General features: G+C 39.2%; 4 protein-coding genes, 1 long non-coding RNA gene and 1 pseudogene across 6 annotated transcripts; 4 read left to right on the forward strand and 2 right to left on the reverse strand.

Moving 5' to 3' along the window:
- Positions 1-15,692: 15,692 nt before the first annotated feature.
- LOC126591545 (uncharacterized) lies at positions 15,693-18,264 on the reverse strand. Its single transcript, XM_050257261.1, has 3 exons — positions 18,099-18,264; positions 16,099-16,199; positions 15,693-16,017 (listed from the first exon to the last, which is right to left on the reverse strand). Exons 2-3 carry the CDS (start codon positions 16,190-16,192, stop codon positions 15,872-15,874), a joined length of 240 nt encoding a protein of 79 aa, XP_050113218.1. The 5' UTR covers positions 16,193-16,199; positions 18,099-18,264; the 3' UTR covers positions 15,693-15,871.
- A 16,818-nt stretch (positions 18,265-35,082) lies between these two features.
- LOC126588603 (uncharacterized) lies at positions 35,083-38,042 on the reverse strand. The gene is made up of 5 exons (XM_050253707.1): positions 37,329-38,042; positions 36,749-37,048; positions 36,300-36,479; positions 35,991-36,209; positions 35,083-35,655 (listed from the first exon to the last, which is right to left on the reverse strand). Exons 1-5 carry the CDS (start codon positions 37,803-37,805, stop codon positions 35,251-35,253), a joined length of 1,581 nt encoding a protein of 526 aa, XP_050109664.1. The 5' UTR covers positions 37,806-38,042; the 3' UTR covers positions 35,083-35,250.
- A 12,960-nt stretch (positions 38,043-51,002) lies between these two features.
- Positions 51,003-89,563, forward strand: LOC126588309 (uncharacterized). 2 transcript variants are annotated; one of them, XM_050253382.1, is made up of 7 exons: positions 51,003-52,907; positions 54,759-54,802; positions 55,090-55,337; positions 88,191-88,408; positions 88,623-88,721; positions 88,816-88,896; positions 88,979-89,563. In XM_050253382.1, exons 4-7 carry the CDS (start codon positions 88,388-88,390, stop codon positions 89,174-89,176), a joined length of 399 nt encoding a protein of 132 aa, XP_050109339.1. In that variant the 5' UTR covers positions 51,003-52,907; positions 54,759-54,802; positions 55,090-55,337; positions 88,191-88,387; the 3' UTR covers positions 89,177-89,563. The 2 variants fall into 2 exon arrangements, 1 of the variants encoding a protein (XP_050109339.1); XR_007611409.1 differs by lacking the exons at positions 54,759-54,802; positions 55,090-55,337; positions 88,191-88,408; ... (1 more) ...; positions 88,816-88,896; positions 88,979-89,563 and adding an exon at positions 53,401-53,771.
- A 2,073-nt stretch (positions 89,564-91,636) lies between these two features.
- Positions 91,637-98,284, forward strand: LOC126588310 (uncharacterized). The gene is made up of 2 exons (XR_007611410.1): positions 91,637-91,892; positions 98,055-98,284. It is a non-coding gene; the product is annotated as an uncharacterized LOC126588310 (long non-coding RNA).
- On the forward strand, positions 94,186-94,910 carry LOC126588308 (uncharacterized; annotated as a pseudogene).
- A 19,656-nt stretch (positions 98,285-117,940) lies between the features above and the next one.
- Positions 117,941-118,546, forward strand: LOC126590329 (receptor-like serine/threonine-protein kinase SD1-8). Its single transcript, XM_050255811.1, has 2 exons — positions 117,941-118,084; positions 118,358-118,546. Exons 1-2 carry the CDS (start codon positions 117,941-117,943, stop codon positions 118,544-118,546), a joined length of 333 nt encoding a protein of 110 aa, XP_050111768.1.
- The last annotated feature ends 24,608 nt before the right edge of the window (positions 118,547-143,154 follow it).

Genomic DNA, 143,154 nt, shown 5'->3' on the forward strand with positions numbered 1-143,154 from the left:
GTAAACTTATTAAGGACCCTTTATTAACGGGTTCCTATTGTGTGACCCGATAATGACCCGATTAGTTATCATGTTGACCCAAAACCCGTTATTTTCATGCACTACTAAATTAAACAGTTTGCGCGACGAGGGAGACTTTGTTGAGCAAAGCATTTTTGGGTCGCACAAAAACTATGGCGACATAGAAATCGTCGCGCATAATTTGTTGTACAAAGGTCGTGAAAAAAAAACCTTGTACAACGAATAAGTGCAAATTCCTTGCGCACCTAAACAATTGCGCGACACTTTAGTACTCGTTGCAGGAAAGTTATACGGACAAAGGCTTTCGTCGTATGATATAAAAGGGTACAAGTGTTCTTTGAGATGAGAAACTTCTGGGGACGTCAACAATTTGTCTCGAAAAAATTTGCATGACAACCCGTCGACATCGCGCAAGTGTAATTTTTAATAAAAAAATAATAAATAGAATAAAAGGAAAATTATAAAAAAAAAAAAAAGGGTAAATTACATAGTAACCCCTCAGGTTTGAGGTCTATTACAACCCCATACAACATCTTTAAAACATTTCACTTTCATACCTCATGTACTATTTTATTTCAAAATAATACGTCCGTTAGATTTTCCATCCATTGGTCTATTAAATGCTGATGTGACTGCCACATTTGTGCTGATGTGGCTGCCATGTGGCGAAAAAATAATTTTTTATATATTAAAAATATTATCATATTAACCCTCTTAAAAAAATACAGAAAAACCCGAACCTATATCCCCTTCATTCCCCCAAACCTCTCTGCAACTCCCATTTACACAATCCACCGGCCCGCGGTTCGTCCCCATTGAAGCACTTCCATACCTAATCCTACCCACCAACCAACCCATTTACAAAATCCCCAGTCTGAAACCCTATTAACCTAACCCATAAACCCGTAGAGAGTCATGCCCAAGCTGTCGAAAAAGTCAGATTCAACGGAGAGGCTCTGGAGGTGGGTAGTGGTGGTGGTGAAGCCGGAAGAAGCGATGGGCTTAGGAGTGGAGGAGAAGAGGTTGGGTTGTTGGCCCCCCGAGGATTCGTCGGATAGTACACCCCCTGCCTGTTCTTCTGCCGCCATCCCTAACCATTGATGCCCTAATTGGAGCTAGCCATCCTCTCTGTCGTTGATGGTTGGCAAAGGCATAGGATTTTTCAAGTTGTTAGCCATGATTTTCTGGAACATCAATCCCTCCCTCCTTCATCTGATTTGACAACAATGTCGCCGTCATCGCAACCTCTTCTCTTTCTTTCTCTTTTGTTATGCCTCCATCTCAGCCTCCCCAAGCAACTCGGTCGCGGTGTTGCTGCAGGCCATGACAAACCGTTCGACTAAAAAATCCATCCAGTTCGAGCGAGAATCGAAGAACTCGGACTTCGTAGTTTTGGATGTGCCTTGCTGGATTAGTCATGGTTTCCAGCGAAAACGAGCACCAAAAATCTTCTAAATTAAAGCAACCCATCGCCTCGCTGCCACCGCATTTGGTATCAGATCTTTGACTTGGTTCCCCATTGACAAAATTGAACAACACAGATCGACGATAGTGTTTATTTGTGTCGAAGGGTTTAAAATTGGGGGAAGGGCGGTTGAGCCATGTGAAATTCGGTGAGATGAGACAGAGTGGGGAGAGATGATGGATTTTAGGTTGCTTTTGGGTGGAGTCGGCGCCAGAGAGGTTTGGATTGGATTTAGATTTGGCGGCAGAGGGTGATGGGTTTGGGTTTTTCTTGTTTTTTCCCTTTTTTTAATAAGGTTAATATTATAATATTTTTAATGTATAAAAATTATTTTTTTCTCCATGTGGTAGCAACATCAACACAAATATGGTAGCCACGTCAGCATTTAACAGACCAATGGATGGAAAATCTAATGGATGTATTATTTTGAAATAAAATAGTACGTGAGGTATGAAAGTGAAATGTTTTAAAGATGTTGTATGGGGTTGTAATAGACCTAAAACCTGAGGGATTACTATGTAATTTACCCAGAAAAATATTTGATACAAATGACAAAATAAAAAAAAAAGCAAATTAATGAATAAAAAAATAATTTTAATTTATAATATAAATAAAAATGTACGTACAAATACAAAGTTTTAAAAGAAAGCGGGAACAAAACTATGAAAAAAAAAGCAGAATAATCTATAGGAAAGTCATTTTGAGGTACTTGGTCTTGGGGACAAGGTCGGAGGTCGACTGGCCTAATTGTTGAGCATGCTCGGTGTGGAAGGGCTCTGAGGGCGATGGTGTAGAAAAATCGAGGAGACGTATTCCAAAGGAACTGAGGGCTTGTACAAGCATTAACATTTGAGACTTGTACGATGCTAGCTTACTTCTCAGGCCAGCGACTTCCTGCATCATAGCCGTAACCTGGCCCTTTGACTATGAGGATGACGAGGCTGCACTCTCTCACCACCTGGCATTTCCCATCCCCGACAATATGTCCTTGGCCTCCGACCGAAAATCTGGTCCAATGTCTTTGTTAGGATGTGAAACCCTGAATAATTAAGGGGATCCACATACTCAATCGACTTGTCCGAGGGAAGCTAGGAGGCGAATTCCCAAAGATGACTGCAAAGCCAAACCCAACTATCTTGTCAGTCCTCGAACTCTTTCAGGCAACCCTCATTTAGAGTGACCTGCGGATCATCATACTGCTCGAAATATTGGTCCAGGTCACTCTTCCACTACTTGTACCGTTTAGAGAAGAGCAAATTGAGGTACACCTACATGTCCTTGTTCATGTCCTCCAAATTGTAGTTTGTTTACAATGTAACAAATATTATGAAAATATTAGTAATAAAAGACAGTAATAAATATAAATATATAAATTTTACATGAAAAGCATTAAAAAGGCGACGCTATTTTCCGACAAATGATTGCGCACCATGTTCTTTATCTCCTCTGGCATTGATGTCCAAGACTCCCACTACATAGGGCAAAAGGTTAGCAAGGCATGCCCGATGTCGTGGGCCAATGCACTATGCTTCTCTGCCATTGGTGTTGCCCGATGTCGCTCCTTGTATCTGATTGTGATACGACCGTTGGTCACTCGGGTGACCTTTGTCGTCTTCAATTGTCGACAAGGTCCCCGGGTGTTTTTCTTCGCTGCAAACAAATGGAAATATCAAATATTAACCCAAAACTAATAACAAATCCTACTAAAATTTCAACATAACCTCCCCTATAATTAAAACATTTACCAAAACCCTGATAATAGCATAAACAATATACGTATCCAACACAATGATCACAACAATTTAATAAAAGGTTCGGAACAATGACAACTTTTTAATCCTTACATGACATAACTTAACAAATTGAACCTAAAATAACAAAACTCAGTTAACATGGGAATGAGGGAGTAAATTAGGATTGTATACTTGGCCGTGTACCCCAGGCATCAGTTTTAGATCCCAATGGCGACATCTGGTATGGAGTGCGGGGGCGTCGGTGAGCACGTTGGGCGCTAACAAGTAGCGCCACCAAAGAAATCAACGATGTCGGCATCTATGGGACTGGATAACCAACTGGGTCTACCGAATTCACCAGCCTGTGGTTCATCTCTGCCGAAGCAGTGGTGGTAGTAGTAGGTATAGTCGTTAGACTAGGTGTAGAAGTCATCGCCCTCCGGGTTCTAATGAGCTAAGACATGTACAAAATTAGAAATAAATTTGTTTCATACACAAAGATTTAACTTACCATACTCATGCATAATAATTTCAACTTAAATTTAAAACGAAATTTAAAAACCCTAATTCTAAACCCAATTCAAGTTTGGCAGAAACAAAACTTAAAACTGATCTACTATACACAAACTAATCAATTCAAATAGGATATAGACCCAACAATTATAACTTATAAGAAAAAACTAGCATAAAGGAGTAGTTGGAGGCAAAATCATAGTCTATGAGTGTATGCGTCTGTATGTATGTATATGCTCTGTGTGTGTGGGTGTGTGGGGTGTGTATGTACTCTATCTATGTGTGTGTGTGTGTGTGTGTGTGTTGATGTGTGCTAATTTTCCATGTACTCTGTGTGTGTGTGTGCACGCGCGCACGCATGTTGATGTATGCAAGTTATGTGTGTGTGTGTGTGTGTTGATGTGTGCTAATTTTCCATGTACTCTGTGTGTGTGTGTGCACGCGCGCACGCGTGTTGATGTATGCAAGTTGTGTGTGTGTGCTACGTGTGTATGTACTAAGCAACATCAATACAAACAGTTTCCACCATAATTACTTAATAGTTTCATAGGTAGTAGTAATTTCACAGGTAGTAATAAGAAAAGGGACCATATAAAGTGATTCTCAGTCTCTTTAAACATCCACATTACATATAGAAATCGTATGACTATTGGATATAAATAGAGCTTGCTAACTGGAATAATTAACAATGCAATATATTTAGAAAAGAGTGAGTAGCAGCAAATAACACTTTCTATCAATTTAGGAATCAAGACTTTCGAGAGAGAAGCATTAGTATCTTTGTTCGATTGTATGACTAACTAATTAAAAAACATTACCAATACAGATTTTTTACTGCCAGAATAATCAGTAAAAACAAATTACCCTATTTTTTATTTACATTCAATCAAGAGCGAGACAAGGCCCTAAATCTAAACCCCACGGCCTTAATTCGAACCCTTTACTTGAAATTAAAAAACCCCTAATTTTAGAACCCTAATCTAACCCCCAGTGAAGCACCCTAAGTCTAACCCTCAATTTAAGAAAACCTAATCTAACCTCATTGCCCAAAATCGTTCCCCAAATTTAAGACCTAAATCTAACCCTAATTAAGAACCCTAAAAACTCTAATTAGGGGTGGGCATAAAAATCATCAAACCGCAAAACCGTATCGAACTGTATAAAGAAAAACCGAAAAGAACCGTGTTGACCTCAAAACCGCCTCATTTACCTTACCCTCACCTCACTCACACTGCCTCACCCCTCACAACCCCATTCCCCCTCCCCCCCCCCCCATTTCGCACATCTGAGTATCCAACCTTCACCATGGCGGCACGGCCTCTCATCCAAAAATATCAGTGATTCCTCAAGCAGCCCACAACCTCAGCTCTTTGCAACGACCCTCATCATCCTTCCTCTACAACAGCTCACGACTCTTCGTCCTCTGTCCTCCCTTTTTGGTATTTTCGCTATCCCCTTCATTTAGGGCCATTTGTTGAGCTTGAGTACTGCAAAAATGATTTTCTTTGCTTGGTTTTTGGTGTGGGGTAGACTATAGAGCCTTCACCTTTGAAATTTCAGGAATTAGAGGTCTTCTTAGGTAAAGATTTTGTATTTGAAAAAAAAAATTGCTAGGAATCAGTTGTGTATATGAAGAGAAAGAAACAGTAGACATTTTTAGAATATGATCCCAATTGGGGTCCTTTGAGCACTCCAACCTACACAGAACAATTGTTAAAGTCTCCATTGAAGTAAAATTCTGTTTGTGATTTTTTATTTTTTTTGGGAAAAAAAACAGTTGTCTTGGTTATCAAAAAGGGGAGAGAAAGAAAAAGTTGAAACTGGGATTTGTTATTTTAGCTGTTAAATGAGTTTAAATGCTTTATGGCCTAGAACTTAGTTAAAGAGAAAAAATCTTCAACCGTACACCCCTTTGCTGGGGAAAAATAAAGTGTTAAACTATGTTGAAATTAGTACGTTCATAGCATGTTTACCCCTTCTAACACGATTTGAAGGTTAATTAACATTTTGTTTTTTGTTTTGTGGTTGCTCTGCAGTGGCACAACTGACGACAAAAATCAAGAGTCTCTAATTTAAGAACCTAAATGTAACCCCCAATTTACGAACCCTAAATCTAACCCCACCGCCCCCAATTTGATAGAAGAAAAAAACCCTAATTCTAACCCCCATTCAATAAACAAAATTGAAAAATAAAAATTGAAGAGGAAATTACCTCTCGGAGACAAAGAGGCGACAACCAAAGAGAGGGACGAAGAGATGAGGTAAGTGAAGGAGAGACGGACGGAGATACAGAGGAAGGAAAGAGAGGGTATCACATGGGGGGAAAAGGAAGAAAAGGGAAGTGAGGGATGAACGACACACATGGGGTCAAAAATAGAGAATCTTGCGGACGGAGGCTTTGCCAGAATTTACAAACACTTGCGCGATGAATACATATGTTTCATCGCGCAAATATGCTTTGCGCGATGAAATATATGTATTCATCGTGCATGTGTCTGAAAATTTGATCTGCCCGTGTAAAATTAAAACGCTTGTGTGACCAAAAGTTGTTGTGCGTCGCGCAATTATGTTTTAAAATGTTTTTTTTTACTTTTTTTTTATTTTGATTACAATTTATTATAAAATAAAATAAAACAAATTTATTTACAAAGTAATTCACATATAAAATGGGAATCATTCATACCATTTTTTACATCACTCTATATAATGCATTAACCATTTGATGTGTTTTACAAAGAAAGTTACAAATAAATTGCCTTAATCTTCATCCGAACTATAATAGCTTTCACTTTCGTCGCTATCATCATTTTCAGTGTCCCATTCCTCACCATCGATAGGTACGTCACCATCGTCATTTGTGCGCATTGGACCATCGTATCATGGAAGATTACCGAGGTCAATTGTGATTGACTGAATTAGTATTTCGAATGAAGACACTTCTTATATTTGAAATGGTTCTTAGATAAGATTAGTATCTCGAAGCCTTTCCACACCATTTTCCATCGAAGATTTTAGACATTAGTTAGCAACATTATTGATATCGTCATCAGTAGGGTCTTGTTCTGGTATAGCATACACGTTCTTATGATCCATCTTCTGAATAACTTTCCAACCCCTCCCGGCTTTAGGGTCATTTAGATACCCAATTTGTTTTTCCATGGTTGCTAAGACGTAAAGGTCGTCATCGTACCAAGTTTTGGTAGTGTTCACTAATAGTAATCTATGATCTCTTTTCTCACACTTCTCTACCTATTTGGGTTTGTATCAAACCATCGACACTTAAATAGGATCACAGCAATTGCATGACACTTGTTAGTTTGCATAGAATTCAATGTCTGTACTTTCGCCTCCCCCTAGGACATGAACATCACTATTTTGCGTACACAACTTGTCATCTCGTGCACCCACTAAGAACTTAATGTCATTGACATGGCAATCCGAGTAGAATTCAACGCAAATCGGTCTGAACGCCAAGTTATAGAACTCTTCATTGTGTACTAGGGAATTCGATGCTTTCAATTGATTCACCTAATATTAGACAAACATTTAAATTTGTTAGTTCGAGCAAATTAATTGGTACAATATATATGTCCAATACAAAACACTTCAAACTTACATATTCGAGAAACCACTGCAGAAACAATTCACGGTGTTTCTTGGCATACAAATGTGAAGAATGTGCCTACTTCATCATATTTTCATGCTCATCTAGGTATGACAGTGTCTCATCACAATTGTTGAGTATGAACCAATGTGCTACCTCCATGTCCTTCTTGGAAAACGACTCACCTCGTATCGGATCTCCAAATGGTTGAGCGATTTGGGAAAAAACTGAAAGTTTCTCCTTTCTTACACCCTCGTCATTATTGCGAGGAGGATGATTGAAAGTTGTCTCCACATCTTTTAAATACATACCACAAAATATAAGTGCCTTATATGCCACCCAAGCTTGTATAATTGATCTTTCTCTCGCCACTTGTGGTCCTATAGCAACCATCTCCGATGGCCAAGGTAACAAACTTTTCCGGTGTGCCAACTAGATGTTACGTCTTCCTTGCATACAGGGCATGCCATATAACCCCTAGTGCTCTACCTGGAAATCATTGCATATGCAGGGAAATCATTCACAGTCCACATCACTGCAGCCCGCAAAGTGAACATCTTGCCAGTACACTTATCGTATGTGCGCACACCGTGTGTCCATAAATCTTTTAGCTCATCCACCAACTGTCGTAAGTATACATCGATTGCCCCACCAGGATCGTAGTTATCAATAGAGTCATCATCATGTATTCTTTTTTCATACATTTCTATGGCAGCAAATTATATGAAAATACAAAAATCGGCCAAGTATTGTGGTGTTGGTTTAAAACCCTAAACGGATTAAATCTGTCAGTGGCAAGTCTCAATGTAACGTTCCGAGAATCAATAGCAAAATCAGGGAACGTTCGATCAAACTCTTTCCATGCCTCTCCATCTGCACGATGCCTCAGGACATCGTCATCAACCCACTTTTCCTTATATCATCTTATGTCCGTGGCAATATGCGTTGACATATACAATCGTTGTAACCTAGGCTTCAAAGGCAAATAACGCATGACTTTTCATGGGATCTTCGTCGATCTATTCTAAGATGTCATTTTGAACCTTGACTCATTGCATACATGACATTTATCCAACGCTTCATTCTCCTTATAGAGCAATACACAATTGTTTTTGCAAGCGTGAATTTTTTTCATAACCCAATCTGAGACCATTCAACACCTTTTAAGCGTTTCTATGGTCTTTCAACAAACAATTGTCCTTTGGTAGCATTCTCTTGCAAACCCCCAAAAAATAATCAAAACATTGGTTCGACATACGTTACTTTATTTTCCCGTGCATCAGTTCCACAATAGTAAGAATGGAAAATCCCTCACACCCCAAGTATAACTCTTGGTCGGCACGTCATACGATACTTTTTTAATAATTTTTCATATTTTTTGAATTCTCCTTATCCTTTGGTGTTGGCACGTCATCTTCCACTTCTTGATTGGTATTTGTTAATGCAAATGGAAAACATCATTTAAGATTTCCATGACTTGTTCATTAGGATCCATATTTGGTTCAACATTGCCCACTGTTGTCACGTTTGAAGACCAAGCATTGTCTAATTGTTCCCCGTTATGATTCCAAATATTATAGGTCTCTACCATTCCATTCCTTACTAAATGAAATCAAACCTTTCAAAAATTTCCTTAACGTGTTATTACACCTCCTACAAGGACATCGGATTCTAGTTGCACCCTAGTTGTGTGTACGTGCAAAGTCAATAAAATCCTCGATTTCGTTCAAGTATTCGTTGGCGCATCTATTCGGGTTATGCATCCACGTTCTGTCCATCATTCTTACAACCACAATAACAGTACAATAATCACAACAACTTCTACATGATTTTCTCACCTTATGCCTCCGGTAAGGGCCCTATCCCATTCGAGAATCCAAAATTACGTCACGTAATTTACGGCTACTTCGGATTAGATTTTGATGTGGAGAAATTTCGGCAGCATCTCTGTACAGTTCTTCAAGTGCATAACATGGATATGAAATACATGCGTGCCACCCGAAGAACGTACGATGACGACACCGAAATTCCCACGACCGAAACCTAATCCTTTAATCGTAAACTACGCGGCATAACTTTGCATTCCCAAACTATCCAAATAATGGGACAATTCAAGAATCAATTGGAACGCAGTCATGCTTTCACATCCATGCGTGACATCCAATTAATCCTCAAACAGGAAACTAAATTTTACTAAAAAAAACCAAGTACGAAGTTAATTTCAATTAACTCCATACATCACGACACATATTTGTACATCACGTACAAATTTGTACATATACAATTCAACATTATCCATAATTATAACATAAAAATTAAAATCATTTAACAACTTAAAATAAACAAATTTAACAACATAATTTCAATATACTTTAACTAATTCATATTTTTTTTAAATAAAACAAAAAAATACCTTCCAAATCGTTATCCACCAAGCGCTAGTCACACACAATATACCTATACACAACAAATTTTACGGTGTTAGTATGAATTGATATTGATAATTTTAAATGAAAATAACAAAAACCCTTACCAAACACAACGAAATACCTCGATCAACCTAGAGATTTAGATGAATGAAGTTTTAAAGGAAGAAATTGAGAGAAAATTGGACCGACGGATCCCGAATTGAAAAAAAACAGATGGAAAACTTTGCTCCCTCTACAACTTATAACGTCAGGTTATAAAGATCACTTTTGGGACAACCACTTTGCGCGACGGACATATAATTTGTCCTGCAGTTCCCGTAGCGCGATGAAAATTTTATGTTTGCTGCGCAAGTATCTTTTTTTTCATTATTTTATTTTTTTTTTATTTATACTTTAATAATGTAATTCATTTGCACGACGAATACTAGGTTCATCGTCCAAGTTGCATTATTTATTTATTTTTCATTTTTTCCGTTTTATTTCTTATTAATGTAAATTTTTTTATATCCAATTCAAATTATCAAACCAACTTATATATTACCAAATTATTTATTAGAACTAATTTATTAACTAAAATATGTTGTAGCCTATTTTATCTGACAAAGGTGAAAGGACCCGCGGTAAGGAAAAGAGAGAGTGAGAGATGTGTTTGTAGAATTGTAGGGGAATGTGTGTGTTATCCCTCCTACATAGTGCCTTTATTTATAGTAGTAAAAGAAGAGAAGAAATTCCTTCATCCCCAAGGAATACAATATGTAATAGGAAAGGATAACTAGAATCCAATCTAATCTAGGATTTACACAATCACACTTAAATTAGGAAAGTTTACAACACTTCCCCTTGAGTGTGTAAATACTCAAGGTAGATTTAGCATCATGCAGAAGTTGAGGAAGTCAACTTGTTGGCATTGATTCTAAGGAACAACGCTTATTCTCAATAAGGTAAGAACTTGTACAATTAAATGAGTCTCACTAAAAAACCCTAAGGCTATGGCAAAAACCTGAGTTGGGACAAAATCCGTAGTCTAAGGAAAAATGCGTGAGAACTGCGAAGTCAAAAGAAACGTCTACGGGACGTCATCAGGGATATGACCAGCCCAAGGTGGGTGCCTCGTAAAACCTAGTTAGGTAGCAAAAACCCAGTGGGAAAAATGCTCCCAATCGTAGGGAAAAAAAGTACATTAAGATCAAGCAAGTATCTTCAGAATACTCCCTATGAGTTTGACACAATTCCAAAAAGAAATAGCAATGTTACAACTCAGAAAGTTTAAGTATACCAATTCCATGAACAAGCTTCTAAAACGTCATCTTCGGCAGTGATTTGGTGAAAAGGTCGGCCAGATTGTCTTGTGAACGAATTTGTGTGACTTCAATCTTCTGATGCTCTTATTGTTAATGTGTAAAGAAAAACTTCGGCGCAATGTGTTTAGTGTTGTCTCCTTTGATGTAACCCTTCTTGAGCTATTCGATGCATGATGTGTTGTCTTCAAAGATCATCGTCGAGACATCAACGGCGGGATAAATATCGCAGGAGCATCGAATATAGCCCACTACTGCTCTCAACCAAAAGCATTCCCGAGTTGCTTCATGTAAGGCGAGAATTTCAGCTTGCATCTAGTGATCGAACGACCATAAGAGTACTCGAAGGCTTTGTTTTATCCTCATTAAAGCGGTGCAACACCTTTTGGGTGTAGTTTGATTGATGTACTAGAATTCCATCTGAATAATACTCTATCTCGAGACTGAGACAGTATCGAATCTTACCTACATCTTTTCATCTCAAATTCCAGCTTTAGGTGTGCGGCAGTTCTTGCGAGCTCTTCAAAAGTTCCGATAAGGTTCATGCCATCGACATATACTGCAACAATCGTAAATCCGGAATGTGACTTCTTAATGAACACACAAGGGTATAGTTCATTGTTCACATATCCCTGACTAGTCAAATACTCACTCAGACGGTTATACCACATTCTTCCAGATTGTTTTAAACCGTAGAGTGAACGCCTCAGCCGAATTGAAAGTGTGTTCCAGGGTTTTGAAATATTTGAACCAGTCAATGTAAGTCCTTCAGGAACTTTCATATAAATTTTCGTATCAAGATCCCCATAGAGATACATAGTTACTACGTCTATCAACTGCATTCTCAGTTTTTCTGAAACTACCAAACTGATAAGGTAGCGAAAAATAATCACTTCCATAATGGGTGAATAAGTTTCAGCATAGTCAATCCTAGGGCATTGTGAGAAGCCTTGTGCAACAAGATAAGCTTTGTAATTCACAATTTCGTTCTTCTAATTACGCTTCCGAGCAAAAACCCACTTGTAGCCAACGAGCTTCACATGTAGAGGAGTAAGAGCTACAGGTCCAAACATCTTACGTTTCACAAGCAAATCGAGTTCGACTTAGATTGCTTATTTCCAGTTTGACCAATCAGTTCTACGTCGACATTCATCAACGGAACGCGATTCAATGTCATCGTTCAACATTATCTCAATAGCTACTGCATATGCTAATGCATCATCGACGATCATCTCATTTCTACGCCACACATCATCTAACCTAGCATAATAGACCGAAATCTCACGATTCTCGACGGAGGATTCGTCTCTTCAAGGACGTTTCCATAACCTAAAATTTTCTCATGAATTGGATAGAATGAGTAAGCGATAGTCGGATTCACGATAGGCTCTTCGGGACCTTGTGTCGTGGATTTCCTCTTCCAGGGTGTGAATCCTTTGAACCAAAAGGTTTGCCACACTTTTGTATAGAGGTAGATGATTTGCTAGACGTAAAGGTACGTGGATCACGAAGATTGGTGTCCTGGGCTTCTAGGAGGGAAGTCTGTCATACATTTGGTACATCCATCTTTGTAGGCATATTCGCAGCTGGAATATGTGATCTTGTCACGCATGCTAGATCAGTGAAAGCATCTGGTAAGCTATGCTCTAGAGATCTAATATGCGTTGCACTTCAGATTCAGACTGAACGGTGTAGAGATCTAAATGAGACAAAGTAGGGGTCGTCCACGATAATTCGTATCGTTCTTCAGGAACGTTGACATTCTTATCTCCCCCTAACGACGGGAAGATTGTCTCGTAGAAGTGACAATCTGCAAAACGAGCGGTAAACAGATCGCCTATCAAAGGTTCTAAGTAACGAATAATCGAAGGAGAATCATATTCGACATAGATTCTCATCCTTCACTGAGGCCCCATTTTTGTACGTAAGGGCAGCGAGATCGGCACATATACCGCACAACCAAAAACGCGTAGGTGTAGTTCTAAAAAAGAATGGTGTAAACCATCCTTGACGAATAGTCTATGGCGGGGCGTTAAGAAGATGAGTTCTCCATGAATGTGTTTACGTGTAGACGGCGGCATACGAGCCTCTATTAGGCTAGAGAGAATACGTGGAATATAGCTTCGACTATCTTCGTCATAAAAATAAATAGTTGGCTTTGTAGAAAATTTTGAAACTTTGATACAGCAATCTTGGGCACTTACCAAACATCAAATAACTAATAATTAATTTTAGTTTGTGCATAAATTGATGGGAGACAATGTTGGTCCAAATATATATGGGTAAACGCCTAATTTTTCAAAAGAGTCTAGGTTACCGGTTAGGCAGTTGCACCACAAACCTAATGTACCAAGGAAGACGAGAAAGATGCAAGAACTTGCTACATGAACACTTCGAATTTGACAATATCTAGAAATTATAAGTAATTGACAATTAATGAGAAATCTCCGTTCATTAATTCGTCATTACCGTGGATTAGTAAAAAAGAAATTTTATTTGAACCCATTTAACATTTCTCTACACCCAACTTAAACTTTAAATATGAAATGTCTTTATTATCCTATTGCATCCTATTGCATAATTATCATCATGTACACGATGAAATTAATTATAAAAGTAAAATTTATCAATATACCCCCTGCCACCCCAAAAATAATCAAACACTAACCATCACTAATCTTTCTTCGACGTTCTATTGTGACAAAAATCCTAAGACGCATTCATAGAAATAAAAACCGATTTTTTTTTACGTATGAACGGTGATTTTGAAGTTTTGGATCCTCCAACTTTTTTATCGTCATCATGACTACCAACACCACCACCATATCTCCAACACTAACCTACTTCTATTTCTACTTCTACTGCTGCCAAAACAATAAGCAACAGCTTATCAAGGTCAACGACAAGAAAAGGTGGAGGAGGAGGATAAGAGAGTTGGCATATGCTTTCACTAGTACTGCTACCTCTTATATATGAGATCAAAACCCTACTTGTTGTAAGAGTAGGGTTTCTTTGACAAAAGGTTGGCTCAAGGGGAATCAAGTGAGTCGATCTGATAATTCGGTATTATTCCCAATACTACAATCCAGCCTACAAAATCTGCATGCATTTGTTAAACTAGTTAGGGTTTAGTTAATTTAGTTTGACTCTCATAGGCTCATGGCACTGTGTTTAATTAGATTAATAGATTTAATTAACATGGATATTCATGAGACTGATCTGGGTAGCTTCTAATGTAAAAATAATGAGTGTAAAGATAAATTTGCATATTGAATTGGGTTTGCGAGGGTAGTTTAGGTAATAAATTTGGGTTTAAAGAGATATTGATAGTTTACTTAAAAATGATATGGGTGTAGAGAGTAAGTTGGATGTAGAGATAGGTTGTAAGGGTTCAAATAAAATTTCCCTTAGCACAATGAGCTAGACCACGTTAAATGTTTCTATAACCAACTTTTCATCCAATTTTCCGTCATTTGAGAGGTATGTAACTCACTTTTGAGGACATACGGTCTTCACTAAAATTATGCTCCTTGTAGTTTGCCTCTTTTAACTCTTCACAATAGTCTCAAAAAATACACATACTGCTCTTCAATGTTTCATTATTTAGATATGGAAAAACGGTTTAGCCCTCAAACGCGAGTCACGACTCACAATACACCCATTGATTAAAAAGTAAATGAGATTAGTTCAAATATAACGTTAGGGGCTTAAATTGGATATTTCCTGCTCGTTTACGGGATAAATTAGAAAGAAAATTCGTCTAAAGGTTACATTGACACTAGAGGATGGGAGAATAAATTCAATTCCAACCTTTCATCCACAATATTTGAATCTAAAATCTCTCGGTTACTAGTATAAATGAATAATATTAGACCGTTATACTATACTAAGTGGCATAAATGAGAATTCAAGATTTGTATTGATATTCAAATTCATCGAAGCCTACCGAATGAGTTCAACACAACCTTTTGAGGCGGAAGATCCAAAAGGAAGAGTAGCAGCCCAATTTAAAAAGAGGCGTTAGGTTTTTTTTATTTTTTATTTTTTTTGTCAAACAATAGATTTTGTTAGATTAATCATCGATGGAATTTGAACCCATAACGTCATGCAAAAGCTCAACTTTTTTCCACCACTATGATAAAAGGTCACTTGTAAATAAAATAAAATTAAAAATTTAAAAAAAAAAAAAAAAAAAAAAGGAAGGGAGGGTTGATATGTGGCGTTAGGTCGATGAAATGAAACCAAACTAGTGGGATACGGATCCAGTCATAAGCAATGACCACATGTTTGATATGGGGCTATGTTACTATAACTTGGTATCAAATTTGTTTCTCCGTCTCGTCTTTTAAAGATAACATAAACCAACCATAATAACTTGATATCGAAATTGTTACCCTTAAGTCAAACCCAAGATTGTCCAATCCCAAGTGACAAGGAATGCCACTAGCTCAAATCCGTAACGCCTATTTGTTTATATGTGGAAGAAATATTGAGTACCTAAAGAGGACTATCCTCCCAGATAACTCATCCCTACTGGAATAAACAGATGTAACTATGGCCTGAAATTCCAAATCAGCAATAACTTCAATTCACGCAATCTGTACATAAAAACTGCCCCAAAGAGCAAGATCTCGCAATCGGTATATATATTTCATTTCGAATAAGTGCGCAATTCTTATTTCAAATGCAAAAGAACCAGTACCTGAAAGGAATTCCGTGAATAAAAACGCCTGCAGAAGTTTAATTCATCTTCCACCAAACCAGAAACAATAACAGCTCAAGTTCTGAGTCAAAGACAAAACATTTCACTACCCTGAGGCTGATTTGACAATGAAATTCTGGCGACTAATGGGGTTCATCACAACCGGAGGTCCTGCGGTACGTGGCCAAGCCTGGAACTTCTTGTCAGTTTCTTCCCACCATTTTTTGTTTGAAACGGTACCGGGAGTACTACCTGGTTATAATTTAATTGTTAAATTGCACAGAAGTTTATTACAGTAAATGATTTCATCAAGCAGTTTTGTATCAGAAGTACCTCCAAATATCTTTTTGTCAGATATAGTAGTGTCGAAAACATAAGCAAGCCCAAAGGTTCCCACAATAGATCCTACAATGAACTTTGCTGCCATTTTTCAACTGCAATGGTAAAGAACATAACAATAAGGAAAATGGAGAAATGCCGAACGAGAAGTGCCAGTTATCTGATTAGGATCAGTTTCAGAATGAGTAAACTCAATAAAACAGATGTGTACAAGAAAAAAGGAAGCGATTAGAGGTTCTACACTTCACTTGTCGCCTATAGCCTTTAACATACAAGCACAACATCAGGAGTAGCATCACTTACAATTTTACAATTTTTAAGAAGTTATGAATCTGCGATCATCATTCAAACCAAGCTTCTTAGAATATTACCATGTTGTACCCAGTGCACAAGGCTCCCGCTTTACGCAGGGTCTGGGAGAGGTGAATGTCGGCTAGCCTTACCCCCATTTATGGAGAGGCTGCTCCCAAGTCTCGAACCCGAGACCTACCGCTCATGGGCGAAGACACTTGCCATCACACCAAGTGCGACCTCTTCTTAGAATATTACCATAAATAAGAAAAATACTGATGACTAAAAGATTACAATTTTGAGTTAAGATAACAGTTTTGAGAAGTCCTAATTTGAAATTACGCACATGAACTTCAATGGGTTCAAATCAGCTAAAGCACTCTTCATAAATAAACCTATAGTTCAAATTTTCAAGAGACGAAGAAATGTGTGAATCTCATTCAAGACACCCTAGAACCTAGTTTGAACATGTCTCCATAAGATAAGGGTGATTTACAAGAAAATAATCCAAGAGATCATTAGTCCTACAAACATGCCTTCTGCTTGGGGGAGAGGGAGAGAGTCGTGGTGGCTAGGGTGGGTGTGGTTATGGCAGCGGAGGGCAGGGAGGAAACCACAAACTCACAGCCAAGAGATTCACACATTCATGGCCAAGACCCATGCAGATCCAAGTTGTTCAACCCCAAATTCGAAACTGACCCCAAAAGTAATCCAAATACGAGACCTGTTTTTTTGAAAAGATATTTACATTTAATCATTGAATTTATTATTTTATTGCACACATGGCACCCACATGGCATATATTTCAGAAAAACAGTGGTTCGTTCATGCCACATCACCAGCTTTGACAGATCAGTTGACATGAAAGAAGGGGAAAATATGGGTCAATGTGACTTCCGCGGGGGAGGGAGTGGGACTTGACCCTAGTTTCAGAGGGGCACTAGAGTAATTAATCCTAAAACCTATAAGTTATAACTCTAGAGTCCCCATCATCCTCACCACAACATGAAGATCGACACGGAACAGAGCAAATTGACAACCAAATAGAAATTACAGTTGAAAAATATTGATACGGAAAAACAGGGGCATGTTTGTACAGTGCACATAGACCACCTAAATAAAAGATTATTCAAAAATTTTGAACCAAATATATAGCAACTCAGTGTTCGTGATTAGTATCGATCAACATAAACATGAGAGCATTGTTCAAAGTCAAACCTAATACGCAAACTCGGCGAGGCTACAAAGAACCTAGACCAAGTCACGATGAGACGAAAAATAGCCAGTGATTGAACAAAAGCGCGACCATATGAAAGAGCGAAAAAAGTGGCGGATACTCGCATAACCAATTCTTTAAACAGTTAGACAGGGTTGTTTGTAATCATCCTATGCAAAACCTAACATCTTTCAATGTATAAAGTTTCTAATTTACTCAATCAATATATGAAAATCTGCTAAAACTAAATACAGCAACATCAAACTAGCATCCAATATTTCAGTCTATGATCCCATGTTTTTCTCAGAATTCGAACATAATAGAAACATAAAATAATTAAAATTTATTCAGCTGGAAAACTATAAATTTACGAATCTGAGAAAATCCAAAGGAAAATAAAGGAAACCCTAGATCTATCAGCAGATATATAATTAAGAGCTAGACGTTGATCTATTCGGAATCGAAAGTGATGAAACGGAGAACTCACGGATGAACTGGAACGTGATCGAGGTTAGACGACGACGAGGAGGAGCTTCAGCGTTGACGGCGATGCAAATGGGGGGCGGATCGGTAATGGAGGCACAAATTCTGCCGCACAATTAATGGTCTGCTGATATTACGAAATGGACTAGACGGGTCGTGCTCTGGACTGACCCATGGCTAACGGGCCGGCCTGATGTAAACCCATATCTCTTCTCACCCATTTTATTTGGAAAGTGTTTTTATAACTTTATCAAATGTTTTATATTACATGATTTAGTTGCATTTCTCTTCACGTGAAAAGTTTTATTTTCAAAATTCTAAAATGACCTTCTATATTGGTTTATTGGTTTAGTGGTGTTTTTCCGTTCCCCTATTAATTGTTTGAGAGTTTTTATGTCTCAAATGATCTTTTATGATTTTTTTTTCAAATATAAAAGAAGTCAATTCATATTCTTCCTTTAATTGTAATCTTACGCCCTTTTTATAGATGAAACTAGCTACGTGCTCACGCTCGTGAAGAAAGTATTTTATGAATCATGGCGTGATACGTGCGATTTACAAGTTTAAAATGTATTTATATACGTAAATTGACAAAAAGAAAGTCCAATATTTGAAGTTAAAGCAACTGAATTCACATAATAAAGTCAGTCTCTATAGAATTTACATTAAGAATAGAGAAAATAATATTTAATAAATAACTTATTGAATCACATTATTGCTAGCCCATTATGAGGCTAAGCTCACCTCCTCCTCCTTAGTGTAGATAATATCGTTTGTTAAAAAAACAATCATTTGAGAACTAATTTAATCATATTATTATCCGCGTGTGAAAAATCTTTTTTTATAACCGGTATTACGTGCCTCTTAAGATGTTTTGAACGTGTTTAAAAATGGAGAAAATAATATTTAATGAACAACTAATTGAATCACATTATTGCTAGCATATTGTAACGTACTAATTAAAAAACAACTATATAAAAAAATTAATTATTAAAAAACACCATTAAAGTGACAAAAATACCCCTGCATTATTTGATGTATTATATTAGGCTGCTTTTTAAGTTTTTTTGTTAAGGGGCATTTTTGTCCAAATATTTTTGTTGAAACTTGTGACACCAAAACACTATTCATTTAGTGTTGGCTTTATATATAGATGTGTTCCTTTATCTTTATAGAGAGGCACAAGATTAATTCAAATATATATATGGGTTAGGATCTGGGGACATAGGTTTTTTACTTACTTTTTTGTGATGCACACTCTATAAAGTATTTCACAGATCAAACTGTTTATTTTTTATGTCTTACCTCAAGGATATGCCTACAATTACCAAAGATTACCAAAATCAGAAAATTATGACTGCTGGATTAAATTTATTGTTTCTTTGTAGAACCATATTCGTCCACTTCGCTACAAATGAAAGTCTTAATGGTTTTGGATTTGTCTAATTTTTTGCGAGGATGATAAATGAATGATGTACAAAAATATAAACAATTGGATCATTGAAATACAGAGTGGATCCACAAAAATGTGTGTCAAATTGTGTGTCAAAATCATGTGTCACCGGATCCTAACGATCTTCATTCTTCTGGAATTTCATTTTCTTCTCGTTTTTGTAATTTTTCATAGTACTCAGCTTTACGACTACCACAACACTTAACTATGGCTTGTTTGGAAGCACTTTTAAAATGATTGAAAACGATTTTAGAGAAAATATTTTGGGTTCTAAAAGCACTTCAAGTGCTTTTTCAGAATTCACTTGCATATTTACTTAAGAATTTGTTCCAAAAACAGCTTCACTGGAAAGTATTTTCAACAATTTTACAAACACTTCCAAACAAACCATTATTTTTCATGAAAATGAGATTCCTATAAAAGGAATCTAGATTCTCTCTGGATCCTCTTTGTGAGGATCTCGAGAATATGTGAATTATGTCCGTTCATCGTACATCATGCAATTAGAAATTATTTTAAATTAAACATAAACAGTACTTGACAAAAACTGACCATACGATATTCACGGATCCTTGAAATTGCCACAAAGAGAATCCAACTCACAAAGAGAATCCGGAGAATCTTGTTGGGTATAAAAGCACCTACCAAGGGACAATGTGACTTGAAATTTGTTTGGGGGAGCATTTTCTAGAGGCTTTTGCCCCCGTTTCTCAAAGCTCATAAATTTTGACCCTTTAAAATGTGAAAATATTTAAATGATCTTTTTTTTTTTTAACAAACTGTACTACTACACTAAGATAGAAAATATACTTTTGTTCCGTACTTTTTTTTATTCTAATTAATTGAATTTGTTGAATTGTTGTTCAGTTCATATTATAATGAATTGAAATTGATAAGGAGATGGTCAATGATGCTTGATAGGGATTTTACCACCTGCAAAAGTAGGGATAAAAACACTTAAAAATACTTGCAAGAGTACAAAGTTATCGTAGTATAGCAGGTTAAGCAAGGTCGTTATCCACAGGGATTGAATGAATAATTCATGTAAATACCAAATCTTAATTAATTATTTGAAAACACACTTTGGAAAAAGTTGATTTTATGACCTGAAATATTAAAAACGAATTTTAAATTCAAACAATTAAAGAAACCAATTTAAAAGGAAACAGTCTTAGAATATAATGATAAATGGACACTAGGGTTCCGCCATCCCCTTAACAATCCTACGTAGTTCTTCCAATTACTTATGAATTACCCATACATATTTTGAAGGTTAGGTTTTCCTAAAGTATGCCCTACTTGGAACCTTCAACATAGAACATATATCTAATATGCAACCTGTTTATGGCGTCCAGATTGAATGTGAACATGCGAGACTCATTAAGTTTTGTGAAAAACTTTTGAAAAACCATATAACCCTTAAAACATGTCGTCCATCCTAAGAAATTACATATATTAACCACAAGAAGTCAGCGCCAATTTCAGGGACAACCCTTTGCCAAAATTACATTAAATTATTTTTCTAAATATCCTAATGGTGGCCAATTATCAAGACAATTAGATAGTTTAAACCAATGATTCATAATTCGAACCCCGCATGCATAATATTATAAGTAAATTGAAAAGAAACTTCATATTCTTGCTAAGGCTCGTGGCCTCATCCTAGCAAACGAAAATAGTTACGAACAATCATAAAACAAAATATCATTAAAATCATGGATAGAAAACACCTTGGAAATAAACTAGAATCCAAAAGCTGTGTGTTCTTCTCTTTTCTCTCCTCATGTCCTAATGGCTAAATATCTTTATTTATACTACTACAAAATAAAACCCTAAAAGGTCTTAGAATAAAACTAGGAAACATAATAAAATAATAAAACAGAAAATAAAAGGTTTCCTATTTAAATTAAAATTCAGACTTATCAGAAAATCAGACTTTTGACTGACCAAATCAACTCTGATTTGGTCCCAAAATATCTCTTTTTAAATTTTGAGACATCCTTAACAAATCTGCAGAAGGAATCTTCCTCAAAATATGTCACAGCCCGTCCCGAGATTTTATTTATCGAGGTTGTGAAATGACGAAATTATCCTTGACAGGTGCTAAGGTATGTGTGTGACATATTATTGAATAATGCATATTTCCCTAAGTTTTGGAAAATTTGAATTAGATTAAAGGATATATGTATTTTTGTGTGGTTAGGGACTTAAAGGACTTTGAATTTTGGTTTGATTTGTTGGACCACACATGGGATACACGTACACACAACTACCTGTGCACTCTCTCTCTCTCCTCTTCTCGGTTCTCTCTTTCTCTCCCTTCGAATTGTACGGACAAAGAAAAAAACCCTCGAATCATCACGGATCGACGCCAATAAGGTGAGGTTCTTCATCCTTTCAACCTCCTGATTCGAATGGTGCAATTTTTAGAACTTAGAACCCTATCACGTTGAAAACTTGAGGTCCGATTTGAGTACTGTTCATGCACACGTAAAATATTATGTTTCAGGGAATTTCAAGCTCACAGTGAGCTTAAGGAAGTCCTCACGAGCTTCGAGGTACGTCGTTGGTAGGATTTGGACGTCGAAGGATTGAGAACGGAACTTTTCAATTTTGGCCGGAACTTTCGAAGCTTTTTCCGGTGAATTCCCGGCAAGTTAAGGGTCGAGGCAGGTATGGATGTGTTCATCTTGTCAAGTTCTTCATTTTGATATAAAGAGCGTTGAAAATAGTGAAGAAATGAGAAAGTTATGGTGATTTAAAAATTCCCCTGAAACCGACGACTTTTCCGTCGTTGGCGAAACCAGTCCAACGACTGGAGGAAGAAGGTGACGCGCGTGGGGGTGCATGGGTCCGTGCCCCTCCCAGTGCGTGGGGGCGCGTGCAGCCTCAAATTTTTTTTCTAAAAATACCTCGACGTCCGTGACGTCAAGTAGGTCACTGTGGTATATTCATATACCCAAATTGAGCATCGTATGAGAAGTTATTTTGAATTGTCGGTTATGTGCCTTAATTAACGTTTTTATAGTTGTTTCACATATAGGTGATACCTATCCCGAGGACGAGCGCATCGAGGGACGTCACAGGGGTTACGACCCTTCGACTTATCAGTGAGTGGGCAGTTATTTTCTGGTATTACCTATATACTACTGAATTTCCCAAAAATTGAATTTAAATAAAAGTATGTTTTTAAAATGCCATGCATGCATATTATGAATTATATGAATTAGTAATTGATGCATATATATGTGAAATGGTGCTGTGGACGCACAGGTGAGTATCAGGTGAGTTTAGATTGTTCATATGATTTATTGTAATGTGAATTGTGTTGAGAGCTCATAACTTGCACCCCTGGTGTTAGTGCTTATAATATTCACCGCACCGCACGCTCACCTTGGATCTAAGTAGGTGCATATCGTACAGACCATGAAAGGGTTCCGACATGCTAGTCGTACAAATAACTAGAGGTGGTTTTGACTAGTAGGTGACCTTAGATTATGTGCACAGATGATTGATGAGTGAAGCACTAGAGCGTATTGTTACACCATTCTTGTCGTACAGACTACTTCAGGTAGTTCCGACTTATGTGCAGAGTAGTGCCGTACAGGTCACCGTGGTGACTCCGGTTGGTTTGGATATTGAGCTATGGAATTAATCGTACAGGACCAACTGCAGGGTCACCGGTTGATTCATTATGTCACATGTTATATTGATGCATTCTTAATCTGTTATTGACATTTATGACATGACATATTTTCTGGGTTTTGATAAAGATTGGTGATTTGAAATATTTGAAGAAGTATATGCATATTATGTTATTTTCTGGGAAAGTATACAGGTTTTATAGTGAGGGGTTAGAAATGTTTTAAATGAAATGTTTTTGAAAAACTTTGGTTTTACTGACCCACTCAATTTTGTTTTGCCCCCCTCCAGGTTCTAGTTAGCAGTGTTGGTGGCTCACGAGGATTCCCACGGCATTCTGACAGACTACTCATGTAGGACTCACCTTTGGGTGTTGTAATTCAGTAATGTACCTACTTGACTGCACCTTGTACTTAGGCTCTAAATATGTGTGTTTCACACTTTAACTTACTCTAGCACGTTACTTGGTTATTATTGCTAGTATTTGGTTTTTCTTTATTCGTGTTTCTCTTATCTATTGCTTTCGCGTCATACTTTTGGTTACGTCACGCCCACGTGACGGTCAACACGCCTTGATTCTAGGATCGGGGTGTGTCAAAATATGTCATCTTGACCTTCAAAATACCCAAAATGTTCAGAAACGTCAATATGAGAAAGGGGCGCACTGGGTCTTTCTTTCATTACCACGGTCAAATGGCTTGGTAGGAAAATTTGAAACTTTGATACAATTATCTTGAAAGACTCACGAACATCCTCCAATTGGAATTTGATCACCTTTTGCTCCAGATGAATTCGCATGTCCTACATTGGAAATATATAACAAAGTATCAACATTCTACCAAAATAACCAATAAATTAATACTAAGAATAGGGTAAAATATATAGTGTAATATCGTCTCATCAAATACCCCCAAACTTAGCTTTATGCTTGTCCTCAAGCAAAACAAAACTCAAAAACAAATTAAAAACTAACAAACTTAAAATCTTTATTAAAACTCAACTAAGACAAAATTTTCACATTCAAATTGCAATCCATAGAAAACATTAAAAATCATAACATCTTTTCAAAAGTTCCAACTAATCCCACCACAGACTCTAAGCCATTTAGAATCAATTAGAAAATAATTCATGAACTTCCATTGGTGTAAAGTGAACCAACATAGTTAAAGAGACTTAATTAAAACTCTTACCACTCGTCCTCTTTATTTAACATTTCACACATAATAGCTTTATATATATATTTTCGCTCTTTTTTTTCTCTTTTTTTTTCTAGTAATAGTAGCGGTCGTGCAATGCCACTTCCCTTAAGCTTTCAATCTAACCCATGTAATGAGCTTTAGGTCGTTGACTCCCAAACCACTAAGGCTTTAGGGCATTAGGTGTAGAACACCCCTAAGGACTTATTAACTTGAGCTGAAAAAGGCTATGAAACCAACTAACCACCTTGCCCCATATCAAGACTCTACTGTTTGAAGTGAGAATCATTGTTGATCAGGTAGGACTGGCCTGATTACTAAGCAAAGCCTCCAGTGGAACAATTATTACTTTATAAACTAAAAGTAAGTGTTTTAATCTCACTCCCCACAAACCATGTTGATGTGAATGTGCAAATTTTCAAAGTATAACTCATGAATTAGTGTCTAAGCAACGATAAATAGAAAAGACTTCAATGTGGGATTAACCTTCACCATGTCCATTTGTTCTAACGTTTTAAATAATCTATGGATATTAACTTAAAAATAATGAAAATTTTTAACCGACACAAAAATTAAAAAATCTAAAATTTCTTATTTCTCACCCCCCCCCCCCCACTTAAATCATACATTGTCCTCAAGGTGTGAAAAATAGAAGGCAAAAGCAAAAATAAACTTAAAACAACAAAAGGAAAAATAAACAATGACCCTATTTTACGAAAAAGAAAAGAAAAAGAAAAATGAAAACTAGAAAATAAAGGAAAAAATAAAATAAAGGAGAGGGAATTGGACAAACCTGGGGTTCGAAGACAGGGCCTGGAGCTAGGGGAAAAAGGGCTGGAAACAAAATAGAAAAATATGGCACAAATTTGCCAGGCGCTGGGATCGAACTCATGACCTGGGAGCATGAACCAGAGGCATTGGGCTTTGCACGTGCAGGAGCACTTGTGTGAAAACCCTTGGACTTTCATCTAGATAACAGGACTTAAGAGCAACTCCACGAGAGGCTATAGCTTTATGGACAGGCAACCCAAAAAACCCAATAGCCTCCCTCCTTCGCTCCAACCCATGTGGGTCATTAGGCTTGGGGGAGGCCCAGTGGACAAGCCAGGCGAGAATCCACAGTCCGAGAGTCTGAGGGCCAGCTAATGCAAGGCTGACGTCATGGTGACGGCAACCATGTTATAAAATTAATAAAAAATAAAAAATGTAAAAAATTAATAAAAAATTCGAAAAAATATTAAAAATTAAAAAAAAATGATTTATTTTTTCTATAAATATGTTATCATTATCTTCCAACTTACACCACAATTTTATATTTTCTCAAATACTTTGGGTTGTAATTTCTTATTTAATGACACGTGGTACAATCATACCGATTAAAAATCCTATCCGAAATTAAAAATAAAATTATTTTTTATTATTTTATAAAATAAAAAATAATAATATTTTATTATCGATTGCCATGACTATTCAGTTTATGGATAAAGATGTAAAAGGCAATTACTATTCATTAAAGATAGATAATGTTCACTGGGGGGGATTCAATAGTAAGTTGACCTAGAGGGCCTTTGATATGCTGGAGTTGCTCAAACAACTTCATATCTAACCCAACCCTTAGCTGTTAAGAGCTCATGACCTCGAGCCCAACGTCCCTCCACTCATTTCTCATTTTCTCGAACACTCACCTTGCATTTATCTCAATTCTCTCATCCACAACACAAACAAACACCCTCGAGCTCATCTAGGAGTCCCATCTTCTTTATCTGTTCATTGCTCTCAAGGCAAAGGTGGAGATCCACCCCCAAACTTCCAATCTTAGTGTCGACACACTCAGACGTAAAAATTCTCATTCTCTAAATTCAATTTCAAGTCCAAAGCTTAGATTAAGGAAAATTAGAGGACGAGTGTCTGATGTATGTGTGCTCCAGTTTAGGAGCTGCAGAATGCCGATCCATCATAGCAAACAACGGTAAATGTTTGGAGCCTTTCTCATCTAGAACGGAAAGGTATACATATGTATCCCTTCCTCTTATTTGTGCGTCATGTATGAATATGATTTTTGCTTCCTCGCAATTGTCCTCTGTGTTTGGGCGTGTCTCTGTTGATGTATGTTGTGCAAAAATATATGCATATGGATGGTCCTGATGACTCTTCTTCTTTGTGCTGCTTGGATCCCCACCCCCAAACTTCAATGTAATTATATTTTGAATCATGTGTGAGAGAGTGAAAGGGGTCCATTAGCATAGAGGTCTTCTCCGCATCCCCACTGTGAGTATCCCTGGACCTCATCCTATGCTCCTTCTGTATCCTGTCCTTGCATTTAAGTTGAATTTGACTCCCATGAATATTCTTATGAATGTGATGATGAATTTTGTTGTGATGAATGGATGGATGCATGAATCCACGAGTAGTTAAGATTAGACCGAATCAGTTTTAAATGCAGCCTGCAATCACAAATCAAAAATCTAATTAGATAAGTAAAGAAAAATAACAAGAATTAAAAATTGCAATTTTTTTCTTTCAATTTTCTGATTTTTTATTTTTCTGTGATTTTTGTAATTAGGAATAAAAACAGGAAAATAAAATAAACGAAATAAAAAGAAAAGAGTTAAAAAAAATTAGGTTGCCTCCCAATTAGTGCTTTAGTTAATGTCTATAGCTAGACAGATTTGAAAGAAACTGGTGATCACGTCACTTGTTCTTGTAGAGTCAACCAATCTTTAACAACATCATCGAGCAATATTAGGTAATGAGTGACTTGATGTTTATTGACCGAGTATTTTAATGTTATGGTTGAGTCCTTAATGTTTACTCTTCTATGTGAATGAATTCTTGAAATCAAAGAGAGTCCCTTCAAGCGAGGCTTGCGTCTGTATTGAACTGACTTAAACCTTATATTTAACACCCATCATTTTTACGCTGGACAAATTTCTTGATGAAGAATAGGGCTGCCATTAAACTTTTTCTTCATTCCCATGTAGAAGTTATCCTATTGGTAGGACTCATCTTGAATTTCTTTGAATTTGATTGGTTGTGCAGGTGCAATGTCTGTTACAGCAGCAAAAATTATTTTATCTTTAGTTATTTGCCCTGTATCAAAATCTGGTAGATTTGTCGAGTGATGGTCATGTGTTGGATTAGATTTTGAATTTGTATGAATAACCTCTTCAAACATGTCAGCTTCAATGCCTTAATGCAACTTTGTTGGTTGCTTTGCAGCCTCGGAATATTGTATGTGTGGCGTATTGACTTGGGTAGGATTAAGTTCAGTGTAAATTTCTGGATCAACATGTGCTATTTCTTTTTTTGGGTGAGAGTTATTGAATTGGGGTTCTTCCATCCTAGTATCGTAAGTTTTTCCCCATTTCAATGCTTGATCTGCACAGCACTCTTCTGAACCTTGTTGGTTGGCAATTGGTTGAGTAGGAAAATTTGAATTGGAATCATTGTCTTGTTCTGCCAATTGATATGCAAGCTGCCCAATTTGCCGCTCCATATTTTTTAGTGTTTCCTAAATATTTTGAATTCCTTGACTGATTTGATCAAACCTTGTTTGGAAACTATCTTTTAAATTTTCAAGGGAAATTTCCAGAGAGGACTTTGCTGGTGCAGCAGGTTGCTCAAAATGATGCAATAATTTGTCAACTGCAATCTCCCAATCCGCTTTTGCCGATGCATGAGGCTGTTCAAAAGGCTGATGGCTACCCACCCACATATGATTTTGATGCTCTTGCCATGATGTATTGTAAATATTTGAGTAGGAATCGTACCTAGGTCTCTGAAAATTGTTCCTCATATTAATATGGTGTTGCACAAACTCTGGAAAATACTACCTCTGAAGACAATACATAATATCATGGGTTTTTAAATTGCAAAGAGCACAAATTGTTGGTGCAAATCCAAAGTATCCCATTGCTGCTAATGAAATTGTTGCACTGCTTTCAAAATCAACAAATTGTAACCCAAAACAAAAAATAAATAAAATCAAGTAAATAAAGAGACATTTACAAAAATAATTAACTAAGAGTTGATAAACACAAGTTATTTAAAACAATCCCCGGGAACGGCGTCAATTTCTTGATAAGGATTTTACCACCTAAAAAGTAGGGATAAAAACACTTGCAAGAGTACAAGGTTATCGTAGTATAGCAGATCAAGCAAGGTCGTTCTTCATATGGATTGAATGAATAATTTATGTAAATACTAAATCTTAATTAATTATTTGAAAATAAAGTTTGGAAAAAGTTGATTTTATGACCTAGAATATTAAAAACGAATTTTAAATTAAAACAATTAAAGAAACCAATTTGAAAGGAAACAATCTTAGAAAATAATGATAAATGGACACTAGGGTTCCGCCGTCCCCTTAACAATCCTATGTAGATCTTCCAATTACTTATGAATTACCCATGCATATTTTGAAGGTTAGGTTTTCCTAAAGTATGCCCTACTTGGAACCTCCAACATTGAACGTATATCTAACATCCAACCCGTCCGTGATGTTCAGATCGAATGTGAACATACAAGACTCATTAAGTTTTGTGAAAACCTTTTGAAAAATCATATAACCTTTAAGACGTGTCGTCCATCCTAAGAAGTTACACATATTAACCGTAAGAAGCCAGCGCCAATTTCAGGGACAACCCTCCACCAAAATTGCATCAAATTACTTTTCTAAATATCCTAATGGTGGCCAATCATCAAGACAATTATATAGTTTAAACCGGTGATTAATAATTCAAAACCCACATGCATAATATCATAAGCAAATTGAAAAGAAACTACATATTCTTGCTACCCTAGCAAATGAAACTAGTTACGAACAATCATAAAACAAAATATCATTAAAATCATGGATAGAAAACACCTTGAAAATAAACTTAAATCCAAAAGCTGTGCCTTCTTCTCTTTTCTCTCCTCATGTCCTAATGGGTAAATATCTTTATTTATACTACTAAAAAATAAAACCCTAAAAGGTCTTAGAATAAAACTAGAAAACATAATAAAATAATAAAATACAAAATAAAAGGTTTCCTATTTAAACTAAAATTCAGACTTATCAGAAAATCAGACTTTTGACCGACCAAATCAACTCTGATTTGATCCTAAAAGGTCTCTTTTTAAAGCTTGAGATGTCCTTAACAAATCTACAGAATAAATCTTGCTCAAAATATGCCATCTTGACTTTTAAAATACCCAAAATGTCCAAAAGCGTCAATTTGGGAAAGCTGCGCGCCGGGTCTTTATTTCATTGCCACAGTCAAACGGCTTGGTAGAAAAATATGAAACTTTGATACAATCATCTTGAAAGATGTTGATATGTGGCTCAATATAAATCTTGGTCAATTACTTTGTATTGGTTATCCTTGTTTTTCTCTCCATCACAAACTTGTTTATGACTTTACGTATTAGAAGGCAAACCATTTGTTTTGTAATAAAAGGAGCTCACATAGAAATAATTTGTGTGAGCCAATTTGTGAGATTCTTCTTTGTACATTTGTTATCTCATTTAGTTAATAAATTGAGAGTTATTTCTTTCATTTTATTTGTTCCATTTGGTGCTTAAGCACAACAATTGGTATCAAAGCCATTAGGCTCATCCGTATCAAAGTTTGTATTTGAAACCTGCTTGACGAAGATGGGTGATCAATCAGAATTGGGAGGTGCGCATCCTTTGCTGAAATCACACGCTTCGCATTTGGCAAAAACGATAGCTCAAAATGCAAAGTTTGAAGTTGAAAAGTTCGATGGAGCAAATAACTTTGGTATGTGGCAATGTGAGGTTAAAGATGTGTTGGCTCAACAAGATTTGGATTTGACATTAGAAGACAAGCTGGAGGATATGGAAGAAGTTGAGTGGAACAAGTTAAATCGAATGACTTGCTCAACAATTTGCTTATGTCTTGCAAAACCTCAAAAGTATTTTGTCATGCGAGAAACGTCAGCTAAGTCACTATGGCAAAAATTGGAGGACAAGTACATGACAAAGAGCATCGAAAATCGCCTCCATTTGAAAAAAGCAGTTATACCGATTCCAATACAAAGAAGGTACAAAAATGATTACACACCTTGATTTAATTAACAAATTAATCGCTGATTTGTTAAATTTAGATGAAGATGTCAAGGACGAAGATAAAGCCTTGATTTTGTTAAATTTATTACCTGAGGCGTATGATCATTTAGCTATTACTTTAATTTATGGTAAAGACACCATAAATTTTAAAGATGTGTCTAATGCATTGATGAACCATGAAGTTGGATATAATGATAAGTAAGTCCAGAATACAGCATCAGATGCTTTGTTTGTTAGAGGCAAAATGAATGAAAGACGAAGATTCGATAACAGAAGAAAATCTTAGTCTCGACCACGAGGTAATTCACAAAATAGAAAAAATATTAGACAAAGATGAATGTGCATTTTGTCATACAAAGGGACATTGGATAAAAGATTGCCCTAAGTTGCAGAAGAATAACAGAAACATCAATGCTAATGTTGCACTAAGTGATGAGGAATCTGATTATGCTTTGGTTGTTACTTCTGCTTGTGATTATGAGGTATGGGTTTTGGATTTTGGTTGTTCTCATCATATGTGTCCAAATCGAGATTGGTTTACTAATCTAGAAGTTGTAAAGGTGGGAACTGTTTTATTGGGTAATGATTATGCATGTGATAAAAAAGGAGTAGGAACAATTAAGTTGAAACACCATGATGGCATCGTTAGAAAGTTGTCTAATGTGTGGTATGTTCCTGCTTTGAAGAAAAATTTAATTTCTTTAGGTGCCTGGGAAAGCAATGGGTTTAATGTAAATATGTCAGATGGTGTTCTGAAAGTTATTAAAGGTGCTTTGGGTACGATGAAGGGAATCCGAAAGCAGAATATATATTTCCTGCAGGGGAAAACAATTTTAGGTGGTGCAACCACAATTTCTGAAAAACCAAATACTGACAGCACCAAGTTATGGCATATGAGACTTAGACATGCTGGTGAAAAAACTCTTCAAGCTCTTGTGAAACAGAGACTGCTGAAAGGAGCCAATACTTGCAAGCTCGACTTTTGCGAGCATTGTTTCTTGGGTAAGCAAACCAGAGTTAAATTTGGTACTGTTGTGCATCAAACTAAAGAAATCCTAGATTATGTGCATTCAGATGTTTGGAGTCCTACCAAGACTACATCATTGAGTGGTAAGTACTGGTTTGTAACTTTTGTTGATGACTACTCTAGAAGAACTTGGGTTTATACAATGAAACACAAAGATGAGGTGTTAAATATTTTCTTAAACTGGAAGAAAATGGTTGAAAATAAACTGGTAAGAAAATTAAAGTTTTGAGGTCAGATAATGGTGGTGAATACACCTCTGATCCATCTTTTAAAGTTTGTAGAGAAGAAGGTATAATAAGGCATTTCACTGTTTGTGGTACTTCCCAACAAAATGGAGTTGCTGAAAGGTTGAACATAACGTTACTCGAAAAGGTTAGATGTATGTTGGCTTAATTTGGTTTAAGGCATTTTAGGTAGAGGCAATTACATATGCTTGTCACATTATCAATTGTTTACCTTCATTTGCAATTGAAGGTAAAACACCTATTGAGAAGTGGATTGGAAAACGAGCTTTTGATTATGATTTTCTTTATATATTTGGTTGTCCTGTTTATTTCCATGTGACTCAAAGTAACCTTGATTCAAGAGCCAAGAAGGCTATTTTTGTGGGCTTTAACAAAGATGTCAAAGGTTACCATTTGTAGTGTCCAGATTTAAAGAAACTTGTAATCAGCAAAGATGTGACTTTTGACGAAACTTCTATATTACAAAGCAACTCAAAGACAAGTGTTAATACAACTCAAGTTCCTAAGAGAAGTTTTTAGGAGGTGGAGTTTGAAAAGATTGCTACCACTACTCCACTGCCTGTTTTGATTGAACAAGAAGTAAATGAAGGTCAAGAAGATGAAGGTGTCTCTTCCCAGGATAAAGAAGAGGCTCATACCCATCAGCCTCCAGTTATAGAGTGCATTACTACAAGCAAATGTAAGAGAAACACAAACAGACCAGCAAGATATAGTGATTATGTTGCTTATGCTTTTCATATTATTAATGCAGAAATCCCAGAAAGTTATAAGGAAGCTATGAACAGCTCTGCAAATACAGAGTGGGGTAAGGCTATGGATGAAGAAATGAATTCTCTTGTGAAGAACAACACTTGGGAGTTAGTTCAAAGGCCTCCCAGCAAGAGAGTTATTGGCTGCAAGTAGGTGTATACTGAAAAAGAAGGTCGTCCAAGAGAAGACAATGTAAGATTCAAAGCATGAGTGGTAGCAAAAGGATATGCACATAAGGAAGGTATTGATTATAATGAAGTATTTTCTCCTGTTGTGAAGTATTCATCTATTCGTATTATGTTAGCCTTTGTTGCACAATTTGATCTTGAACTAGTGAAACTTGATATTAAGACGGCTTTCTTACATGGAGATCTTGATGAAGAAATTTACATGTCTCAGCCTGATGGGTATCATGTAACTGGAAAAGAGAAATGGGTTTGTAATTTGAATAAGTCTTTGTAAGGATTGAAGCAATTTCCAAGACAGTGGTGTTTGAAGTTTGACGAATTCATGAGAGGTCAATACTATTTAAAAAGTCAATATGATCATTGCGTTTATTTCAAAAAGTTGTAAATGGGTATTTCATTTATTTATTATTGTGTGCTGATGATATGTTAATTGCATCGAAGAATGTTTAGGAGATTGAAAAGTTGAAAGCACAGATGAACAAGTTTGAGATGAAAGATCTTGATGAAGCGAAAAAGGTATTCGATATGGAAATTACTCGTAACTGGGAAAAAGGCTTGGTGTATCTTACACAAAAGCAATATTTGTGTAAATTGCTTCAATGTTTTGGTATTAATTAATGATGCCACCAAACCTGTAACTACTCCAATGGCTCTTCACTTTAAGTTGAGTGCTTTGTTATCTCCAAAAAGCAATGAAGAGAAGCTGCAGATGAAGAATATTCCATATTCTAGTTTGGTTGGTGGCTTGATGTATATTATGGTATGTTCTCGACCAGATATTGCTCATGCCGTTGGTTTGGTTAGTCGCTATATACACAATCCAGGAAAAGAACATTGGCAAGCAGCTGAGTGGATTCTAAGATACTTACATAGGACTAGAGATGTTGGCTTATGTTTTCAGCAAAGTGATAGTAGTTTTGAGAATTTTGTGGTTGGATATGTTGATTCTAACTATGCTAGAGATTTGGATAAAAGAAGATCGACTACTGGCTACTTATTTACCATGGCTAAAGGGTCATTTAGTTGAAGGTCCACACTACAATCCACAGTCACTTTGTCAACAACGGAGGTCGAATATATGGCTATTGCAGAAGCTGTAAAAGAGGCCATTTGGATACATGGATTGATAAAGAATCTAGGAATTTATCAAAAGCAGGTGAATCTACATTGTGATAGTCAAAGTGCTATTCACTTGTCAAAATACCAAGTTTGTCATTCGAGGACAAAGCATATCGATGTTCGGTTTCATTTTATTTGTGAGATTTTGTCCAAAAGAAAGATTATTCTTCAAAAAGTTCCAATTGCGGACAACCCAGTTGATATGTTAACTAAAGCGCTCGGACATGCCAAGTTTGAGCATTGTTTGAAAATAGCTCATATACTATGTGCCTAAATATGTTTGTGATTATGAATCTTGCCAAGATGGAGATTGTTGACATGTGGCTCGATATAAATCTTGGTCAATTACTTTGTATTGGTTATCCTTGTTTTTCTCTCCATCACAAACTTGTTTATGGCATTACGTATTAGAAGGCAAACCATTTATTTTGTAATAAAAGGAGCTCACATAGAAATAATTTGTGTGAGCCAATTTGTGAGTTTCTTCTTTGTATACATTTGTTATCTCATTCAGTTAATAAATTGAGAGTTATTTCTTTCATTTTATTTGTTCCATTTGGTGCTCAAGCACAACAAAAGACTCACGAACATCCTCCAATTGGAATCACTCCAAAATTCATTCGGTTTGATCACTTTTTGCTTCAGATGAAGTTGCATGTCCTACATTGGAAATATATAACAAAGTATCAACATTCTACCAAAATCACTAATAGATTAATACTAAAAATAGGGTAAAAGATATAGTGTAATATCGCCTCATCAAATACCCCCATACTTAGCTTTATGCTTGTCCTCAAGCAAAACAAAACTCAGAAACAAATTAAAAACTAACAAACTTAAAAACTTTATTAAAACTCAACTAAGACAAAATTTTCACCTTCAAGTTGCAATCCATAGAAAACATAAAAAATCAGAACATCTTTTCAAAAGTTTCAACTAATCCCAGCACAGAGTCTAATCCATTTAGAATCAATTAGAAAAGAATTCATGAACTTTCTTTGGTGTAAAGTGAACCAACATGGTTAAAGAGACTCGATTAAAACTCTTACCACTCGTCCTCTTTATTTAACATTTCACACATAATAACTTGATATATTTTTGGAAGGTGGGGCAGCTAAGCCTTTCAATGGGTTAATAAAAATGTGATTTAAACTCGTCTTTCGCGAGAATTGAACCTAATGACCTTATATTTTTAATTTCATTAAAACTCTTTGTTTATCTAGTCTCATTGCCCGAGACTCTCGAGAAAACAACTCGAGCCCATCTCGACATCCTTCAAGTAATATGAGAGCAAGTAATACAAATGACCATATTTGTTGGCATGTAATTGATGCAATAAGTCAAAATCCACGACAAAGACCTTCCAATGTGCCGTACAGTTAACATGGTTAGAAAAGAGGAAGATTTTCCTACAGAAGATGAAGATTCCCAAGCTGATCCATGTACTGAATCTCAAAACTTTTCTATGTTTTGGAAGGTGGATGACAATGCAGAGGGAAGACTGCTTTGGGGTTCTGCCTGGCAGCAAATGAGGTGTTTCCCATGTCTCGAAACGGTGATCTCTTCGGCACAATAGTTGTTCTGTTTGTGCGTGTGTCTGGTTTATTTCTTCCATCTGTTAAACCCACCATTTGCTTGCGGCTGTCTTCTTTGGCAAGCTGATTTTCCTTCAAATGACATATCAGTACCCGCTTTTCCATTACATTCTGTGGATTTCGGGGAATAAGTGGCGAGCTGTTGGCCCTCATTACTCTTGTGCTTTCTTCATTCCTCAACCTGTCAAGCTCTCCGTGGAGCGTTGACACTTGTGCTTGTAACTCCCTTGTTTTGCTCACAGCTGAAACAGCTTTCTGTCTCCATTCTTGCACCTGCAGAAGAAATACGACTTTTTTAGAGTGCATTCAAGAAGATATTCAAAAGGAATTATTTAAACTAAGTTCCAGGCCTTCTAACTTCGAAGCATCATAAGAATCCTGTCAATCCCTTTTCAAAATAATGCAGAAATGAAGGCTATTCCAAATATATTGCTTTTCGATCGATAACAGATTCCACCAAAACATTGAAGAGAGCAATGTGGCTATTCATATAGCGCCAGCCAAAAAGAGCTAAAATGAATGCTTCTTCCAGTGGCAGGTTGATCTAGATACATGTACAGTTGCGAACTAAAACTAAACATATAACAATCTAGTATGGAATATCTTACAGCGGAGCATAAGGATTGGATCTGATAATCAGAATCTAGAGCCCTATCTTCCCAAAAGTCCCGAGAAGTCTTCAATTCTTCCATCTCCTCCCTCACCTGCCCCAGTATCTCCTGCATCTGAGACCATTGCTCTGTCTCTACTCGTACTTGCTCTACAATTCTTCGAACTATTGCCTTGCAACGTCCTGAGCACACATCCTCTTCACGAGACTCTTTCTCCTGCAGAGCAAATTGTCCAAACTTTAAATTCCATCTACTAACAATGTTTTCTTTATTCAATAAATAAGTCAATCTCTTGCAAGGATTTACCCTATGAAATTGCTGTACCAAGGGAGAGGACAAATTTTCGGATTCAATTCTCTGGGAAGAAGAGGCAGAACTGGCAACTGAACTATTGGCTGTAGACAGCATTGAACCATACTCTTCCTCCATCTTCTCTAATAACATCCCTTTCGACAATCCCTCCATTTTCCTTCTCAGAATCTCCACCTGCGTTGTATTTTTTATGGAACTGATTAGGCACATAAAACTATGCAAATCATGAAGCAAAACAATGCATGCCCGGCTATCGAGAATCTCCTCGCTCTATCAATTTTAAAGTAAAAACTAACTTGATCCAGTTGAGAATTGACACACATTATAACAATATAAATCTTAAGATTCAAAGTCATGCCGTGTCTTTAATTCTCTCCTACAAAATATGGAGATGAGAAATTGAAGTATCAAAGCAAGATCAATGAAAGACAGACAATGCTCACATTGCATTTGCCACTTGAAACCGAGTTCTCATATACTCGAGAGCTTGTTTTGATCGACAGGCTTGCTTCTGCCATCTCTTGGATCTCCTTCACACATATCTCATCTGATGTCCTCCTAAACTTCTGAAGCTGTCTTTGGAGAAGATAGGCTTGTTTATCAAAATTACTAGAGTTCTTCCGAACCTCCGAATCCTTAACACCTAAATTTCTTTGCAACTTCTCTAGTTTCTCTGCCAAGTGTTGAATCTCTTCCTCCAATACCATACTAATATTCTTTCCGTCACAAATCTTCTTTCGCCCCTGAAAACCCGTCTCAACATCAAAATTTGTCACTCATTCTTAGAGAAAAAACTTGCAGGAATATAATAAGAATACAACAAAGAATGCAGAAGAAGCACGGCTTAAGATTTGAATTTTTTCCTTGCTTTTAATTCCGTATAATTTCTGAGCAACCAAACAGAAAAACCCTGTTGGGTTTTCCTTCTCTTTCTAGCATTTTCTCATCAGCCAAACAGACAATTCAAAACCAACGTAAATAAAAACAAAACAAGACAAAACGAGAGAGATAGAGGGGACTTACAGAAACAAGAGTGTGCACAGCAGATTTAAGAGTCCTCTCCATCTTAACCTTGGTCCTCTCCATTTTCTTAACAGCAATCTCCTTCTCCATCCTCAACAAATTACACTCCGCCCTCAACATCTCAGCCTGAAACCTCCACCTCTCCTCCTCCACCACGCCAACACCACCATCATCATCCTCCCCCTCTCTAACCCTCTCTCTCCTCCTCTCTCTCTCCTCCCCATCCCCACACTCAAGAAGCACAACCGGCAAATGGGTTCTCGAAAACGCTCTCTCTTGATCGAACAGAGCCTCCAGCTTTCCCTTGTGGTCCTTCTTGGCCTCCCCTGAATTGGGTTTTCCACCACGGACGCTCTTGGGAGCTCTCCGGCGTGGCCTCCGCGGGAGGTGGAGGATTCTTGGGGTTGGTTGGGGTGGTGGATACTGCCATTTTAGCCTTCTTGTTGCTGTTAATGCAGTTGCAGAGGAGGATGACATTGCAGTCGATTAGAAAAGACAGAAACTTTGTGTTCCTTCTGGGTTTGAAAATGAAAGGAACGAAGAAAACTAGACGTTAGGGTTCATTTTGTTTGTTGGTATACTGTAGGCTGTAGCTTAACATCTGGGGGTTAGAGAGAGAGAGAGAGAGAGAGAGGGAGAGGAGAGGTGTGAGAGAGAGCGTGCAACCTCGTTCAGTGCAAGAAACAGGGATTTCAAATGAAAGCTGCTGTTGATTTTGTTTGGGCAAATTTATTGGTATCGTCCATGGTCCCTTTGTCTTTTATTTTATGGTTTTATTGGAATTTGAATACGGTTTCATGGTCCTTATTTTAATGATATTTTTGTGTGTTAGATCATATATTAACGTTTGCTCCTTATATTTTGACATTTTAGTCTTCTAGTATCTGTCTAGAATTTACAGAAATGATCAAAAGAAAATCACTTTCGACACAAAAAACTTACAATTCTTTCATTTTTTTTTTGTACAAACGATATTATCTATACTAAGAGGGTGGGAGAGTGGCTAAGCCTCACAATAGACTAACAATAACGTGGTTTAAATTCACCTTCGGGAAGAATTAAACATAAGACATCTCACTTACAAGTGAAGAGAAATATCATTAGACCGTAGTACTGAGTGGCAATACTTCATTTTTTTAGCTTAGTTTTTTTTTTTTTTTTCATACAATAATAATTGAACTTCATCAATCTTCCACTTTATATCCTACCCTCACCCATTTGAGCTTTAAGTTTAGTTGGAAACAAGAAAAGATAATTTTATTAGTAAATTTGAAAGAAAAAAAAGCACCCTTATAACAAAACACTTAGGCCCCTAGAAAATGGAAATTAGATTGAATTTGATAATACACTATTTTTTTAACTATGTTGAAGGAATGAATGAAAAAATTGTGACCAATTTGGTAGGAGATGAGTTACTCACGAAGAAAATTTATCATTACAAACCTTCACAAAATGATTGGATTACAAAAGAGAAGTTCCCTTCATTCATGTATAATCCTCATCTAATCCTTCTACTTTTAATATGCATGAAATTAGAGAGTTATGCATTTCAATCTAATCCTCTCTACTAAATGAGGCCTTAAAAAAGTACAGCTGGATGAGAAAATCCATCAACTAGCCACTCATCACTTTCTAATTTAATTTATTTATTCAACAAGATTTTGCTCTAAAATATTAATCTTGAAAGGCTTGTTTAATGACATATATATATTTGGTTTATATGTTTATTGACATCACAATTTCATTGACCATTGAAAGATCAATTTGAATAACTAATTAGTACTAAGTTTTAGTAGTATTTCTCTTCATTTTGTAAATAAAAATGTTTCAGGTTCGACTCATATAAATGACAAAAACGTATTATATTTGTGTATAGTTCAATACCTATTTATTTTATGGTTCAGCTCAATCCCCTCGTTCCTTTAGAGTAGAATATTATCTCCCCATCAAGTAGAAGATTATTGTATAAAATAAAATCAATTTGAATAGTATAACGGCCTAATAGAGAGAGAGAGAGAGAGAGAGAGAGAGAGAGAGAGAGGTGTCGAAGGTTTGAGTGAGGTGTGGATGAAGTTGTAGTTGGTAACTTGGTTACTTGGTATAGGCTTATGGTAGGTGTGTAGACGTCCAAATCATGCTTAAATCTTGAAAATGTCCAACCCACTGTTGTAGTTTATTTTATATTAAAGGAAATTGTAGGTGTTGCGAGTCTGGCCCCATCCTCCTCCTTATAAATGAGTTTAACCAAAATTTGGAATGATTAATTGAGAAGTAGATTAGGAACCAAGGTAAAGTATATGAATAAATTTTTTATATTTTATATGTCTAGATTCCAATCGAGATTTTTTTTAGAGAAACAAGTTGCATTAAAAATAATAAAAAAGCATACATACGACAGACATATTAATATGTTTCTTAGAACAATTTAAGAGACTACACATGTCAAAATAACACTAAACCCTACAATTATGAAAACAAAAAAATTTCAATCATGAAAGACCCTTAGTTCTAAACTCTAAAACCCTAATCACGAGGACTAAATATTGCAAGCCTGATAACTATCATAGAGGCTTCACGAGGTAAGGACTGCACCAATTTTTTTGCAATCATTGGCAAAGAAGCTCTGCTATGAGTCATCTCCAACAAACGTCCAGTTTCCTTCTCATAGTCCTTTGTTGTGCGTACAAACCACAAACACCACCACCTCAGATTTGAACAACAATTATGACTCTAGAATATGAGATTAAACACAGCACGACCATTACCACAACCACGAAAGTTCTCTTTCACAAGGCAAGAGAGCGACTACAACTTCAAATTGAAGCCTCTCCTCAACATAATGAGAGAGACTACAACCAGAAACAAAAGGGGGAAAAGGAATAGATCAAGAAAGTTTGTCGCGGATCCCAACAAATACTACTCAGCTTACTCTCCTAGTAAGGTGTCAAAACTACGTAACAAATACTACTTAGCTCACTCTACTAGTAAAGTTTTTAATCAAACTTCTATAGTAGAAAACTTTGATTTTAATGTTTCTCATTTGAATCAATCTGCGACTGTCGCTCACAAAACTTTTAACTTACTTTTGATGAATATATAAAGACTAAATGTCATTTGATGAAATGATGATGTACCTAATTTGATGTCATTAATTAAATCATGTTGCTCATAGTTTAACTCCATGCTGCGATGCTAATTCAAATTATAAGTAGACGTTGGATTGGAGTCGCACGTACCAAGGTAGGTTGTCACACATACACACAATATCTCTATCAGTGTCTGAAAAATAAATGATTAGTAAATGAAGTGGTCAGTGGTCCGTGCCGTTGAAGTTGTTATATATGGGTTTAACAAATGTTGTAATAAATCACCAAAGTTAATGGAAAATGGCTACTTTTGTCCTCTGGGTATTTTTCAACGCTGCTGCTGAGACACACTGACAACCTCATTCCTAAGCCTTCTTTCTCTGCAGTGAAGACTCTGTACACTCAACAGTCAGAAACTGTATTGATTCTCTCGGTCTTAACGTACCCTTTTCCGGCACTACATTTAATTAATTCAATTAGATAATTAGATTTCGAACGAAAATCCAGAACACACCGACAGAAGCTTTGTTGGAACTCTTTTATTAATGCATTGGCCACCGGAGAGAAACATGCACCGCGTTCAAATCAAACAATGCCGTTGCCAGCTCCACTTGCCTAAATTGGAAGTTGTTATTGTTTGTTTGTTTGTTTTGGTTTTGAATTCCACCTACTACAATATATTTTGGAAACCGATCTAGTACATCAAAACAGTCCAACAGTACTCATCTCAAACGAATAGTAACAATATCTGATTATCGTTAATTTAGATGAAATATTATGAGTTGCAATAATTCGACACAAGGATATTGATGAAGAAAGAACTTTTCTGTTTCTTGGTAGCTTGGATTCCCTAGTAAAAAAAAAAAAGCTTGCGCAACGAACAAGATTTCGTCACATAAGTGTAACTTGTGCGACGGAAACACATTTAGGTCGCGCAAACATCGGAAGAATTCAGAAGAAAAAAAACTTTGCACGACGAACGTTTTCGTCTTGTAAGAAAAGGCGGGTAAATAAAATTTGGCGCCAAAAGTTTGCGCAACGAATTTTTCTACATATTCGTCGCGCAAAGTGTTGATGAAAACGGTCAGTCATGCATTAAACACAGTTTTAGAACCCTATTTTACAAAAGTTTTGTTTCAAACGATGGCCAATTTGGTTTCAGATTCAACGAAAAGTTGCGAGGGAGAAGGCTCTCGTGAAGGGAACGGTAAAAAAAAATTATTGTTGAATTAGTTGTTTTACATTTGATCTGGTTGAAATTATTGTTTTAATAGGCTATTACGTTTTAAATTCTTGTGGTAGGAAAAAAATGAGGAAAGTTGTGTTGATAATAGAGAGGTACCGACATAATCGATTGCCCTCGTTTGATAACAAAAGTTCGGCTAAAGAGTCCCCCGAACTTAGGTTCGATATATGGGGATTGGTGCGGAAGTAGTGTTCTACCGAGTTTAAGTCTTGGAAAATGGTGCCTGTGGACTTGAAGAACTCCATGGTGCATGAGTTATCGGTAAGTTTGTATTAAAGAATGTGTAATTGTTTTTGTTTAAAAATAATATTTTTGTGATAACTAGTTTATTTTTATTGCCATTACAAGTTGTTTGGGATGTTGATGAAACAGATGAGAACCAGCGGAATTATGTGGACGACCTTTTCAAGATGCAGTTCCGGCAGTGGAAATCGATGTACAGCGGGCTGCAGAGCACGCATGAATCAACGATGCCGTTGCCAATGCCCCTGCTGATGACCCAGAGGAAGAGTGAACTTAATTTGGTTTTTTGTTTTTTTTGTTTGTTTATGAAATAGGATTTATTTGAACATTATGTTGGACTTTATTTTTAAAATTTATGTTACATGGACGGCTTAAAGTTTACATTAGTTATAATATATATATATATATATTTGTTAACAAATTAGTTTTAATAAATATTTTGATAATATATAATTTGGTTTGATAATTTTAATTGGATAAATTTTTTTTTACATTAGTTAGAAAGAAAACGGAAAAAAAGAAAAGAAAAAAATAATGCAACTTGCGCAACGAATATAATGTTCGTCGTGCAAATAGTTTACATTATTAAATTATAAAGAAAATGAAAAAGAGAATTTTACAAAAAAAAAAAAAATATATTGACACTTGCGCGATGAAGTTAGTTTTCGTCGCGAATTGTCGCGCAAAAATAACTTGCACAACGAATTCTATATTCATCCTACAAAGTGATTCTTCCAAAAGTTATCTTTATAACATGATTTTAGCTGCAGAGGCAGAAAACTGTAGAAAAACTGCAGATTTCCCATCTGCACCTCCTTTCTCTTTGTTTTTCTTCAATTTGGGATCTGTCGTTCCCATTCTCTTTCAATTTCTTCCTCTAATGCTTCATCCATCTAAATCTCTATCTTCTCTAGGTTGATCAAGCTATTTTGGTGTGTTTGGTAAGGGTTTTTGCTATTTTCATTTAAAAGTATCAATGTCAATTCATATTAACACCGTAAAATTCGTTGTGTATAGGATATTGTGTGTGACTAGTGCTTGGTGGATAACGATTTGGACGGTATTTTCTTCGTTTTATTTTTTAACAATATAAATTAGTTGGATGTCAAACATGTATGCAAAAGCATGACTGCGGTCCAATTGATTCTTGAATTGTCTCATTATTTGGACAGTTTGGGAATGCAAAGTTATGAAACATAGTTTACGGTTAAAGGATTAGGTTTCGATCGTGGGTATTTCGGTGTCATCTATGTACGTTCTTTGGGTAGCATGTAGGTATTTCATATCTATGTCATGCATTTGAAGAACTGTACAGAGATGCTGTCAAAATCTAATTTGAAGTAACGTAAATGACGTGACATAATTTTGCATTCCCGAATGGGATAGGGCCCTTACCAAAGGCATAAGGTGACAAGATCATGTTGAAGTTGTTGTGATTGTTGTACTGTTATTGTGGTTGCATGAATGATGGATAGAACATGGATGCAGAACCCGAACAGATGCGCCAACAAATACTTGAACAGAATTGAGGATTTTACCAACTTTGCACGTACACACAACCCGGGTGCAACTAGAATCTGGTGTCCTTGTAGGAGGTGTAATAACACGTTAAGGGAAACTATTGAAAATGTTCAATTTCATTTTGTAAGGAATGGAATGGTAAAAACCTATAATATTTGGAACCATCACGGGGAACAATTAGACAATGCTTCGTCTTCAAACGTGACAAGAATGGGCAATGTTAGACCTAATATGGATCCTAATGAACAAGTCATGGAAATCTTAAATGATGTTTTTCCATTTGTGTCAACAAATACCTATCAGGAAGTGGAAGATGACATGCCTACACCAATGGATAGTGGAGAATTCGAACAATATGAAAAACTATTAAAAAATGCCAACCAAGAGTTATACCCGGGGTGTGAGGACTTTTCGGTTCTCACAGCTATTGTGGAACTAATGCACAGCAAAATAAAGTATCGTATGTCGAACCAGTATTTTGATTACTTTTTGGGGGTTTTCAAGAGAATGCTATCAAAGGACAATTGTTTGCTGAAAGACCATAGAAACGCTCAAAAGCTGTTGAATGGTCTTGGATTGGGTTTTGAAAAATTCACGCTTGCAAAAACAATTGTATATTGTTATATAAGAAGAATAAAGTGTTGGATAAATTCCCTGTATGCATTGAGTCGAGGTTCAAAATGATATCTCTGAATAGATCGACGAAGATCCCACAAAAAGTCATGCATTATTTGCCTTTGAAGCCTAGGTTGTAGTAATTGTATATGTCAACGCATACTGCCACTGGCATGAGATGGCATAAGGAAAAACAAGTAGATGACGATGTGATGAGGCATCCTGCAGATGGGGAGGCATGGAAATAGTTCAATCGAACGTTCCCTGATTTTGTTGATGATCCTCGAAACGTTAGATTGGGATTTGCCATTAACGGATTCAATCCATTCAGGGTTCTAAACCAACACCACAGCACTTGGTCGATTTTCGTATTTTTGTATAATTTGCCGCCATGGAAATGTATGAAAAAAAATACATGATGATGATTCTATTAATAACTGAGGATCTTGGTAGGTCAATCGATGTATACTTATGACTGTTGGTGGATAAGCTAAAGGATTTATGGACACACGGTGTGCTCACATACAATAAGTGTACTAGCAAGATGTTCACTTTGCGGGCAGTAGTGATGTGGACTATGAACGATTTCCCTGCATATGCAATGATTTTTAGGTGGAGCACTAAGGGTGGCATGCCATGTATGCAAGGAAGATGTAACATCTAGTTGGCACGCAAAAAAAGTTTGTTACCTTGGTCATTAGAGATGAATGGTTCGGTGATCGGATTTTTGAACAGCTTAACCGTTGGATTTTGCTCCGTTTAGGAAAATTGTAAGTAGGACCAGACCTTCTACACATATGAACTGGACGCACAAGTCTATGTTTTTTGAGCTCCCATATTGGTCGAAACTAAAATTGAGACACAACCTCGATATTATGCATGTTGAGAAAAATGCATTTGACACATTGGTCGGAACAATTACAGATATCAAGGGCAAGACAAAGGACACGATCAAAGCTCGTATTGATTTGGAACGAATGGGAATAGGATGGGGTTTATGGATGAATAAGGATAGTGATAAAGCCATAAGAGATCTTGCATTTTTTTTCCATGAAACTGAATGACAAAAAATAATTTTTAAAGTTTTTATCGTCTATAAAGTATCCTGATGGGTACGCTTCAAATATCACGCGTTGCGTGAATGTTGACTAGTGTAAATTAGTTGGACTAAAAAGTCATGACTACTATGTGGTTTTGCAATGCCTACTTCATGTTGGTATTTGACATCTCTTGCCAGTCGATGTAGTGAAATCAATCATGTTGTTGTCCTGTTTTTTTTTGCAATTAACGTCAATATTGTTGCGAAACACGAACATTAATCAGTTACGCCATGACCTTGTGCAAGTTCTATTCAAGTTTGAGATGATATTTCCTCTAGCTTTCTTCACAAGTATGATCCACGTGATGGTTCACTTACCGGAAGAGGCATTGCTTGCTGGACCAGTCAACTTTCAATGGATGTATCCAATAGAAAGGTATATAATCCTCGTCATTTTTATTCATCGATATCTTACGAATAGTAAAATTTGTATCGTATCATTTTATTTTGGTAGACTTCTCAGAGAATTGAAGAAAAGTGTACGAAACAAAGCTAAGCTCGAATGATCAATTATACAAGCTTGGGTGGCATATAAGGCACTTACATTTTGTGGTATGTATTTAAAGGATGTGGAGACAACTTTTGATAGGAGCATATTTATGCGACTTAGTTAGCTTGTTTCTTGTCATTTATGTTGTTAGTTTGTAGTTATTTTAGTATTTTAAGCTATTTTCGTGTGTTTGTAGGTCCAAAGGGTTAATGTGGCAAAAAAGTGCATTTTGGAGCATTTTGGAGCATTTTTGGGCATGTAATGGATAACATATGCTTGGAGCAAAAGGAATGGACGAAATTTGAAGTTTGTGCATCATCCTCTCCCTATAAAAAACCATTTTAGCACACTCATTTCACCCAACACATCCACTCATTACAACCACCCAACACATTCACCTACCACTACATCCACTCATTTCACCCAACACATCCACTCATTTCAACCACCCAACACATTCACCTACCACTACATCTACTCATTACCACCACCCACTACATCCTCTCCCTAGCCTATAAATATATCCATCCAAAGACACATTTAGGGGGACAGTTTAGGGAGAAGGGAGGAAGACACATTTTGCCGCAAGGCAGAGTCTTTTCTTCTTAACCATTCTACACATTCCCACAACAAAAACACAATTCCATGCACCTTCATTTCCCTTTCCTTGCCGTGACCTCCATCCAACCTAAACACATTCAGCCATTCCTCCATACAAACAAACCTTCAAACACTCACCAACACCTTGTGCCGTAGCAAAGGAAGGGAAGTAAAGTGCTTGGACGTGCTTGCTATCGAACTTGGATCGTTGGAGCGTTTAGGTGTTTTCTTTCTTTTGTTTCCAATGGTTAAATTCATTTCCTTTCGTTTTGTTGTAAATATGAGTGGCTAAACCCCTCTTGGCTAGGGGTGATTTCAAAGCCATGATTATGTGTGCAATATAATTTGATAAATTCCAGTTATGAACTCTTGAATCGTGAATGCAATTGGCTTAACTATTTGATTGATAACTTATTTGTATTTGTTAATTAAGGGTCGACACTTAATTGGCATGCATAAATCCGTTGCTAGAATATAAGGAAGTTTCACATAATCGTTACAAACTTATATTCACATGTAGTGAAGGTCGCTTATAAACGATCGCGTTAAGTTCAATTCCTAGCATGAGTGACATAATGTCATAGTTGCAAGTGCTTTGTCAATGCTTATGATTTTCATTAAACGTAATGATCTTTGATTGTATCTCTATGATGATGTCATGTAGGGAACTTTAGAAGAATGTTTTGGGTTGTCGAATGATGTCATCCAATCCAATAAACCAAGGAAAATCTGAGAGTTGTCGTTCATAATTCAATGAAGTAGTAACTGGAAATCGAGTTGTTTGCATACATGTCATGTGTGGAGAAAAAGCCTCTAGCTATCCCATCCATCATCTTATTTCTCAAATTTGTTTTACAATATGTCTAGTTTTTCATACTTGTTTGTGTGTTTCAACTTTGTCCAAAACTCAATCCCCCTTTACTTTAGTGTGTCTAATTAGTTAGAATCTGTTTTAATTTGTGTTTTTAAATGTTTTGATTCAAGTAAAAGTCAATTTTCATCCAAAGTCATTCCTAGTGTCTAGTTTAAGTTTATTTAGTTGTTTTAAATTGTTTTGAATATTTTAAGTTTGCTTTGAGTCTTGTGAGTCTTGTTAAGTCTTTTTAAGTTTAGTTTTATGTTTTTGAGTCAGTTTAGAGGTTATTAGCAAGCCCTCCTAATCCCCGGTCCAGAACGATCTTTACTTATACTTATACTACATTTGTCAAAAGAGGGTTAAATTTGTGTTAAGTTAATTTTCGCATCAACTTTCAATCATCCTCCTCGCAATAATGACGAGGGTGTGAGAAAGGAGAAACTTTCAGTTTTTGCCCAAATCGCTCGACCCTTCAGAGATCCGATACGAGGCGAGTCATTTTAAAAAAGGACATAGTATTGTGACGACACAATGTCATACCTAGACGAGAATGAAGATATGATGAAGCAGGCACATCTTTCACATTTGTATGCCAAGAAACACCATGAATTGTTTCCGCGGTGGTTTCTTGAATATGTAAGTTTGAAGTGTTTTGTATTGGACATATATATTGTACCAATTATTTTACTCGAACTAACAAATTTAAGTGTTTATGTAATATTAGGTCAATCAATTGAAAGCATCAAATTCCCCAGCGTACAGTGAAGAGTTATAAAACTTGGTGTTCGAACCGATTCACATTGAATTGTTCTCGGGTTGCCATGTTAACGGTGTCAAATTCTTAGGGGATGCACGAGATGACAAGTTATGTATGCAAAACAGCGGTGTTCATATCCCAGGTGGAGGCAAAAGTTCAAACATTGAATTATATGGCAAACTAACAAGTGTCGTGCAATTGATTTACAAAGACCGATGCCAAGTGATCTTATTTAAGTGCCGATGGTTTGATACAAACCCAAATAGGTAGGGAAGTGTTAAAAGAGATCATGGATTATTATCATTGCACACTACCAAAACTTGGTACGATGACGACCCTTACATCTTAGCAAACATGGCAAAACAAATTTTGTATCTAGAAGACCCTAAAGCTAGGAGGGGTTGGAAAGTTGTTCAGAAGATGGATCATAGGAACATGTATACTATACCTAAACAAGATCCAATTGACGACAACATCGACAATGCCGCTGATCAATGGCTAGAATCTTCGATGGAAATTGGTGCAGACTAATCTTATAAGAACCATTTCAGATAGAAGGAGTATCTTCAATTGAAATACCTATTCAATCAATCACAACTGACCTCGGTAATCTTCCGCGCTACGATGGTCCAGTAAGCACAAACGATGATGGTGATGTACCTAGCGATGATGATGAGGTATGAGACATTGAAAATGATGATAACGACAAGGGGTGTGCTATCCATACACCCCAAATTACTTCTCACACACCCCTTGTTAATTTATGTCCGTTGGTCTTCTTCAATTCATCTGATCCAACGGCCAAAAGTTAGAAGGGTGTGTGAGAAGTAAAATGGGCTGTGTGGATATTACATCCCTAGCGACAAAAGTGAAAGTTATTATAGTTTGGATGAAGATTAATGCAATTTATTTGTAATTTTTGTTGTAAAATACATTAAATGGTTAATGCATTTTATATGTGAATTACGTTGTAAATACATTTGTTTTATTAGTATTTTATAATAAATTGTAATCAAAATTCTACAAAAAAAAAAAAAAATTCCATTTATAAACATAATTGCGCGACGCACAACACTTTTACGTCGCCCAAGCATTATAATTTTACAAGGGGATTTAATTTTTAGACACTTGCTATGGATGTAAATATTTGGATTAGATTATAAATAAAGTCTATCTCGTCGCGCAAATGTATGAAAATAAAGATGCCTGTTTTTTGTGGAAATTTTTAAAAAATCCCGACGAAGCATAGAAGTTTGTGCGACAAAGCCTCAGTTGGGCTAAGAACACAATTGATATGTGCCCTTTGCATTTTCATTGAGCACACATATATATTGGTGCTCTTAGATGTCAATGGACACAAAACTATCACAAATGTGCTTTCTGAACAAAAAGGCACATTAGTTAGTGTCTAAACAAAAATGTATCTGTGCCTATTAAAATTTGAACACAAAAGTTTGTGTCACTATTTATGGATATCCGTAATACTAATTTTTTATTAATTTACAAAAACACAAAAAACATTTTTGTGCCCTCTAATTTAATATATTTAAATCATTTGATTTTATAGGCACAATGTTCGTGTCTTCCTCCATCAGTCTAGACACCAATCATATTTTAGTATTAGTTTTTATTGATCAAGGTGCCGCACACACACACGTTTCATCACCATCACCTAGTAGATCCACTGTTTGGATCAAGTGGATGTTTTCTAAATTTATTTTTCTATTCGATACTTCTGCTGTCAAATTACAAGGCTTTACCAATTGGATCAGTTCTTGAAAAAATTTCGGAGTCTAAATTTATTTGAATAAGAGTCAACAAACCAATAAAAATTTGTTTGTCAGCTTTTTTTGTCTTTACATTTAGCACACACAAAAAATTAGATTATAAAATAAATTATAAAATTGTGGTAAATAATGATATGGAGCTATTTAATGTTGTGCAGTGTTCTAGTCTCAAAATAGACTAGCAATAATGTAGTTCAAATTCGTATTTGGCAAAAATCAAACCTAAAACCCCTTACTTACAAGTGAAGAGGAATACCATTAGATCGTAGTACTAAGTGACATGTTTTAGATTTACGTTGAATCTACAATGAATGCTTGTTAGATTCTTATCTTTTTCAGTTGCTTTTTACATTCTAATCTTCCTGCAGGTTGGTTTTTGATACTTGATGATATGATTTTTGTCTTTATCGTAAGTGTTTATATTTTTTAATTGTATTAGAAGTCTTTCATGCAGTGACACATAACAAAAAATTATGTCTATAAGGTCATCTGTCTAATTAACCGTACAAAGGTGTAGTGGGTCTTCATATAGACAAATGACACAATTTGAAAATAAATGCCCATTGAATATTAATAATTATAAATTTCCTTTTTGTGACACAAATTTTAAAAATTGTGTCCAGAAAATAGTTGTTTATACCATACTTAGGGCCTCCATATTTAGACCTCGTATAAATACTCGGGGGACTCAAATGTTATTATGTAATAAATAGAGGGGCAAATATGTAATAAGAGAGGAGCCCTTATTCTATAAAAGGGACTCCTCACCCTCACAATGAGGGGAGGCCATTTCTTAGGTTCACCCTCATCCTCTCAAGGTCTCTCATATTCAGAGAAGATCTTCACACTCTCTCCCTTACAATCCTCTCAGAAATACAATATCAGTGTGGACGTAGCCCAAACCTTGGGGTGAACCATGATACATCTTATGTTATTTACATTTCTTGCATGATTTACGGTCGGATTTACGTTGTTCCAAGACCTCGGATTTTGTGCATCAACAATAGTAATAAATTATAAATCATTCCACTTCTCATACTGCAAAAGAATATGTTGGCACAATTATGGATTTGTGAATTTGAATTATTTTAATATTGTTTATGTTTGAGTGGTGTGCCGTGGGAACCAGCCACGTGTGAGTCCATCTTCCTCGTGCAAACCCCCTCATTTTCCCCTCACTCTCTTTCTACCATCCCCATTCCCCGTACTCAAACTCTGCATCTCTTACGTTGGCACAATTATGGATTTGTGCATTTGAATTATTTTAATATTGTTTATGTTTGAGTAGTGTGCCGTGGGACCTACCCATGTGTGAGTCTCTCTTCTTCGTGCAAAACCCCTCATTTTCCCCTCACTTCTTTTTGCCATCCCCACTCCTGTCTCTCTTCTCCCTCGGCTCCTCTTCTTTCTTCTCCCTCTGTCCCTCATCCTTCTATTCTCTCTCTTGGCTCACTTCTCCCCGAGCAACACAGCCACCATGTTCTCCGACGACTTCAAACACCAAATCACCACCATCCTCGTCCCAACCTCACACCAAACATGGAACTAGAACCCAAAGTCCCAGAACTTAGACTCGAACCTCAAATCGGAGAACCATAGCTCCGTCTCGAATCCGAGAGAGTTCCAGCGAGTTCATTGCTTTCTCTACCGAGGTAAGGTCCAGAGTCGCTCTTCAGTTATTTCTCTCATATTTAAGGCCCTTCCCTCATTTCTTCCAAGAAAATCCCAGCCCTGCCATTAGAATTAGTAGAACCATAACCCAAAATCACTTTCATCGTTGCAGATCCGCTTCATCCTCCTACAATTTTTTTTTTTGTAACGCTGCAACCCAAAACTCATAAATTGTAAATCTGACGCAACCATGGAGTCTTAGAAATTCCTTGAGCTTAGTACCACCTCAATACTGCAATCGACACCCAAAAGGTAAGCCCTATAAATCTCCTTGTACATTTCTTGTCCTTTAACCTTCCTTGTTCAGTCTGATCCGTGAAATCCTCATGCATGTGGTTGCTTCTCTGTGTATGACTTTCTCTCCTTCATCTTCACTACAAATCCTAACGCAAATCCGTCTATACAAGAAGTGTCTCATAGATCCTCACGCCCTCAAAGGTAAAATTCTTCCTTGCAATTATTTGAGCTTGAACTTGGCTGATCTGTAAATGTGCTGCTTGTGCATGCCTAAAATATGAATTAGGTTCTGTCTCGCATAAATTTGTGAAAGCAGTCCTTTCTGATTTTAGCGCGTTTAGGCATCAGTGGTTTTAGTCTACTGTCTGCAAGCTCATGAATGTGTTATGTAAATAGCATGTCTCCATTGATGAACGCATGAGGTCAATTTGTGTGTAATTTGAGATGGAATGTGGAAGTGGTTTGAATTTATGGTGTATTTATTCTGGTGTCTGACGACTATACTTAAATCACATGACTGTAGATTTAACATTCTACCTACTGATATCATGAATACAATTGTTAAGAATGAGTTTTCAAAATTGCAGGTGATATTGTGAACTTATTCAAATCATTTTAGAGAAAATACATCTACTTTGATATTCATGTATTTTCCTTTCATTTTCGTTGTTCTTGTAAGTTGTGTGGTTTCTTTATCTTGGAGGTTTTTATTCATAACCTTAGGCAGGAAGAGGCCCAAATTCTATATAGACCGGCTGATTAATTTATTTGTGGAACAAGATGGGATGAAGTAAAAGCTTTCTGGGAAAGATTCAAGTGTTCAGAAATGCTTGTTTTCATTATTCGTATGAATTGATTGTTTGTAGAACTAAATTGTAAAAGCATTTTTGTAATATTTGAATTTTGTTTTTAATATTTTACCTATTGGGCACAAAAACAAAATTGTGCTAACATGGCTTGGAAAAAGTTAGTGTTGTCAGAACTGTCAGAACTGAGACACAAAAGAACCCCTATTTGTGCTGAGCTTTTTGGGCATCAAAGACTGTATTGTGCCCAATGGTCAAAGTTGACGTCCATAGAGCGCACATACACAAAGATAGTAACTGCACTGTTGCTATTGGTCTATGGGCACATGTGTTGGTGCTCTTTGGCCTCAAAAGGCACATATAATTTATTGTGTGCAGTGGCCATTTTTGTTGTAGTGTATATACTTATATCGATCTTCTTCCTCCCCTCACTTCTCTCTTCTTCCTCTGATACCCTTTCTCTCCTTTCTCTTTCTCTTCCAACGCCATTGCACCCCTTCTCTCCGTCACTCACCTCGCCTCGCCTACAATTGCTCTCCGGTCGTCGTGTCTTCATCACCAAGAGGTAATTTCGTCTTAATTTGCATTCCCTTTTCTTTGAATTTTAGGTTTGGCTTGCTTCCAATTTTAAATTAGGGTTAGATTAGGGTTCTTGATTTTAAATTAGGGGTTAGAATTAGTGCAGTGGTTTGCAATTAGGGTTCTTAAATTAGGGTTCTTGATTTTAAATTAGGGGTTAGAATTACGGCAGTGGGTTGCAATTAGGGTCCTTAAATTAGGGGTTCAAATTAGGGTTCTTAAATTTGGGGGTTTTTTAATTTTAAGTTAGGGGTTAGAATTAGGGTAGTGGGGGTTAGATTTAGGGTGCTTATGGAACTTTGGATTGAGTGAAATCAAGGGAAAAGACAAATAGATGCTGCAACTTCAAAATTTTCATGGACATATTTATACTGTTTTCTTTAATAATATTAATCCCACATATTATGACAATATTGCTATTATTACATGCTTCCATAATTCACTATGATAATGTTGTGTGCCATGATTTGTGTTTTCAGTTGGCCGGACGCAGTTATTTCGTTAGTAATTCAACATTGAACTGCTTGTTTGTGCTGGACTATGGATCTTTTATTTATTCACTTTAGATGTAAATCTTTCTAGCAGTATATTTTTATACTAATTACCTTAATTTTGAATATAAGTGGTATTTTGTATTACCCTGTTAAAAGACAATGATAAAGACTGATTAAACAGATCCTACATCCTAGTGAACAAAAAGGCCAAAATACAATGAAAATTATCGCATTGATCTCACGTATGGTAATATTTTAAATGGTGCAAAATAAAGAAAACTAAATTCTACTAATGGATGTGGTTATATCATATATTAGCAAATATGTCAAGTTTTTTGCATATCTCACACTCAACACTCTCGGATAAGAATAAGATTAGCGAATTTAACATTGATTTAAACATCTGCCTATATGGATTATTAATATCTTTGGAATTGGATTAACCTTTTTACCTAATAAAGTAAATTCTTTATCAATTGAAAAATGATGTAAAGACAAAATTTTGGATGTCTCACAAATTTTAAAACAACTTCTTGTCGTAACCGACCCAAATCCTACCCATCGCATTTCCAGTACTTGTGGGACAAATAAACCAGCAAACAAGCACCGTATTTTTCTGCTATGTAGTAATTATTGGATTTCTCTCTTACAAGTAACGCACTTATTAAATCACATGAGAAAAATATAAGAGAATGAGAAGAAGTAAAAGTGTACATGATATGTAAGTTTCTCTTCAAAACACATTGCATTATATTTTTCCTTTCGCGTTTCATCATTCTTGCATCATGAAAATTTAAAAACTAAAGATACAAAAGCAAGAAAGGTACTTATCGTCTTCTTCTCTTTCTCTTCAATCTCGCGGATACGTAATAGGAATACATGAAGCATTTGGTTTACATAAAACATTTAGATTTCATTGTTTGTCGAAGGGGGCACACACAGTGCCGCATATTTTGTACATAATGTTAGACTGAGTATAAGTGTAGGTGTATTTTGGTCGGATGTTTGAGTTCAAATTAGACCCAGCAAAACTCACCATCACGGAAGTTACAGGATCATTTGTGTTAAGAACAAGTGCTGAATCAAGATTTCCGTCCCGCTCTTGGTACCCCAGATCCATATATTATAAAAAATTCGAAGTTAATATTATAATTTAGGATTAAAATTTGTCCAAATTATAAATATTATAATACATTAGCCATAACAGTATAGTTCATATTAACTATATTATAAATTAATTTATGTTTTCATAAACCTGAGCAAACAGTAAGTCATGGCTTAAAAAAAAAAAAAAAAAGATTGGGCAATTATTTTCTCTGTATATTGATGTGAGTATAGTACAGGGGCTTATATTTACAACGAAGAGCAAAAACAACTCCTATAATAGGTAAGTCAATTTCTTCCTTGATTTTTGGATATCTAATAACCCCACTTTGATAGTAAATCGTTGACTATCGTAACATTCCCTCTTAAATTTGGGGGTTTATTAATTTTAAGTAAAGGGTTAGAATTAGGGCAGTGGGGTTAGATTTAGGGTGCTTAATTTACAGGGTGAGATTTAGGGTTCTTAAGTTAGGGGTTACTTGATTTTGAATTAGGGTTCTTAAATTTGGGTTTTGAATTTGGACAGTGAGTTAGATTTCGGATTGTAATGGTTTATTTCCAATTTTGTAGATGTCATAGCTCATTAGAAGCCGGAAGGCGATGACAACTACACCTCCTACTACTGTTGCCACTGCTCTGGCAGAGATGGATCATAGGCCAGTGAATCCGGTTGACCCAGTTGGTCCTCCAATCCCACAGGCGCAGGCATCTTCGACTTCTTCGGTGGTGCTACCTGTTAGCACCTGACGTGCTCACCGGCACTGCGGAGCAAATGTCACCATCGGGATCCACAACCGATGCCTCGGGTCCACAACCAGGTATACTATCCTAATTAACTCCCTCATTCCCATGTTAACTTGGTTTTGTTATTTTAGGTTCAATTTGTTAAGTTATGTCATTTAAGGATTAAAAAGTTATATATATATATATATATATATATATATATATATATATTGTTTGTACCATACTTGACCAATCCCGAAACTACTGAGCATCGGTCAACGTTATACCGTCAAGGACCCAGAAGAGTTTCCCTCCAACCAGGAGGCCAATCACAGCGCGACACGTGTCGACATCAGAAGCCAATCATAGCGCGACATGTGTCAACATCAGAAGCCAATCACAACACGACACGTGTCAATGTCAGAATGAAACTAGAAACTCTCTTCTATAAATAGAGATCATTCTCTCACAATATTTCCTAATATCATTTGTACTAAATTATTCACTAGTATTCATAAAAGGAGAGCTTGAACCTATGTACTTGTGTAAACCCTTCACAATTAATAAGAACTCCTCTACTCCGTGGACGTAGCCAATTTGGGTGAACCACGTACATCTTGTGTTTGCTTCCTTGTCTCTATCCATTTACATACTTATCCACACTAGTGACTGGAGCAATCTAGCGAAGGTCACAAACTTAACACTTTCTGTTGTATCAAAGTCCTTACTAATTTTGCGCATCAACATTTGGCGCCGTCTGTGGGAACGACACTTATTCCTACTTTCTTCAGCTTTGTTAAGCTGGTTTCCACCATTCGTACACTCTCTTTTGACCAGGCATTCCTCTCCAACATGGGGAGCGAAGGAAGCCACATTACGCAGAATTACACCCCTCTTGCACTTGGTGTGAGGCAACGAAAGAAGGAAGGGAAAAAGGTTGCTCTTCAAGCTAAAGTCGATGAACTAGAAGCTCAGAACAACAAAATAGCAATGAAGAATAAGGTCCTTCAGGAGAAGTATGAGAAGCTCTTTGAGACGCTCCACGAAACTAGGCGTACTCAAACATGTGAGCTCGTTACCCCTGTGGACATCAACCATCATTTGGGTGCCCCCCAACACGGAGGGTTACCTTCATTCGACATGGGTATCTTTGATGAGGAGCGAGTTAATCATCAAAACATTGATCAACATGAGATTTCTCTCAACCTAGATGCTTCGACCCGAAGTAAGAGAAGTGGAGGAAGACACCTCCTTACAGAAGGAGTGGAAGGATCGAAAGTCATCTTTCACGACTGTCGAGATTTCCTAAAGCAACGCTAAGACAATCCCATCCATGTAAGCTCGAAGATCAATGACCCAATGGTCTCTGAAAGACTCGGTTCCCTCCCATGTCCCAGGCCGACTACCAATTTAGGGAAGGGGCAACAAGTCCTAGAGAAACATGAAGGTATAGGGGACTCAGAAATGGTTCAACAAACATACCTTGGAAGTCAGTACGGCGAGTCTAGGGAAAAATCACATGCTTTTGATCAAACCTTCATACTTCCAAGAGGATATGGAGATTTACGAAAGAAAGCTCCAGTGGTACATGACTTCACTCAGGACCCTCTTGTCCTACAGTTTCTTAAGGAAGTAAACAAGTTGAAGGCTGAACGACAAGCTGAGATACATGATTGGAACTAACCTAGGCCTGACCCTCTTACAAGGAGGATCCTCGACACCCCCCTTTAAGCAAAGACAAAACAAAAGCTTGGTTTACAACTCTATACTGGAAGGGAGGACCCAATTGAACACCTTAACCTCTTTGAGTCCACCATGGCATATCAGATGCACACCGACGAAGAGCAATGTCTTCTCTTCCCCTTCACCTTCTCTGGTGGAGCTCAAAACTGGTATTGCTGTCTTTCACCTGAGACAGTAAACTGATTTGAGGAACTGAGGAAACTATTTGTCTCTCAACACATCTTCCAGACCGATCGCTTGCATTCTGCATATGACTTGTACACTATTCGCCCGAAGTCGGACGAATCACTACGAGAGTATGCCAGTCGTTTCAGCCATGAGTATTTTCACTACGCTGAGGCATATGACAAGACCGCCCTCAAGGCTTTCACGGCAGGCCTACGTGATTGTTTCTTCAAGTACATGATCAATGCCAACACTTGGAAGACTTACGCTGAGGTGATGGCACAGACTTACAACCATGCCCCCGCCGAGGCAAGGACATATCAAAGGAAACCCCCCTACAACCACCCCTTATCAGCAAGTATGGAGTGGAAGCCAGATCCAACCAAATGAGAAAACCTCGACCTTCAAAACGGCAGCGGTGCCTCCCCCTACCTTACTTAATACTTTGCCAAGTCAACAGACATATCAATCTCAGGGTAAAAAGAAAGATTTCCATCCTCAACAGTCTCATTTTAGTCAAATGAGTAAGGGACACTACTGCGATAACCAAAGGTATCGCCATGATAATCCCCGACCCCAGACAGTCAACACAGTGGGTCAAACACGTGTCAGGACAACCCTTACCCCGAGGTATGAGACATACACACCTTTGAACGCCATATGCGTGGCCATTTACCCCAGCATAACACACCTGATACTAAAGCCAAAGCCGAGGCACCCGGATTACAAGCCCACGAAGAACATGGGCATGTTTTGCTGCTACCACGAGCATAACAGCCATGACAGCGAGAAGTGTATCACCTTTCGTGATCATATTGAAGCTTTGGCACGTGAAGGAAAAATTGATTAATTCCTCCTTCACCTTCTAAGGGGTAACTGTAACCAACGCCAGATGAATATGATATATTCCATAAGTGGTGGCACACCCATATCTAAATCTTCTAACAGGGCTATGAAAAATAGTGAACGAGCTTTAAGGTTTGACCACCAAGTGTTTCACGTGGAAGACGTCAGGGGAGGTAAGTATCAAAAGCTTAACTGGGATCCAATATGTTTCTACCCTAAGGAAGAAAGAGGTATCATCTACCCTCACAACGACCCACTGATTGTGGAAGCTCACATAGCCAACTTTGAAGTACGACGAATCCTAGTAGACACGAGGGCTTCTGTCAATATCATGTTTGCTGAAGCTTTCAGGGCACTTAATGTAGCTGAACACTTTCTCGATCGCTCGATTTCCGCTCTGATAAGCTTTTCTGGTGATATCATGCAACCTTGGGGGAGCATACACTTACCTTTCACCATTGGTACAAGCCCTTACAGAGCTACCATTACCACTAACTTCTTGGTGGTTAATTGCCCAACGGCATACAATGTCATCTTTGGACGCACAACACCTGCCTGTGCCCAAGGAAACCCTTTCTATACATGACCAAGTCATAAAGACCAGCCCAGACGAAGCCAACTTGGATCTTCACGGTGGCAACAGTCAACCCGACAATCCTCGAGATGACTCTTTCACCCAGCAAGCACAACACGCTCAAGAGTTGGAGAAGGTCTCTATCTCAAAAGATTATTCGGATCGCATGGTGAAGATTGGCACCACCTTGTCACCACCCATTCAGTTGGCATTGATCTCTTTTTTTGCAAGAGAACACTGAGGTATTCGCTTGGTCATACGAGGACATGCCAAACATCTCTCCTGATATCATCTGTCATCGCTTAAGTATTGACCCCAAGACCAAGCCAATGAAACAGAAGCGAAGATCTTATGACGTTGAATGGTACGAGGCAATGAAGGTAAAAGTTGAAAAACTCAAAGGCATAGGCTTCGTCCGCGAAGTCAACTATCCAACGTGGATAGCAAATGTTGTCCTTGTTAAGAAGAATCCAACCAAGGAAAGTTTCCTACTCCAAAAGGTCTTGTGGAGAATGCGTGTCGATTATACCGACCTAAACAAAGGATAGCTTTCCTCTTCCTCTCATAGACAGACTTATAGACTCTACGGTAGGGTGTGAACTTTTCAGCTTCATGGATAATTACTCAGGATACAACTAAATCCTCATGAACCCTCCAGACCAAGAACACACAGCTTTCACTACTGACAGGGACTATATTGCTATAAAGTCATGCCATTCGACCTAAAGAATGCAGGAGCAACTTATCAGAGACTTGTCAATTCAATGTTCGCCGAACAGATAGGGAAGAGCATAGAGTTCACGTTGATGATATGCTAGTTAAGAGCAAACATGCTGACCAACACATCACCAACCTATTTGAAACTTTCACCATTCTGAAGAGGTATCGAATGAGGTTGAACCCCAACAAATGTGCTTTCGGCGTACGCTCTGGCAAATTCTTAGGCTTCATGATAAGCCAACAAGGCATTGAGTCTAATCCCAAGAAGATCAAAGCAATCCTCAACATGAAGGAACCAGTAACTTCAAAAGACATCCAAAGCCTTACTGGCAAAGTGGTAGCCTTAACTAGGTTCATCTCTAAGGCCACAAACAGATGTGCTCCTTTCTTCAAAGCACTTAAGGGAAGTAAGAAGTACATTACATGGACTGATGAATGTGCTGAGGCATTCAAGAACCTTAAAGACTACATGAGTAAAGCCTCTCTGCTCTCTAAACCTGAGGTTGGTGACACTATCATTATCTATCTGTCGGTATCAGTTTCAGCAGTAAGTTCCGTTCTCATTCGAAATGATGGTAATGTCGAACGACCTGTCTACTATGCTAGTAAGGCCTTACAAGATGTAGAGACACGATACTCCAACATTGAGAAATTGGCTCTAGCATTGGTCATCTCTGCTCGAAAACTTCGCCCTTACTTCCAAGCACACTCCATCATCGTGCTTACCAATCATCTTATTCGACAGATACTCTAAAGTCCTGACACTTCAGGGCAAATGATCAAATTGGCGATAGCATTGGGTGAGTTTGACATCTCTTACCAACCAAAGCCAGCTGAAAAGGGCCAAGTAGTGGCAGACTTCATCGCCGACTTCACATACCCTGTTGACATTGTTTCTATACCTAAAAAAGTGGTTTCATGTCCCTTGGAAGCTCAGAAAATAGAACCAACAACCCCAGTATGGAGTCTATATGTTGATGGCTCGTCCAACCAACAGGGTTGTGGAGTAGGACTAGTCTTTACGACCCTTGACAAAGTGGCGATGGAGTATGTTCTTCGTTTTAAATTCAAGGCGTCGAACAATGAGGCCGAATATGAAGCCCTTTTAGCAGGCTTACGTTTGGCCAAACACCTTGGGGTTAAACGAATTGATATCTTTAGTGACTCCCAATTGGTGGTTAACCAGGTCACTAACAACTTTGACGCTAAAGATAGCTCTATGACATCATATCTGGCACAAACACAATTGTTGCTTAAGCATTTCCACTACCAGTTCACCTAAATTCATCGAGCGGCAAACAGTCATGCAGATGCTTTGGCTCGCCTCGCCTCAGCAGTGAAAGACAAGATTGGGAGAAAAATTTAGGTCAAATTATTGGCAGCACCAAGCACCAAGGCTGCGGAAGTGTGCAACTTACAACAGGGGGATTATTAGATTACGCCGATTTATAAATTCCTTGCTCATGGCACCCTTCCAAATGACAAAGTCCAAGCTAAGCAGATTATCTACAAGGCTACCCGTTACTTGATCATTAATAACCAACTCTACAAGCGGGGTTTTAACCTACCATATCTAAGATGCCTTACGCCCGTAGAGGCGGAAATTGTCCTTCGATAAATACATGAAGGAGTTTGCGGAGATCATGTTGGATCTTGATCCCTAACACACAAGGCTTTTCGCCAAGGATATTATTGGCCAACACTCCACCAAGATGCCATCAGAATATCCCATTCATGTGATAAGTGTCAACGCTACGCAACTATTCCTCACTCCCTTCCCGAGCCGCTCACTCCTATGATCAGCCCTTGGCCCTTGGCCCAATGAGGACTTGATTTGATCGGCCCAATACCTGCAGGGAAGGGCAAGGTTCGCTATGCAATCGTTGCAGTTGACTACTTTACAAAGTGAGCCGAAGTAGAACCCTTGGCAACCATTACTGAGGCAAAAATAGAAAAATTCGTATGGAAGAACATCCTTTGCAGATTCGGCATTCCCAATGTGATAGTCACTGATAACAGGCGACAGTTCGACAACAATAAGTTCAGGATGTTCTGCTCTAAGTTCAACATCAACTTATGTTTTGCCTCCCCAGCTCATCCCCAATCTAATGGACAAGTTGAAGCCATCAACAAAATAATCAAGAGAACTTTGAAAACCATCTTAGACAAGGCTAAAGTTTGTTGGCTAGAATTTGTACCTCAAGTTCTTTGGTCATATCTTACTTCGTATCGGACATCAACAGGAGAAACCCCATTCTCACTTGCCTTTGGTACAGAGGCAGTTGTCCCAGTTGAGCTTGAGCAAGCAATGTTCTGAGTCCAGAACTACATGCAAAGACAACTTACCCTCAACTTAGATCTAGTCGAGGAACACAGAAACCAGGCTCACTTGAGGAATGTTACCTACAAGCAGCACATCTCCAACTACTATGACTCAAGGGTCAAACCTCATTCTTTCAAAGTGGGGGACTGGGTATTGAAGAAAAGATTACTCTGCGACAGAGTCCCGAGTGAAGGAACACTTAGTCCAAATTGGATAGACCGTTTGAAGTTGTTGGCATCAATCGCCCTGGCTCCTACAAGCTTAGAAACTCTGAAGTCAAAACCCTTGGCCATTCATGGAACGCTAATCACTTGAAGTACTATTACAAGTAAACTCACATTGTACAAGTGTTAAGCTTCAGCCGTTAGGCATCCTATGTAACGAAAACTATTTGGCATGAATTTAATAAAGAGGTGATTTAGACAACTCGGTCCTAATCCTCTTACATTCCTAGCAATGAAACACTCGGGATCAAAGCTTCAACATGAATGCTTCCAACATGAAACAAAGTCTAAATATATGTCAACAAGACTATACAAATAAACGAACAACTTCATAGTATATTCGTTCAATCATACATTCCAACACATTCATACATAAACCAACCGTGCTTTGAAAGGGTTCAACATACTTTATGTCATTCGACACTTGCTACAATGTGCCTAGACACCTTGCCCTTATTCTCACCAACCAGGTGATGAAATATGAAGAAGAAACTCACCTTCATGCCACCAACCAGGTGATGAAATGTACAACCCGTACTCTCCTTCATGCCACCAACCAGGTGATGAAATGTACAACCCATACTCTAATATCATTTGGCAACTTGCCACTCATACCACCAACCGGGTGAAGAAGGAACTCATCTTCATGACACCAACCAGGTGATGAAATGTACAACCCGTACTCTCATTCATGCCACCAACCAGGTGATGAAATGTACAACCCGTACTCTAATATCATTTGGCAACCTGCCATTCATGTTACCAACCAGGTGATGAAATGTACAATCCATACTCTCATTCATGCCACCAACCAGGTGATGAAATGTACAACCCGTACTCTAATATCATTTGGCAACTTGCCACTCATGCCACCAACCAGGTGAAGAAGGAACTCACCTTCATGCCACCAACCAGGTGATGAAATGTATAACCCGTACTCTTCTTCATGCCACCAGCCAGGGGATGAAATGTACAACCCGTACTCTAATATCATTGGCAACTTGCCATTCATGCCACCAACCAGGGGAAGAAGGAACTCATCCTTGTGCCACCAACCAGGTGATGAAATGTGATGAAAGGTTATGAAGGAACTCACATTCGTATCACCAACCAAGTGATGAAAGCAACTCACCATTCATTCCACCTACCAGAAGACGAGTGGTACAACTTGTACATGTGAACTCCTAGCATTCACAAATAATCAAAAACCCTCAAGCTTGACAACTCAACTAGGGGAGCACATATGCCCAACAAGAGTTATAGTCACCAACAAAGTCTTATTGCAAGCCAACAACAACTTCAGTGCATGGCATACGAAGATCAAGCTATTCAGCCCTCTTGCATATGCTTTAAACATTTCCCTTCTGTAACAATGCAAACACTACAGCTCGTAGAAAGCTTCACACACTCTTGATCAAGACAGTGTGAAGCAAAACCAATTTATGGTGCCAACAAGAGCTTTATCAATAGAGGGCAACCACAATTCTCAAAAGCATCACACACTCTTGATCAAGACAGTGTGAAGCAAAACCAATTTATGGTGCCGACAAGAGTTTCATCAATGGAGGGCAACCGCAATTCTCAAAAGCTTCACACACTCTTGATCAAGATAATGTGAAGCAAAACCAATTTATGGTGCCAGCAAGAGCTTCATCAAAGGAGTTCAACCATAATTCTCAAAAGCTTCACACACTCTTGATCAAGACAGTGTGAAGCAAAACCAACTTATGGTGCCAACAAGAGTTTCATCAATGGAGGGCAACCACAATTCTCAAAAGCTTAACACACTCTTGATCAAGACAGTGTAAAGCAAAACCAATTTATGGTGCCAACAAGAGCTTCATCAATGGAGGGCAACCACAATTCTCAAAAGCTTCACACACTCTTGATCAAGACAGTGTGAAGCAAAACCAATTTATGGTGCCAACAAGAACACTTTTGATCAAGACAGTGTGAAGCAAAACTAATTTATGGTGCCAACAACAGCTTCATCAAAGGAGTTCAACCACAATTCTCAAAAGCTTCACACACTCTTGATCAAGAAAGTGTGAAGCAAAACCAATTTATGGTGCCAATAAGAGCTTCATCATTGGAGGGCAACCACAATTCTCAAAAGCTTCACACACTCTTGATCAAGACAATGTGAAGCAAAACCAATTTATGGTGCCAACAAAAGCTTCATCAATGGAGGGCAACTACAATTCTCAAACCTTTAAAGAAAATTCAAGACTGTTCGAAGCAAATTCAATTTATATGGTTCATCCAAACCTCTGACTACTACAAGGTGTGACTTGCATCACAATCTCTTACTCAACAGTGTGGAAGCAAAATTTATATATGTTGTCTCTCCCACATTTTCAAATTTCTAGTTTCCCCAAAATTCTCGAAAGCTTCACACTATCTTGATCAAGAAAGTGTGAAGCAAAATCAATTTGTGGTACCTAACAAAGCTTCACCACAAAAGCCTTACCAACAAAAGCTTCATCAATGGAGGACAACTACAAATTCTCAAAAGCTTCACACTATCCTGATCAAGATAGTGTGAAGCAAAATCAATTCATGGTACCCAACAAAAGCTTCAACTCCAAAGCTTCACCTACAAAGCTTCAACTCCAAAGCTTCACCTACAAAAGCTTCACCCACAATAGCTTCACCTACAAAAGCTTCACCCATAAAAGCTTCACCAACAAAAGCTTCACCTACAAAAGCTTCACCCATAAAAGCTTCACCAACAAAAGCTTCACCCACAAAAGCTTCACCCACCACAAAAGCTTCACCTACAGAAGCTTCACCCATAAAAGCTTCACCAACAAAAGCTTCCCCCACCACAAAAGCTTCACCCACAAAAGCTTTCCCCACCACAAAAGCTTCACCCATAAAAGCTTTCCCCACCACAAAAGCTTCACCCACAAAAGCTTCAACCATAAAAGTTTCACAAAAGCTTCACCCACAAAAGCTTCCCCCACCACAAAAGCTTCACCCATAAAAGCTTCACCCACAAAAGTTTCAACACAAAAGCTTCACCCACAAAAGCTTCACCCATAAAAGCTTCACCAACAAAAGCTTCACCCACAAAAGCTTCACCTACAAAGCTTCAACACAAAAGCTTTACCTACAAAAGCTTCACACTATCTTGATCAAGATAGTGTGAAGCAAAATCAATTCATGGTACCCAACAAAGCTTCAACCTCAAAGCTTCACCTACAAAGCTTCAACACCAAAGTTTCACCTACAAAGCTTCAAAAAAAAAAAAAAAAAAAAAAAAAAATTCGGAAATTCGAAAATTAAAAAATTGGAAAATTTGAAAATTAAAAAAAAAATATCGAAAAAACAAAATAAAAAAAAAAAAATTACCTAGGCCTCATTTTCTTTGGGCCTAACAACTTTCATAACAAATATATGTGAAGGAGGAGTTTTGGGCTACCACTTAGAAAGGAAAATGGTGAAATTTTGTTACTTTGGAAACTTGGCTACTAGTAGGACACCTTATTCGTCAACTCCCTCGATCGGAGACTTGGGGTACTCCTACCATAAGCTACTGCACCTTGATACTCGGAAGTCTCACGACCACTCAGTGACTTGGATTTTTTCAAGTCTCCAACCAAGAAGTTTTCCTCACTCGGGAAATTAAGGGAGCACTAGCTCAACCTACATGCTTCACTCACAAAGCTTCAACATACAAGCTTCAACAAAAGGAAAAATTCAAAGAACTTAATGAAGAAGGCCTTGGTGTATTTAACACAATACGTTGAAATGAAGTAAAGCTTGTTTATTGATATCTCCGATAAGTTACAAATATGTACATATACATGAATCAAAATAAACAAACAAGAAGGAGCCTTCACAAAGGTTGCTCAAGAGAAGTCTCAGCAGTCGGCAGAGCCCCAGAAAGAGGAGGCACCAGAAGGTGATTATTCGGAGCCTCAGTACTAGGCAAAACCCCAGAAGAAGGAGGCACCGAAGGTTGATCATTTGGAGCTTTATTACGTGGTACAGCCCCAGAAGACGAAGGTACAGCCCCAGAAGACGAAGGTAATAAATGCTTTTGGAACAAACTCACAAACCTCTGATGATCAAGTAAAATCTGACCATTAGATTCTTGCAGCTGGTCGAGCTTCCTCTTCATGTTTGTAGCATAGTCATGTGCGAGTCTGTGCAACTGTTTATTCTCATGCTTGAGCCCTCTGATCTCATGTTTGAGACTTATCACTTCAGCCGCCAATGATTCAACTTGGCGGGTTCGAGCAAATAGGCGTTGGGCCATATTAGACACATAACCTGCACACTGAACACTGAGAGCCAGAGAATCCTTAACAGCCAACTCATCAGATCGTTTGGAAAATAGTCTGTTATCTTTGGGAGTGAGAAGGTTTCTGGCTACCACCACATCGGTCATATCATTGTTCATCACAGAGTCCCTAACGGTAAGAGGACCAGTAAGGGATAAGAAGGATGGGCGCCATATGTTCTCTTGAGAAGGCATGGCTGCCTCTTCACCAAAGTTCAAGTCAAAACGACCGTCGGATGGGCCAGACATTCTTAGAAATGATGAAGGAGAAATGAGGTGCAATAAATCTCTGAAGTAAGGGGAAAATTCCTACAAGCAATAACTCTTTGAATTTACTTCTTGCACACAATTGGTGCGTTTATAAAAGAAAGGGCAATAGGGCCGTTGATTCAAAAATCGAAGAGGCACCGCTCTCTGAATCTCGAGAGCCAGACTCCTAACATGATTACGTGCTCAAAAATTGAAGAGGCACCACCCTTAGAATCTCGAGAGCCAGACTCCCAACAGGCAAGGTATTAAATATCGATATTGATAAAAATAATATGGAAACCACGTAAATTGTAAGAAAAACTTGGAAATAGTTATTGAAACTTTGCAGGATGTTTATTTAGTCAATTATCTATTAGTTTATCACAAAAAATTGGAAGGAAATGCATTGCATGATGGATTTAACTGATTTAAGTTGATTATATAGCGAGCTGGCAAACATTGTGAGTGTAGAAAATATGTACTAATTAATGAAAGAAGTTTAAACACACCGTAATAATTTATATATAATGAATTAGTACAATATTTTACACTTTATACATTGCATGGTAAGATACATGAGTGACTTAGTACCACATAGAATTCCTATGAGGTTCAAAATTTTCACTATCTTCATCATCTCTATGTGTAGAGTGAGTGTATTGTGAAAAGTAGTTATCAAATGATAAATCCCCAAAATAGTTTTGCATGTAATTGTTAACATGCCACCCATATGGATCCGAGATTGGTTGACCTTGTCCATAAGCAAAATCATTTGAAGATTGAGTCTCGGATTGTTTCCATGAGTCACTCGATTCCATCCCAACAGGAATCGGATATGAAGGGTAGGGAAATGGTTGGTTATGAGTATAACCATAGTTACTACTTCCCAATCCAACAGAGTCCGAAGTTATAGATAACGAGTTATCTTCTTGACTTGACAAAATCTCCTTGCCTCTTTCTCTACGAGTATAGTTTTTCCCTATGGCACCAATTCCTGGTCCTGCCCGCCTACTGCCATGGTCCTCATCCTGTGTTGCATGCGTGAAGTTTGCCTCACCAGTGAAGGGGCTCATAAATCAAGGAGGTGGTTCAACATAGTTTCCATATCCACCACCACTACCTCCAGCTCCACTATATCCTTCATCATTCCCACCTCCGGTGGTAGGTGAGTCTCCTCCTGATCTTGTACTAGAGTTATCATTAGTATCAACACGATGTTGTGGTTGTGTAGGATTGGAAGAAGGTGGAATTCCAGTGTTTCTTGGTCTTAGGCACAAAAGTTCTTCCAAAGAGTCAGCGCTGCTAAATCCCACCTCCTCCGCTAATACTTTTTCTACATTTATCCCTTCATTACGTGCTTCTTCAGCAACCTTGGGAGCTGGGTTGCCTTCATCATCATCTAAATAAAGAGGTCTAATCCATTGATAAAGTTGGTTACCCTCTGTATCATCATCTTCAGCAACAATATCAAACACATCTAGTGTGTCACCACGGTCGACATGATCTATTTCTGCTTCCTTATCTCGAATTTGAAGCTTCATGTTGTAGTAGCAATAAACTAATTTTTCCAACCTACTATGAACCAACCTATTTCTTTGCTTTGTGTATATGAGTGCAAATGTGCTTCAATTTCTTTCACAAGCAGATGAGGAAGTTGTTTGTGATAATACTTTGATTGCTAACTTTCTCACAGTTGGTGCATCGGTCCCATACATGATCCACCATTCAGCTACATGAAAAACAATGTTGATAAGCCTAATAACTCTAACAAATTCTATTATAAACTTATCGTGAAATATGTTTACACTCATGATAGGAGCATATTTATGCGACTTAGTTGGCTTGTTCTTGTGCATTTATGTCGTGTTTCCTTAGTTATTTTAATGTTTAAAGTCATTTTCGTGTGTTTTCAGATTTTAAGGACAAAGTAGGCAAGAAGATGCATTTTGGAGCATTTTGGAGCAAAATGGAGCTTGGAATGCATGTCACATATTTGGAACCAAGGTTTGGACGAAATTGAAGACTTAAAGAGGCTAAGAATGTGAAGAATTAGTGTACAAAGGATCAAGAACTCAGCCACAAAAGGACACACATCCTTGCCGTGCAATCCACATAGCATTCCCTTTGGATTCCCATGCATGCTTAATCATCCTTGTCCCCTAAAATATTTCTGATTTCATGCCTCAATACACTCAATTATCACACTCAATTGCTGCATACCTCTTGTTCCCTTCACCCATCAGATTTCACAACCATTCCATGCACCAATTGATGCTCCATCATCCACATTTGGGATCCAATGCCTTGTGCAACACATGTTGCTGCACCTTTAACTAATTTCTGAAACATTTCACCTCCCCTTTTCATTTCCATGCAATGAACACAATCATTCATGTTCCCTAGCTGAAATACCACTCCATTTTACCCTCCATACTCTGCATCATTGCTCCATTTTCATCCTTAGACCATTGCACACCACAAATTCACCCTCCTTGCTGTGCATTTCCCCACTGCCTAATCTGATTCTCTAGGGTTTTTGGGGCCTATATATACATGTTTACAGCCCTTGGCAAAGGGTTGAACCTCCCATATTCATCATTCATGCAGAAAATTCGTCCATACTCACCCTAGGCAGCAAAACACCCCAAAAACACCATTCTAGTGCCCAGAAAACATAACAGCCACTCCACCCTCTTCCACCCTCTTTGCCGAGTTTTCCACCACCCTCCAACCATCAAACACTCCTCCACACTCACCCTAAACCTTTCTATATCATTCCTCATCCATTCTACACCATAAAACTACCCAAAACCTGTCCACAAACCAATCTGCCGCAAGCAAGGGAAAGGAGAATTCTTGGATGCACTTGCTTCCAAGTTGGAGCATTCTAGGTGTTTTCTTTCTTTGGATTTTAATGTCTAATTCATGTAATCTTTGTTTTGCTTTAAGTATGATTGGCTAATTTTGTTTTGGCTAAGGGTGTATTCAAAACCATGATTATATATGTGAAATAAGTTGATTACTTCCAGTTATCGTTGCATAAGTTGTGAATACAATTTGCTTAGCCGTTGGATTTAGAACTTATTCTTGCATTTTGATTGAGAGTGCACGCTTGATTTGCATGTTTGAATTTGGTGCTAGGATATAAATTTGTTTCACCTAATCGTTATGAATTTATATTTGCAAGTAGTGAAGGTCGCTAGTCACGATCGTGTTAAGTAGATTCCTGGCAAGAGTATCATGTTTTCCATAGTTACAAATGCCTAGTCGATGCTTATGATTTCCAAAGAACGTAATGATTCTAACTTGTGTCTTTATCATGCTGTTCAGATAGAGAACTTGTTAGGAATAATTTGTTTGCGATGCATATTCATCTGATTCAATGATTCTAGGGAAATCTGAAGGTTAATTTAAGCGGACCTAATTAACTTGGAGTGTCGAGGTTCATAACTTATTCAATTGATAACTGGAAATCGATTTAGGTTGCATATATTTCATGTGTGGAGAAGAACCCCTTAGCCATTCCATCATCCATTGATTCTTCATAACTTTGTATTACAATCTGTTTCTCTTACAATTTGCCATTTAAGTTTATTTTCGTCCAAATCAAATCCCCAATTATTTTGAATTCCTAGATTAATTGGAAAGTGTGTTGGTTTATGTTTTTAAGTGTTTTAAGTTAAAACCCAAATTCGTCCAATTTGATGCTTTGTGTTCAAAACTACCCAGAAAGTGATTTTTAGGCAGTTTTGAGTGTTTGGTTGCTGTTTTGATTCTTTTGGTTCGTTTTAGTGTTTTAGAGTTTAGTTTTGCATTCTTTGAGTCTAGTTTCGTATTTTTAAACTTTGTTTCACAGATTTGAGTCAGTTTAGAGTGTTTTAGCAATCCCTCTAATCCCTGGTTTAAGAACGATCCTTACTTATCCATACTACAATTGTCAACAAGAGGGTTAATTTGTGTGTTAACTTATTTTTCACATCAAATTTTGGCGCCGTTGCCGGGGATAAGCAACTTTGCTAATCTCTTGGATTGTTTTCTTTCGAATTATTGTATTTTGTTTAAGTTTCTGTTTAAGTTGCTGATTTGTTTTGTTTTCTTTGTTTTTAGGTACTAGTGCATGACTCGAAGTTCTCGACCTGTTCGTGAGCATATTTTGGACTTTGACGACGACTTCGAGAGAACTTTGAGAAGAAGGAGGAACCAACAACACAAGGAGGATCCCACGGCACAAGTGGGTGGAGAAGAGCAAGGTATAGCCATGGACAACCGTACGCTCAAAGAGCTTGCCGCCTCGGGTTTGGATAATGCCGCACCATTGTGTATCCAATATCCCATGGCTGCTCAAGGTAAAACCGAAGAGTTCGAGTTAAAGTCAAGTTTGCTCCACCACATTCCAAAGTTCCATGGGCTGTCCATGAAGGATCCGAACAAACATTTGAAAGAACTTGAAGTGGTGTGCTCAAGTATGACTCCGGTTACCGTTGACGGAAGTATTTTAAAGATGAAGGCTTTTCCATTCTCTTTAATGGACAAAGCCAAGGATTGGTTATACGAGTTGGCTCTCGGTACAGTTACATCTTGGGAGAGTATGAAGAGGGCGTTTCTGGAGAAGTTTTTCCCAACTTCTCGCATCATTCTTCTTCGTAAAAAAATAAGTGGAATTCAACAAGATGAAGGTGAGTCTTTTCCTACATATTATGAACGATTTAAATCACTTGTTGCTTCTTGTCCACATCATCAGATGAAGGAGGAGTTGCTTTTGCAATACTTCTAAGAAGGGCTCCTACCATTAGAACATCAAATGCTCGATGCTTCGGTGGGTGGAGCATTGGTGGACAAAACACCCATAGCTGCAAAAATCTTGATTGCTAATCGAGCATTGAACGCTCAACAATACGAGGGTGTAGGCCAAAGAGGACCCCCACGGCAACAAGTGCATGAGGTAAGTTCCACTTCCAATATTCAATCTCAGTTAGCTAATCTTACTTCTCTTGTTTCACAGATGGCCGAGGGAATGAAGATTCAAGGACCCATGGTGTGTGGCGTATGTTCTATCCAAGGACATGCATCCGAAAAGTGTCCTCAACTCATTGAGAATGGTGGATGGGAGAGCGCTAATGCCATTGGGTTTCAAAGCCAAAATCAGCCAAGACATGATCCATATTCCAACACGTATAATCCGGGGTGGAGAGACCATCCAAACTTCAAATGGAGAGAGCCACAACAAGCCCAACCACAAGGAGGCTTTAGGCAACAACCCCCGGGCTTCTACAACAAACCATACGCACCCCCTCAAGTCCAACCACAATCTGCCCCAAATACTTCAGGTAATGCTTTGGATAATGATACACTTGTTAAGTTACTAACCACTTTGGCTAATGGGCAGGAAAATCAAAACAAAAGAGTGGACCAACTAGAGAAACAAATGGGGTAGATTGCCGAGGTTGTTGGGCAGATTAGGGACCAAGGAAGGCTTCCTAGTTCTACCATTCCAAACCCGAAGGGAGACTTTGAAAGTGCAAAGGCCATACTCTTGAGAAGTGGAAAAGAGATTGGGGCAGGTTCTTCATCAAAAACAGGTCACAAAGAGGATGAAAAACTTCAATTTGAGAAGGAGGAAGCATGCCCACCCATGGCAAAGGTGGACACACCTATGCCGCAAGCCCCCATGGCTCCAAATCTATCCAATTCATCCAATAAAGGTAAGAATGTGTCAAATCCAGTTTCTACTAATGTTATGCCTTCGAATGCTCCTTTTCCTAGCAGGTTTGTGCAAACAAAGAAGGAAGAAGCTGAAAAGGACATCCTTGAGACACTTAGGAAAGTTCAAGTCAACATACCCTTGTTGGATGCCATTAAGCAAGTCCCGAGATACGCTAAGTTTTTAAAGGAGCTATGCACCACTAGGAAGAGGATTTCAACTAAGGAAGTGGTAAAGGTAGGTGAGAATGTCTCCGCCATCTTGCAACGCAAACTACCCCCCAAATGCAAAGATCCGGGTAGCTTTACAATTTCGTGCGTCATTGGTAACACCCCTTTCAAATCTGCCATGCTAGATTTAGGAGCCTCTATAAATGTTATGCCATACTCCATTTATGTATCCATGAACTTAGGTGAGTTGAAACATGATGGTGTAATCATACAATTGGTCGATAGATCTAACGTTTATCCAAAGGGAGTGTTGGAAGACGTTTTGGTGCAGGTTGATCATTTAGTCTTCCCAGTAGATTTTTATGTGCTCAAAATGGATGAATCGGATCATGCTCCTTCATTGCCCATCCTCTTTGGAAGGCCATTCATGAAGACGGCCCGGACGAAGATTGACGTGTATAGTGGAACGTTGTCCATGGAATTTGATGGGGAAGTTGTTAATTTTAATCTTTCTGATTCCATTAAGTACCCTAGTGAGGACCATTCATATTTCTCTATTGATATAATTGACTCTTTGGCGCAGGGATATTGAAGATTTGAATGACGATGCGCTTGAAAAAGTCATTACACGAGGAATGGAACTCACAACCAAGGGGGCAGATTCTAGTGTAACCCACGGCATACATGGACTAGGCCATGTCGTGCCTCCTAGTGATGAAACTTTTGAGTTGGTTGCTGCCCTTGAGTCACTACCTAAGCATGGTGGTAAGTCTCCTAACTTTAATTCCATTCCAATTTCGACTAACAAGTTGCTTCCATCCATCGTTCAGGCACCCATACTTGATCTCAAACCCCTACCAAGCCATTTGAAGTACATCTTTTTGGGGGAAAATGAGACACTACCTGCCATCATCTCCTCATCCCTCACGGCACAAGAAGAGAAGAAGCTAGTGCGTGTGTTGAAGGAATTCAAATCTGCCCTAGGATGGACATTGGCCGATATTAAAGGTATAAGCCCTACGACTTGTATGCATCACATATTTCTTGAGGAGGGGGCCAAACCAACTAGAGAGGCTCAACGCCGTCTTAACCCTCCGATGATGGAAGTTGTGAAAAAGGAGATAATCAAACTTCTAGATTGTGGGGTGATTTATCCCATCTCCGATAGCTGTTGGGTTTCACCTATCCAATGTGTACCCAAGAAATCTGGAGTGACGGTTGTGGAGAATGCGGAGAATGAGCTTGTGCCCACCCGAATTCAAACCGGTTGGCGAGTGTGCATTGATTATAGGAAGCTAAACTCAATCACAAGGAAATATCACTTCCCATTGCCGTTCCTAGATCAAATGCTCGAAAAGTTAGCCGGTCATTCCTTTTATTGCTTTCTTGATGGATACTCCGGTTATAATCAAATTGTTATTGCCCCGGATGATCAAGAAAATACCATTTTTACTTGTCCCTTTGGAACGTTTGCATATCGACGCATGCCATTCGGTTTGTGCAATGCTCCTGCCACGTTTCAAAGGTGTATGGTTAGCATCTTTTCTGATTATGTTGAGAGAATTATTGAGATATTCATGGATGATTTTAGTGTGTTTGGTAATTCATTTGATAATTGCTTGGATAATCTCACTTTAATCTTGAAACGTTGTGTTGAAACAAACCTTGTGTTAAATTGGGAGAAATGCCATTTTATGGTTAAACAAGGTATTGTTTTGGGTCATATTATCTCTGAACGTGGAATTGAAGTTGATAAGTCTAAAATAGATCTTGTACACTACTTACCCTCTCCCACTTCTGTGAGAGAGGTTCGTTCTTTCCTTGGTCATGCAGGATTCTATAGACGGTTTATCAAGGATTTTTCCAAGATTGCACAACCCCTATGCCGTCTCCTACAAAAGGATGTGTCATTTGAGTTCAACGAGGCATGTGAGAAGGCATTCAAGCATCTCAATGACCTCCTCACCACGGCACCCATCATAACTCCCCCGGATTGGTCCATTCCCTTTGAATTGATGTGTGATGCATCGGATTATGCACTTGGCGCTGTTTTGGGTCAAAGAAAAAATAAACAGCCACATGTTATTTATTATGCTTCACGCACTTTGAATGATGCTCAGTTGAATTATTCTACAACCGAAAAAGAATTTTTGGCGGTTGTATTTGCTTTAGATAAATTTAGATCATATCTAATTGGTACTAAAGTTATTGTTTTCACTGACCATGCAGCCTTGAAGTACTTGTTCACCAAGAAAGAAGCTAAACCTAGACTCATTCGTTGGATGCTTCTACTTCAAGAGTTTGACATCGAAATCAAGGACAAGAAGGGGAGTGATAATGTTGTTGCCGACCACCTAAGCAGGTTGGTGCGTGAAGAAGAGGATCTTCCCATCTCCGAAACATTTCCGGATGAACAACTCTTGTCCGTTCAGGTAAGTGCTCCTTGGTACGCAGATTTGGTGAATTATTTGGTGACTAAACAAGTTCCTAGCACCCTAAACAAATTCCAACGTGATAAACTTAAAAAGGATGCTAGATTTTATGTTTGGGATGACCCATACTTGTGGAAATATTGTTCAGATCAGGTTATAAGAAGATGTGTGCATGAATTAGATTTTCACTCAATTTTAAGTTTTTGTCACACATATGCATGTGTGGGTCACTTTGGCACCCAAAGGACAGCTTTTAAGGTTCTTGAATGTGGTTTTTATTGGCCTACTTTGTTTAAAGATGCTAGAACCTTTTGTTTAACATGTGATCGATGCCAAAGGACAGGTAATATTGGCCAAAAAGATCAAATGCCGCAGGTACCCATCTTTGTTGTTGAAATCTTTGATTTTTGGGGTATCGATTTTATGGGTCCTTTTCCTTCATCTTTTGGTTTCACTTACATATTACTTGCCGTTGATTATGTTTCCAAGTGGGTGGAAGCGAAAGCCACTCGAAGTAACGATTCTAAAGTTGTGGCAGATTTTGTGAAAACTAATATCTTTTCTAGGTTTGGGATGCCTAGGGTGCTAATCAGTGATGGCGGGTCTCATTTTTGCAATCGTACCATTGAGGCATTACTCAAGAAGTACCATGTGACGTATAAGGTCTCCACACCTTACCACCCCCAAACCAATGGCCAAGCCGAGGTGTCGAATCGTGAGATCAAACAGATTTTGGAGAAGACCGTTGGGCCAAATAGAAAAGATTGGAGCTTACGGTTGGATGATGCATTATGGGCATATCGAACAGCTTACAAAACCCCCATTGGTATGTCTCCTTTTCGACTTGTGTATGGCAAGCCTTACCATCTTCCCGTGGAATTAGAACATAGAGCTCATTGGGCCATCAAGACCTTCAATTTGAATGTGGACCAAGCTGGAATTCATCGAAAGCTTCAATTGAGTGAACTTGATGAGATAAGGCATGAAGCTTATGAGAATGCTAGAATTTACAAAGAGAAGACCACGGCATTCCATGATAAGATGCTTCGAGGCAAGACTTTCAAAATTGGGCAGAAAGTGTTGTTGTTCAATTCCCATCTTCGTCTATTCCCTGGTAAGTTACGTTCCAAGTGGGTTGGCCCGTTTGTTGTTACTAATCTTTTTGTGCATGGTGCAGTCCAAATTAAGAGCTTGAGAACCGGGCAAAAATTCAAGGTGAATGGACATCGCTTGAAGCCGTACTACGAGCACTTTGTGGAGCATGTTGTGGAGGAGATCCCACTACATGCCATGGGTTCCCATGAAGGTTGATCAATGTGGCATCGTCCGACTGGAAGACGTTAAAGCAAGCGCTTCAAGGGAGGCAACCCATTTATTTTGCTTGATTGTTAATATTTTTGCTTGTTTAATTATTTTTAGGGTATGACTTTCTATTTTGAAACATTAACAAATATGCAAAGGATTTTAACATTAAACTTCATGGAAATGAACAGGAAACTGGGAAATAAAGAAACACAGCATAAGACAAGAGGGAGCCTTCACAATGGCTGCTTGGGAGAAGTCTCAGTAGTCGGCGGAATCTCAGCAGTCGGTAGAGCCACAGATGGAGGAGGTACCGGAGGTTGATCATTTGGAGCTTCACTATGCGGTACTGCCTTAGAAGACGACGGCAAATGTTGTTGGAACAAACCTACAAACCTCCGATGATTAAGTAAAATCTGACCATCAGATTCATGCAGCTGGTCAATTTTCCTCTTCATGTTTGTGGCATAATTGTGTGCAAGCTTGTGCAATTGTTTATTTTCATGCTTGAGTCCTCTAATCTCCTCTTTGAGACTCAGTATTTTAGTCGCCAACGATTCAACGTGACGGGTTCGAGAAAATAGGCGTTGGGCCATGTTGGACACAGAACCCGCACACTGCACGCTAAGAGCCAGAGACTCCTTAACCGCCAACTCATCAGACCGTCTAGCGAGCAGTCTATTATCTCTGGGAGTGACAAGGTTCCGGGCCACCACCGCAGCGGTCATGTCATTTTTCATCACCGAATCCCCAACGGTAAGAGGACCAGTAGGGGATATGAAGGACGGACGCCATATGTTGTCTGGAGAAGGAGGGGTTGCTCCTTCACCATGGTTCAAGTCAAAACGACGGTCGGAAGGGCCAGACATATTTCAGAGGTTTTGGAGAAAGAAGAGATGGGCTAAATTCAGAGGTTAGAAGTGCAAAGGGGAGTTTTACAAGCGGAATTTCAATGCACTTTGAAATGAGCTACGCACCTCTATAAAAATCAACATGTGATGGGATTTCAAGAGATTGAAGAGGCGCCAGAGTTCTCAAAAGTTGGGCTTGCTCACAAACCACCAATTCCAGATATCGAAGAGTGTCAGTTTTCTCAGCCTCGTCAGCACCTGTCGCACGCAAACTCAGCTTTGCGAAAATCACGGGCAGTCTGTTGAAGCGCTGATTCCAACCATGTGTCTCTCTCAGCCTCGTCAGCACTTGTCACATGCAATCTCTGCCCTCAACGAAGCTCAGAACTCGAAGTGTAAATTCCGGATATTAAAGAGGCCTCTGCTTTATCGAGACGTGTCAGCATCTGTCAAATTGCACATCTGCGTTGGGTAAATCACGCGCAATCTGTCGAAAATTTCTGGAGAAGCGGAATGCATGTGAAAACTACTGTTAAATTATCCCAGGCTTGCCGACACGAGTAATGGAACAATGCCTTCCCAGCCATTAAGAAAATTCTATAAATGTTGAACTTCAAAGTGAAGCGGTCTCACCCAATTTTCAGCCTCACTTAACCTTTCATCCTCTCTGAAATGGCTTTCCAACAAACCCTCTCGAGTCACTCTGTATTTCTCATCCCCTGGGATACCCCTGCAAACAACCCATCCAGAGCACAAGTATTTCATATCATAAAGGTTGAGAGCACGAGTATCTCATATCATGCTTTCTCCCTGTCCTTTCTCCAGCCAGCACTTGCTCTCGAGTACTCATCATCTTGTGTTGCCTCTTCGTCTCTCACATATAAGGGAAGTGAAGATGATACCTCGAAGCATGTGGAGACAACGTGCTGATTCATCCTCAACTAGGGACAAGGAGAAAGAAAGCAAGAGGTGGGCACTTGGAAAGATTGAAGAAAGAAACAGACCAACACCTTTACCTCGTGCCTGCCCGTCGTGCAGAAGAAACAAGCAGAGAAGAATGCAGCTTGCACAATCAACCCAGCAGAAAGAGTCTGAGATGAAGAACTAGAGAAGCTGCCATATCTGCTTGGAGAACAAATAAGGAATTGCAACATCACCAAAGAGCAAAGCTTCGCCGTACAATTCCAATCCAATTCAAGATCAAAGCTGTGGAAAGTCAACAAGATCAACTATCTCCAAAACCAGATTTGCGTTCTTAAACTCTACTCTGTCTGGTTTTTACTTTGCCATATTTGTCATGTTTATTTGTCGTTTGTTATTTGCTTGTTTTTGGTGTGAGTATATGCTTGAAACATTGAGGACAATGTTCGATTTAAGTGTGGGGGAATTGGTAACTACTGTTTTGCATGAAAATTCGTAGAAAATTATCACCCATTACTTCTAGTGTTGTTCCTTGCTGTTTAAGTGTTTTTAAGCTGTTTTGGAGTGTTTCAGTATGTTTTGACATAAAAATCCGAAAATTTCATAAAAATTTGAAAAAATTGTTTTGAAAAACCCAAAAAGAGTTGTTTTTGTTTGTTTATTTTGTGTCTTAGGGTACCTTCCAACACAATGATGATGATTTGGTCTTTAATTACATGACTGTTAAATAGAATTATAAACATGGATGAAAGTTTGATATGCTCTTTGGTTTATACTTGGTTGTAGTTATAATTTATGAATTCACATGCAATCATAAAGGAAAAATTAGTTTTTGTAACATGCTTGAAGAAAGGAACTCAAACAAACGCTACAACCTTGTGAGACTTGAGCCTAAACGTTATTTGGAGAGTTGATAATCTGTGCATTATTGTTTTCTAAAGTCGTTGCATGATCTCATTTTTCTTTGCTTGGTTACTACTTAGAAGGCGTTTCATCATTTAGTTCCAAATGCTAGAACTCATGCCCATTTCATTCAAAGCATGATATTGATTTGCATAGCACATATTCAAGATGAAGTTGTGTAGTTACCACCACCAAAGCCAAATTGCCGTGTATCCTACTTCATTATTTGTTTAAGTTAACCCCATTGAGCCTTGTTAGCCTACGTTCTTTGTTAACCCACGTTATCCTCACCTAGCCTAGATTAGGACCATCCATACCCTTGTTCTTAAAGCATAGTAAAGCATGATTCAAATTGAATTCCTTGTGATTATGTATGGCAGAAAATAAGTGTGGGGGAAGTGTTTCTCATGTAAGTAGTGTGCCATCGGCACGGGTGTTAAAAAAAAAAAAAAGTTGAATTTGACCCTAAGAGTTGTTTAAATCTTTCCCTTACGTCTAAAAGTTGATTTCTGCAATCTAAGTGAATTCTAAGTTCAAGTTCATTATTCTATTTGCTATTGCTTTAAGAACGTTTGTTTTCTCTTACCTTCATTTGTTAGCCAACACCCCAAGCCCGTTACAACCGTTGACTTCATCTTGAGTGTCATGCGTTTAAATATGTGGAGTTTGAAATTGATATGAGCATATGGTGTCACTGGTTCTCGCATCTAAGTAGTAGCATTCCATTCATGAGATCATATCTAAACATGTTCCAGAAATCGCTTTCTTTGTAATACATATATGTGAGCGTTCGTTTTCATGTTTACATCAATCTTCTCACATATGACTAGTATAGGGTGTGTAGTTGGAAATCTGAGTGAAAATTGAGTGCGTACTTTGTAAGGATTTGAGCGAACTCTAAGGCATGTTACTACATTCAAAACATTGTTTTAATTGATTAACGTGAACAAGTAAGTAGTGACTATGATTAAGTATGTGCTTAAGTGTAGAGATGACTCAAATCTGTGGGGATGATAATCTTTAACATGTCATGTGCATTGGAAATCCCTGAGGCAAATGTTGGAAGGTTTAGGTTGTGTTGTATTTGTTTCGTTTCATTTTATTTCTTTGTTTGCTCAAGGACTAGCAAAAGCTAAGTGTGGGGGAATTTGATAGGAGCATATTTATACGACTTAGTTGGCTTGTTCTTGTGCATTTATGTTGTGTTTCCTTAGTTATTTTAATGTTTAAAGTCATTTTCGTGTGTTTTCAAATTTTAAGGACAAAGTAGGCAAGAAGATGCATTTTGGAGCATTTTGGAGCAAAATGGAGCTTGGAATGCATGTCACATATTTGGAACCAAGGTTTGGACGAAATTGAAGACTTAAAGAGGCTAAGAATGTGAAGAATTAGTGTACAAAGGATCAAGAACTCAGCCACAAAAGGACACACATCCTTGCCGTGCAATCCACATAGCATTCCCTTTGGATTCCCATGCATGCTTAATCATCCTTGTCCCCTAAAATATTTCTGATTTCATGCCTCAATACACTCAATTATCACACTCAATTGCTGCATACCTCTTGTTCCCTTCACCCATCAGATTTCACAACCATTCCATGCACCAATTGATGCTCCATCATCCACATTTGGGATCCAATGCCTTGTGCAACACATGTTGCTGCACCTTTAACTAATTTCTGAAACATTTCACCTCCCCTTTTCATTTCCATGCAATGAACACAATCATTCATGCTCCCTAGCTGAAATACCACTCCATTTTACCCTCCATACTTTGCATCATTGCTCTATTTTCATCCTTAGACCATTGCACACCACAAATTCACCCTCATTGCTGTGCATTTCCCCACTGCCTAATCTGATTCTCTAGGGTTTTTGGGGCCTATATATACATGTTTACAGCCCTTGGCAAAGGGTTGAACCTCCCATATTCATCATTCATGCAGAAAATTCGTCCATACTCACCCTAGGCAGCAAAACACCCCAAAAACACCATTCTAGTGCCCAGAAAACATAACAGCCACTCCACCCTCTTTGCCGAGTTTTCCACCACCCTCCAACCATCAAACACTCCTCCACACTCACCCTAAACCTTTCTATATCATTCCTCATCCATTCTACACCATAAAACTACCCAAAACCTGTCCACAAACCAATCTGCCGCAAGCAAGGGAAAAGAGAATTCTTGGATGCACTTGCTGCCAAGTTGGAGCATTCTAGGTGTTTTCTTTCTTTGGATTTTAATGTCTAATTCATGTAATCTTTGTTTTTCTTTAAGTATGATTGGCTAATTTTGTTTTGGCTAAGGGTGTATTCAAAACCATGATTATATATGTGAAATAAGTTGATTACTTCCAGTTATCGTTGCATAAGTTGTGAATACAATTTGCTTAACCGTTGGATTTAGAACTTATTCTTGCATTTTGATTGAGAGTGCACGCTTGATTTGCATGTTTGAATTTGGTGCTAGGATATAAATTTGTTTCACCTAATCGTTATGAATTTATATTCGCAAGTAGTGAAGGTCGCTAGTCACGATCGTGTTAAGTAGATTCCTGGCAAGAGTATCATGCTTTCCATAGTTACAAATGCCTTGTTGATGCTTATGATTTCCAAAGAACGTAATGATTCTAACTTAGGTCTTTATCATGCTGTTCAGATAGAGAACTTGCTAGGAATAATTTGTTTACGATGCATATTCATCCGATTCAATGATTCTAGGGAAATCTGAAGGTTAATTTAAGCGGACCTAATTAACTTGGAGTGTCGAGGTTCATAACTTATTCAATTGATAACTGGAAATCGATTTAGGTTGCATATATTTCATGTGTGGAGAAGAACCCCTTAGCCATTCCATCATCCATTGATTCTTCATAACTTTGTATTACAATCTGTTTCTCTTACAATCTGCCATTTAAGTTTATTTTCGTCCAAATCAAATCCCCAATTATTTCGAATTCCTAGATTAATTGGAAAGTGTGTTGGTTTATGTTTTTAAGTGTTTTGGTACAAGTTAAAACCCAAATTCGTCCAATTTGATGCTTTGTGTTCAAAATTGCCCAGAAAGTGGTTTTTAGGCAGTTTTGAGTGTTTGGTTGCTGTTTTGATTCTTTTGGTTCGATTTAGTGTTTTAGAGTTTAGTTTTGCATTCTTTGAGTCTAGTTTCGTATTTTTAAACTTTGTTTCACAGATTTGAGTCAGTTTATAGTGTTTTAGCAATCCCTCCTAATCCCCGGTTTAAGAACGATCCCTACTTATCCATACTACAATTGTCAACAAGAGGGTTAATTTGTGTGTTAACTTATTTTTCACATCAACTCACTAGCAGATATTTTTGTTCGAGCAGCAACTGATGTTGGTTCTCTAAAAGTTCTTCTTGCATCTTTAAACCATGTTAGCTAAATTCAATAAATCGTGTTAGTTTAATCCACAAAGTAATTATTATAATTTAAGTAATTGTGTACCTCATTTCCAAATTGGCCAACTGCTGGTGATGCAGGGTCTAATTTAGAGTATACATTATGTACAACACATATAAGGGTACCATCATCTCCAACACTGGGTCTGTATTGGTATCGAGGATTCAAATAATATGCTGTTCAAAGAAACACATACTCTAATAAGAGAATTAATACTTATGCAACTAAAGAAATGAATTGCAAATTATGACATAATTTATACCTGCTGCATGCAAATCGTAGTATAATGTTTTATACCATCGGTCTTCAATTATCTTTATGACCCACCTTGCACCATGTTTTCTTTCCAATTCATCCTTCACTACACGCATCAACTTATATATTGCCCCCATAGTAGGATACACTTCTGTTTCAACGATCCGTAAAACTTTGTAAAGAGGTTTAAACACTTGGCACACATGTTCTGATTGAGTCCAAAAAGCATGATCAAGCACTATACTTTCCACCATACGACCTGCATTTGAGCGGCTGAAATTGTGGTTGGCCCAATTGTCACTAGTGAATAGTTGCTTCAACCCTGCTTTCTTCTTAAGTAGGCTGTCTAATGCAATATAGTTGGTGGCGAATCGAGTGGTAGCTGGACGAATAATTTCTCCTTTGCAAAATTCACGCATCTTTGCCAACAACCAACCGTGATTGTAAATATAATTTGTGATCGTTCTAGCACTTTTTACCATAGTAGCAACATTCTCTCTCTTCCCCATTGCCTTAAACATGAGATCAATACAATGTGCTGCACATGATGTCCAAAACACATTATGATACTTCATTAACTTTTTTCCAGCTTTGACAAATGCAGAATCGTTGTCGGTCACGACTTGGACAACATTATGCTCTCCCACCTCCATGATTACATCCCTCAATAATTTGTAAATATACTTGTAGTTCTTTATATGGTCTGAAGCATCAACAGACTTAAAAAAAATTATCTTTCCCTTGGAGTATACCATGAAGTTTATGATAGACAATCTGGTTGGGTCGGTCCATCCGTCACACATGATTGTGCAACCATTAGTTTCCCACTTTGACCTCAACTTGTTAACATACTCGCCAATGTCTTTATACTCCATATCCAAATATTTGTTTCTTATCTCATAGGGAGTGGGAGGTTGTACTCCAACACCGGTCTGTTGACATCCCACTACCGTATTTTTGAAATGATGTGATGATGCTTTCTCAGCAAGGACATTTTCATAGATAAAGAACTTGCTAATTAGACGCCCCATTCCCTCCTTCACATTACCTCCAGTGACATAACTTCAAACACTCTTTTGACGTGCTTTGGATGACTTATATAAACTTGGGGCTATTGGTGGTGTTGGTTGTGATTCTCTAAGACTGCCTCCCCGTATCATTTGTGCACCACCACTTGTCCCGAAACCTTGTGCTCTATTAGGAATTTTATAAAGGTGTTCTCTTTTCCATGCTGACTGTTTGGAGGCACGTAATGCTTGTTTCAAACTGCGTCGTTCTTCAGGTCCCATGACATCATCAGATTCGTCCTCATCGTCATCATCATCATTGTCAACCGCTTGGCCATAGACTTCTCCCCGTAGCCCAGCTCAAATATTTTCCATTCCATGTGTTATCTTTTCCTTCTGCTGTTTTTTATTTTTTAATAATGTGCTGATGAATGCCTTCACTTCTGGGGGGACATTATCGCAGCGTTGGACATTTTTTGCTGGATCTAATCCACTAAGATGGTACTTAAGTTGTGTTACTCCGCCACTCTTCATTACCCGACCACAATATTTGCAAATTGTGCCATGTTTGTTTTCGTCTATTGGGTCTCCATGTTCCCAAGCTGGATCACGTTTAGTAACTCCACTAGACATCTTAAACGTACTTATATTTATTTTTCATGAAAATTAGGCAATTATTTTTTGGCCAAAAAATATAGTAGTGACAGAAACATATTAAATAGGAAGTAAAGAAAATAGGAAGTAAAGTTATTTTACAGAAGAATTAAATAGGAAGTAAAGAAAATGATTGTAAGAATTTAAGTAATTATAAAAATAATATGGAATAATAAAACCTAATATTAATGAATAATAATCCAATTTGATAATAAAATAATAAATAACATTAAACATATTAAAATTATTCTAGGGAATAATTATACAACTTAATTACTTCAAAAAATTAACATGCAAGTATAAATTACAATAATATAAATATAAGTTCGTAAACTTACCTTAAATATGGAATCCTTTGTGTTGAACCTCTGGAATAGATCTGGAATGACTCTGAAAGGGGTAAGGGAAGAAGAAGAAACGAAAAGGTGTAATAGAGGTTTTAATTTTCGAAGGGTCAAAAAATGTGTGATGATCTGATACTCCACCTCTGAGAATGTGAAAGAATAACACAGTGACACACGATTTTGAATGGTCTGAAATTGTAAAAGTTGTCCATGTCGATACTCCACCATTATTTTTGTCCATGTTCTGAAATTGTACAAGTTGTAATTGTAAAAGTTGTCTGTGTTTTGAATTATTTGGATGCTTTTGAATGAAACCACTATTATTTTTGTCCATGGTCAAAAAATGTGTGATCATCTGATACTCCACCTCTGAGAATGTGAAAGAATATCACGCATGGCACACGGTTTTGAATCTTGATGCATGAAACCACCATTATTTTTGTCTTGTCAAAAATTGTACCATTCCTAAAAGCTGTAAAAGTTGAATTATTTAGATGCTTTTCTTTTCTCACACCGTCACACACCACCTACACACACATACACGCCATCGACACACACACACACGCACACACATGGATCACACACGCCACCACACACGCACAACAACACACGCACACACGACTCGTCTCTGGAATCCAGAGTCTGGATCCTTCTCTCTTCTCCTTCTCCCTTCTCCCACAAACACACACACAGATCTCACAGATCTCTCGAATTCTCGATCCTTCTCTCTTCTTCCTTCTCCCACACACACGCACAGAGACCTTTCTCAATCCTTCTTCCACATGGCATTCTCCTCCTCCCTCGCCTTCCTCCTCGTCCGTGTATTCCACCTCGTCGGCGAACCCAGGAACTCTCTGCCGAGTTCTTTTGATCCTTCTCCGCCTTCCTCACCGATCCCACCGACAACAACCCCACCTCTATCGTTGACTCCAGCGACGACCACCACGACCCCCAATCGCCCCAAAACCCCAACCTCAACCTCCACAACAACCATCCATTCTCCTCCTCCCCCCGGAGCCCGCCCCGCTGGCGCCGCGCTCGCCTCCGTCTTTGTTCCACGTCTGCTTCAACCAAGACCACGTCTGCTTCGCCGTGGGGACAGACCACGGGTTCTGGATCTACAACTGCGATCCGTTCTGCGAGCTCTTTCGCTCGACTTCGACAACGACGGGGGAATCGGCGTCGTTGAGGTGCAGATCTTGGGTTTAAGCATGGATTGCAGAGAGATCTGAGCAGCTGGGGGGACGACGCAGCCTCGGCTGCCTTTCCGACGACAGATCCACGACGACTTTTTCGATAATATCGAATATATCGCGATATTATCGATATTATCGATAATATCGCAATATTTTGACGATAATGAGACGAAAACATGGGAAAATATCGGAGCCTCTGAAAAACGATAATATCGGCAAATTATCGTCGATATTATCGATATTTAATACACTGCCAACAGGATTACTTTCTCAAAAATCGAAGAGACATTGCTCTCCGAATCTCAAGAGTCAGACTCCTACATGATTGCTTTTTCAAAAATCGAAGAGGCACCGCTCTCCGAATCTCGAGAGCCAGACTCCCAACAAGATTTCGTGCTAAAAAATCGAAGAGGCACTGCCATCCGAATCTCAAGAGCTAGACTCCCAACAGGATTACTTTCTCAAAAATCGAAGAGACGCTACTCTCGAATCTCAAGAGTCAGACTCCCAACAGGATTGCTTTCTCAAAAATCAAAGAGTCATCGTTCTCTAAATCTCAAGAGCTAGATCCCCGACAGGATTGCTTGTTCAAAAACCAAAGAGTTATCGTTCTCCGAACTTCAAGAGCCAGTTTTCCTTGGATAAAGCTTGTTTGCAATCTTCACATGCAACATCAGCTTTCCAGATACTACAGACCACTTTTTCAAAGTGATCTGACAAAGTTAAAACACGTGAAGCTTACTGCTTCTACTACATTGCTATGACCAAGAAGGGTAAAGGAATAACACTACTACTTGTTGTTATGGAGACTCCTATATATGTTGACCTCCATCTTCCACAGCCAGGCAGACCTGCAAATAAAAAAAAATGCTCAACTTTTCTTCACATCAGAGAGGGCACTCTCAACAGAGTTTCTCGAAATACTCAGCTTCTTTTCCTCCCAATAATACCTCTGTAAACAAGCCACACCAGAGCAAGAGTATCTCATATCATCAGGGTTAAAAGCAAGAGTATCCCATATCATGCTTTTTCCCTATCTTTTCCTTTGGCCTTGTTCTTACCTGCAAGATAAGGAGAAAGAGAGCAATCAGTCAGCACTTGGAATCAAGCTTCCAGTCAGGAACTGACTGCCTGGAACCCTTTGCTTGATTACTTACCTGGCATTGTTCTCGAGTACTCATCTTCAACATCTTATGCTTCCATAGAAGATACCACATCTGCCTAACGAACAAATAGGGCAAGTGAAAAAGATATAAGGAAGCATGTGGAGACAAGCGTAACAGAACACGTGCCGATACATCCATTACTTTGTTAACAGCAAAATTATCCCATATCATCAGGGTCAAACGTACTCTAGATTTGATGAACTTGTTTTGACTCTCAAATTCTTGAGTCGGTCTTATACTCTGGAGGAAACCAGAAAACCCTCCAGCCTAGTTCAAGAATAAGCCTGTGGAAAGTTACTTCTTCAAAAGCAAAAGTATCTCATATCATCTCTTCTCCATTTGCTTTTCCTTATCCTTGTTGCTGTTTACGACACAAGAAGAAGGAAAACAATCAACTGGAAGCCAAAGTCGAATCTCCGATTCAGGTTGCTTGCTTGGAAGTCTGATTGCTTACCTTGTTTGTTACCTCCTTCGACAAATCTCCTAGCTCGGCGACTTAGGGGACTCCAACTATAGGGTTTGTATCGCACTTGACCAAGCCCGAAACTACAAGTAAGCTTCAAATGAAATTGATACATTACCTTGTGCATCTTCATCGGTTAAAGATACCACCCCTGGATGGAGGAAAAGTACTTTTAGAGAAGATGCCACATCTACATATGAGACAGATAAGGCAAGTGAAAATGATACCACACTTCGATACTTAAAAGTTTCGTGATTACTCAATGGCTTGGATCTTGCAAGTCCCCAACTGAGGAGCTTCCCTCACTCGGGAACTTAGGGGAGCACTGTTTGTACCATACTTGACCAATCCCGAAACTACTGAGCACCGGTCAACGTTATACCGTCAAGGACCCACAAGAGTTTCCCTCCAACCAGGAGGCCAATCACAGCGCGACACGTGTCGACATTAGAAGCCAATCATAGTGCGACACGTGTCAACATTAGAAGCCAATCACAACACGACACGTGTCAATGTCAGAATGAAACTAGAAACTCTCTTCTATAAATAGAGATCATTCTCTCACAATATTTCCTAATGTCATTTGTACTAAATCATTCACTAGTATTCACAAAAGGAGAGCTTGAACCTATGTACTTGTGTAAACCCTTCACAATTAATGAGAACTCCTTTACTCCGTGGACGTAGCCAATCTGGGTGAACCACGTACATCTTGTGTTTGCTTCTCTGTCTGTATCCATTTACATACTCATCTATACTAGTGACCGGAGCAATCTAGCGAAGGTCACAAACTTAACACTTTCTGTTGTACCAAAGTCCTCACTGATTTTGTGCATCAACATATATATATATATTGTTGTCATCATTCTGAACCCAATATTAAACAGTTGTGATCATTGTGTTGGATACATATATTGTCTATGTTATTTTCAGGGTTTTGGGAAATATTTTAATTATAGGGAGGTTCTGCCAAAATTTTGGTAGGATTTGTTATTAGTTTTGAGTTAATGTTAATTTTTTATTTCTTTGCAGCCAAGAAAAACACCCGGGAACCATGTCGGCAACTAAAGATGGCGAAGGTCACCCAAGTGACCAACGATCGTATCACAATCGGATATGATGAGCGACATCGGGCAGCACCAATGACGGAGCAGCATAGTGCATTGGCCCACGACATTGGGCACGTCATCCGGACCTTTTGCCCTATGCGGTGGAAGTCTTAGAAGGCAATGTCGAAGGAGGTGAAAAACGTGGTGCGCAATCATTTGTCGGTAAGTATTATCCCCTTTTTAATAGTTTTCAAGTAAAATTTATATATTTATATTTATTAATATCTTTTATTACTTATACTTTCGTAATATTTGTTACATTACTCATACTTTTTAAAATTTTTACTAATGGTTATTACTTTTTTTTTATTTTCTTTAAATATTACAACTAATACGTTTATTTTGTGTATAACAGAAGAAGGCGAATGCGAACAAGATCAATCGGGAGAAGAAGACTCTTCTCCACCATTCGGGTTCGAGGCCTTTCTCATATAGGATGGAGGCGATTCAGAAGGTATATATTAAAGCCTTCATTTTCAATTTTAAAATGTCTCTAATAATATTTTTTTTATCCATACTAACATTATCTTTATCTTTTTCTATTCTAGTGGGGTTCAAAATTCCCAGAGATCGACGTCTTTGCTGACGTTTATGTTCGACCTTGGGATAAGTTGACCAAGTCCCTTCATGTAATTAATTTATTATGTATTAAAGATTTATACTAATTATTTCAAATTGTTTGCTATTAATATTCCATGTTTTATTTCGCAGGCAACTATGGTGGAGAAGGGTCAGTTGATCCTTAAGGAGTCCGCCTCCCAACTTCCCTCGGACACGCCGATTGAGTCTGTGGATCCCCCTGAGGATGCAGGGTTTCACATCCTTATAGAGACGTTGGACCAGACATTCGGTCGAAGGCCAGGGACATATTGTCGGGGAATGGGAAATGCCAGGTGGCGGGAGAGTTGAGCCTCTTCATCCTTGCAGTCGAAGGGCGAAGTTACAGCTTTGACATAAGAAGTCACTGGCCTGAGGGGTGAACTCGCATTGTACAAAACTTAGATGTCATTGATTATACAGGCCTTCAGTTCCTTCAGGATTCGTCTCCCTGATTTTTTCGCACCACCACCGTCAGAGCCCTTCCACCCCAAGCATACACAGCAATCAGACTCGTCGATCTCCAACCCCATCCCCAACCCCAACCCTTTCTAGCAGCAAGATTACCAAGCACCTCCGAACAACTTGCCCGTAGATTATGCCTCATTTTTTTCGTAGTTTTTTCCCCGCTTTCTTTTTAAACTTTGTATCTGTACATACATTTTTATTTATATTACAAATAAATTGTTTTTCTATTCATTAATTTGTTTTTTTTTGTCAGTTGTATGAAATATATTTTTAATAACATTCTATTTATTCTATTTATTAAATTCTTTTTTTTAATTAAAAATTACACTTGCGCGACAAAGATATGTCGTCGTGCAAAACCACGCGCATCTTACATGTTTCGTCGCCCAAACATTAAGGTGACAATATGTATGTTATTTAATTTATTCAAAATTCCACTTCATCTATTGCGCAAACATTTTCGAGACAAACCACAGACGTCCCCATAAATTTCTCGTCACAAAGCACACTTGTACCCTCTTATATTGTGTGACGAAAACCTTTGTCCGTATAGCTTTCTTGCGACGAGCAGTAAAGCATCGCGCAGTCGTTTTGCTGCGCGACGAAACTACACGTCACGCAAGGTCTTTCTTCACGACCTTTGCGCGACAAATTCTGCGCGACGATTTCTGCGTCGCCATAGGTTTTATGCAACCTGGAAATGATTTGCGTGACAAATACTCTCTGGTCGTGCAAAGTGTTTAATGTAGTAGTGCTTAGATGATAGTTTTACCAAGGCACAAAACAATGTGCATCGAGTAGACCTATTCACCAAATGACTCCGAAGTTATCCATGCTACACACTTAAAGTTACACGGGTATCAAATTCTTAAAATGCCTCAAAAAGTCCATAGGTTGGAGTGGAAAGTCCGTGATGGTGGTTAGAGCCTCCCTTGTTGCGTTTGTAGAGCCTCAAATGTCCTTGATTTCCCAAGTAAAGTCGTATAATGTTCATGTTGCAAAAGATGGATAGACCACTCTTGGTGATTTTGATTCAAGTAAATTTAGTATAGTTGGCCTTCGGGATGGGAAAGCTGTAGGCGGTGGCTATAGGCATCTAACTGAGAAGAGAGAGAGAAGAAAGAGAGAGCATAAGATCGGGAGAGAGGGGTTGGATCCAAAATGTTTAAAAACATACTTTTTGTGTTTTAAACAAATTGGGCTTTGTATTCGAATTATTTTTTAGTTGTGTTGTTGAGAATTGCCTACCATACAAGAATCCTGAACTTGTAACTCAAAACTTCTTTTTGTGAGTTAAAATAATGGATCTCAAATAAGATACCAACCGGCCCTTAATTGTCAAATCATTTCCACCTCCAATGTCGCCCTATTATTGAAAAATACATAGAATGGGCAAGTGGGACGTTGCATCTCGGAAAAAAAGTTGCTAAAACCATGCATTAGAATTTATAAATCAAAGTTTTTGGTTGCTTCTATGTGGAGATATTTGAACTCGGGCACACATATAGTTGGTAGGAGACAGCATGGGTTCACTAGAGGCAGCTGTCCGTACTAGACTTTGTTTGAAAATTCAATATATATATATATATATATATCACATGTGCATCTCTGTAATTGTTTTCGTTCGCAACGAACAAGTGGAAGTATACATTGTTCAATTCAATTTAACAAATTTCAGTTTTTTGGTTTTTTTTTTTCTTAATTTATTGGTTGTTATTAACAAATAATTAGATCATAGCTTTCATATTTTCGGAAAATGGAGAAAGTATGTGAGATAAGATAAAAAGAAGTAACAAAATTTGGTTTTCAACACCAATAAAACACAATTTTTTTAGACGTAACGACAGTGATTTTATTGTATAATAAAGAACTTGTACAAATATCAATGAGTCTGAAAAAAAATTACAAATATCAAATAAGACAATAGAGATAATATTCAAAAGAGGCCTTCAATCTAAAGACACTTTACCAAAATATAAAAGACCAACTTGGGCAAACTAGTTGACTCCGTACTTGTAGATTTGAGCGCGAGACAAACCCGGAAGATGAGCAAAGAAATGGATCCAAGTCTTGAAATCACCCACACCCAAACTCTGAAGACTAAGAAGGCACTCCAATGACAAAGGAACTTCATTCCTAATTAAAAAGTCAAACACTTTTCACGAATTGGCATTTGAGAAGTTCTATGCACAAGACCTGCAATATAATGAACATGAAGACACTCTTTGACAATGAGCAGCGACGACTCCAAAGAAGAATTGACAACAAACCATGTAATGTCCATACTGTTCGTGGCAGGAATTTCCGCTGGGGATGTTTCCTGGCCGACGAGCACACAACTCCCCTGGAGGTTGGCGCCGGTTGAGGGCTGCTGTCGGGCTTCTGCTTCGTTTCTGGGCGTTGTCGGGCAAGTCTCGTCGGGCAAGTCTTGTCGGGCAAGACTCTTCGGGCAAGGCTCTTCAGGCAAGGCTGAAAGAGAAGGACAACGTTAACTTTGAGAGGTGCCTTTGTGGGGCCTTAGGTGTAGGCCTTGAGGCTCACAATCAAGGTTAACATTTAGGTGCTCAGGCGTGCCACTGCCATCTTTAGCATGGCAGATGTAAAATGGTTGTCGTTCTTTCATTGTATATATATATATGTATCCAAGAAACCGTGTTAGTTACAACAGGTGCCTTTGTGGGGCCTTAAATGTAGGCCTTGAGGCTTCCCATCAATAACTAAACCAGTGCTCGAACACATAATATTTATTCTTGTGATTGTAGGAGTCTTCTAACTATTATATTTCTGATTACCCGAATCCAAGGAATAGAACGAACCCAAATGGGTGCCTTTGTGGGGCCTTAGGTGTAGGCCTTGAGGCTTCCCATCAGAGTTCATTCTTATGCTTAGACTCTTAAGATCGCTGAATAGGATGAATCCAAATGGATGCCTTTGTGAGGCCTTAGGTGTAGGCCTTGAGGCTTTCCATTAGAGTTCATCCCATACTTAAGCATTCTATGATAATCATGATATAATAGAAAGAAAACTAGAAGGTAGGTCGATTACTTGCGCCCCAAGTAACTTCGGACTTCTCGTTTATCAAGGATTGTCGTGGATGGGTTAAGTCCACATAAAGTTCTTTTTTATGCCTTGAGGCCAAGGACTTTTAAACTAATCAGATTTACATGCCTGCGGGCTTAGGACTTGGATCTGATTTAAGCATCGAAGATATATTTAAATCGGATCCAAGTATTGAGAAAGCTTTGTCATAGTGATTTTGCTAGGAACAGACTTGCATATACTAAAAATATACAACATATTGCTAGACTTTAAAGAAAGAGAAGACAAAGACAGAACAAAGCAGGTCGGGCAAGATTAAACCTTATCAATTAAGGCTGATCGTCTTGCAGGTCCCTATCTTTGTGGTTCTGTCACAGGTCTGGAAGCTTAGAGGTGGAGAGGGGAAGGAGAATACAAAAGGGTGAATCGATACTACAACAAGTTAGAGCAGGGTAGCAGAGCTATTACAAAGTTTAGGAGAAAAGAGTATCCCGCGGGGGATAAAGGTTGGTCCTGAATGGGATGAAGGCTTGGCTGACTACAGCTTCGTTTGGAAGGCAAATCTGGCTTTGAGCAGAGTTTTGGCTTGCAGTTTTTTGTTTGTTTGAGTGTTTGTTTTTTTGAGTGTCCTTGCTCCTGTCTTCTCTTCTTCCTTTTATAGACGACTTAACTCGGCTTCCTGTAGCAACAGCTTTGCCCGAATGCGGTCTGAGGGTGATGACTCATCAGCTTTATTACATGTAATGCCACCATAAAGTACTTTATGGGCTGTGCAGTCTGATCAGTCTACACCACTTGGTCCTTGGGTAGGTAGGCAAGTGGCCTTTGTGATTTGTATCAAGTCAGAAAAGGCCATTTCCTGCTTTCCCAAGTTTCGGCTGGGTTTTGATCTTCTATTCCTCTAGGCCCCCTTTTGGGCCGACTCCATCCTTGGGCCTAAAGTTCAGTTTTAATCCAAACAGTGCCCCCTTCAATTGATATTAAACCTGGAATTCCAGGCGCCAATATTAATTGAAAGAGATTCTTTATTAAACCCACGAATACCTTGCGATTGCACTTCTGCGAAAGGAATCCCTACTTCTCCCCACCACTTTTCTCTGTTGCCCGACAAGGTTGCATTTTATCCTCTTTCTTTCTCTATCTTCACCAAATGGCTTCAGGATCCAGCCAAAACCCACCATCTTATGAGTCCGGCGACGGAATCGCCACCCTACGCCGTCTACTCAACGGGCTGCATCGTCCGCGGGCAGGTTTACACCCTGAACTATTCTTCGAGATGCATGGGGTATAGTCATTGGGTCCCACCTGGATTTCTCGGGTCCCCTCAGTAGTGGAAGACAACATGCCTAGGGGAAACTGGTTTACCCCAAATCCCTATTTGGCCGGGTCGGGCATCTTCTCCTCTAAATGGTCATTACATCGTCGAGGCTTTCCCTTGATGAATGATCCTACCTGGGCCCAGTGGGTTGATGAATTGGAGCCCTTTTTCAAGCAAAAATGGATGAGCAACGGTATTTATGAATTACTTGTGCTTTCGAAGACTTCCATTGTCCCTAAGCCCGAATTGCTCACTTCTGCTCTCCTCTTTTGGAATACGGGCACAAATACCTTTGATTTTCGTATGGGTCCCATGTCTCCCACCATTCTCGATATGGCCCAGGTCTTCGGGTTGAGGCCGTCGGGCAGGACAGTAGATGTTACTCAAGATTGGGTTCCGTCTTCTACCACCGGGAGTTCGAGTTCTTCTACCACCTTCCTTCCTCTGAGCTATAACTCCGCCACTTTCAAGAGTTATGGGACCTCCTCTGAGATCCATGGCCTCTTCTACTGTTCTAGATGCGACCCCTTCTTCTCAATTTGATCCGTCCACAAGAGTGATGTTACACTTCGTGGATGAAGATGATCCTTTGGTGAGTTATTATTTCCTTATTGAAATTCTGCACATTGCTACCCAATTAACTCCTATTCATGTTTTCTGCAGCCGTCTCCAGTGTATGAGCCACCTCCCTCACTAGTGGTCTCAGATAAGGAACCCATAGTTCCTGAGATCCCTGTTACTTCAGATGCTGCCATTTCGCAGGCGTTTGCTTGCCGGATAGTTGATGAACCCTCTTCTCCTCCTCCAAATCAGACTCAGGTACTGGAATGTTTTCTTCTTGCTCCTTCCTCTGGTGACCCTTTTGTTGATAATTACTGCTTTCTTTGGATATAACTAGGATGCAGGCATAGGTTCAAGCGCAGCTCCTCCTGCTGGCGGTGAAGAACCTTCTTCCCAACCAAGAGTTAGTACATTCTCTGGTGAAACCCCGGAGCTGAGTCAGGTAAACTTCTTCTCTCCAGAACCTCATTTGCTTCAACCTGTATTTGAATCAACTTGACCGAGTCTTTTGGTTTTTGTAGCAAGCTTCAAAAGAAACTTCCCCTCCTCCATTAGCTCGTAAATCAAAGCGCCCCCATCCTCATTCATCTTCTAGAGGTATTGGTACCTCCCTATCTGGAGTTGAGCAGACTAAGCAGGCAGAAATTACCCCCTCAATAGACATTGTCTCATCGGAGAGAACTATCGGGCTGGACCCTCCTCCTTTCTCATCCTCTGATCCTGCCAAGCTGCCAAAACTCTTTGAAGCACTCGGGCGACTTGAGACGCGGCTGAAATCTTCAACGCAGCCTTCAGCAACCTCCATGTCTTTGGAGCAAAAGCAAATCTTTCAAGAATGGGCAAAGAAAGAATTCACCGCGTCATTTAGTCTCAAGGCTCTTTGTGATCTTGAGAAGGTCATAACCGAATTTTTCAAAACTGGTCGTTTGTCCAAGCCTCAGCATGATTCTTTTCTCTCCTTCTTCGAGAACTTGCGGGCTCTCAGGGAACAATACCAGAGAGCGGAGAGACAGGCTAACCGGGCAAAATGCTTCATGGAGAAAGAATCAAACTCCTCTACCCAAGTTAAACGGCTGATGGAAGAAAGCATGCAGACCAAAGAGAGGGTTAAAGTGGTTTCTTCTGAAATCCAGAAGCTTGAAGAGCAACTGATTGCCTTAAAGGCAGAAAGAGCAACTCTTCTAGATACCCTTGAACACCAAATCGAAGGGGTAGAAAAAGCGACTTCGGAGCTAGAACAAGCCAAGTCCGAACTTGTAAATAGCCATACTATTTTGGCCGAACCTAGTAGGATTTTTACCATCATGCGAACATATCATTCCAGAGTAATCACTCTATGTAAAGATGTAAAGTTTTTAGAGTAGAATGATTTGCGACTCCCTTTTATATTGGAATGGATATATAATTTGCTTCATGCTTTGCTCTGTTTGAACTAGCTTCGGGCAACTCTTTACCCCCTTGTCTACTTGCTTTTCCACCTTTATTGTTGACAACCTTAGAACCCGCCTCTAGCCCTCTGGTCCCCCTCATGGCACTCTTACTCAGCTGATGATCCCGACTCCTTAAAAATAAGGTTGATCATATTTATAGGAGCTTCTGGGAAAAGGTTAGTATCCACCATCATACTGGCCTGGGGTGAATCAAGTAGCAGCTTACCCTTCACTATAAGATCTTGTACCCAATCTCTAAACTGGACACAATTAACTATAGAATGGTTGAAGGTATAATGCAGCTTGCAATACTTCTTCCCCCTGATTTCTTCGGGCTTGGGCATCTTTGTGGCACTGTCGGGCAAAATTACTCTCGCCCGCACCAACTCTTCATAGATCTCCGGTGCCTTGGTTAAATCAAACGAATAGCTCTGATATTTTGGGGGCTTCATGGGGACGAAACCACCATCATTCATCACGATCTTCTGATCCTTGACAGGTTGGGCTAATCCTTTTATCGTCAATGGTTTGAAGGGTGTGGTCATTTCAGCAGCACATACTTCTATATTTTCTTCCTCACGACCATCTTCGTGTTCGGGCCTGGTTTCTCCCACCTCCACATGGTGAATAGTAGCCTTGCTTTTGTAGAAATGAGGGACTTTGGAAGTGTGCTTCACTTGCTGTTCCTCTTGCAACAACCTCTCGTACTTCGTGGCAGCAATCACGAGTTCTTGTAGCTCACTGAACTGTGCATCATAAAACCTTTTTCTCAGAGGTAATTTTAGAGCCCTTTGAGCAATGGATATGAGCTGTGCTTGATTAACGGGGAATTGGCATCTCATCTTGGTCCTCCTGAACCTCATCATGAAGTCTTCCGTGGATTCATGATCGTATTGTTTTACCTCCACTAGATCATTGATGGTCAATTCTGGCTCTATCCTGTAGAACTGTTCATGAAAAGCCATCTCCATTTGCCCCCAGTTGGCAATAAAGTTAGGGGGTAATAGAGAATACCATTGAGACGCCAATCCTGCCAACGAATTTCCAAACAACCTCAATTTGTAGTTTGGATTGTCCTCATACGCCATACAATGATTGGAGAATTTGAAAATATGGTCTCTGGAAGACACACTGCTGTCTTCACCTGTGAAGGTAGGGAATGCGGGCATCTTGAAGTTGAGAGGGAATGGATTTAGTTCGTCGATATGTTCAGGATACGGCTTCTGGTAAGTAATCCTGAATACTGGGCGAGCCCGCGGCTGGGCGTTTTGAGTCACCGTCCTTCTTAACTCAGCCAACTCCTCCCTTAGTTGCTGAGTGGCTAAATTATCATTGTAACCGAGGATAGCTGATCCAATCTTCGGGCTCCGGTCATTGCCCGCATTTGCTTCTCTCCTTGGTTCGGGCCTTCTCCAGTTAGATCCTCCACCTTTATTGACCATCGGGGGTGGTCTATAGGGTGGAGGTTTATCTGACGCAGTAGTGGTAGTAGTAGTGGTAGTTTCCTTTCCACTAGTTTCTCCCATCATACCTGGCATTCCGTACCTCATCCTTTCCTGTTCGTTCTGCCCCCTTTTATTAAATGATAATAATGGGAAACTAGGAAACTCTTTTTCCAGGATCGGCTCCATCACTGGTTGACTTCCTTCAGGAATTACTTTTTTCTTTCCCCTATCTCCTGTTTCTTCTAGTAGTGGAAATAAGGGAATGATTGGCTCATCTCTTGTGATAACCTGGCTCATTCCACTTCCTTGAGCACCCTTTGGAGTAGAGAACTCCAAATCAAGCCTTCTTTGTAGATTCCCTGTGAGCATACAAAGTCTGCTTACTTCTCCCTTTGTTTCTAGGGAGATCATTTCCATGCTTTTTAACACTTGGATCATTGTAGCTTGTAATTCTTCATTGCTTCCCTTTCCTTGTGATATTTCAGATGCAGTCGGGCTATCTGGAACCACCTGTCCAGATGGGGAAGAAGGATTTTCTGATTGTCCTGCCATTTGGAGAAGACCTTCCTTAGGATTCCTTTTATCGAGTTTATGGTTCTTCTTTTTGGACATGCAAGATCTGGAAGCCTTTGTCCCACCGGGCGTGCCAAAACTATGTTCGTGGTAGGAATTTCCGCTGGGGATGTTTCCTGGCCGACGAGCACACAGCTCCCTTGGAGGTTGGCGCCAGTTGAGGGCTGCTGTCGGGCTTCTGCTTCGTTTCTGGGCGTTGTCGGGCAAGTCTCGTCGGGCAAGTCTTGTCGGGCAAGACTCTTCGGGCAAGGCTCTTCGGGTAAGGCTGAAAGAGAAGGACAACGTTAACTTTGAGAGGTGCCTTTGTGGGGCCTTAGGTGTAGGCCTTGAGGCTCACAATCAAGGTTTACATTTAGGTGCTCAGGCGTGCCACTGCCATCTTTAGCATGGCAGATGTAAAATGGTTGTCGTTCTTTCATTGTATATATATATATATGTATCCAAGAAACCGTGTTAGTTACAACAGGTGCCTTTGTGAGGCCTTAAATGTAGGCCTTGAGGCTTCCCATCAATAACTAAACCAGTGCTCGAACACATAATATTTATTCTTGTGATTGTAGGAGTCTTCTAACTATTATATTTCTGATTACCCGAATCCAAGGAATAGAACGAACCCAAATGGGTGCCTTTGTGGGGCCTTAGGTGTAGGCCTTGAGGCTTCCCATCAGAGTTCATTCTTATGCTTAGACTCTTAAGATCGCTGAATAGGATGAATCCAAATGGATGCCTTTGTGAGGCCTTAGGTGTAGGCCTTGAGGCTTTCCATTAGAGTTCATCCCATACTTAAGCATTCTATGATAATCATGATATAATAGAAAGAAAACTAGAAGGTAGGTCGATTACTTGCGCCCCAAGTAACTTCGGACTTCTCGTTTATCAAGGATTGTCGTGGATGGGTTAAGTCCACATAAAGTTCTTTTTTATGCCTTGAGGCCAAGGACTTTTAAACTAATCAGATTTACATGCCTGCGGGCTTAGGACTTGGATCTGATTTAAGCATCGAAGATATATTTAAATCGGATCCAAGTATTGAGAAAGCTTTGTCATAGTGATTTTGCTAGGAACAGACTTGCATATACTAAAAATATACAACATATTGCTAGACTTTAAAGAAAGAGAAGACAAAGATAGAACAAAGCAGGTCGGGCAAGATTAAACCTTATCAATTAAGGCTGATCGTCTTGCAGGTCCCTATCTTTGTGGTTCTGTCACAGGTCTGGAAGCTTAGAGGTGGAGAGGGGAAGGAGAATACAAAAGGGTGAATCGATACTACAACAAGTTAGAGCAGGGTAGCAGAGCTATTACAAAGTTTAGGAGAAAAGAGTATCCCGCGGGGGATAAAGGTTGGTCCCGAATGGGATGAAGGCTTGGCTGACTACAGCTTCGTTTGGAAGGCAAATCTGGCTTTGAGCAGAGTTTTGGCTTGCAGTTGTTTGTTTGTTTGAGTGTCTGTTTGTTTGAGTGTTTGTTTTTTTGAGTGTCCTTGCTCCTGTCTTCTCTTCTTCCTTTTATAGACGACTTGACTCGGCTTCCTGTAGCAACAGCTTTGCCCGAATGCGGTCTGAGGGTGATGACTCATCAGCTTTATTACATGTAATGCCACCATAAAGTACTTTATGGGCTGTGCAGTCTGATCAGTCTACACCACTTGGTCCTTGGGTAGGTAGGCAAGTGGCCTTTGTGATTTGTATCAAGTCAGAAAATGCCCTTTCCTGCCTTCCCAAGTTTCGGCTGGGTTTTGATCTTCTATTCCTCTAGGCCCCGTTTTGGGCCGACTCCATCCTTGGGCCTAAAGTTCAGTTTTAATCCAAACACATACCAACATGAATTATGGTTGAACAACATTGACAAAGATGCCTATTATAATAAACAAGTAGACATTGGAGGAACCAATAGCACACCAACACAAATTAAAATACTTAATAGGAGAAACTCACAAATAACCACACCAAGGAGATACTTATTGATAGAAATACTAAAATGAAAGTTAGATATTCTGCAATCCATAGAAAAGGAATGAGGAAGGCTAGAAAAGAAAGAGAAAGGCTATCACTGGCCCAAGCCAGAGCAAAGGTGTCATGCCCTAGACTCGGGATCAGTGAATAAAATAATTCCACGCCCGGTACATGAGTAAAAATAAAAAGGTTTTAATCACAAATGGTCCCTGAAATTGACTCACTCTATCAAGATGGTCATTGAAATTGAAAATCAATCAACGTAGTCCTAAAAATAGGTGTCGCAAATCAGTCTAGTCCTTCCGTTATAATTCCGTAAAAAAATTTGTTAAGTGATGACATGGCACATGACTGGGTCCTACAAGTCTAATTAAATATTGCCACGTGGATAGGGTGGATCAATTTCAAGGACTATTTATGATAAAAATCCAAAATGAAATAATGAAAATGAAACAATCTTTTTCAAAAAATCTGAAAATCCTTACAGATGTACACAAATAAATAAAAAATCTTATCTCCCTCCTCTAACACAAACTCATCTCTCTCTAACACCTGTCTTGCCAAATTACTCATTTGAAACTAAAGGGGTAAGGGGTGAGCAACAACCATCGTCGCGTAGTGAGTAGAATATGTGATATGCAGTCAAGCTGACTAATTGTACCCACACTATAAAATATATAATAATATCAAAGTTTTAGCCACATAATTTCACATCACATTATCCCTTCACGAGTTCGTTATCCTTCATAAAATGCAACTCACAACCTAACCCTAATATTGGCCTTTTTGCCCTAATGTTCTCGTGTGCCATACATTTATCTCTCGGATAACCCAACATTAAAGTTCTTATCCATACATTTATCACCCAGATAACCCAACGCAAAAGTGCTCATGCTCCATGAACAATCTCAACAATCCACACAATATGTATTTGTACATATCAAACAATACACGAAATCAAACATTCTTGACTTTAAAATAGAGGGACATTTGGAAATAGATAAAACCCACAATACTTTGTGGTTTTGTATGTATGAAAAATAAGAAGTTTTGTAGCACTATATAAACCACTCACCTCAATCGATAGCTAGAACCTCGTCAAGACAAGCTATCTACTGAACCCCACCAAGTGAATTCTTTCTCTTCCACTCTCTCTCCTTTCTTTTCCCTTCCCCTCATTCTCTACGTGAACACTCTTACATGGCATGCTACTTGATGGTATAAATACATTGAGCATTGCTCCTGTTTATACAAATGAGGCGGCCAACACTAGCCTCTAATTCGTTGGCTTGGGTGGCTACGGATCAAAACCAAATGAACTAATCTTGATCCGTTGTTGCTGCGTGGTGATGTAAATCGACAGTGGATTCGAAATCCTGGAAAACAAGCTCCTGTCATACAAATATAGCAGTGATTTTCACTAGCTGAAGATATAAAATACGGGTTCTCACAAAGGGGCCGGTGGCTATGGATTTTGGGATTAGGATTTTAGTAAGAGGAAGGAGTGAGAGAGGAGAGCGGCTAGAGTTTCTGAAATTTTTGAAGAATTGACAATTGTTCAACATTATGAAATATTTTTCTGGTATTTTATGGTTCCATCTTTGCATATAGTGTGGTTAAGATGGAAATAATTGGTGGTAATAGGAGCGTACACAAGTCTATCTTATAAGTGGCTTGTAATTCAAGTAATTAAAAATATTTTGTTCATCATAATCATGAGATCCCTAAAATCTAATCTCCCTCTTCACATATTGTTTTTTACTTTATATTAAAAAGTGTTATGAATTTAAAGTCTTAACACTTAGAATTTATAGTAAATTAATAAAACCCTAAGAGACTCTTGTTTAAATATTTCCAACTTTGAATTTTTTGTTCGTGATTCCAGTACTTCTAATGAAAGCCTAAATGACATATTTTGAATCATCACAACAAAAAACACCAACCTATAAAAACAAAAAGGGAGACTCAAATAATGGGTGGTCTTAATTGATTTTTTTGTTATTAAAAAAAAAGTAAGGACTGTGAAGAAGGATAAAATGGCATTGTGAAAAAACGCTACCTAAGAAATAAAATATCTTTGAGTCCATTTTGTTAGTGTTTTCGTTGGAATTTATATGTGGGACATGCTCTGATACTATAAAAAAAATTAAAATTTCACCTTAAAACTAATATACAATATGAAGAATAGCTCAACTAGTTATGAGCTCATGCAAGGTCTCTTATCTCATTGATATGGAATTCATATACTCTCCACACATTTAAATCATATGTAAATAAGTTTCATATTATCTTGTTTCAAAAAACACTCCCTCCCTAACGAAAATAGCCACTAATAGAGGTGGATGAGGTAGAACGCCTCTATTTCCTTCTCTCTCTTTCCCCCCTTTTTTTAAGTGTTTTTCTTAGTGTGAATAATATTTGCTTGTGGTGATTTCCTTTGTGATGATTTAATCTGAGTCATGCTGAGATATTAGTTTCTGATCACTGGGTTTAAGTTCTTCCTTCGTACTAAGTCCACTTCCAATGGGCCAATACCATTTCTCCAAGACCTCCTAATTTCTTTAAATTTCGTTCCATCTCCAGTTTGAAGAACTTCGTTGGAAGGTGCTCATATGTTTTTGGCCTACTAAGTCAAATCGATACTTATATTCATTTTTATGCATGGTTGAATCATTGGAGATCAAGTTCGATTTTAAAGATCTGTCAATTGTTTCCTAGATAATACTACCAGTCTTAATTATCGTACTAATTATCTTGAAGAATTATGTTGGAGTCAATTCAGCCAAAGATTAACCAAGTAGAGGTGAATTATATCTTCAATATGGAATAAAAGATGTGATAATCTCCATATTTTCCTCATCCAATTCACACAGTCATTATCGCCCCTTATTATGATTAGCACGTGGTGATCACCAAATAATAATAGGATAAAATTCTGAAATCTTATCAACCAAGGCGATCAAGATTGTAACTCTAAATTTTACAATCCTACTGACTTTGTTTTTCCCATTCGGCTGGAAACTTGGTGCCAGGGTGTCCTAGTTCAGATAATGTTTTCCTTGAATTGTTAAAGCCTATACAGACTCACCCATGTTGATTGGATACCTTTATTATCCATGTAAACTTGTCACAATATTTTTCAGTCCTATAATATCCTAGCTCTACACACGTGTCCAACCATGTCTCTTTAAATACAAGAGACCATGCAACAAAACAAGAACTTTCAACTCAACACACAAACAAATGTTATATGCAAAACTCTCACACTCTTGAGGAAAATACTAACAACTTCACTAACTTTCATTAGCACATATTAGTTTGGTTAAGCATCACTAGGTTGAAAAAGGGGCTACAAATCAGTTCAATTGAATATCACTTGAGCTGTAGAATTAGCTCACTTAGGAGTTTCTTTTAGTTTGGTTAAACTACACTTACTCTTGTGTCGACTGGTTATCTATTCCAAGTCTCATCTGACGAAAAGTATCTAATTCTTTAGCCAAAAGAGGTCACTTCATTAGCTTTCTTGGCGAAGTGAGGTGTTCTATGATCGGTTATTCCCATGTATCATTTAGAGTTTGACATTCAGACAACCGAACAACTTTACCATAAAGACGCTCATTTCCTTTACATATCTTTGTCCCTACAGGTTGATATCGATTCGGTGCACCTATGTTTATAGTTGAAGCGACTGAACCTGGTGCAGAATATTAAACTTAGTAACAAAATGCATAACCTTGTATTCAGATTTTAGAATCCAAGGTCGAGAGTGTTCCTTTCTTGGCCGATGTCGCTCGGTGTAGAAGTCAGTAGCGCGTTTCATCATCAGACCACCACACCCATTTTATTCGCTTGGCCGACCTCGGTAACGAATTGGCACACCTGTATCAGCAATCATCCACACAAAGACGTAGTTAGCTCGTAGATTACTTCGACCTAGTCCGTGTAATTTTTCGGGTTAGCAAATACCTTTTTCTAAAAAAACCCATGAAATTACGTCGACTGAATTTAAAAAGATGGGAAAAGGTGAAATAGCCAGATTTATCCAAGTAATTATATTGGAAAAGATATAAAACATAAATGATAAAAAGAAGTAAACTGGGAAGGATAGAGCAAACGGCCGGGAATACAAAATTGGAGAAAGTAATTCAAATCCTAACGAGCTCAAGTAAAAGAATCCAAAGATACCGTGGACACTTTGAGAAAGAATCCCAACGATTTATCAATTGTGCGTGTTCACTGTACATAATATAGAGCAAAAGTAAAACCTACGACTATTAACATGCCTAAACTGTGGCAAGTCTGTTTTCCAACCAGATATAGCTCTCGGCTTTTTATTTCTCAAATTGTTATTAATTTTCTCTTCACCGATATATCAATGGTGTAGCAAATTTTCTTCAACATCAAGCAACCCAGTGCCCTAATGTATACGCTTTAACCGAGAGATCGAAGGACCCGAATAGACTCGGTGCAACAATGAAAGCTTTTCAAATGTTATTTCACTATTCTATGCCTTGCTTTATGTTGATCGTACTGCACAAATTCAAAATAAAGAACGAAGTTACCAAGAAAATCAAATATTGCAGACTTCTCTTTGGGTTGAGTCGCGGACAATGTCTCTTTCTTTAAGACATTTCGCAGCTCTGCCCAAGTTGTGCAAGCAGTCTAAAGTACCACGACATCCCCATGATAAAACAACCCATAAAACACCTTTGTATAGACCTTCCTTTGCACTGAGGAAGATCCTAAGCTTTCACCACTTTTATACTCAAAGTTCTTCTAGCTTTTCTTAGTTTTTCTCAGTATTTCTTTACGTAGCAGAAAACCCTACTATTTATACACAATTGCAAGACTTTAACGTTGAAGTAGTTGAGCAGATCACGCCCAAAAAATAAGGCCAGAAAACAAGGGAGCAAAGTCACTTTGTTGAGAAAGAATAGGTCTCCCAAATCAAAACAAAACCTTGCAGTTTAAGAAAAAATTTCTCCATAAAAATAGGAAACCAAAGTTAATCAGAAAACTAACTCTAATAAATTTAAATAAACATAAAATCCCAACAATCCCCCACTTGGTTATTTAAAGCTTGCTCTTTGAGTATATCATCATAGAGTTGTGCATACATAATGGTGTTATGTAACTTGAACCATTACATAGTGCCTAAGCTTCAGACCAACATGAGTAACACTTAGTTTTGAACTCAAACTCTGACAACAAAGCACACACAACCCTTCTTGGGTGAAGCTCGAAGCCAGCATGATTTGGCCATGTGCTTGTATCCCAGTTTAGTGACAGTGCTAGAAGTTATCCCCACAACTTCATGGTAGGCGGCCTCACCTTCACCTTCACCATCACAAAGGTGAAACCATCAAAGATACTCCTGTAACTAAGTATCTCACTCCACAAGAGTATAGTTTTCATTAAGAGTATTATAACCCATCCTTCACATATGTTACAAGATTTCATGCATCCACTCAAGTTTAACTATAACTTTTTTAAGAAGTATGGCATGAATCCATAACACTTCATGACTTGTTATTAATTTCTTGGGATCTCCAGTCCAAAGGTTAGGTTACCATCACAAGTGACTCAACTCACAAGGGCTTTAACCCCATTCCATTAGAGGTTTTCCAAACTTCCTCTCGTGCTAATCCTTTTGTCAAAGGATCAGCCAAGTTATCTTCAGAACTTACATGGTCTAATCTGACAGCTCATGTGGAAAGAAACCCTCTCATTGTGCTATAATTTCGACGAATATGTCGTTTCTTCCCATTATAATATCGATTTTCAACCTTAGCAATCGTTGCTGCGCTATCACAGTGAGTAAGCATTGCAGGCAATGGTTTTCCCACAAAAGAATATCATACAGGAGATCTCTCAACCATCCTGCTTCTTCACTAGCTGTTGCTAGTGCTATTATTTTAGATTTCATCATTGACTGAGCAAGAATGGTCTATTTCTTAGACTTCCATGAGCTGCAACCCCAGCTATGTTAAAAACATAGCCACTTATGGCTTTAGAGTCTTCTGAAAGTGTATTCTAGTCAGTGTCGCTGTAACCTTCAAGGACATTAGGAAACTTTTTATAGCATAGACCAAAGTTAATGGTCCTCTTAAGGTATCTCATTACCCTTTCAATAGCACGCCAATGCTCAACACTTGGATTGCTTGTGAACCTGCACAAAACCCCCACTGCATAGGCTATGTTTGGCCTAGTGCAATCAGTTGCATACCTTAGACTTCCGATAATGCTTGCATATTCAGTTTGTCTAACACTATCTCTAGTGTTCTTGAAAAATTTCACACTAAGATCATATGGCGTACATGCGGGCTTACAATCAAAATAACCAAATTTTTTTAAAATTTTTTCTATGTAATTTGATTGATCTAAAGAAAACCCTTTCTCGGTTTTACTAACCTTAATACCAAGAATAACACTCGCATTTCCTAGATCCATCATGTCAAAATTAACACATAACAGTGACTTTACTTCATTTACCATATGAATATTAGATCCAAAGATAAGCATGTCATCAACATATAAGCAAATTATAGTGCACAAATTATTCACATATTTGATGTACATGCATTTATCACTTTCATTAATTTTGGAACCATTATTTATGAGTAAACTATCAAACTTAGCATGCCATTGTTTTGGTGCTTGTTTTAAGCCATAGAGTGATTTGTCTAACTTACAAATCTTATGTTCTTGGCCAGTTATTATAAAGCCATCAGGTTGATCCATATAAATCTCTTCCTCTAATTCTCCATTCAAAAAAGCAGTTTTAACATCCATTTGATGCACAACTAAATCAAATAACGAGGCTAATGTAAACAAAACACGTATGGAAGTAATTCTAGTGACTGGTGAGAATGTATCAAAGAAATCAACATTCTCTTGTTGTCTAAACCCTTTAGCTACTAACTTGGCTTTAAACTTGTCCACAGTTGCATCAGCTTTTAGCTTCCTCTTTAGTATCCATTTACACCTAATGGTCTTGCATCCATGGGGAATATCAACCAAGTGCTACGTTCTGTTGGATTCCAGTGAATCCTTTTCATCGTTTATGGCTTATTGCCATGAATCTGCATCCAACGAAGTCAAGGCTTCTTGGAGTATTTTAGGATCTTCTTCCAGTGTGTAAGTTTGGAGGTCGGTCCCAAAATCCTTGGCCACTTTGGTCCTCTTACTCTTTCTTGGTTCAAAACTAGTTTCAACCGAACCACTAAGAGCATAGTTGCTCATTCCAGACAACCCCAAATTAGTGGAGGTTAAACCCTCACTATTGCTAAGCTTAAAAGGAAATTTATTTTCAAAAAAAGTCAGCATCATTTGATTCAATAATAACATGATTTTTCAAGTTATAGAACCTATATGCTTTACTATTGGATGCATAGCCAATAAAAACACATTCAAAAGCCCTACTTGCTAACTTTGATTTCTTAATATCAGGTTTGCATACATATGCTAAACAACCCCATGTTCTTAAGTAAGACACATTAGGTTTCTTATTCTTCCAAATTTCATATGGTGGAGTTTTGTTTTTGAAGAAGGAACTCTATTGAGAACATAACAGATAGTTAATAAGATTTCACCCTACTAATATGAGGCACTACCAGAATTAAGAACAGTTAATTCACAAAGTGTCATATTCTTTCTTTCGGCCTTACCATTCATATGTGAAGTATAAGGTGCAGTTGTTTCATGTATTATACCTAGGTTTTTACAATGCTCATTGAAAGTCCCAAATTCATATTCAAGTCCCCTATCACTACATAACCTTTTTATTCTTTTATTGAACTGATTCTTTATTTCAGCTAAGTATAATTTGAACATGTCAAAAGCTTCACTCTTATTTTTCATCAGGTAAACATAACAATAATTAGAGTGATCATCTATAAAGGTAATGCAATATCGTTTCCCATTTCTAGTAATTACCCCATCAAATTCACAGATATCAGTGTGGATTAGTTCAAGTAACTCAGTTTATCTAATTATTGATTGTGTGGAGCTCTAGTGACCTTAGCTTGACTACAGAATTCACACTTTTCAAAATTGCTTAATGAGAGTTCAAGAAGCAGTCCTAGATTACTTATTTGTTTCACTAGTTTCTTATTTACATGACAAAGTATAGCGTGCCAACTATTAAAGGAATAAAGCATATAAGCAGAAGCAACATTTTTATTTATAACATCAACATTTAACTTAAACATGCCATAAGTAGCATACCCATTTCCCACAAAGACACCATTCTTTCTGAGAGTATACAAATCAGCCCCAATAGTTTAAGTAAACCCAGCTTTGTTGATAAGGTATCCAGAAACCAAATTTTTTCTTATCTCTGGAACATGCAACACCTCTTTCAGTATTACTAAATTTCCTGAGGGGAACTTGAGCTCAACATCCCCTACTCCAGCAACATTAGTTGAGTGAGAATCACCTAACAAAACCTTCATGTCTTCAGCTTCAGTGTATGACTTAAAAAGCCCACAATCATAGGAGACATGGCGTCTAGCACCTGTGTCCACCCACCACCCCTCGAATCCATCAACTAAGTTGATCTCGGACACCATTGCAATGAGTTGACCCTCTTTGAGGTTGGTTTGAGGAGCAACTCTTCGTTTGTTGTGACAATTGTGAGCAAGATGTCCAGGTTTGTCATAGTTGTAGCACAAAAATAGCTCACCTATTTCATCTCTTGAGAGGGGCGTAGTTTTTTGGTGTTGTTTCGATAAGTGTTATGTACCTTCATAGGTTTGAGGACTACAGTTGCATGGTTCTTCGAGTGTGGTTTCTTGTTGGCATTGGAGATGACCAGGACTTCCTCTTTCATGTCTTGTTTCCTCGCCTCTTCCTCAATCCGAGAACGCATGATCAAACTCTCTAGCGAAAACTCCTTTGTCTTGTGTCACAGATCTTTCTTGAATTCCTTCCAGCTTGGTGGCAGTTTGTCAATGATCACAACAACCTGGAATTGCTCATCCAAGTTCATTCCCTTAGACACGATCTCATGAGCAATCTTCTATAACTCATGTGATTGGGCCTCCACAGGTTTGTCACCCACCATTTGGAACTTGAGATAACGCTGACTGCAAACTTCTTTGCTCCAGCTTCTTCAGTATCATACTTCTTTTGGAGAGCATCCCAAAGTTCCTTAGCAGAAGTACAAGAAGAATTATAATCATAGAGATCATCATATAAGCCATTTAATATGTAGTTTTTGCACAGAAAGTCATTTTTAGTCCAACAATTTAAATTATTCAGTAGTTGGATATTCAAGTAGTAGTGGCATCTTAGAGGTGCAGTTTGAGGCAATTTTCTTTATGGTCAGAAAAAACAACATCTTTTGCCTCCAACTAAAGTGAAGTCCTACAAACTTGGTGGGTTTGTTCAAATCAGCGACAAAGGGATTGATTTCAGTGTCCATGGCAGATAAGTAACGTCTTAAAAGTGTTGATCGTACTGCACAAATTCAAAATAAAGAACGAAGTTACTAGGAAAATCAAATATTGCAGACTTCTCTTTGGGTTGAGTTGCGGACAATGTCGCTTTCTTTAAGATGTTTTGTGGCTCTACCCAAGTTGTGCAAGCAGTCTAAAGTACCACGACGTCCCTAGGATAAAACAGCCCAGAAAACACCTCTATATAGACCTTCCTTTGCACTAAGGAAGATCCAAAGCTTTCACCACTCTTATACTCAAAGTTCTTCTAGTTTTTCATAGTTTTTCTCAGTATTTCTTTACGTAGCAGAAAACCTTAGTGTTTATACACAATTGCAAGACTTTAACGTTGAAGTAGTTGAGCAAATCACGCCCAAAAGATCAGGCCAGAAAACAAGGGAATAAAGCCACTTTGTTGAGAAAGAATAGGTCTCCCAAATCAAAACAAAACCTTGCAGTTTAAGAAAATATTTTCTCCATAAAAATGGAAAACCAAAGTTAATCAGAAAACTAACTCTAATAAATTTAAATAAACATAAAATCCCAACACTTTACTCTCCCAACTGCAACCTCTAAAGAGACCTTGTCCCGAAATGAATTTCTCCAAAACCATGAAACCCTAGTCTCTGCCAATGGTGTTTTCGAGTTGGGGTTGTTCAAGTCGGGAAGGATTTCATTGTGGTACTTGGGAATATGGTACAAAAAAACCGAAGAAAAAACCGTTATTTGGGTAGCCAATCGAGGTAGCCAATCGAGACGCCCTGCATTGGAATTCATCAAAAGCAACTTTGAAAATTGGTGATCATGGCAACCTTGCCCTTGTTGATGGAGAAACAGGAAAGATGACATGGTCATCCAATGAAACCCAAGCTACGAATCTGATTTTCAAGCTTTTAGATCCAGACAATCTTGTCCTCAGAGAGGTAAATTCATACCATGATGAGTTTCTTTGGCAAAGTTTTGATTACCCGACAAACACTTTGCTGCTGGACATGAAGTTGGGATGGATTTTAAACACAGGTTTGGACAGGTACATAACTTCATGGAAAAGCAAGGAAGACCCATCCACGGAGGACTTTTCTTTCAAGCTAAACCACAACGGTTTCCCAGAGACTTTCCTGTGAAACAAATAGGTCATAAAACGCAGGCCCTAAAACGGGGAAAGGTTCAGTGGCGTACCGGAGATGACTGAATCAAATTGAGCCATTCAATTCAACTTCGTTGCAAAATATGATAAGGTTTACTACTCCTATTCGATAATTGGAAATTTAGAGCCTATGTACTCCCAATTAACTGTGTGTTCAACTAGGGAACTTCAACACTTCAAACCAAAAGACCAATGTGACAGTTTTAAAGAGTGTGGTCTGGATGGTATTTGTGACTCTAATGCTTCTCCGGTTTGTAAGTGTTTGAAAGGGTTTGAGCCTAAGAATCTGCAGGCTTGGAGTTTGCGAGATAGAGCTGATGGGTGTGTGAGGAAAGCGAAATTGAATTGTGCGAACGACAAAGTTTTTAGTTTTGGAGAATATAAAGTTACTGGACAGTGGCGAAGCTTTTGTGAACCTCAATATGAGTCTTGAGGCGTGTAAGAAAATGTGATTGGAAAACTGTTATTGCACCGGTTATGCTGATGCCCGGATTTCAAATGGAGGTCAGGTTGTGTAATATGGACAGGGCAGTTGAAGAAAATTTCAATTTCGACTCGCAGCTTCTAAACTAGGCATCAATACTTCCCATCACTCACATATTAGTTTCTCGTATAACATTGACAGTAAAACTTTAGTTTTGAAGAACACAAAACATTGGCTTTTAAAAAATAAACTGAATATTAGCATTCACCCCTTCTTTCTATTGGTATTTCAAAGTTTACTAACTCAATACCAAAAATATTTGGTTGATAAGTTTTCTAACTTTATCACACCTCTCACTATCACTCTCAATACAATTGGACAAAGAAAAAAAATAAATGAAGAAGCAAACTTTTTGTGTTGGACAAACTGCACGGCAAACAAGCAAACACTTTGATATATTTAATAAGAGTTTACAAACTCAATTGCTTACAAGCTGAAATGGAAATGGGATTCTAATGGAATAGGAATTTGGATGGGTTTTTCTAAAGCCTTACAAGAGGCTTAATTATACATGCAAAAGTTACAAACCACTCAAGTGCTTTTTAATAAAAAATACACACACACATGCAATCAATGATGGTGTTTACCATCTTTACACCCTTTCACTCATGCACCACCTTTTGATGCACACACACATGCAACTTTTCTAAAAATAGTTTCACCACTTTCTGAAAAGTGTTCCAACAATTTCTGAAAAGTGTTCCACTATTTTCGGCTACTGTATTTGATTTAAACTTCCAAACACGCCCCTTCAAATCAAAATACCTTCATGCCTAGCATTTCACGTAGCAAGCGAAATGATTCAACTGGTGGTGGCTTTGTGAAGATGTCAGCTACTTGTTCCTTCGTGTGACAATTGATAAGTTCAATTGTTTTTTGCTTCACGTGGTCCCTCAAAAAATGGAACCTGGTATCAATATGCTTGCTCCTTCCATGTTGGATTGGATTCCTAGCAAGCTTGATAGTTGAGATGTTATCCACATGAATCACAATCGATTCCACTTGTGGATGACACACTGACTTCAACAAATTTCTTAACCAAATTGCCTCACACATAGTTAAGGCTACAGCAACGTATTCGGCTTCACACGATGGCAAAGCAATAATTGATTGCTTCTTTGAAGTCCATGAGAAAACTGTTGATCCAAAAAAAAACACATAGCCAGTTGTGATTTTCCTTTCATCTTGGTCACCTACCCAATCACTATCTGAATAACCAAATAATTTTGCATCTTCACCAAAATTATAAAACATACCATAGTTTAGAGTACCTCTTATGTACCTGAAAATTCTCTTGGTGGCCAGCCAATGAGACTCCCTTGGTATTTCCATGTACCAACTCACGAGTCCAACGCCATAAACTATATTAGGCCTTGTGATTGTAAGTTACCTTAGGCTTCCAACCAAGCTTTTGTACATGGTTAAGTATACAAACTCACCTTCTCCTTCCTTAGACAGCTTCAATCCAGTTGCAACTGGAGTGTTGACAGCATTGCACTTGTCCATATTGAACTTCTCCAATATGTCTCTCATGTACTTTTGTTGAGAGACGTAGATACCATCATTTTCTTGCTTCACCTCTATGCCAAGAAAGTATGACATTAATCCATTGTCAGTCATCTCAAATTCACTGAACATAGATTGCTTGAACTCACGGAACATTGCTTCATTGTTTCCTGTAAACAACAAGTCATCTACATAGAGACAAATAATTAAGAACTCCCCTTTTGTACCATTCTTTATGTAAATTGAATGCTCGTATGGACATTTCTGAAATCCATTTTGGTGAAGGTAGTTATCAATCCTTGAGTTCCAAGCTCGCAGTGCTTGCTTGAGGCCATATAAAGCCTTTTTCAAATTATACACCTTTTCTTTTTCTCTTTGTACTTGGAAGCCTTCTGGTTGTTCCACGTACACTTCTTCCTCAAATACTCCATTAAGGAAGGCTGACTTGACATCTAGTTTATAAAGTTTCCATTTATGATGAGCAGCAAGAGAGATTAGCAATCTTACCATGTCAAGTCTTGCAACTGGAGCACAAACTTCATCATAGTCCACTTCATACTTTTGTTTGTAGCCCTTCGCTACGAGCCTTGATTTGTACCGATCCACATTCCCATCTGCAGTGCGTTTGATCTTATACACCCACTTGACACCAATAGCCTTCTGATTTGGTGGGAGCTTTGTCAACTCCCAAGTGTCATTCTTCTCGATGGCATGGATTTCTTCCTCCATGGCTATTCTCTAACGATCTTCTTCCACAACTTCATTGAATGAGAAAGGCTCGTGGTCTGCATACAAGCAGAAAAGGTTGGTTTCTTCTTCTTCTTCTTGTCCATATATCTCAATGAGACTTCTTAGCCTCACTGGAGTTGAGGAGCTGCTTTCTTCACTGGATGTAGGGCCACTCCTTGCATGTCTGTGCAATGGAGTTATTGTGATTGTTTGAGCAGGTTGTTGCTCGACTAATGGTACAACTTCTGGTTCTTCAAAATCAGGGGAAACAATATTCTCTTTACTGACTTCTTTGTTGTTCCACTTCCATGCCTCTTCTTCACTGAAGATGACATATCTAACAACCACTAGTTTGCCAGTTAATGGGTTATAGAGTTTGTATGCCTTAGAGTCTTCACTATAGCCCACAAACACACATTTTTCCCCTCGATCATCAAGCTTCCTCCTCTTGGCCTCTGGAACTTGAGCATATGCAACACACCCAAAAATTCTTAGGTGTGCAACATTCGGCTTATATCCACTCCAAGCCTCTTGTGGTGTCATCCTCTTGACACTCTTTGTTGGACATCGATTCAACAAATAAATTAAACAAGCTACAGCTTCTGCCCACAATTCTTTTGGCAAATTCTTCTCTTTAAGCATGGACCTTGTCATGTCAATGGTGGTTCGATTCTTTCTTTCGACTATCCCATTTTGTTGTAGGGTATAGGCAGCAGTCAGTTGATGCTTAATTCCTTGCTCCTTGCAATATGCTTGGAAAGCATTGGAGGTGTACTCTCCAGCTCTATCTGATCTCACAGCCACAAGCTTGTGGTTACTTTTAGCTTCTGTGAGTGCCTTAAACTCCTTGAAGACTCTTAGGGCAGCCGACTTCTCCTTGAGAAAGTAAACCCAAGTCTTCCTACTAAAATCATCAATGAAGGTAATAAAATACCTATTACCTCCATAGGACATAGGATCCAACAGACCACATATATCTGTGTGCACTAACTGCAGTGGTGCCTTTGCTCTCCATGTATCACCAACAGGGAACAATAGTCATGCTTGTTTGCCAAGCACACAACCTTCACATACTTGGTGTGTGGCTTCAATCTAGGGTAGACCACGAACCATTTCTCCACTTGACAAAAACTTTAGGCCATTTAAATGAAGATGGCCAAACCGAAAATGCCATTTCCATGACTCATCTTCCATCACACCAATGTTGCAGCTTCCAATCTTTGTGTTCAACTTCAACGGGAACATTCGATTCTTTGACATTTGAGCACGTGTAATAAGCTTTCTCCTTGCATTACTGAGAGTGAAAAGCATATTCTCCATATGTCTAACAGACCCTTTCTGGAGCAGTTGACCAATGCTCAGAATGTTGCTCTTCATACCTGGTATGTAGTAGGTATCGGAGATGTATTCTTCATTACCATCCTTCTGGATGATTTTGATCTTTCCTTTGCCTTCAACTGGCAACTTTGAGGAGTCACCAAGACTCACAGATCCATAAGGCACATCTTTGAGTTTGGAAAAAAACTCTTTCTTTCCACACATGTGGTTGCTTGCACCAAAGTCCAAATACCAAACATCTTGTTGGCTACTGATATCATGGTGTGCTAGTAAGACTGTAAATTCCTCACCAGCATTTCCACTTGATTCTGCCATGTTGACATGCTCACCATTTTTATATGAACATTCATTAGCATAATGTCCATATTGCATGCAACTGCGACGCTGGATATGCGCCTTTCCTCGAGTAGATCTCCACTTTTGAGATTGACCTCAATTTTGTGCATAGCCTCGACCTCTTCCTCGGCCTCGTCCTCGGCTACTGTTGGATGAGCTTCGACGACGTGAATTCCACTGTCCATGACCTCTATTTGGTTTGTCAATATACTTTGACTCCAAAGCTTGCTCTAGCATTGTGGGGCTTGCATTCTTCTGAATGCGTTGTTCATGAACAAGGAGGGATCCTAGCAGTTCCTCTGCACTCATCGTCTCCAAATTCTTAGATTCCTCAATGGCAGTCACCACATGCTCAAAGTTGGATGTGAGTGACCCAAGGATTTTCTCCATGACACGAACATCGTTAAGCCTCTCGCCATTCCTTTTCATTTGATTCATAATTACAAGTAGTCAAGAGTAGTAGTCTGAAATGTTTTCTCCTTCTTTCATATGAGCAGCCTCAAAATCTGCTCTTAATGATTGAAGCCAAACTCTTTTTACTCGATCTACTCCTTGGTAAATTATGCTCAAAGTGTCCAAAACTTGCTTGCTGGTTGTTGCTTCTACAATCTTCTCGAACGTTGAATCTTCTAATCCTTGATATAGAAGATACAGGGCCTTCTTGTCCTTCTTTCGTAAGTCCTTAAAAGTATTCCTTTGATCTGCAGTGTAGGCAGCTTCTTGCTCAGTAGTGGGTTCATCATACCCATTACTGACAACTTCCCATAGGTCTTGTGATCCAAACAATGCTTTGAACTGGATGCACCATCTTTCATAATTTTCTTTCTTCAATGTGGGAACCTGGAGCTGCACTAAGTTAGATGCCATAGCTACTGCACTTGCCAGAAAGGTAATATGGCTCTGATACCAATTTTGGTATTTCAAAGTTTACTAACTCAATACCAAAAAAATATTTCGGTGATAAGTTTTCTAACTTTATCACACCTCTCACTATCACTCTCAATACAATTGGACAAAGAAAAAAAATAAATGAAGAAGCAAACTTTTTGTGTTGGACAAACTGCATGGCAGACAAGCAAACACTTTGATATATTTAATAAGAGTTTACAAACTCAATTGCTTACAAGCTGAAATGGAAATGGGATTCTGATGGAATGGGAATTCGGATGGGTTTTTCTAAAGCCTTACAAGAGGCTTAATTATACATGCAAAAGTTACAAACCACTCAAGTGCTTTTTAATAAAAAAAATACACACACACATGCAATCAATGATGGTGTTTACCATCTTTACACCCTTTCACACATGCACCACCTTTTGATGCACACACACATGCAACTTTTCTAAAAATAGTTTCACCACTTTCTGAAAAGTGTTCCAACAATTTCTGAAAAGTGTTCCACTACTTTCGGCTACTGTATTTTATTTGAACTTCCAACACCTTCCCACTGTTATGTCAGCTTTATCGTATTTTGTCCTTTTGGATGTTTATGTATCATTTCTTCATTCAGCATGCATGTGTGGGATGTTTATGTATCATTTCTTCATTCAGCATGCATGTATGTTTCGATTTCTTGATCTGCTCCAATAAAGAGCTGCTAATGCACTAAACATCATCCCTAATAGTCTGTTTATAATATCAAGATTTTGTTCTTGGATGATTAGCGGCTCTTTTAATTATGGTTATGATAAGGGTTTTTATGTAGAGGTATATAGATGTTTATTACACTGCCAACTGATTGGGGTAATCACGGTATGACGGTATGAGATAAAGGTTTAGACAATGTTTATAACAACATACTTATAATTTTGTTCTCCTCATGAGAAAAACTATAACAACATCAAAGTTTGATTACAAACGAGTTACGCTCATTTCATATGGTGCTAATGGGAAACAAAAAAAGAGTGTCCGTGCATGTAGCCATTGTAGTTACGATTTTCACTCTACTATACTATCAGGACTTTGTATATACTTTTTGTGGAAGAGGAACATAATTAAGGACAGAACGAAAAGGTACCGGAATTATTCAATTAGAAAATTTGTAATTACATAATCAACAACTCGATGAAGCAAAATTTAGAACTTGAGCCACCAAGTTTTTTTAATTAATTTCTTTTCTCTATTTTTCGCTTTCTTCTGAACAGGTTTAATCAAAGAAACAGGGATTGTCTACTAAATGAGGTGGTTATATCAAGTAAGAACGATTTTTGCTCAGGCGAAAGGAGCAAAGATGAGCTAGATCAGCTGCCATGGTTCGATTTGCACACTCTAGCAGCTGTTACCAACTTTTCTGAACAAAATAGACTGGAACAAGGTGGTTCCGGTTGTGTTTACAAGGTGCTCAACTACATTTTGTTATAAATCAATCAGTAGACTATATCTAAATTATGCATTTAATTATGTGTGTCTGATCCTATTTAATTCCAGGGTACGTTGGTAGGCGGTCAAGAAGTTGCTGTGAAGAGACTTTTAGAGAAGTCTGGACATGGAACCAAAGATTTTAAAAACAAATTAGAGTTGATCACAAGGCTTCAGCACCGAAACCTTGTTCAACTGCTTGGTTGCTGATTTGCGTTTAAAAATTATCTTTTGAATATAGAAACGAGGTCTGTGCTGGACCGGAAAAAGAGTTTAAAAATTATATGTGGGATTGCTCGAGGACTTCTTTATCTTCACCACGATTCTGGATTCAGAATTATCCATAGGGATCTCAAGGCAAACAATATTCTTCTTGATAGAGAAGTGACACCAAAGATATCGGACTTTGGAATGGCTTGAATGTTTTGTAACGATCAGACAGAAGCCAATACCAGAAGCAATGGCGGAGCCAAGTTAAGGGCTGCCCTGGGCTGTAGCCCAGGTAGCTTGTGGTGAAAAATAAAATTTTACATGTAATTTTGATTGATTTTCGAATGTAGCCCGCCAAATATTTAGTCGCTAATTCGAATTCTCTAGGTTTAACTATATAAAATTATATAATACAATTTGCAAACCATCTCTTTTTCTTACATTATTTTTCTCATCGCTTCTTGTACATGTACAAATTTGGATTTGTTTAATTTTAACACGTTTTTGGCTTACCTTGTGAATTTTTTTTAAGCTAGTTGATACTATGAGAAATAGGGTATCAAGTTTCTTTATTTAAAAAAGATTTAAAATTTTAAACTAGCCCACTCAGTAAAAAATTTCTAGCTCGCTATTGACCAAAAGAGTGGTGGGAACATAATGAGTAACAATACCATGCACACATACATAAAGCTACCCAATTATACTAATTTCACTTTGTAAATGGTTATATGCAGTGAGCTATATGGCCCCTAAATATGCAATGGACGGCCTCTTCTCAATCAAGTCTGATTTGTTTAGTTTTGGTGTTCTAGTGTTGGAGATTATTAGTGGTAAAAAGAACAAGGGATTTTATTGCTCAAACAATGAACTAAACCTCCTAGGAAATGCAAGTTAAAAGGCAAATCTTGAGAATTTCAACTTTCGTCCTCTTTCTAAACAGTCTTCAAGCAGACAATTTTTATGTTGTCAGGGGGAGAATCTCGATCGACTGTTCATCAGGCTGACTCCTTGCTCGGGCCTGACAATATAAGCATCTGTCCAGCGACATATACAAGTCTGAACAAAGAATATTATCCTCCAGATAGTCATTGCATTTCATTCGTTCCATGATTATCACTAAATTCACTACTTAAAGAGAAATGATTGGGAACTTTTGCAGACTTCGAAGCTATGGAATGTAGGAAAGGGGTTGGAAATTATAGACTCATCGTATTCCCACTCTGAGGTATTGAGGTGCATGCAAATCGGCCTTTTATGCGTTCAAGAGCGTGCAGAAGATAGGGCTACAATGTCGTCTGTGGTTATGACGCTGAGTAGTGAAACTGCAGCAACAATGCCCCACCCTTAAAACCGTGGTTTTTGCCTACAAAGGACTAGGAATCCAGTTGAAGCAGATTCATCATCCAACAAGCAGGAAGAATGCTGTAGTATAAACCAAGTAAATGTCCCAACGCTAGTTGGTCGATAGCGAAAGTTGTATTTTTGGTTAAATGTTTTCCTTTGGGCTTGGCACGCCTCGACTGGGTTTTGCCTAATTTCTGTCTATTTTATTTATTTAACTAGTATATGAGCACACATAAAGTATATGAGAATTTTTTTTTTTTTTTTAAAAGAGCTATGCTATCCACACATCCCATTTTATTTCTCACACACCCCTTGATAATTTCTATCCATTGATCTTCTTCACTTCATCCGATCCGACGGCCGAAATTTAAAAAGGTGTGTGAGAAGTAAAATGGGGGTGGATATCACACCCCTTTTAAAATAGAATGAGAGATGAAGAGAGTGATAGAGAATGTGGAAGTGGGAAGTTTTTTTTTTTAATTACATTTCTAGGTCCTTGACGGTATAACGTTGACCGGTGCTCAGTAGTTTCGGGATTGGTCAAGTATGGTACTAACAGTGCTCCCCTAAGTTCCCGAGTGAGGAAAGCTCCTCGGTTGGGGACTTGCAAGATCCAAGCCATTGAGTAATCACAAAACTTCTAAGTACTGAAGTGTGGTATCATTTTCACTTACCTTATCTGTCTCATATGTAAATGTGGCATCTTCTCTGGAAGTACTTTTCCTTCATCCAGGGGTGGTATCTTTAACTGATGAAGATGCACAAGGTAATGTATCAATTTCACTTGAAGCTTACTTGTAGTTTCGAGCTTGGTCAAGTGCAATACAAACCGTATAGTAGGAGTCCCCCAAGTCGCCGAGCTAGGAGATTTGCCGAATGAGGTAACAAGGTAAGCAATCAGACTTCCAAGCAAGCAAGCTGGATTAGAGGTTCGACTTCGGCTTCCGATTGATTGTTCTTCTTCTCCTTGTGTCGTAAACAGCAACAAGGATAAGGAGAAGAAAATGGAGAAGAGATGATATGAGATACTTTTGTGTTTGAAGAAGTAACTTTCCACAGGCTTATTCTTGAACTGGGCTGGAGGGTTTTCTGGTTTCCTCCAGAGTATAAGGCCGACTCAAGAATTTGAGGGTCAATACAAGTCCATTAAATCTAAAGTACGTTCGACCGTGATGATATGGGATACTTTTGCTGTTGACAAAGTAGTGGATGTATCGACACGTGTTATGTTACGCTTGTCTCCACATGCTTCCTTTGTATCATTCTCGCTTGTCCTATATGTTCCTCAGGCAGATGTGGTATCTTCTCTGGAAGCATAAGATGTTGAAGATGAGTACTTGAGAGCAATGCCAAGTAAGTAATCAGGCAAGGGGTTCCAGGTAGTCAGTTCTTAACTAGAAGCTTAATTCCAAGTGCTGACTGATTGCTTCCTTTCTCCTTGTCGTGTAGGTAAGAATAAGGCCAAAGGAAAAGACAGGGAAAAAACATGATATGGGATACTCTTGCTTTTAACCCTGATGATATGAGATACTCTTGCTCTAGTGTGGCTTGTTTGCAGAGGTATTATCGGGGGGAAAAGAAGCTGAGTATTTCGAAAGACTCTGCTGAGAGTGCCCTCTCAGATGTGAAGAAAAGTTGAGCATTTTTTTTTATTTGCAGGTCTGTCTGGCTGTGGAGGATGGAGGTCGACATATATAGGAGTCTCCCTAACAACAAGTAGTAGTGTTATTCCTTTACCCTTCTTGGTCATAGCAATGTAGTGGGAGCTGCAAGCTTCACGTGTTTTAACTTTTTCAGAGCACTTTGAAAAAGTGGTCTGTGGTATCTGGAAAGCTGATGTTGTGTGTGAAGATTGCAGACAAGCTTTATCCAAGGAAATCTGGCTCTCGAAGTTCGAAGAGCGGTGCTTCTTCGGTTTTCGAACAAGCAATGTTGTCGGGGATCTGGCTCTCGAGATTCAGAGAATGGTGCCTCTTCAATTTTTGAGAAAGCAATCATGTTGGGAGTCTGACTCTTGAGATTCGGAGAATAATGTCTCTTTGATTTTTGAGAAAGTAATCCTGTTAGGAGTCTGGCTCTCGAGATTCGGAGAGCAGTGCCTCTTCGATTTTTTAGCACATAATCCTGTTGGGAGTCTGGCTCTCGAGATTTAGAGAGCGGTGCCTCTTCGATTATTGAGCAAGCAATCTTGCTGGGAGTGTTTTCTCGAATGTGAGTAAAGGTTGGGCATTTTTGCCAGTTTACCTTGCCACGGAACACAGAGGTTGACACACATTGTGACTTTTTAGTTATCAAGCAGTGGTGCTATTCCCTTGCCCTTATGGGTAATAGTAGGGTAACTGGACCTTCAAAATTTATGTGTCTAAACTTTGTCAGAGATCTTTGGCAAAGTTATATGTGGTACCCGAGGAGCTGATGTTGCATATGGAAAGTGGTGCCTCTTCGGAATCCGGAGAATGGTGCCTCTTCGATTTTTGAACCAACAGCCCTGTTACCCTTTCTTTTATAAGGGCACCAATTGTGTGCAAGAAGTACATTCAAAGAGTTATTGCTTGTCGGAATTTTCCCCTTACTTCAGAGATTTATTGCACCTCATTTCTCTTTCATCATTTCTAAGAATGTCTGACCCATCTGACCGTCGTTTTGACTTGAACTTTGGTGAAGAGGCAGCCATGCTTTCTCAAGACAACATATGGTGCCCATCCTTCTTATCCCCTACTGGTCCTCTTACCGTTAGGGACTCTATGATAAACAATGATATGACCGCTGCGGTGATGGCCAAGAACCTTCTCACTCCCAAAGATAACAGACTACTTTCCAAACGGTCTGATGAGTTGGCTGTTAAGGATTCTCTGGCTCTCAGTGTTCAGTGTGCAGGTTCTGTGTCTAATAAGGCTCAACGTCTATTTGCTCAAACTCGCCAAGTTGAATCATTGGCGGCTGAAGTGATAAGTTTCATACAGGAGATCAGAGGGCTCAAGCGTGAGAATAAACAGTTGCACAGGCTCGCACATGACTATGCTATAAACATGAAGAGGAAGCTCGACCAGCTGCAGGAATTTGATGGTCAGATTTTACTTGATTATCAGAGGTTTGTGGGTTTGTTCCAAAGACATTTATTACCTTCGTCTTCTGGGGCTGTACCACGTAATGAAGGTCCAAATGATCAATATTCGGTGCCTCCTCCTTCTGGGGTTCTGCCTAGTACTGAGGCTCTGACCAATCACCCTCCGGTGCCTCCTCTTTCTGGGGCTCTGCCTATTGCTGAGACTTCTCCTGAGCAACCTTTGTGAAGGCTCCCTCTTGTTTGTTTATTTTGATTCATGTATATGTACATATTTGTAACTTATCTGAGATATCAATAAACAAGCTTTGCTTCATTTCAACGTATTGTATTAAATACACCAAGGCCTTCTTCACTAAGTTCTTTGAATTTTTCCTTTTGTTGAAGCTTGTATGTTGAAGTTTTGTGAGTGAAGCATTTAGGTTGAGGTAGTGCTCCCTTAATTTCCCGAGTGAGAAAAACCTCTTGGTTGGAGACTTTAAAAAATCCAAGTCACTGAGTGGTCGTGAGACTTTCGAGTATCAAGGTGCAGTAACATATGGTAGGAGTCCCCCAAGTCTCCGGTCGAGGGAGTTGACGAAGGAGGTGTCTTGCTAGTAGCCAAGTTTCCAAAGTAACAAAACTTCACCATTTTCCTTTCTAAGTGGTAGCCCAAAACTCCACCTTCATATATATTTGTTATGAAAGTTGTTAGGTCCAAAGAAGATGAGGTCTAAGCAATTTTTTTTTTTTTTTTTGAATTTTTGAGTTTTTGAATTTTCAAATTTTCGAAAATATATATATATATATATATATATATTGTTTGTACCATACTTGACCAATCCCGAAACTACTGAGCACCGGTCAACGTTATACCGTCAAGGACCCAGAAGAGCTTCCCTTCAACCAGGAGGCCAATCACAGTGCGACACGTGTCGACATCAGAAGCCAATCACAGCTCGACACGTGTCAACATCAGAAACCAATCACAACACGACACGTGTCAATGTTAGAACAAAACTAGAAACTCTCTTCTATAAATAGGGATTATTCTCCCACAATAATCTCTAATGTCATTTTGTACTAAACTATTCACTAGAACTCACAAAATGAGAGCTTGAACCTATGTATTTGTGTAAACCCTTCACAATTAATGAGAACTCCTCTACTCCGTGGACGTAGCCGATCTGGGTGAACCACGTACATCTTGTGTTTGCTTCCCTGTCCCTATTCATTTACGTACTTATCTTCACTAGTGATCGAAGCAACCAAGCGAAGGTCACAAACTGACACTTTCTGTTGTACCAAAGTCCTCGCTGATTTTGTGCATCAACATTTGGCGCCGTCTGTGGGAAATCGACACTTATTCCCACTCTCTTCAGCTTTGTCAAGCTGGTTTCCACCACTCGTACACTTTCTTTTGGCCAAACATCTCTCTCCAACATGGGGAGCGAAAGAAGCCATAGCACACAAAATGACACCCCTATTGGACCTAGTATGAAGCAACGAAAGCAGGAAGGAAATAGAGTTACTCTTCAAGCTAAAGTCGATGAGTTAGAAGCTCAGAACAACAAGATAGTGATAAGGAACGAGGTCCTCCAGGAGCAGTATGAAAAACTTTTCGAGATGCTTCACGAGGCTAGGCATGCTCAAGCACACAAGCTCGTCGCCCCTGCTGAGGTCAACAATCATCTGAATGCCCCCCAACACGGAGGGTCACCGATATCCAACACGGACATCCCTGATAGGGATCGAGCTACACATCAATGTGATAATCAACATGAGACTTCTCTCAACCCAGCTGCTTCAACCCGAAGCAGAAGGAGTAGAGGAAAGCACCTCCTCACAGAAGGAGTGGAAGGATCAAAAGCCGTCTATCGCGATTGTCGAGACTTCCTAAAGCAACGTCGGGAGAATCCCATCCACATAAGCTCGAAGATCAATGACCCAAGAGTTTCTGAAAGACTCAGTCCTCTCCCACAACCCAGGCCAGCAGTTAATCTAGGGAATGGGCAACAAGTCCTAGAAGAACATGAAGGTACAGGGGACTCGGAAATGTTCCGACATACTCACTCTAGGAGTCAGTGTGACGAGTCCAAGGAAAAATCATGTTATCTTGATCAAATTTTCCTACTTCCAAGAGGCGATAGGGACTTACGGAAGAAAACTTCGGTGATGCACGACTCCACTCAGGACCCCCTTGTCTTACAGCTCCTGGAGGAAGTAAACAAGTTGAAGGCTGAACGTCAAGCCGAGATACCTGACTGGAACTAACCCAGGCCTGGCCCCCTCACAAGAAGGATCCTCAACACCCCCCTCCAAGCGAAGACAAAGCAGAAGCTTGACTTACAACTCTATACTGGAAGGGAAGACCCGATTGAACACCTTAACCTCTTTGAGTCCACCATGGTATACCGGAGACACACCGATGAAGAACGGTGCCTTCTCTTCCCCTCCATCCTCTCTGGCGGAGCTTTAAACTGGTATTTCCGTCTTCCACCTGAGACAGTAGACTCATTTGAAGAGTTGAGGAAGTTGTTTGTCTCTCAACACATCTTCCAGACCGATCGCTTGCATTCCGCAGATGACTTGTACACTATTCGCCAGAAGCCGAACGAGTCATTACGAAAGTATGCTGGCCGCTTCAGCCATGAGTATTCTCGTTGCGCTGAGGCAGATGACAAGACCGCCCTCAAGGCCTTCACGGCAGGCTTACGTGACTGTTTCTTCAAGTACATGATCAATGCCAACACTTGGAAGACTTACTCTGAGGTGATGGCACAAGCTTACAACCATGCCTCCGCCGAGGCAAGGACATATCAAGGGAAACCCCCTACAGTTACCCCTTATCAGCAAGTAGGGAGTGGAGGCCAGATCCAACCGAATGAGAAGACCTCAACCTTCCAAACGGTAGCAGCACACCCCCTGCCTCATTTAATGCTTCGCCAAGTCAGCAGACATATCAATCCCAGGGCAAAAGGAAAGATTTCCATCCTCACCAATCTCATTTTAATAAAAAGAATAAGGGGCACTATCGCGATAACTCAGGATATCGTCACAATAACGCCCGTCCCCAGGCAGTCAATGCAGTGAGCCAATCACGTGTCAAGACAGGCCCTACCCCGAGGTATGAGACATACACACCTTTGAACGTTACATGCGCGGCCATCTACCCCAGTATAGCTCATCTGATACCAAAGCCAAAGCCAAGACAGCCAGATTACAAGTCCACGAAAAACACGGGCATGTTTTGCTGCTACCACGAGTATAATGGCCATGATGGCGAGGAGTGCGTCATCCTCCGTGATCATATTGAAGCTTTGGCACGTGAAGGAAAAATTGATCAGTTCCTCCTTCACCCTCCAAGGGATAACCGTAACCAACGCCAGGTGAATGTGATATATTCTATAAGCGGCGGCACACCTATGTCTGAATCTTCCAATAGGGCCATGAAAAACAGTGAACGAACTTTGAGACCTGGCCATCAAGTGTTTCACGTGGAAGACATCAGGGGAGGCAAGTATCAAAAGCCTAACTGGGATCCAATATGTTTCTACCCTGAGGAAGAAAGAGGTATCATCTACCCTCACAACGACCCGCTGATCGTGGAGGCTCACATAGCAAATTTTGATGTGAAACGAATCCTGATAGACACAGGTGCTTCAGTCAATATCATGTTTGCTGAAGCTTTCAAGGCACTTAATGTAGCTGAACACTTGCTCGATAGCTCGATTTCTCCTCTAATAAGCTTCTCTGGCGATATCGTGCAACCTTTAGGGAGTAGACACTTACCCTTCACCATTGGTACAGGCCCCTACACAGCTATTATTACCACTAACTTCCTAGTGGTCAATTGCCCGACGGCATACAATGTCATCTTTGGGCGCACAGGCATCAATGATCTCAAGGCCATGGTATCCACACATATGTTGTTGATGAAGTTTCCAACCCCTTTCGGCAATGGATACATCAGGGGAGATCAACTTAGTGCTCGATCATGTTACAACACTTCAGTTAAGCAACAACACCTGCCTGTCCCTAAGGAGACCCTCTCTATACATAACCAGGTAGTAAAGACCAGTCCAGATGAAGCCAACTCGGATCTTCATGATGGCAACAGTCAACCCGACGACCCTCGAGATAACTCATTCACCCAGCAAGCACAACACGCTGAAGAGTTAGAGAATGTCTCTATCTCCAAAGACCATCCAGATCGCATGGTGAAGATTGGCACCACTTTGTCACCACCCATTCGGTTGTCGCTGATCTCCTTTTTGCAAGAGAACACCGAGGTCTTCGCTTGGTCATATAAATATATGCCGGGCATCTCTCCCGATATCATCTGTCACCACTTGAGTATTGATCCCAAGACCAAACCAGTAAAACAGAAGTGAAGATCTTATGATGTTGAACGATACGAGGCGATGAAAGCAGAAGTTGAAAAACTCAAGGACATAGGCTTCGTCCGTGAAGTCAATTACCCAACATGGGTAGCAAATGTTGTCCTTGTTAAGAAAAATCCGACCAAGGAAAGTCTCCTGCTTCAAAAGGTCTTGTGGAGAATGTGTGTCGACTACACCGACCTAAACAAAGGATGCCCGAAGGATAGTTTCCCCCTTCCTCTCATTGATAGACTTATAGACTCTACGGCAGGGTGTGAGCTCTTGAGCTTCATGGACGCTTATTCAGGATACAACCAAATTCTCATGAACCCCTCAGACCAAGAACACACAGCATTCACTACTGACAGGGGACTATATTGCTACAAAGTCATGCCCTTCGGTCTAAAGAATGCAGGAGCAACTTATCAGAGACTGGTCAATTCAATGTTCGCCGAACAGATTGGGAAGAGCATGGAAGTTTACGTTGATGATATGTTAGTCAAGAGCAAACATGCTGACCAACACATCACCAACCTATCTGAAACTTTCACCATTCTAAAGAGGTATTGAATGAGGTTGAACCCCAATAAATGTGCCTTCGGCGTGGGCTCTGGCAAATTCTTAGGCTTCATGATTAGCCAACGAGGCATTGAAGCTAACCCCGAAAAGATCAAAATAATCCTCGACATGAAAGAGCCAGTAACTTCAAAAGACATCCAAAGCCTTACTGGCAAGGTGGCAGCCTTAACCAGATTCATCTCTAAGGCCACAGACAGATGTGCTCCTTTCTTCAAAGCACTCAAGGGAAATAAGAAGTACATTACATGGACGGAGGAATGTGCCAAGGCATTCAGGAACCTCAAAGAGTACATGAGTAAAGCCCTTCTGCTCTCCAAACCAGAAGTTGGTGACACTCTCATTATCTATCTATCAGTTTCGGCTTCAGCAGTCAGTTCTGTTCTTATTCGAAATGACAGTGGTGTCGAATGGCCCGTCTACTATGCTAGCAAGGCCCTACAAGATGCGGAGACACGATACTCCAACATTGAGAAATTAGCTCTAGCATTGGTTATGTGTGCTCGAAAACTTCGCCCTTATTTCCAAGCACACGCCATCATCGTGCTTACCAATCACCCTCTTCGACAGATACTCCTGAATCCTGACACGTCTGGGCGAATGATCAAATGGGTGATAGCATTGGGTGAGTTTGACATCTCCTACCAACCAAAACCAGCCGAAAAGGGTCAAGCAGTAGCAGATTTCATCGCCGACTTCACATATCCTGTTGACATTGCTTCTACACCTGAAGCAATAGCTTCATTACCATCGGAAGCTCAGAAGATAGAATCAACAACCCCAGCATGGAGTCTGTATGTTGATGGCTCATCCAACCAACAGGGCTGCGGAGCAGGATTAGTCCTCACTACCCCTGACAAAGTGGCGATAGAATACGATCTTCGTTTCAAATTCAAGGCATCGAACAACGAGGCCGAATACGAAGCCCTTCTAGCAGGCTTACGTTTGGCCAAACATCTTGGAGTTAAACAAATTGATATCTTCAGTGACTCCCAATTAGTGGTCAACCAAGTCACGAACAACTTTGATGCTAAGGATAGCTCCATGGCAGCATATCTTGCGCAAACACGACTTTTGCTCAAGCACTTCCACTACCAGATCACCCAAGTTCCTCGAGCGGCAAACAGTCATGCAGACGCTTTGGCCCACCTCGCCTCGGCAGTGGAAAACAAGATTGGGAGAAAAATTCATGTCGAATTGTTGGCAGCACCAAGCACCATGGTCGCGGAAGTGTGCAATTTACAACAAGGAGATAGTTGGATCACCCCAATTTATAAATTCCTTGCCCATGGCACCCTCCCAAATGACAAAGTCCAAGCTAAGCAGATTCGATACAAGTCTGCTCGCTACCTGATCATTAATGACCAACTCTACAAGCGCGGTTTTACCCTGCCCTACCTAAGATGCCTTACACCTGCGGAGGCGGAAATTGTCCTTCGGAAAATACATGAAAAGTCTGCGGAGAACATGCTGGGTCTCGATCCCTAGCACACAAGACTTTTCGCCAAGGATACTATTGGCCAACACTCCACCAAGATGCCATCAGAATATCTCGCTCATGTGATAAGTGTCAACGCTACGCAACTATCCCTCACTCCCCTCCTGAGCCGCTCACTCCTATGATCAGCCCTTGGCCCTTCGCCCAATGGGAACTTGATTTGATCGGCCCAATGCCTGCAGGAAAGGGCAAGGTCCGCTATGCAATCGTTGCAGTTGACTACTTCACAAAGTAGGCTGAAGTAGAACCCTTGGCAACCATTACTGAGGGAAAAATAGAAGACTTCGTATGGAAGAACATCCTCTGTAGATTCGGCATTCCCAATGCGATAGTCACGGACAATGGGCAGCAGTTCGACAACAAGAAGTTCAAAATGTTCTGCTCTAAGTTCAACATCAACTTATGTTTTGCCTCTCCAGCCCATCCCCAGTCTAATGGACAAGTCGAGGCCGTTAACAAAATAATCAAGCGCACTCTGAAAACTAGCTTGGACAAAGCTAAAGGTTGTTGGCCAGAATTCGTACCCCAAGTTCTTTGGTCATACCGCACTTCATATCGGACTTCCACAAGAGAAACTCCATTCTCACTTGTTTTTGGTACAGAAGCAGTTGTCCCGGTTGAGCTTGAGCAAGCAACATACCGAATCCAAAATTACATGCAGAGTGAGAACGACAAACAACTCACCCTCAACCTGGATCTAGTCGAGGAACACAGAAATCAGGCTCACCTGAGGAATGTCGCCTACAAGCAGTGCATTTCCCACTACTACGACTCAAGGGTCAAACCTTGCTCTTTCAAAGTGGGAGACTGGGTACTGAAGAAAAGATTACTCTGTGATAGGGTCCCGAGTGAAGGAACACTCAGTCCTAATTGGGACGGACCGTTCGAGGTCGTCGGCATCAGCCGCCCTGGCTCCTACAAGCTCAGAAACTCCGACGGCAAGACCGTTGGCCATCCATGGAATGCTGACCACTTGAAGTACTATTACAAATAGACTCATATTGTACAAGTGTTAACCTACAGCCGTTCGGCATCCTATGTAACAAATACCATTTGGTATGAATTCAATAAAGAGGTGATTTAGCCAACTCGGCCATAAACTCTTTTCCATTCTGAGCAATGAAACACTCAAGTGTTGAAGCTTCAACGCAAATGTTTCCAATACAAAACAAAATCTAAGTATGTGTCAACAAGACTATACAAAGGATCTACATCATACATTCCAACACATTCATACATAAACATCATACATTCCAACACATTCATACATAAACATCATACATTCCAATACATTCATACATAAACATCATACATTCCAACACATTCATGCATAAACATCATACATTCCAACACATCCATACATAAGCCAACTGTGCTTCGAAAAGGTTCAACACACTTTGTGTCATTCGACATTTGCCACAATGTGCCTCGACACCTTGCCCTTATTCTCACCAACTAGGTGATGAAGGAACTCACCTTCGTACCACCAACTAGGTGATGAAATGTACAACCCGTACTCTAATATTATTTGGAAACTTGCCACCCTTATCACCAATCAGGTGAAGAAGGAACTCATCTTCATGCCACCAACCAGGTGATGAAATGTACAACGCGTACTTTCCTTCATGCCACCAACCAGGTGATGAAATGTGATGAAAGGTGATTAAGGAATTCACATTCGTACCACCAACCAAGTGATGAAAGCAACCCACCATTCATTCCACTAACCAGAAGACGAGTGGTACAACTTGTACATGTGAACTCCTAGCATTCATAAATAATCAAAAACCATTAAGCTTTACAACTCAACTAGGGGAGCACTTATGCCTAACAAGAGCTATAGTCACCAACAAAGTCTTATTGCAAGCCAACAATGGCTTCAGTGCATGGTATACGAAGATCAAGCTCTTCAGCCCTCTTGCATCTGCTTCAGACATTTCTCCTCTGTAACAATGCAAACACTACAACTCATAGAAAGCTTCAAACGCTCTTGATCAAGACTGTTCGAAGCAAATTCAATTTATATGGTTCATCCAAACCTTCGACTACTACAAGATGTGGCTTGCATCACAATCTCTCGCTTAACAGTATGGAAGAAAAATTTGTATACGTTGTCTCTCCCACATTTTCAAATTTCTAGTTTTCCCAAAAAAAACAAAAACAAAAAAAGAGGAAATTGGAAATTGGGAAATTCAACAAAGCTTCATCAATGGAACACAACTACAATCCTCAAAAGCTTCGCACTATCTTCATCAAGATAGTGTGAAGCAAAATCAATTTATGGTGCCAACAAAAGCTTCATCAATGGAGGACAAATATCAATCTCAAAAGCTTTGCACTATCTTCATCAAGATAGTGTGAAGCAAAATCAATTTATGGTGCCAACAAAAGCTTCATCAATGGAGGACAAATATCAATCTCAAAAGCTTTGCACTATCTTCATCAAGATAGTGTGAAGCAAAATCAATTTATGGTGCCAACAAAAGCTTCACCTATAAAGCTTCAACCCTTCAACACCAAAGCTTCACCTATAAAGCTTCAACACCAAAGCTTCACCTATAAAGCTTCAACACCAAGCAACACCAAAGCTTCACCTATAAAGCTTCAACACCAAAGCTTCACCTATCAAGCTTCAACCCCAAAGCTTCACCTACAATACAAAATTTCAATACCAAAACATATAAAAGCTTCACACACTCTTCATCAAGATAGTGTAAAGCAAAATCAATTCATGATGCCCAACAAAGCTTCAACCTCAAAGCTTCACCTACAAAGCTTCAACACCAAAGTTTCACCAACAAAGCTTTTAAATATATATATATATATTATTTTTAATTTTTATTTTTTCGGAAATTCGAAAATTCAAAAATCCGGAAATTTGAAAATTCAAAAAAAAAAAAAAAAAAAATTGCCTAGGCCTCCTCTTCTTTGGGCCTAACAACTTTCATAACAAATATATATGAAGAAGGAGTTTTGGGCTACCACTTAGAAAGGAAATGCCTCATTCGTCAACTCCCTCGATCAGAGACTTAGGGGACTCCTACCATATGCTACTACACCTTGATACTCGGAAGTCTCACGACCACTTAGTGACTTGGATTTTTCAAGTCTCCAAACGAGAAGTTTTCCTCACTCGGGAAATTAAGGGAGCACTACCTCAACCTACATGCTTCACTCACAAAGTTTCAACATACAAGCTTCAACAAAAGGAAAAATTCAAAGAACTTAGTGAAGAAGGCTTTGGTGTATTTAACACAATACATTGAAGTGAAGCAAATCTTGTTTATTGATATTCCCGATAAGTTACAAATATGTACATATACATGAATCAAAATAAACAAACAAGAGGGAGCCTTCACAAAGGTTGCTTAGGGGAAGTCTCAGCAGTCGGTAGAGCCCCAGAAAGAGAAAGCACCGGAGGGTGGTTATCCGGAGCCTCAGTACTGGAAAGAACCCCAGAAGGAGGAGGCATTGGAGGTTGATCATTTGGAGCTTCATTATGCGGTACAGCCCCAGAAGACGAAGGCAATAAATGCCTTTGGAACAAACCCACAAACCTTTTATGATCAAGTAAAGCCTGACCATCAGATTCATGCATCTGGTCAAGTTTCCTCTTCATGTTTGTAGCATAGTCATGCGCGAGCCTGTGCAACTGTTTATTCTCATCCTTGAGCCCTCTAATCTCCTGTTTGAGACTTATCACTTCAGTAGCCAATGATTCAACTTGGCGGGTTCTAGCAAATAGGCGTTGGGCCATATTAGACACAGAAGCTGCACACTGAACACTAAGAGCCAGAGAATCCTTAACAGCCAACTCATCAGACCGTTTGGAAAGTAGTCTGTTATCTCTGGGAGTGAGAAGGTTCCTGGCCACCACCGCAGCAGTCATATCATTCTTCATCACAGAATCCCCAACGGTAAGAGGACCGGTAGAGGATATGAAGGATGGGCGCCATATGTTGTCTGGAGAAGGCGTGGCTGCCTCTTCTCCAAGGTTCAAGTCAAAACGACGGTCGGAGGGGCCAAACATTTTCAAAGGTGTTGAAGAGAGAAGAGGTCAGACAAATCAAGATCTTAGAAGTGCAAGAAGGGAGCTTCTACTGGTAGAGATTCAGGTGTGCTGTGGAACTTAATGCCAGCCTCTATAAAAATCTGCACTCGACGGAGCCTCAGAAATCGAAGAGGCGTTTGCTTTCTCAAAAGTTGGGCTGCTAAGAGACCACGAAGGCCGATCTCAAAAATCGAATATGCGCTTCCTTTCTCAAAAGCTGGGCTACTTAGAGACCACGAGGGCCGATCTCAGAAATCGAAGAAGCACCTGCTTTTTCAGCCTCGTCAGTACCTGTCACATGCACACTCAGCTTTACCGAAATTACGGGCAATCTGTCGAAGATTTCTGGTGAAGTAGAAAGCACGTAAATCTTACTGTTCAATCACCACTCTCCACACGCACCATCAACTCCTCGGGTACCACATATAACTTTGCCAAAGATCTCTGACAAAGTTTAGGCACGATAATTTCGAAGTTCCAGCTACCCTACTATTACCCACAAGGGTAAAGGAACAGCACCACTGCTTGACAACTGGAAAGTCCCTATGTGTGTCGACCTCCGTGTTCCGTGGCAAGACAGGCTAGCAAGAACGTCCAACCTTTACTCACATTCGAGAAAAGACTCTCAACATAATTACTTTCTCAAAAACCGAAGCGGCACCGCTTTCCGAATCTCGAGAGCCAGATCCCCGACGGGATTGCTTGTTTGAAAACCGAAGAGGCACAGCTCTCAGAACTTCGAGAGCCAGATTTCCTTAGATAAAGCTTGTCTGTAATCTTCACACGCAACATCAGCTTTCCAGATACCACATACCACTTTTTCAAAGTGCTTTGACAAAGTTAAAACACGTGAAGCCGGTAGCTCCCACTACATTGCTGTGACCAAGAAGGGTAAAGGAATAGCATTACTACTTGTTATTGGGAAATCCCTATATACATCGACCTCCCTCCTCAACGGACAGGCAAACCTGCAAAAATGCTCAACCCTTTCTCGCATTCGAGAATGCACCCTCAACATAACCTCTCGAAATACTCAGCTTTATTTCCCCCCGATAATACCTCAGCAAATAAGCCACACCAAGAACAAGAGTATCTCATATCATCATGGTCGAAAGCAAGAGTATCCCATATCATGCTTTCTCCCTATCCTTGTCTTCGTCCTTGTCCACACCTGCAGGACAATGAGAAAGAGAGTAGTCGGTCGGAACCTGAAATCAAACCTCCAATCTGGAACTGACTGCCTGAGACCTTTGCCTGGTTTCTTACTTAGCATTGCTCTCGAGAACTCATCCTCAACTGCTGTCAAGGTCATGAATTCCACCGGCACATACCTCATGACAGTTGATCAGATATTGGCTCTTTACACTGAAGCTGCCAAGCGTGGATGAGTCACTATGAAGGAATGTTCTGAAGGACCATTTAAATGCAAAGGTTGCACACCACTTCTGCCATGCAAAAGATTGAAGCAGAAGGTTCAACGGTGAGCTGAAACAGATCACTACAGCACGACACATTTCCATACCACATTCATTATTCCGTCAACAGCAAAAGTATCCCATATCATCAAGGTCGAACGTACTCTAGATTTGATGGACTTGTTTTGACCCTCAAATTCTTGAGTCGGCCTTATACTCTGAAAGGAACCAGAAAACCCTCCAGCACAGTTCAAGAATAAGCCTGTGGAAAGTTACTTCTTCAAAAGCAAAAGTATCTCATATCATCTCTTCTCCATTTGCTTCTCCTTATCTTGGCAGCTGAATGAGAGACAAGGAGAAGGAGAACAATCAACCGGAAGCCAAAGTCGAACCTCCGATCCTGGGTTGCTTGCTTGGAAGGTTGACTACTTACCTTGTCTGTCACCTCTTTCGGCAGATCTCCTAGCTCGGCGACTTGGGGGACTCCTACTATAGGGTTTGTATCGCACTTGACCAAGCCCGAAACTACAAGTAAGCTTCAAGTGAAATTGATACATTACCTTGTGCATCTTCATCGGTTAAAGATACCACCCATGGATGGAGGAAAAGTACTTCCAGAGAAGATGCCACATCTACATATGAGACAGATAAGGCACGTGAAAATGATACCACACTTCAGTACTTAGAAGTTTCGTGATTACTCAATGGCTTGGATCTTGCAAGTCCCCAACCGAGGAGCTTCCCTCACTCGGAAACTTAGGGGAGCACTGTTTGTACCATACTTGACCAATCCCGAAACTACTAAGCACCGGTCAACGTTATACCGTCAAGGACCCAGAAGAGCTTCCTTTCAACCAGGAGGCCAATCACAATACGACACGTGTCGACATTAGAAGCCAATCACAGCTCGACACGTGTCAACATCAGAAGCCAATCACAACACGACACGTGTCAATGTTAGAACAAAACTAGAAACTCTCTTCTATAAATAGGGATCATTCTCCCACAATAATCTCTAATGTCATTTTGTACTAAACTATTCACTAGAACTCACAAAATGAGAGCTTGAACCTATGTATTTGTGTAAACCCTTCACAATTAATGAGAACTCCTCTACTCCGTGGACGTAGCCGATCTGGGTGAACCACGTACATCTTGTGTTTGCTTCCCTGTCCCTATTCATTTACGTACTTATCTTCATTAGTGATCGAAGCAACCAAGCGAAGGTCACAAACCTGACACCTTCTGTTGTACCAAAGTCCTCACTGATTTTGTGCATCAACATATATATATATATATATATTTTTTAAGCTTTATAGATGAAGCTTTGTAGGTGAAGCTTTAAGGTTGAAGCTTGGTTGGGTACCATGAATTGATTTTGCTTCACACTATCTTGATCAAAATAGTGTGAAGCTTTTGTAGGTAAAGCTTTTGTGTTGAAGCTTTGTAGGTGAAGCTTTTGTGGGTGAAGCTTTTGTGGTGGGTGAAACTTTTGTTGGTGAAGCTTTTATGGGTGAAGCTTTTGTGGTGGGGGAAGCTTTTGTGAGTGAAGCTTTTGTGAGTGAAGCTTTTGTGAGTGAAGCTTTTGTGTGTGAAGCTTTTGTGGTAGGGGAAGCTTTTGTGGGTGAAGCTTTTGTGGTTGAAGCTGCTTTTGTGGGTGAAGCTTTTGTGGTGGGTGAAACTTTTGTGGGTGAAGCTTTTATGGATGAAGCTTTTGTAAGTGAAGCTATTGTGGGTGAAGCTTTTGTAGGTGAAGCTTTGGAGTTGAAGCTTTGTAGGTGAAGCTTTGGAGTTGAAGCTTTTGTTGGGTACCATGAATCGATTTTGCTTCACACTATCTTGATCAAGATAGTGTGAAGCTTTTGAGAATTTGTAGTTGTCCTCCATTGATGAAGCTTTTGTTGGTGAAGCTTTGGTGAGTACCACTAATTGATTATGCTTCACACTATCTTGATCAAGATAGTGTGAAGCTTTTGAGAATTTTTAGTTGTCCTCCATTGATGAGGCTTTGTTGAATTTCCCTTTTTTTTTTTTTTGGGAAACTAGAAATTTGAAAATGTGGGAGAGACAACATATACAAATTTTGCTTCCACACTGTTGAGCAAGAGATTGTGATGCAAGCCACACCTTGTAGTAATAAAAGGTTTGGATGAACCATATAAATTGAATTTGCTTCGAACAGTCTTGAATTTGCTTCGAAGGTTTGAGAATTGTAGTTGCCCTCCATTGATGAAGCTTTTGTTGGCACCATAAATTGGTTTTACTTCACACTGTCTTGATCAAGAGTGTGTGAAGCTTTTGAGAATTGTGGTTACCCTCCATTGATGAAGCTCTTGTTGGCACCATAAATTGGTTTTACTTCACACTGTCTTGATCAAGAGTGTGTGAAGCTTTTGAGAATTATGGTTGAACTTCTTTGATGAAGCTCTTGTTAGCACCATAAATTGGTTTTGCTTCACACTGTCTTGATCAAGAGTGTGTGAAGCTTTTGAAAATTGTGGTTGAACTCCTTTGATGAAGCTTTTGTTGGCACCATAAATTGGTTTTGTTTCACACTGTCTTGATCAAGAGTGTGTGAAGCTTTTGAGAATTGTGGTTGCCCTCCATTGATGAAGCTCTTGTTGGCACCATAAATTGGTTTTGCTTCACACTGTCTTGATCAAGAGTGTGTGAAGCTTTTGAGAATTATGGTTGCCCTCCATTGATGAAGCTCTTGTTGGCACTATAAATTGGTTTTGCTTCACACTGTCTTGATCAATAGTGTGTGAAGCTTCTGAGAATTGTGGTTGAACTCCTTTGATGAAGCTCTTATTGGCACCATAAATTGGTTTTGCTTCACACTGTCATGATCAAAAGTGTGTGAAGCTTTTGAGAATTATGGTTGCCCTCCATTGATAAAGCTCTTATTGGCACTATAAATTGGTTTTGCTTCACACTGTCTTGATCAAGAGTGTGTGAAGCTTTTGAGAATTGTGGTTGAACTCCTTTGATGAAGCTCTTGTTGGCACAATAAATTGGTTTTGCTTCACACTGTCTTGAATAAAAGTGTGAAGCTTTCTACGAGTTGTAGTGTTTGCATTGTTACAGAGGGGAAATGTCTAAAGCAGATGCAAGACGGCTGAATAGCTTGATCTTCGTATGCCATGCACTGAAGTTGTTGTTGGCTTGTAATAAGACTTTGTTGGTGACTATAACTCTTGTTGGGCATAAGTGCTCCCCTAGTTGAGTTGTAAAGCTTGAGGGTTTTTGATTATTTGTGAATGCTAGGAGTTCATATGTACAAGTTGTACCATTCGTCTTCTGGTAGGTGGAATGAATGGTGAGTTGCTTTCATCACTTAGTTGGTGGTATGAAAGTGAGTTCCTTCTTCTTCACCTGGTTGGTGGCATAAATGGCAAGTTGCCAAATGATATTAAAGTACGGGTTGTACATTTCATCACCTAGTTGGTGGCATGAAGATGAGTTCCTTCTTCACCTCGTTGGTGGCATGAGTGGCAAGTTGCCAAATGATATTAGAGTACGGGTTGTACATTTCATCACCTGGTTAGTGGCATGAATGAGAGTACGGGCTGTACATTTCATCACCTGGTTGGTGGCATGAAGATGAGTTCCTTCTTCACCTGGTTTGTGGCATGAGTGGCAAGTTGCTAAATGATATTACAGTATGGGTTGTACATTTCATCACATGGTTTGTGGCAAGAAGGAGAGTACGGGTTGTACAATTCATCACCTGGTTAGTGGCATGAAGGATAGTACAGGTTGTACATTTCATCATCTGGTTGGTGGCATGAAGATGAATTCCTTCTTCACATTTCATCACCTGGTTGGTGAGAATAAGGGCAAGGTGTCTAGACACACTGTAGCAAGTGTCGAATGACACAAAGTATGTTGAACCCTTTCAAAGCACAGTTGGCTTATGTATGAATGTGTTCAAATGTATGATTGAACGAATATACTGTGAAGCTGTTCGTTTATTTATATAGTCTTGTTAACATATACTTAGACTTTGTTTCATGTTGGAAGCATTCATGTTAAAGCTTTGAACCCGAGTGTTTCTTTGCTAGGAATGTAAGAGGATTAGAACCGAGTTGTCTAAATCACCTCTTTATTGAATTCATGCCAAATAGTCCTCGTTACATAGGATGCCGAACGGCTGAAGCTTAACACTTGTACAATGTGAGTTTACTTGTAATAGTACTTCAAGTGATCAGCGTTCCATGGATGGCCAAGGGTCTTGCCATCGGAGTTTTTAAGCTTATAGAAGTCAGGGCGACTGATGCCAACAACTTTAAACGGTCCATCCCAGTTTGGACTAAGTGTTCCTTCATTCGGGACTCTGTCGCAAAGTAATCTTTTCTTCAATACCCAGTCCCCCACTTTGAAAGAACGAGGTTTGACCCTTGAGTCATAGTAGTTGGAGATGCGCTGCTTGTAGGCAACATTCCTCAAGTGAGCCTGGTTTCTGTGTTCCTCGACTAGATCTAAGTTGAGGGTAAGTTGTTTACTATTTTCGCTTTGCACGTAGTTCTAGACTCGGAACGTTGCTTGCTCAAACTCAACTAGGACAACTGCCTCTGTACCAAAGGCAAGTGAGAATGGGGTTTCTCCTGTTGATGTCCGATACGAAGTGCGGTATGACCAAAGAACTTGGGGTACAAATTCTGGCCAACAACCTTTAGCCTTATCCAAGCTGGTTTTCAAAGTTCGCTTGATTATTTTGTTGATGGCTTCAACTTGTCCATTAGACTGGGATGAACTGGGGAGGCAAAACATAAGTTGATGTTGAACTTAGAGTAGAACATCCTGAACTTATTGTTGTCGAACTATCACCCGTTGTCAATGACTATCGCATTGGGAATGCCGAATCTGCAAAGGATGTTCTTCCATACGAAGTCATTTATTTTTACCTCAGTAATGGTTGTCAAGGGTTCTACTTTAGCCCACTTTATGAAGTAGTCAACTGCAACGATTGCATAGTGAATCTTGCCCTTCCCTGTAGGCATTGGGCCGATCAAATCAAGTCCCCATTAGGCGAAGGGCCAAGGGCTGATCATAGGAGTGAGCGGCTCGGGAGAGGAGTGATGAATAGTTGCGTAACGTTGACACTTATCACATGAGCGGGATATTCTGATGACATCTTGGTAGAGTGTTGGCCAGTAATATCCTTGGCGAAAAGGGATCGAGATCCAACATGATCTCCGCAGACTCCTCCATGTATTTTTCGAATGATAGTTTCCGCCTCTGCGGGTGTAAGCATCTTAGGTATGGTAGGTTAAAACCCCACTTATAGAGTTGATCATTAATGATCAAGTAACGGGTAGCCTTGTATCGAATCTGCTTAACTTAGACTTTGTCTTTTGGAAGGGTGCCATGAGCAAGGAATCTATAAATCGGGGTAATCCAACTATCCCACTATTGTAAGTTACACACTTCTGCAGCCATGGTGCTTGGTGCTACCAACAATTCAACCTGAATTTTTCTCCCAATCTTGTCTTCCACAGCTGAGGCGAGGCGAGCCAAAGCGTCTGCATGACTTTTTGCCGCTCGAGGAATTTGGGTGATCTGGTAGTGGAAGTGCTTGAGCAACAATTGTGTTTGTGCCATATATACTGCCATTGAGCTGTCATTAGCGTCAAAGTTGTTGATGACCTGGTTAACCACCAATTAGGAGTCACTGAAGATATCAATTCGTTTAACCCCAAGGTGTTTGGCCAAACGTAAGCCTGCTATGAGGGCTTCATATTCGGCCTGATTTTTCGACACCTTAAATTTGAAACGAAGAGCATACTTCATCGCCACTTTGTCAAGGGTCGTAAGGACTAGTCCTACTCCATAACCCTGTTGGTTGGACGAGCCATCAACATATAGACTCTATGTTGAGGTTGTTGGCTCTATTTTTTGAGCTTCCGAGGGTAATGAAACCACTTCTTTAGGTGTAGAAACAATGGCAACAGGATATGTGAAGTCGGCGATGAAGTTTGCCACTGCCTGGCCCTTCTCAGCTGGTTTTGGTTGGTAGGAGATGTCAAACTCACCCAATGTTATCGCCCATTTGATCATTCACCCGGAAGTGTCAGAACTTTGGAGTATCTGTCAAAGATGATGATTGGTAAGCACGATGATGGAGTGTGCTTGGAAGTAAGGGTGAAGTTTTCAAACAGATATGACCAATGCTAGAGCCAATTTCTCAATGTTAGAGTATCGTGTCTCCGCATCTTGTAAGGCCTTGCTAGTGTAGTAGACAGGCCGTTTAACAGTACCATCCTTTCAAATGAGAATAGAACCTACTGCTGAAGCCGATAACGACATATAGATAATGAGAGTGTCACCAACCTCAGGTTTGGAGAGCATAAGGGCTTTACTCATGTAGTCTTTAAGGTTCTTGAATGTCTCAGCACATTCATCAGTCCATGTAATGTACTTCTTACTTCCCTTAAGTGCTTTGAAGAAAGGAGCACATCTGTCTGTAGCCTTAGAGATGAACCTAGTTAAGGCTGCCACCTTGCCAATAAGGCTTTGGATGTCTTTTGAAGTTACCGGTTCCTTCATGTCAATGATTGTTTTGATCTTCTCGAGATTAGCCTCAATGCCTCGTTGGCTTATCATGAACCTAAGAATTTGTCAGAGCCTACGCCGAAGGCACATTTGTTGAGGTTCAACCTCATTTGATACCTCTTCAGAATGGTGAAAGTTTCAGATAGGTTGGTGATGTGTTGGCCAGCATTTTTTACTCTTGACTAGCATATCATCATCGTAAACTTCCATGCTTTTCCTAATTTATTCGGCGAACATTGAATTGACCAGTCTCTAATAAGTCACTCATGCATTCTTTAGGCCGAAGGGCATGACTTTATAGCAATACAGTCCCGTGTCAGTAGTGAAGGCTGTGTGTTCTTTGTCCGGAGGGTTTATGAGGATTTGGTTATATCCTGAGTAAGCATCCATGAAGCTCAGGAGTTCACACCCTACCGTAAAGTCTATAAGTCTGTCTATGAGAGGAGGAGGAAAGTTATCCTTCGGGCATCCTTTGTTTAGGTCGATGTAATCGACACACATTCTCCACAAGACCTTTTGGAGCATGAGACTTTCCTTGGTCGGATTCTTCTTAACAAGGACAACATTTGCTACCTACGTTGGATAATTGACTTCGCGGACGAAGCCTATGCCTTTGAGTTTTTCAACTTCTGCCTTCATTGCCTCGTACCGTTCAGCGTCATAGGATCTTCGCTTCTGTCTCACTGGCTTAGTCTTGGGGTCAATACTTAAGCGATGACAGATAATATCGGGAGAAATGCTTGGCATGTCCTCGTATGACCAGGCGAAGACCTCAATGTTCTCTTGCAAAAAATAAATCAATGCCAACCAAATAGGTGGTGACAAGGTGGTGTCAATATTCACCATGCGATCCAGATAATCTTTTGAGATAGAGACCTTCTCCAACTCTTCAGCGGGTTGTGCTTGCTGGGTGAAAGAGTCATCTCGAGGATCGTCGGGTTGACTGTTGCCACTGTGAAGATCCAAGTTAGCTTCGTCTGGGCTGGTCTTTATGACTTGGTCATGTATAGAAAGGGTTTCCTTGGGCACAGGCAGGTGTTGTTGCTTGACCGAAGTGTTGTAACATGATCGTGCACTAAGTTGATCTCCTCTGATGTAACCATTGCCATAGGGGGTTGGAAATTTCATCAACAACATATGTGTGGATACCATGGCCTTGAGATCATTGATACCTGTGTGTTCCAAGATGACATTGTATGTCATTGGGCAATCAACCACCAGAAAGTTGGTGGTAATGGTAGCTGTGTAAGGGCCTGTACCAATGGTGAAAGGTAAGTGTATGCTCCCCAAAGGTTGCACGATATCACCGGAGAAGCTTATCAGAGGAGAAATCAAGCAATCAAGCAAGTGTTCAGCTACATTAAGTGCCTTGAAAGCTTCAACAAACATGATATTGACCGAAGCCCCCGTGTCTACTAGGATTCGTCGTACTTCAAAGTTGGCTATGTGAGCTTCCACGATCAGTGGGTCTTTATGAGGGTAGATGATACCTTTTTCTTCCTCAGGGTAGAAACGTATTGGATCCAAGTTAGGCTTTTAATACTTGCCCCCCCTGATGTCTTCCACGTGAAACACTGAGTGGCCAGACCTTAAAGCTCGTTCACTATTTTTCATGGCCCTGTTGGAAGATTTAGATATGGGTGTGCCACCACTTATGGAATATATCATATTCACCTAGCGTTGGTTATGGTTACCCCTTGGAGGGTGAAGGAAGAATTGATCAATTTTTCCTTCATGTGCCAAAGCTTCAATATGATCACGAAGGGTGATACACTTCTCGCCGTCATGGCTGTTATGGTCGTGGTAGCAGCAAAATGTGCCCGTGTTCTTCGTGGGCTTGTAATCCGACTGCCTTGGCATTGGCTTCGGTATCAGGTGTACTATGTTGGGGTAAATGGCCACACATATGGCGTTCAAAGGTGTGTATGTCTCATACCTCGGGGTAGGGCATGTCCTTACAAGTGCTTAGCCCACTGTGTTAACTGCCTGGGGGTGGGCATTATCATGGCGATACCCTTGGTTATCGCGATAGTGTCCCTTACTCCTTTTACTAAAATGAGACTGGTGAGGATGGAAATATTTCCTTTTACCTTGAGATTGATATGTCTGTTGACTTGGCGAAGTATTAAGTAAGGCAGGAAAAGGTACCACTGCCGTTTGGAAGGTCGAGGTCTTCTCATTTGGTTGGATCTGGCTTTCATTCCCTACTTGCTGATAAGGGGTGGTTGTGGGGGGTTTCCCTTGATATGTCATTACTTCGGCGGATGCATGGTTATAAGGCTGGGCCATCACCTCAGACTAAGTCTTCCAAGTGTTGGCATTGATCATATACTTAAAGAAACAGTCACGTAAGCCTATCGTGAAGGCTTTGAGGGTAGTATTGTCGTCTGCCTCGGCACAACGGGAATACTCATAGCAGAAGTGGCCAACATATATATGTAATGACTTGTCTGGCTTCTGGCGAGTAGTGTACAAGTCATCCGCAGAGTGCAAGTGATCGGTCTGGAAAATGTGTTGAGAAACAAATAGTTTCCTCAATTCCTCAAATGATTCTACCGTCTCAGGTAAAATACAGCAATACCAGTTTAGAGCTCTACCAGAGAAGATAGAGGGGAAGAGAAGACATCGCTCTTCGTCGGTGTGCATCCGATATGCCATGGTTGACTCAAAAAGGTTAAGGTGTTCAATCAGGTCCTCCTTTCCAATATAGAGTTGCAAGCCAAGCTTCTACTTTGTCTTTGCTTGGAAGGGGGTGTCAAGGATCCTCCTTATAAAAGGAGCAGGCCTAGGTAGGTTCCAATCAGGTATCTCAGCTTGTCGTTCGGCCTTCAACTTGTTTACTTCCTTAAAAAGTTGTAGGACAAGCGGGTTTTGAGTGGAGTCATGTACCATTGGAGCTTTATTTCGTAAATCTCCATCTCCTCTTAGAAGTATAAAGGTTTGATCAAGAGCATGTGATTTTTCCCTGGACTCGCGCTACTGACTTCCAAGGTATGTCTATCAGAACATCTCTGAGTCCCATATACCTTCGTGTTTCTCTAAGACTTGTTGCCCCTTCCCTAAATTGGTAGCCGGCCTGGGACATGGAAGGG

This window comes from Malus sylvestris, chromosome 11 (assembly GCF_916048215.2).
Source record: "Malus sylvestris chromosome 11, drMalSylv7.2, whole genome shotgun sequence".
NCBI classification, from domain to species: Eukaryota; Viridiplantae; Streptophyta; class Magnoliopsida; order Rosales; family Rosaceae; genus Malus; species Malus sylvestris.

Excerpts from the sequence above, each read along its gene's own strand:
- LOC126591545 (XM_050257261.1), bottom strand. The coding sequence starts at position 16,192 with ATGGCAGCAAAGTTCATTGTAGGATCTATTGTGGGAACCTTTGGGCTT. Across the intron at positions 16,018-16,098 it reads TGACAAAAAGATATTTGGAG|GTAGTACTCCCGGTACCGTT; the intron begins GTACTTCTGATA and ends AATTATAACCAG.
- LOC126588603 (XM_050253707.1), bottom strand. The coding sequence starts at position 37,805 with ATGTCATCCTCCTCTGCAACTGCATTAACAGCAACAAGAAGGCTAAAA. Across the intron at positions 37,049-37,328 it reads CTGTGCACACTCTTGTTTCT|GGGCGAAAGAAGATTTGTGA; the intron begins GTAAGTCCCCTC and ends ACGGGTTTTCAG. Across the intron at positions 35,656-35,990 it reads TCCAATCCTTATGCTCCGCT|GTGCAAGAATGGAGACAGAA; the intron begins GTAAGATATTCC and ends TTTCTTCTGCAG.
- LOC126588309 (XM_050253382.1), top strand. The coding sequence starts at position 88,388 with ATGTCGAAGGAGGTGAAAAAC. Across the intron at positions 88,409-88,622 it reads TGTCGAAGGAGGTGAAAAAC|AAGAAGGCGAATGCGAACAA; the intron begins GTGGTGCGCAAT and ends TGTGTATAACAG. Across the intron at positions 88,722-88,815 it reads GGATGGAGGCGATTCAGAAG|TGGGGTTCAAAATTCCCAGA; the intron begins GTATATATTAAA and ends TTTCTATTCTAG.
- LOC126590329 (XM_050255811.1), top strand. The coding sequence starts at position 117,941 with ATGGCCCCTAAATATGCAATGGACGGCCTCTTCTCAATCAAGTCTGAT. Across the intron at positions 118,085-118,357 it reads AACTAAACCTCCTAGGAAAT|ACTTCGAAGCTATGGAATGT; the intron begins GCAAGTTAAAAG and ends GAACTTTTGCAG.